This window comes from Idiotropiscis lumnitzeri, chromosome 1, assembly GCF_059441095.1.
Source record: "Idiotropiscis lumnitzeri isolate Australia: NSW breed Sydney's pygmy pipehorse chromosome 1, RoL_Ilum_1.0, whole genome shotgun sequence".
Taxonomy (NCBI): domain Eukaryota; kingdom Metazoa; phylum Chordata; class Actinopteri; order Syngnathiformes; family Syngnathidae; genus Idiotropiscis; species Idiotropiscis lumnitzeri.
Window position 1 is genome coordinate 7,362,971 of NC_142391.1, and position 109,735 is coordinate 7,472,705.

At 41.7% G+C, this 109,735-nt stretch overlaps 7 protein-coding genes across 11 annotated transcripts; 3 read left to right on the forward strand and 4 right to left on the reverse strand.

Annotated features, from left to right (window-relative positions):
* Positions 1-4,253: 4,253 nt before the first annotated feature.
* Positions 4,254-42,008, forward strand: spred1 (sprouty related EVH1 domain containing 1). Its single transcript, XM_088314032.1, has 6 exons — positions 4,254-5,064; positions 20,472-20,748; positions 28,133-28,301; positions 30,705-30,751; positions 36,735-36,890; positions 37,622-42,008. Exons 1-6 carry the CDS (start codon positions 5,033-5,035, stop codon positions 38,318-38,320), a joined length of 1,380 nt encoding a protein of 459 aa, XP_088170158.1. The 5' UTR covers positions 4,254-5,032; the 3' UTR covers positions 38,321-42,008.
* Positions 42,009-43,460: 1,452 nt separating this feature from the next.
* Positions 43,461-50,224, forward strand: tslig3b (tRNA splicing ligase complex subunit 3B). The gene is made up of 8 exons (XM_088314116.1): positions 43,461-43,662; positions 43,775-43,923; positions 44,572-44,685; positions 45,303-45,478; positions 45,561-45,641; positions 46,120-46,236; positions 47,371-47,538; positions 48,690-50,224. The coding sequence occupies exons 1-8, from the start codon at positions 43,625-43,627 to the stop codon at positions 48,948-48,950; spliced, it is 1,104 nt and encodes a 367-aa protein (XP_088170242.1). The 5' UTR covers positions 43,461-43,624; the 3' UTR covers positions 48,951-50,224.
* Positions 50,225-50,480: 256 nt separating this feature from the next.
* On the reverse strand, positions 50,481-64,547 carry ptpn21 (protein tyrosine phosphatase non-receptor type 21). 4 transcript variants are annotated; one of them, XM_088314045.1, is made up of 20 exons: positions 64,345-64,547; positions 63,176-63,470; positions 62,449-62,618; positions 61,999-62,096; positions 60,732-60,799; positions 60,553-60,623; positions 60,004-60,091; positions 59,830-59,918; positions 59,541-59,628; positions 59,221-59,300; positions 58,990-59,097; positions 58,454-58,514; positions 57,974-58,058; positions 56,398-57,905; positions 55,533-55,673; positions 54,391-54,609; positions 53,401-53,529; positions 51,822-52,056; positions 51,580-51,740; positions 50,481-51,297 (listed from the first exon to the last, which is right to left on the reverse strand). In XM_088314045.1, exons 2-20 carry the CDS (start codon positions 63,353-63,355, stop codon positions 51,169-51,171), a joined length of 3,708 nt encoding a protein of 1,235 aa, XP_088170171.1. In that variant the 5' UTR covers positions 63,356-63,470; positions 64,345-64,547; the 3' UTR covers positions 50,481-51,168. The 4 variants fall into 4 exon arrangements, with proteins under 4 accessions (XP_088170171.1, XP_088170189.1, XP_088170180.1 ...); XM_088314063.1 differs by lacking the exon at positions 64,345-64,547 and adding an exon at positions 64,050-64,311; XM_088314054.1 differs by lacking the exon at positions 64,345-64,547 and adding an exon at positions 64,185-64,310.
* Positions 64,548-65,314: 767 nt separating this feature from the next.
* On the reverse strand, positions 65,315-70,772 carry spata7 (spermatogenesis associated 7). The gene is made up of 12 exons (XM_088314102.1): positions 70,547-70,772; positions 70,200-70,262; positions 70,020-70,109; positions 69,871-69,918; positions 69,675-69,778; positions 69,034-69,491; positions 68,915-68,960; positions 68,121-68,227; positions 68,017-68,055; positions 67,853-67,930; positions 67,360-67,417; positions 65,315-67,236 (listed from the first exon to the last, which is right to left on the reverse strand). Exons 1-12 carry the CDS (start codon positions 70,575-70,577, stop codon positions 66,658-66,660), a joined length of 1,701 nt encoding a protein of 566 aa, XP_088170228.1. The 5' UTR covers positions 70,578-70,772; the 3' UTR covers positions 65,315-66,657.
* A 531-nt stretch (positions 70,773-71,303) lies between these two features.
* Positions 71,304-89,878, forward strand: kcnk10b (potassium channel, subfamily K, member 10b). Of its 2 annotated transcripts, none has more exons than XM_088314083.1 (7): positions 71,304-71,696; positions 76,582-76,997; positions 85,158-85,275; positions 86,294-86,454; positions 86,552-86,744; positions 86,822-86,964; positions 87,199-89,878. In XM_088314083.1, exons 1-7 carry the CDS (start codon positions 71,519-71,521, stop codon positions 87,835-87,837), a joined length of 1,848 nt encoding a protein of 615 aa, XP_088170209.1. In that variant the 5' UTR covers positions 71,304-71,518; the 3' UTR covers positions 87,838-89,878. The 2 variants fall into 2 exon arrangements, with proteins under 2 accessions (XP_088170209.1, XP_088170216.1); XM_088314090.1 differs by lacking the exon at positions 71,304-71,696 and adding an exon at positions 71,726-72,230.
* Positions 89,879-96,897: 7,019 nt separating this feature from the next.
* bdkrb1 (bradykinin receptor B1) lies at positions 96,898-98,755 on the reverse strand. Its single transcript, XM_088314127.1, has 2 exons — positions 98,677-98,755; positions 96,898-97,971 (listed from the first exon to the last, which is right to left on the reverse strand). The coding sequence occupies exons 1-2, from the start codon at positions 98,695-98,697 to the stop codon at positions 96,898-96,900; spliced, it is 1,095 nt and encodes a 364-aa protein (XP_088170253.1). The 5' UTR covers positions 98,698-98,755.
* Positions 98,756-100,082: 1,327 nt separating this feature from the next.
* bdkrb2 (bradykinin receptor B2) lies at positions 100,083-104,581 on the reverse strand. Its single transcript, XM_088314140.1, has 2 exons — positions 104,495-104,581; positions 100,083-102,670 (listed from the first exon to the last, which is right to left on the reverse strand). Exons 1-2 carry the CDS (start codon positions 104,512-104,514, stop codon positions 101,635-101,637), a joined length of 1,056 nt encoding a protein of 351 aa, XP_088170266.1. The 5' UTR covers positions 104,515-104,581; the 3' UTR covers positions 100,083-101,634.
* Between the last annotated feature and the right edge of the window lie 5,154 nt (positions 104,582-109,735).

Below are 109,735 nucleotides of genomic sequence, written 5' to 3' on the forward strand. Positions count from 1 at the left end.
GTGTTGAATCACAATCTTTACATGGAAAAAAAATTATAAAAAAAAAATGAAAAAAAATAATAATAAGGTTGACTTTTGCTAAGGGGACCTTAACAGTAAGGGGGAAGGAATATGTTATGTATTGATTGTAGTCGTTGCTCGTCGAGAATGCAGCGGTGCCCCCTGGGTAACTTGTTGATGACGTAAGTTGTTGTTGAGTGCGGAACAAAAATATACAGACGTAGTTGAAATGGCTTCCTGTCTCCCGAGTCTTTACTTTGGATATTAACCCTCCTACCCAAGTTATAACAATCATGCTAACCAGTTGTCCACCGTGCCGCCGCTCTCAGTATTTCCACTTTTAATAGTCCAAACCCAGCCTCATGTTGTCTCGTACTATAGAGTCTAATCACGTGAGCAGAGTTCCCCACTTCTGGTATTTACGTGTTCCAGAGGGACATCACCTTAGAATCTGTATCCGAATATAGATCTCTTGGTTTTTGCTTCATTTGAAGGGGTCCGGCTCATTAACAGATTGCGGTGGTCTGAATGTTCCCCCATTGTCCGTTTTTCCATCACACAAACATCTGCAAATGCTTCAATGTGCCTCCCTTTATCCACACACACACACACACACACAAGCCTCCCATGCTGTTCCCTCTCGTCCCCACGAGAATGGTAAACAGTCATCTGCAACTTCCCCTCCAACATATTCATTTTATCCCCTCTATCCTGTGGGGTTGGACCATGATTACAGGGAAGCCAAGTGAAGCCGCCCAAATAAACACCCCTCAGGCACCACCAGGGCCCGTCCAGCTCACCCTAAACACCATCTCCCCCCGGCTGGATCGGGTTTCAATCAAACCCACGCACAGCATACAAACAATAGGAAGTAGCTTGAAAGGGGGGGGGGGGTTCATAGCGTTGACACCAGCTGAGAGCAATGCAGTTTTCCAAATGTGTCATCGGGACTCAAATGAACATTTTAAGTCCAGTTTAAGCCGTCATGCACACCAAAGTCGTTTTCAGATGCTCAACATATTTGACTTGTTGGTTATTTGCAGAACTCAAACCATCCCAAGTATGTGTTTTCCTCAAGGGCTTTTCAACCCAATTGACCTCCCATCCCGAATCAACATCCTTGATGGCAAATCACGAGACCGACTTCACCCTTGTGCCTACGAAAGGAAGACAATGCAGCATGATAAACAAAGGCATTGAGCGCAACTCACGAAACAAGTACATGTGATGTTCTGAGTCGTCACATTTCACGGAAAGAACCAGTCAAACATGCCTGAAGGGCCCTCGCGCTTGCTTCCGCTATTCACTCGATACCTTTACGACTCTCCATCCTGCAATGAGGACACCTAAAAATTGTAGTCTTGTGAGACTGGTCAATCAAAGGTACACCACCTTAAGAAGATATGCACAAACAATTGGCGGCCATCTTACGTTGCCACTGCTATTGCTATATTCTATTCAGTTTTCGCTGAAAACGTTACCGGTGCGTGATTTACTTTAGGAACAAACAACCGTTTGCATCGACCATTCAGAGTATGAGTATTATTATCTCAGTATCATAAATTTTCATTTACAGAGCTTTCACATTAAATTTGTCCTGATGGGCTTTGGTGGTTTCACTTCTTGTCACGCGAGTAAGCAGCATTATTAGTGAGTTAGTAGTTGAACCGGCCCAATATTTGGATTTGACCAAAATCCTCCTCACAAGACCTCATATCACCAAAGGTCAATTTCTATGGCGGTAATGTTACCCAAAAGTTCACAGAAGTCCTATGACAGTTATAAAATGCCTCAAATGCCGACAACCTCCTGTTCATGTCCAGATATACGTCTATTGTTTAGGATCAATATTAACTAACTTTTTGAGTACAAACGGCTTCATTTGTGTTGCCGGGCATATGATACAATCTATTTGAGCTGCTTTGCTTGACAAGAAGGGGCACTCGGTGAAGATGAAGACTGCTATGCAACCATCGCATGCTCGTCACCAATAGGCTCAATCAGTGGTTCTCAAACCTTTTACACCAAGTGCCACCCCTAAAAAAATACTTACATCTCCAAGTACCACTATCATGGCCAACATTGAAATGCTATAGCATAGTTGGAGCAAGATTTCATAAAAAATGGGGCAGTATTTTTTTTTTTTACATTATTGTATGCCACTGTAAAACGATGCACAATTTGAACATTAGGGGGAAATAAACTATATAATGATAATGACTACTTAATGAACATCAAATGCATCCTGCAAAACCAAGTCGATCCGCACTTTCTTATACAAAATGAAGTCTGGGTGATACATTTTATGTGGCACCCGTGCGTATCAAAAAAGAAGAAAAAGTTCTCACACAACATGTCGTTGCTATAACAACCGTCCAGAATCGTTTACTGTAGCTTGATCTCTTGCCATTCCACACGCCGCACAGCAGTCCAATAACATTTGAACATTATGCAACCTGGGCCGACGATTCAGCTCTACGAAATGATTAAAAATGATCTTTTAAATGATTTGAAAACAGGACTGCCAAATAGTGCGGTAATGTATGGGCACTGAATATTGGCAATTTGATTAAGTTGGATAAAGACTAGTAGTTTCGTGTGGTTTTCACACCTCCTGTCTCATCCCTGAAAGCCAATTCCATTTTTGAGGTGTGTAGTCGAGAGCAAGTTTTAACGCTTGGTTCGACCACCAGGGTGAGATTCCTCTTAGTCAGGCCCCCAGAGTGCTAGCTGCACTCCAGGGAGCCGCTCAAGCCTCCACACGACGGCAACGTGGGAATCTCGGTCGTGGAGGGGATAAAGACTTTGCACAGAAGTGATTGGCTGGATCGAATTTGCAGATCTTTTCCTTTTTATGCAAAATCGGTGATCGGTTGGAATGTGATCATCTGCTGATCAATCAATGATGTCATTGATTTGATCTGGAAAAATAAGTCAAATACAGCAGACACAATATGTTCAATACAGGGACATTAATAATCTGCGGTTTCTCTGCATATAAAGTCAGATTTTTTATCTAATTCCAAAATTTTCAAAAACATTAATTTTTTTTGTCGAGCTGTTTTGAGTTGAAACTGTAATTTTGCCTACATAATTATCAGGCCAAATACACTTGGTCCTCATCCCTCCACCATGAAAGAAGTCATGTTGCTAAATTTTATGATCACCTTTGTCATTTGCTAGTTTATTTTTTGGGAACAATGTTTAAAAGAGGGCTCTAAAAATTCACTAAATATAGCAAAAAAAAAATCATGTTTCAATTTGACTTCATAGCCACTGTGAGGGCCAGTCAGAGACTATGGATGGACCACATGTGGACCCCGGGCCGTACTTTTCCCACTAATTTGCACAGGTGTCCTAGTTTGTATGTTTTATTGATGTAATGGAATTTGTTTCCACCTTTTGGGCCATCAATGGAGAAGTCCACACCCTCCCCAGAATCGTAGTGGTTCCGCCCATTTTGTGACATCCTCCATAAACCGTAACAAGTTGACCAACGCACACATGGCACACTGAGCTTTGCCTTATTATACTTTTGTTGGCCACTGGAAATGTCTGCTCTTTACTAAATTATATTCTGGTTCAACGACAGCATTGTTGAAACAACTTGAATACATGATGAGCATAAACATTCAAATATAACATTTGGGGATGCATGCTTTTTGTTGTTACGCATTTTCTACATAATAATGCAGTAAAATGTCAGTACGAGTCTGCATCTTGTGTTTTTTCATGCACAATTCCTGGATTGGAGCTACCTTGTTTTGGCCACAGAAATCATGAACGGGATCTGATGTAATTCCACGTGTTGTGTCTGTGTGCTCTCACTGGCTACGCTATAAACATGTTTCTACTGCGGGTGGTGGAATAAAGTAGAGATTGTGAAAAGGAAAGACTGGGGCAAAGATATCAAGTTTAATGACCAAGTTCCTTCCGCTGGGATTATTTCCTACATCGCGTACTCTGTCGTAGCAATGCGTGATTGAAGGGAAACTTGTTTTTGGGAAAAGCGCCACCGGGACTACTTTACGTCAACTCTGGAAACATGCGCTTGTCGCGTGTCGTTTGTCACCAATGTGAAGCTTTAATAGTCAGAATGAAAGACGTATTATCGGAAATAACATAAATCGAACGGCGGCGCGTTGAAATTTGAACATTTCTCGCACGCCGCGGAAGGATTTAATTTTCTCGAGAGCGAGAGAGAGAGAGAGAGAGATAGAGAGAGAGAGAAGGGGAGAGAGAGAGAGGGTCGACACATCCGCCCAGTTTTCCGATGCCTCCCCTCCGCTTGTTGAAAATGGAGTTCGATTAAAGCAGATGTCCGCCAACTTCTGAGGGGGGAAATTAAAAACTATTTTTTTTTCTCGCTCGCTTCTAACGCACATTTGTGGAGAAAGTCCATTTAAACGTTTGACTCCCTTCTCCCTCCCTCCCTTCCAGTTCCCTCCCGGGCGTCGAGGTTGCCTTTAAGCGGACATTACTCGGACACGTTGGCGGAGCGAGGCTGGCTTTCCAACTAGGCGCTGCTTCAAGTGTCGTCCCGGAGAGCTTCTCAAGTTGGCGAATGGATGCTCGACAGCAAGCCACGACTATTACGCTGCCGAACGTGACGGGCTTCAACACTTTCTGCGTTTTTTGAGGATATATATACACACGCGTCGGGGGCAATTTTTTTTGTATTTTTTTAATCTCCACACCAAACCGGAGCTTGTTTGGCAGGAAGATGGCTAATTTTCTGTCACGGTCGGATTTTACTTCCAGGGAGGAGAAGGCGAATTTGTCATTCTTCCTCCTCGCAATTTAACGGCTAACGCTAGCTCCACTTCTTTCCTTACCTTTTTTCATTTTTTTTCCACCGAGGGGGAGCTTCTTTACGCTTTTTACCGAGCACCCCACCCTCAATAAACGTCAAACGAAAACACGGCTCGGTTGTACTTATGTGGAGGAAAATGGTGAATTTTGTGCTATTTTGTCCCGCCGTCACTGCGCCGTCGATGCTAGTGCTAGGACTCGGATCCCCGTGAGGAAGAAAATGAGTGAAGATTCAACAAATCCAAACAACGAGTGAGTACAAATTCTCACCATTAAGCACGTAACCATTATTTTTTTTACCCTTTCATGTTGCTGCTACGCGTTCGTGACGTGTGGTGCTTCATAAAAACGACACGGGTAATATGTGAATGTACATTTTTTGAATGGCGTGTATGTGTGTCGTCATGAGTATAACCCTTAACGACTCACGCTTATTTTGGTGTGAAATTTGTTTAAAAGCTTCAAGTGAACGTGTATCAAAAGCAACTAGGAGACAGCATAAGGACGTAAAACGGCCATTTATTTTTAGCATTCATACGCCTATGGACAATAATTGGGAAATCGTCGTGGTAAAGAAATGACAATAAACGCCTTAAAATGGATGTTTCATTTCCAAACGGCGGAAGATCTTTTTTTTCTTCAATCACGCTCATTTACATATCTCCATTCATAAAAAAAACGCTTTAAAATGACGCCCGATCGCAACAAAAGCGCCTCGTAAGTCGATAGAACACGACAGATAAAGGGGTGATTATTTCCGTATCCTGAACCCATTTTTTTTTTTTTTTGGTATAGTTTTACACGGCTGATCCCTTGTGCGCTCTTGTTGACTGTCAGTGAGAAATATCTGCTTCGGGAGGTGCTGCGGTCACATGATCCCCTCCATTCATAAAGTACCTGCCAGGCCCCATTCACATTCAACTGTACGCTGTTTCTCTCTGCAGCCGCGGTCACACAATGATCACATTTCCTTTTCACGCCATTTATGTCTGTGTGCGCTTGTGTGCAACACATCAACACTGTTTTGTGTCTTTTGATAATGTATTTGTCACAGAGGAAGTCATGTGCTGCTGCCTTTTTTCCTCTTCACCCCCCTCCACCCCCACAGCCATTTACACTGTCACGCTTTTAATGTGTCAAACACACCCATGTACTGAATCTCTCCATTACAGGCCTCGCGGAAGGCGGGGTGGCGATACGTTGCATAGATGCTTTTGTCCTTGAACCACGCGTTTACGTAACGTACCTGAATTAGCTTGTGTGCATGCGCGTCCATCTTTTGCTCTGGAATCAAAGGTCGACCGCCTTACGAGGCGTGTCTGTAAAGTTTCAGTACTAATGTCAAAAAGGAATACATGTCAAACACAAACTACATCCCAACCTCACTTCAGTGTGGGTCACATGATCAACCATTCTGAGGTATGTGCTTTGTTCAGTGCGTGAGAAGAGGCGAGAGTTGTGCAAGGTCACAATGCCTTGAGCATCCACCACTTATTGGCTGAGAACATTGCTGCACTGGAGTGCATGAAGGCTAGGAAAGTGCATTAGACTTCCAAGGAGAAAATTTGTCATAGTTTGGATTTCAAATCTAGCTTTTTTCTTTTTTAACACCAGTCGTGTAACCTTTCTGACATACCTCGTAAATATGCCGTGAATGTTCTACACATTGTGTCAGTACACCTCACTAAACCTTATTTCAGCCAGCAGCAAGGTTGAATTCTGTACGCATTGTTCAACAGCAGAATAAGACTCTTGCATTGCCCAAGTACTTTCTTCCAGCGAGTGTTTCATTGTCATGATATTTGGAGATTCATCGCCAACAGTCTAGCGCTGTTACTGGTTTTAATTTGCTTGGTTCCTGCTTACTGGTTCCGGTCCTGTTAAGGACTCATTTGTAACCAGCTTTGATAGCAACGTTTGCTTCTTGCGCTAGCCCGCTATATGCTTCTCACTTATGCTCAACAGATATTGTGTTGTGTGTTATTTTTTTCATTACTTCAGTTGTGAATTTCATTTGGTTCCTACTGGATTTGTGTTGCTAAATACTGGTTTATTGTTTCTAACATTTTTATTTCCATGATTTTATTGTTATTTTATACAACTGCAATTAGTATTAATATCTTACTTCAAACACAGCTTGTGCTGTTGATGAAGGTTTTATGACAGCAGCAGTCTTCACTCAAATTGGTTCAATATAATTGATTCAAATAGAAAATTAAGTTTTGAAAACTCCACCAAATGGCAAGTGTTTGGGGTCACTGTTACTCTTAGTGAGGCTTAGATTGTGTAGCAATATCAAATTTTTGGGGAGAAGCGATCTAACTGCACGTGAGCATCGACGTGAATCAAAGCCTTTTCCTGTATAACACACATACGCACACACACACTGCGCGTTTGTCGTCAATAGTGGAAGCAGCCACAGGGCCCGCACGTTGGGAAACACTGCGACAGGGCCTACGTGATGTGCTGTGGTTTGTTCCTCTCTGCGTAATGGCGGCAGCTAAGATGGCGAAGTGATCCAAATATTGTTGCTAGGATTCCCCCACCTGTCTTGCTGGGTGTATGATTCATAGAAACGCAGAGGGAGCGGGATATGGAACGTTGCAACAGCCGTTTCCATTCTTTTCCCTTTTTTTCCTCCTTCTGTTATTTATTTAGTTTTACATTTGATTTGTTCGCTAAAAAATTGTCACAAGAAGGGTGTCGTGTGGAGGTATCCGCTCTTTCGTGTGACCTTGGCTATTGGTGCTGATCCCTAATCACTGGTAAAGGCTTTGGGCCATTCTGTCCTTTTTGTTTTCTCCTGCATATAGTTCCCCTGCCTTGTAGCTTGTAGTCATTCTGTAGTCGTTGGCGTTACAGCAAAAAAAAAAGTAAAGCAACCAGAAATGGACCTTTTCCAAAAGCAGTTACAAGCGATCCTCGGTTTGCAACAGTCCTGGCATCAACTAGAATACGTTGTCACGTTGCACTCTCAGTGACCACTGTACTGACTGATTTTCAACTGGATCCTTTTATATGCAAGACCTCCAATGGATGGTTGGAAGTGTTTTTCATGCATCTAGGAAATATATATAATATAGGACATATAGAAACGACGGTGCATTCTGATTCATGTACAAACTCAAGTCATCGCCGCAACAGGAATGGAAATTCGGCGTAAACTGAGGATCCTCTCTAATTGTTGTACCTGGTCACTTATTGACGAAGCAGATACATCGCCATGTTTTACCATTCAAAGATACTAAACTAGAAATTACAAAAAAAATAAAAATAGCTTCCCGGGTTGCTGAAGCATTGTACTCCGCAATCTCCGCCTGTTTTCTTACTGCCCTCAGTCTCTGTCCAATGCCTCATGCTCAAACAGAACTGGCCCTAATGCCAAGGACAAAATTGCCATAGTAACTTTTCTTTTGTTTCCTACCCTAATCTCAGCTAGATATCCTGGAAGTAAAGGCCGTCGCCGAATTTCACCAACTACGCAAATCCGTTCAAGAGTTTCATGCTCGAGACTTTAAAAATGATGAATGAAAAAAAAATTGTGCAGAAGAGTGCGTGTGTTTATCTAAAAACAAACGTGCAAAAAGAACAGTATTAATAAATGGGAGCAATGTGAGCATGCCTATTTTCCACATGTATTGTGCTGGTACTGCCAATTAAAAAAAAATACCGTAAACACAATTTTATGAAATACAGAAACACGTGCAACAGTGCGAGGGATATAATTTTCATTGAGTGAAAAACGCAACGCAAGCAAGACACTTGTTGAAATTAAGATTTATATAAAAAAAAAAAACACTAACCTGACAAACAGTCGTCAGGGTGTGCGCTCCAATCAGTGGCCGTAGGACAGAACCTTGTATTATAAAAACGGCCATGTAAAAGCTTTACTGCTCAGCTGATTGAAATTTTTGTTTCATATACTGCATTTAGGAACAAATCTGTACTTTGGATTGGTCTTTGTGAAGTTCTTCATGCCGTACATCTGGTTTGCCATGCGTTGTAAAAGGTCATTTGAACTAAAGCTGGTGTATTGTTGTCACTGGCGGCCAATAAAGTGTTCCTCCGTTCTTTATGAGCCGGGAGGTCATTTGGCCTTGTCTTGCATGTAGTGAAATGATCATGTATAAGGTTCGGGCCCCCTTTGTCTCAATACTCCTGCTGTGCCGCGCCATTGTCTTGTTGCCCGTCAGGTGATATCTGACGGTCCCTCTCACTGTGTCCTCTTCCTATCTGTGTGATTGATTTGACAGCTCAGCATTTTTATCTGCCATGCGGGTGTTGTGATCTTATCACCTGTGGCTGTTTTGCACTCCCATTCCTGTGGCGGCGCTTTCTAAACGCATTCCTCCCAAACAGCCCTCATCAAGTCATGAAACGACAAAGGGAGACAGCTACTTCAGCTGCTGGGCCTCGTGTTTTACGGGCCTGGGTAATTGCTGATATCCTGCAGCCCTTATGTTAAGAGAAATAATTTCCTGGATTCTTTTTTTTTTTAACTAGATCTTTTGAGTCCTTGCCAGGGACTGGATGTGACCTTGAACACGTATGTTTTACTTGATAATCCGATCTAGATGTGTCTGCCCCTATTCACGAAGTCTGCTGAGCTGAGGGAGGACACATGCTTGGTTTTGCTTCTGCAACCTTTGGGGAAGTGTTGTTTGCAGCTACGAATGACATGTAATTTGTTCACGTAATACACGTAAGAGTTATAGCGACATTACAAGTACATCCTCATGAAGTGAATAATGATGGATGACAAAATAAGTCAAAGCTGTCTCTCTGCCTCAAAGATTTGCAGTCGTAATTTTACCACATAGACTAATACTGCAGTCGAAAACGTCACTTGCTGGAGAAATAAGTTGTTGCAATGGTCGCCAGCAGAGAGACAAAGACGGAGATTGTCCAAAGTTTGGGATCATTTCACCATTAACAAGGAAGATAAAGTGCAATGTCTTCCACACCAACACTTCCATGACCGCCAACATAAGATAACATATGGATGTTATCTTATTTAATATAGCCCAATAAGCACATTAATGAATGAGCTGCTGGCACCCACGTCACTCACTGGGCTCAGCCCCCTCTTTTAAAGCCATACACACTCTGGGAAAGTCACACGTTATACTCCTGCGACAATTTTTTAAATTGAATTTTTATCCGATTAATCGATGGCTTAGTTTTTCGAATAAGCAATTCTAAAAATACTCGATGGCTGCAGCCTGAGTGACGGGGCCTTGCGTTCAGTGTTTTGGCAACAGACAGGCTATCTCATGTTTTGAAATTATAGTTTATAATCATTATTCTTTACACGGAATCGGAGCAGTAAAAGGAAGACGTCTTTGGTGTGGCGTGAGTGACACTAAATAAATATTGCGGGACACTTCAGTGGTCTTCGAGCTTTTGTTTCAAGAGGACCTTGAGGTTGACTCGCGAGACAATTTTCAAGTCAATTGGACTGTTTGTAGTGAAAGGCTCTGCCGATTAAACGCTGTAACTTCTGGTGTTAGCCGCAATCAAATTCGATTGGCCGAAGGTTTTCACGATGGCATGTAGTAAGCTGAGGCCTCATTTATCAGTTTAAAAATTCCTAACTTGTCTTTGTGAGGTGCTATTATTCGAATTGGTGTCATTTGAAGGAAGAACTTGTCTTGAGTTGCAAAACCGCAGATTCACTCAAGCAGCAAACATATTCAGATTCACTTCCGTTCATATCCCAAGACATTCCTGATAATTTGACGTAATACATTTTTACTTCAACCACACAGTTCATGTATTGCAAAATGATTTGCTCTCAGTGGTAGAGGTTTCCTAAAGTTATTTCGCAGACACAATATTTATGATCCCGTGTCTGGTTGTTCTAGAAGCTGCCGCGTGATTGTTTGGGTGATTAATGGCAGCGGTGCTCTGAGTAACCAGACTGCTCGGACTGCCCGTGACGGAGAGCATGTTCCATTCTCATGCTTGGAGTCGGGCCTGGATTCTGTGCGTTTTAAAAGCTCGGCCACTTCCCCCTTACATTTTTCATTTCCTCTTTGAGTATTTTAAGTGCTTTAAATGTCAGCACTGTTGTGGGCACATTTCAGGCCTACAAGTATACCTTTTTAGAATAACACCTCTATGCCGTTTGAGGTCAGCACCTCAACAGCAGAACATCAGAACGTACTTTGTGTCTTGGTCGTGGCGTATCTCAAGGCCTGCGAGAAGACGCTTTGAGCAATAAGCGTCTCAATCGTGGATATTGTTTGCAGTTGTGCGGCATGTGGGGACCATGAAGGCTGCGCCTTGTTGCAAGCACTCTGCTTACAGCTGGCCTGAGATGGTTCTTTCCTGCAAGGCCGCAGAAATAAAAGAGCACAGATGTAGATCCTAAACCTTGTTTCTTTGATGGAGTTCCCAAAACCCTTTGAGAACAGGAAGGGGTTTCGGTGCGTGCCAAATGCAATTTTGCTGGTGGGCGTGTTTCTTGGGAGGTAGACCTCGGATCTTAAATCATTGTGTTTCATTTAAGCATTCAGTAAATTAGTCATTTTGGAAGATAATACTGGAAGTCTGTAATGTGTTTTTTTTATTGTGTTAGGCACATTGCTATCGTTATTACTTAAATCCTGTTTATACAGTACATTTATTAAACTCTTGCATTGGTTAAACAGAAGACGTTAGTGCCCTCAGTTTTCCTTCATTTGCATCAAGACACAATGAACGATGAATTCATCACAATCAATTGCATTATTGACCGTCAATTAATTGATTATTACAGCTGTACCGCTGTTGTTAATGTTGTTCCGTTTGGAACGTAATCTCTTGTGAGCCTCGCACTACAGAAGATCGTGACTATCCAAATTCTGACAAAAAGATTTGCAATAGTGTTTGGCCGTTGGGTTTCTTCTGGTATGACCTGATGCTTAATACCTCATCCCCGCATCCTCCCAGCCTTCCTCCTCATCCCCGCTGTAGTTATAGAGTGACTACAATTAGAATCACGATCCCTCGAGACTGCTCTAACATCAAAGCAAACCATGGAGGTTGCGCAACAGCCAAAACTTGTGCTTCCTCTTCTTCACTCACACATGGTAATTTCATGCGCAAGGTTTTAATTTACCGGAATCAAGCGTGTGGTTCAAATTAAGATGTACTCTCTCTGTGGCTTTTTTTTTTGTGTTTAGGTGGTAGTGGGTTGAATATCTGATATTTTTTTCCAATATCACTTATTGCTGATCCCAAAAATAAATGGTGCCTTTCACACTAGCACCATTTCATAGTTCATTTTAATGTAATTCCACATAGTTTCCTACCATGGTCGTGTCTGATCCGATGTAAACACACAAATTGAAATCGGATGATTTCAGATAGGCATGTCCCAATCACACTTTTTGGGACTGGAGTCAGAGTCTTTGCTCTTAAAGGTCTGCCGATATTGAGATATTGATACATTAAAAAAAAAGTCTCAAATTAATATAAAAATGTATATGCAGTACATAAATGCGTAGATGTGTTAAATGTTAGTATATATTTACATTTATATTACGGGCCAGTCTACCGATTCTGTAACAGTTGCTTTTTGTAACACTCTCAAAACATTTCCTTTTTTGGCACACACATTGTACTATTCAAAAATGCGTATTGGTCAATCTCAGAGATCTTTTATTTGAGATCTTTCTTTTTCCCTGAAACTCTTCCTGGATTTTTAGCATAAAATCAGCAAATACTGAACTATAGCCATGACATTTATATTAATAGAATGTTAATGTCTTGCACAATACATCAATGTGCAGGATGCACATTTCCAACGCAAATGGCACCAATTTGTGGAACGGCCTGTACAAGCACTAACATAGAATGAAGGATTCTTTTATTTGAGTGCATTTGCTTTATCTAATGAATGAATGATGAATACGTTTACATGGTTATTTATTGGCGTCTGGAGGCTAAAATGACGAGTCCACGCAGCTACGTTGTTGGCGGGTTTGTTCATAACTTCTCTCATCTACAAACAACACTATTAATTTATGACCTCGTTAAATTCAACCAGTGGGGAACAAGCTTGCTTGTCAACAAATTTACACTCGTTAAAACTTCTATTTGAAGTTGCGTGTTTGGACGTGTCACAATTGCTAACCTGCTTGTCTTGATCTTGGTTAACTCTTACGCCGTTCGGTGAGGCAGCTTTATAGCAGGCAATGCAGACTTCATTTTTTATTTATTTTTTTTTTTTTTACTGTATATTTTAGAAGTATCTTTTGGCTTACTCTATTTTCACTTCGTTTGTGTGTCGTTGTTGCTCCAATTTATGTACTGCTGCACAGGGCCACCTTTACCTACTCATCGGCCCCGGGGGCTAACCATAAAAAAAAAAAAAAAAAAAAGCCCCCAGCCTACTTAGGGTGAACATTTCCGACTGTCTGCAAATGTAGAAAAATGCACATTCACATCATGGTTCGTTCTAGGTTGCCAAACTGTGGTCAGACGTTCGCCTGTACTTTTCTTGTCGCTAGGGAATTTTGAACATGTTCAAAATTTCCTCGCGACAAGAAAAATCATTAAAACGGTTGGGGAACGTTCGGCAAACGTTTTGCGACATTGAACGAAACCTAGCGTACGCAGACGTCAATGCAACATTCGCTGTCTTGGAAAATATTCGCAATTGTTTGCCGCTCAGTAGTCGCTTAACTGAGATGCTCAACTCACTTATCATTGTTAAACAGATCTTAATGCATATCATAAATTTTAACAAATAGAACAGCCAACAAATCAAAAGATTCACGCACTAGGCTTTTTTTTATAACCGAATAGAGCATTTCCCAATCACTTCTATGAATAAAAAAATATTTTAATAGTATTGCACTAATATAACAAACAATCATACTTAACCAAATGAACACACGTAGTGCACCCTTGCTCAGATCACGTAAAAATTTATGACGTACAAAAATGTAAAGGTGAACCAATTAAGTCGGAGCGAGAGCTCCTCCAGCTCGCGGGTTGCCCTCCAACACTGAGGGTTGCGCAAGCTCCCGGCTAACATGGCCTGACGATGATTCGCTAATTTGTCAACACATTCTTGCTATTTTGTCCAAGGGGCTGAGTTTGGAAAAAAAAAAAAGAGGTAAAATGTATTTTCATTGTTCAGTGCAGCAGAGTGTTATTTTTCCCTGAGTCAGTTGGTAGCTTTGGCCGAATGTTCTTGTGAGAGAGATGACTCACCCGCAGCCTCGAGGTGTTGCAAGAAGATACGGCAACGTTTCTCTTTCACTTCTCCTTCTACAGGCAAAGTATTGGCTTTCAACGCTGCTAATAAAGCAGGCGTGCAAACGCAGACTGTTTTGTGGGCATTGTCCAATTACGGATTCGGCTTTTATTAATGGCGAACATAAAGCACCCCGATGAGCCTTCTTGTTGTGGTCCTCGTGTCATAATTTGCTTTGCATCCATGTTGGGTCGTGTCATTTGTTTAGCGCTGCCCTTCAAGTTGGCTGGTTATTTAGAGCTCTTGAACCGCGGCTAATTAGCTAGCTGGCGATCGCACTGCTGGAATCGACAGTCGCGGCCCAGATTGCGCGTTGTTGTTTATCTTCAATGGTAAACTGTATGCTTCGTTTTCTTGTGTTCAAATCTGACTTGATTTGTTTTAAATCTAGCTTAGTTTTTAACACATCCCCCTTCATTACCCGAGATCCAAACAGAGGCTAAGCTACAAAATCGGATTGGGGGCTAAGTAGCTTGTTTATTTGCCAATGATTTATTAATGATCGCCCCCACCAACAAACGCTTAGAAAGTCCAACAAGGCAAATTTGTCCAGTGGAGCCGGAGAACGTTTCTCTAGTTTTCGATACAGGTTCATGCAGGAGCGATGGGGAGATGGAAAAAATGAGCTTAGAGTGGGGACTTTTCTCCCCTTTTCTGATGTTAATGAAAGGAGGAATGGTTTTCCAGCTTTTAGCTTGCAGAGTGTGTCTCCCCTGCAGCATGCTCCACTGCCTGGACATTGTGGGAGTACAAAACTCCAAGCCCGGCATCCAATAACGTGAAATTTCAGCAGAGAAGCAGCCATTGTGTGGCGAGAGGCAGGCGGGGAGGGGTTTTGGTAGCAGAGGGAGACAGAGCGGAGCGAAGGGAGGGCGACTTGGCCGGCTCCCAGGGCTCAGGCCACATCCTTTCTCTCTCCTCTCATTCGTCACTCCTCCTCTTCCTTCTCCTCTTCGTGTCTTTCTTTCAGTCCCCCCCCCCTCTTGCCATCCACCCTCCTCCTACCATCAGGATAGGAAGCCAAAGACTGAGACACAAGCAAAAGCATGATGGCATACTGGAGCCTAGTGAGCCATGGGCCAGAGCGAGTAGACAAACGGCCACTTTGTCCACTTAGGAAATGCTTGTCCCAGGATCCCCCTTCTCCGGCACACACTAGAGCAGCCGGCCTCGAGGCCCTGGCCTGCCTGGTCTGCACGTGCTATAACATCACGCCCTCTCTTCACCACAACGTCCTACTTTGTCTTCCTCCTTCCACTCAAAATCTTCCGTGCGCTGTCATTCTGCTGTCATTCAAGAGCTGATATTGTCGTTCTCATTAAAGTGGTATTTATTCAGCTGCAGCTCCAGGGAGAGGCGTCTTTTGTACCAATGCATTTTGGGGGTAACGTTATGCAAACAAGGGCACTTGTCCTTAAAGCCACAATTCAAAATTCATAAAAAGATGACAGTGTACAAAACATAAGTATTAATGCTGCATTTTTTGAAATGGCAGGAATATCGTTTTGGGTCCAACAATATGTCAAGCTTATGTGGCGTTTTCAGGAAAGTAGACTTCACCATTATGGACAAATGTTGCAAAATGGCATCCTAAACATGGCCACAGCAGTCAGTCCACTGGATTTGTTGTTGAAGGTATTGTGTGCAAGTAATATATTCAGTGGTGTGCAGGCAACTCATTTCCAACACCTTGATGCTGTAATTTATTTCAGAGATGGGCTGCTGTTTTGGTTAACAATGGAGTTCACGCGAGCTGAGAAGCTGACTCTCAGTAGCCGTGTGTGAACAATATGAACTGAAGTATACAGTTACAACTTGTGTTTTTTCCTTGAGAGGAAAAAGGCGGTGTGTCTATTTGAGGGGAAGCATTTATAAGTGGATGACACACCCAGTGACTAATTGGGGCTCGGCGTCTATTACAGGAAAATTAAATACGGTAGTCAAATATCGCCAATTCCCTTAATGCAAACGCCTTGTTTTATTGAGGCGGCGAAAGCCTGCGCACATCCTTTTTGTGAATAGAAAAGGCTCCATTCACATGCAGTCGGGAGCTGTTGACTGTCACCTTGGTCTCCACCCTGTTCCCATCCACCACCACCTCTTCCCCCACAGTCCTCCATTACATCCCCCACCTGCCCCCCCCCCTCCTGTTTTTCTCTTCTGCTTTTTGTCGGAAATGAAGTCAGTCATCCAGCAGAATAACTTGGAATAATTTGGAATGGGGGGGCTCTTTTCTCTCTATTCCAACTCCCCCCCGCCTCTTTCCACCATTCAGTGCGACTCACGGGCCCAGGCCAGCTGATGTGCTTCCGCTCTCGATTGTGTGTCCAGTGGACTGTGTGCACTCAGCGAGGGGCGTGGAGGGACAGCCTTTGTCTTCACCATCCTGGTCGAAATTTCCATGTGTGTGTTGTACTCTGGACCACTTTCAGTTTCTGGAAGAAAAAAAAAATAGAATTAAAAGATTAGACCACATATCTCTTTTCTTTTACCGTTCTTTATCTGTAGTTCCTCTTTGGGGTCTAACGGGTGCAAAATAAGAACACATGAACGTCCTCTTGGGGTCCCCCGCCTCCTTGTGAGTATCCCTGTGCTGGCATGTGTGAGATGGTACTTCTGAAGGGTCAGGTCCTGGTCATTGTGCCCTGGTCATGGCTGAGCGACACCACCGCCTGCCTTCTGTTCACCCCAGGGACCCCTGCCTGACTGACAGTCCCTCCTGCGCCCATCACCCCCACATCCTTTATTGAAGTTGGGGTCGAGTGGGGGGGTGTTTAACAGCCGCTGTATTTCCATCTCTTCCTGCTTGTAAATGAGCCCAAAATGCATTTGTATTTTGATGAGGCCAGGGGTCGTGGTGTAAAGTGGAGCACGGCCTCTCCGGCGCTGTAAAAAAGGTGTGACCAGAAAGGGTGGTGCTGTGAGCTTGTAAGGAAACTTGTTGTTCTCTTACCACGGGGCCAGTGCTGTCCAACTTTGGGGCTGCGTTAGGGAGAAAAACACATTTCACTCTGAATACAGACAGGAAAGCAAACATCATCCCATGGTTTGAGAGCTGCGTTGCTTAATCTGAATCATTTTGTACTTTCAAGGACGTGATTGAGATTAACTTGAATGTAATGGAAAAACACAAAATGTACACGTTATTAGAATTTTTTTTTTTGTCAGTTCATGTTGGTGTGATGTTTGGCCTGCTACGTAACTGGCGCAGCTACAGTATTCTCATCCTGCCCACTCGGGCTGGGTTTTAAAAAAATCGATATACCGTTTTGAATCGATTTTCCTTTTTATAGCCCGACATTGATTCATAAAACCATATGATACTCCCCCCCCTATAAATAAAGGTGACTTCACGTGTCACCCGAGATTTTGTCAGTAGTGTATCGAAACAAAATAGCGGAAACAGTGGAGTCAGCGTCAACAAGCATGAAGCATGTATTTATTTTTTTGTTTTGATTTGATCATGATTAATGTAATTGCATTGGCTTACATTCTAAATGTAAATGTTAATATTTTTACGAATGGACCTAGTTACAGCAAGAAGTTTGTACTAATTGCAGAATTGTTATTTCTGAGAATGCCTTCCACCGGAAAGGAAAATTGGCACTGCGTTAAATCTTTAGAATTGAAAATCAATCAAAGTGAATCGAAAATCGAATCAAATCCATTTTGGATATTTGAATCGATACCCAGCTCTACTGGCCACACAATGTTAGTTCAAAATGTTAAAACGTGGCACAAATGTGACTTCCTGGTATACTGTGCTTGTTCGCTTTCCTAGAATATACTACTCAATGCGTCATCAAAGTAGTTGGGGGAATAGAAGTGTGGCGCATATCTGTTCAGGATTTCTGTTTGGTATTTCTTTGAAGGAGTTTTTCATTGTTTCACTGATTGAAAATGTAGGATCAGTGAGACAGAACTGCATTGAACACAATGATTTGTATTTTGTTCAAAATGCTATATAAATAAATTTGCCTTTCCTTGCTTTGCTTCGTTTGGTGATTCGTAGAGCATTTGCTTGGTTTTAATTCGGTCTAAGCCTCTATCTGGAAAAGCTCACCCTCTTGTTTGTGATGAGGCAGTAAATAAAGTATGTTAATGGGTGTCATTGAATTTAGTCACTATTAACCTAACTCACTGTAAGGCTTAAAAAAAAATGTTGTGATTGATATCTGGTCGTCTCATGGTTTATCAAACTCGTTTCCGATTTGTGGAACAAAACTTTCTGATGAAACAGATGAATTGGTAACTGATAATCCCGGCAATGATCTTTGCCAAGGGTGTGGAAGCCAGGAGAGCAAAGGTTACCCACGTTGAGTTGACAAGATCCACAGGGGCAGAGTTAAAATGGGAGCGTACGGAGGCGCATTATCTATTGTCAGTCAAAGACTTTTTTTTTTTTTATCCTCAAATTGACACTAACCGATGGTAGCTATCCCGGAACGCAATCTTCAAAGATGTAGAACAGTAACGACATCGGAGAACCACCCATGTGTCACATTCCCTCCTCGGTTATGTATGCTTCTTAAATCTTTAATATTTGACCAGGAATCCGTGCAAAATGCTGCCCTTAGCACACTCTGACCTTTGTCATTTCCGGTGGCCTAATGCAGTTTGCGTTATCTAATCAACGAACATCTGACTGCGGGTGAAGATGCAGCGAGGCTACAGCGCTGGTGAGCCAGCAGAAAATGTAACGAGAGGCCAGGGGACGTACAGATAGGATTTATGATTAATGATTTTTATTTGCGATATGCCACTACCTGCACAGTCATACAGTACCGTGGTGACATGGACAAGCTAAACATGAAGGAAATTCATCTTAATTGCTTTTTTTGTAGCGAAGAAATATGTGACTTGTGCTTTTTTGTTTTTTTTTAAAGGCTGGAAATTATACGTCAGTTGGAAATTAACAGTGGCGCTCGAACAAATGGCCACTCACTTTCCAGTGACGTTTAAACATGCTCTGAATTACTATTTGTGTGGGGCAGTGCATCAGGAATAGTCGTTGTAGACCTTGTGTCATAGGCCAAAGAAAATATATTTAATCGAGAAGTTTGTCCTTTTCACTTTGATTTTTTACGTCCAACCTGTGACTAAACATTAATTTGTGGCAAGCGAAATGTAGAATTGATCGCAAATAAAAATAAATATGCGTCCAGTCCGCATAAGTTAGCATGCACATTTTTTCTCCTTCCAGGCAATGTGCTTTACTACCACCTAGACCAGGGGTGGGCACATTTTTTTATTGGCGGGCCACAATGGGCTCTAAAATTTGACAGAGGGGCGGGACCAGGAGCAGATGGATGGAGTGTTTCGGTAACCTCACCTCATCGGAGAAAAAAAAATACATTTAATTTTAAATGAAAGTGAACAAAATCATTTCAACAATACATATGTCTTTGAAAAGACACACTATTTAGAAAATAAAACATTAACAAGGTTTATTATTTTAATTTTTTTCAAGTTCGGCGGGCCGGATTAAAACATCTAACGGGCCGCATGTGGCCCCCGGGCCGCAGTTTGCCCACGCCTGACCTAAAAGATTGTAGGGATATGAAAATCAATTGAGTCTTGGTTGATTATTTGATTATGGGGGTGGTGTTTTTATTTTTTATTTTGCTCTACTTGATGTTGATCTAATTCTACAGTCAAACCAAATGCACGTGCAGCATTTCTGGCAGTGCCTTTCCATATATAGTCAATGCAATTAGTGTGATCGGGCGCGGTTGCGTGCCGGGCTGCGCGTTTGAAGCGAGCGTTCAAAGGAAAGATTTTGCTCCTTCGCCCATTTTGGTGTGATAAGCCGAAGTGAACATTTGGAGGCGTCGCATCGGCCACAGCCAGTCGGCGTCGAGAAAGCCTTTGTGTCACGCATGCGCAGAACAATCACAAGCAAAGCCAAATAAAAAAAAAAAAACTGCGTGGCGAAATAAAATCAATGTGAGACAATATTGCTATCTGTGGTACCGATGTTTAGATTTTTTGGACTAATAAATCACAAAGAAATTCCATGATTAATTGTGATTAATCACATTTTTCAACTGCTATTTTTTTTTTGTGAAGCCTGTAACATATTTACTAGAATAATATCTTGGAAAGAATGCGAAATCACCAAATATGAAGTCTATTTAATTCAAAAACTTTTCCAATAGCTTTCTTTGATTCTTCAGTTCGATCTATGTATGCAAATTATTTTTGAATTAAATCAAACTGAGTTAACTGAGTTAAAATATTTAACTGCGTTAGGAAATTTTAAATTAATCTCCAGAGTTAACGCTTTAATTTTGATGGCCCTAATTCTAATACATGCATTTAATATTTTTAATGTCTCATTATTGACAATTTTGTGTGGGTTACATGCACGAGCCTCAACGTACTTCTGCACGTTTCCTCCGTCTTTCCGCAGTGACAGTTATGCGCGTGTGAGAGCAGTGGTCATGACGCGGGATGACTCCAGCGGAGGGTGGCTTCCCCTGGGCGGCGGCGGCCTCAGCTGCGTTACCGTCTACAAGGTCACCCAGGCGGACGACAGCGGCAGCACCCACAGCGGCGGCACCCGGGGCAGCACAGGCAACGTCAGCCCCTGTAGCCCCAGTCCGACGCCCAGCCCCAGTCCCAGTCCCAGTCCCAGTCCCACAGCCGTGGAGTTCTGCATAAAGGGGGAGCGGCTCAAAGACAAACTGGTAAGGCAGACTTGATCTAGTAAGCTGGCTCGAGTGCCCTTTGCAGACACCGCAGGGTGTCTGAAAGGTTCCTTTGAGATTTGCGTTCATGTTGACATGATGCCATCATGCAGCTGCTGTGGATTTGTGGGTTCATGGCGTCTCATGTTTGAGAGCATCCGAGAGGGAAGGAGGACTTTTGGGTTCTGGATGGCTTATGATTTAAGAGTTTTCCTTTAACTTCACAAACAAATGGCCCTGGTTTTGCTTTTGGCCTTGTGAGTAATTGTTGGTACTAAGGGATACCACCGCTACAACAGCTGTTCCCGGTATGCCTTCATGAAATACTCAGACGAACGAATGTAACCCTCTACTTTACTTCAGTCATTTTTAACCATAACGATGCGTGTTTTAGACCTAATCATTGACTTTCTGCCCCGTTTAACGGAATAGAGAATGGCTTCGCTGATGTAGTGGATATGTGATAAACCATTGCTGTTTATACAGCGGAAACTCCAAAGTCTTTGGACTTCTACGTAAATCTCCCGGAAGCATGATCAGAGGATCAAATCACATTTTTGTAATGCTGAGTCGTGAAAGCACGAATGGTTTTATTTTATTCATGTTTTGTTTTAATATGCCGGTCATTTTCTCAATACTTGTGTGACAATTTGGGATGTTGAAATTCGGGGCGCTCCGATCAGGGATTTACAGATGAGTGAGCAACATGCACACAGGCTGGTATCTAGTCTGTATCTGTATCTTTATTTGTGATCGGCAATGAAAGCAATCAATCGTAGCGCCACTCGTTAAATTGTTACCCAAAGGAAAACCTTATCAAGTTAAAGGTTTATGATGGATTCAATTCACGTTGCAACGAGTCGCAAATGAATTCCGTTCATCTTTAGAAGATCCACCGCACATGTTATATGACCGACAGATTCTCACGAGTTAGTGATTCACCCTCTTTCATGCTCATTCAAATATAACAACCCGAAAGGGTACGTCTCTTTGGGATGACATCACCACCGTCCCCCGTGCTTCTGTCACTCTCAAAGGCACTCGCCCAGGAAGCGTTGTTCAACTTGCCTCTGTGGCGCAGGTGTCTCAAAATAGGAGCAGACTGCGTGATGCTGTGATGCATGATTACATCATCTGGGAGAAGGGCAGATTACTCAGGAGGAGAGAATGATGGATGAACGATGCGGGAAACCTACTTAGCTCAAAGGATGAAATATATCGTGGAAACATACGCTCAACCTTGTAATTAGTACCAAACAAATAAATTGCCTGAAAATGTGCTCACATGTGGTGCGTCACGTATAGACTGTGACAACGGATCTTTTCAGAAAAACACGTGATAGTCACTTACTAGTGAGCTTTGGAGCGTGAGATAGTGTTGTGACGTTCCCGAGATCGACGTGTGACATGTAACACAACAACATCGGCATCCGAGACAGCGATATGCTACTTATTCTTACTACACTTCATTGACGTCACACTCATTACTCAATGTTTTCTGAGTATAAGAATGTTATTTTTGGCACTAAGCCGCCTTCTCCCACTCCCACTATATGATGTCATCCAATCTAGTTTCAAATTTGGTAAATGACACCCTATCCTTCATGTATCATGCACGGAGATCGTGCACAATTCTCCATCGTGAAGGTATGAGCCTTCACTGGTCTTGCGGTTCGATTCAATTATCATTATGTCGACAATTCCATTTGATATCACAATGTGTCACGATGCGTCACATCAATGACCTGCTTTTGGTAATATCACTTTGGTTTTGTTTTCATCGGTGAATATAAGCCATCAGGTACAGGCTAAAAATAGAACAACAGACAGAAAATTTAACCATGACATTAAGTCATACTAGAAATAAATAGAATAAGCCTAGCCTACTTGAGTAATAGTAGTAATTGTATGAACACGGTCAAGGTTGAAAAAAGACACTGGAGTGCTACAATCTTGTAAATAAAAGCTATAAAGTGCCAAACTGTTTATTAGGAGAAAAAAAACAAACAAAAAAAAAAAAACAGAACCCACCAAACTACACACTCTAGTTTAAGAGTCGGTCATTCAACAACACGGGCCACCAACGTGGTGCTTGTGGGCACCAAATAGTCCCTAAGGATCACGACAAGACTGGCCCGTCGGCTTGATGTTAAAATAGCTCATTGGTGATGGGACATTGTGATTTTCAGGAATGTTGTACGCGTGATCATTTGAAAATGCAAACATTTGCAGAGATCTCCAGAATTAAAATGACGTGTTTGTTGATCACTGTTGTGAGAATATAATATATGAATATGATTGACACGATTAACATCGATAGTAAACTATTAAAAGTAACATCATTAATTGTAATTTCAGAAGTGTGTATGAAACATAGAAGCCATTCACATTAATCAGTATGGAAGAAGTAGCTTTGACTTTTGAATACGATTGCTGACTCTTGTTCACTCATGGCCACATCTTTGTACATTTGCTCATTATTTTAGCCATGCGAAGGAATCTTGTATTGCATCTCCAGTGTCCAACACTGAGCAAGCATCAGTTATTTCACCTTCACGTGCATTGCAGAATTCCATTGCACACATAGACGTCGTTCTTAAAGGGGAAGTCAACCCCCCAAAATTCTTTGGACTTATTTGTTCAATGTGCCTTCACTTGTCTAAACATGTCATTGTAATCAATATTGCGTTTATGGAATATGAGTTAAGCAGCAAAATCCACCAGTTTTAGCCACCTGCACGGGGCGGCCATTTTGTCACTTCTATCCACTGAAAATGACATTACAGTTGAGCAGGGCTCAGGTCACGACCTATCACCAGTTACAGACCAGTCACCTGTCTTCTGAAGTTTTGCCATGATTGGCCATTAGCTGCACCTTGAGCAACTGCGATGTCATTTTCAGTCGATTACGAGTTGCGAAATGACCGCCTGCTGATCTTCACTCATATTCCACAAATGCAATATTAATCGGAATGCGCGTGTTTCGACTAGTGGGGCTGCATAGAACATATTCTTGTTCAGAATTTTTGGGGGTTGACTTCCCCATTAAGCAAAGAACATTTCCAAGATGACTTCATGACCCTGTTTCATGTTAGTACCTTTCATAAAGAACACCGTCGGTAACGTACCAAACAAGACGTGAAAAAGCTGACTTTTCCACAAAGTGTAAAAGGGTCAAGCAAATCTGCCAAGTTTGAATACAATTATAGTCTGTGCATAACATCCTGGTGTTGGCTGGCAATTCCTTGTTTCAGTTGTTTGCGCGTTGATTTTTGTTTTTTTTTTGTGATTCCTATTACTCCACATTGATTTAAAGTCACGTTCTCGCGCATCGTCACTGTCTTTCTTCCCTCCAATCAACGCAATTGCATCTCCATCTTAATCCATGTGACCTTCTTGTCCCAAGAGCTGTGTGCTAGATGTAAGAGTGATGGAGTAGATTCTTCGGGATAATCCAGACTGCGGTAATGGAAGTGTCAAAGTGATGTCAGAAGGCTGTGGCAAACATGGTGACGTAGAAGCTCTGGTGGCCTTTTAATGCGTCGACATTGGCGGGCTCATAGGCCCTGAATCGCCTTTAACTGAGAACATTTTATGTGTGTTCAAGGCCTCCAAGCGCATTACTTATGTGTGTGTGGCGCACAGGAAAGGGCGTGACGGGAATGCTGTCGTACAGGCCGGGGCATACACATGGCTCAGAGACCCCGGCGACTGTTCTGGGAAGTGGTAAAACACCCCGTTCGCCGCCAGCATCTACCCCAGTCACCACAACAAACACGCAGCCATATGTAGGTCTGTCAGAATGCCACCCAGTGCCGGGCTGCCTGGCACGGGCCGCAGCTCTGCCGACTGTTTGAGGGCATCAGCACGTCAACAGCGATGAGTCCAAGAAAAACAACCACCACAGACAAACCCTCAGACGACTAATGTTAGTCATGCAAGACAGCAAGGCATGACATTGTTCCTCTTACCGCAGTATTGTTTGAAACCGTCAGCGAGTTGACTGCCGAGGTTATTGACGTACAGTAATTATCTCCACTAAAGAGGTTGCGCTTTTGTCTTTGTGGGTTTGTTGCTGTTTGTTTGCTGGTGCGCAACTTCCTGGTTACAGTTTTTCAAGTAGAAATCTTTTCCAACTGCCAGATTAAGGTTCTTCACCTTGTCAGTGCGCCCTTTGTAAATACATGTGAATTTAAAAAAAAAAAAAAATACAGAAAATCAATAACTCAAAAACACAAATAATTGCAAGTGGAAAAATGCGAAATGTGGAGGGAAAATTAGCGGACTCTGCCGAGTCAACCACAAAATTTCTGCCTCCAAACTATCATTGATCATTTTAAAACCATATTTGCAACACGCAGAACTATATTTTGTTTATCGCACGGACATTTGTTGCTGACAGATTGTCCGTCGGCAACAAATGTCCGACTTCCATGGAGCAAAAAAAAAAAAAAACCTGAAAAAAATAAAGTCTTACGCAATTAAGCAATTGATGTAATAATTTAGCCTAACCATTTCTAAAAAGATACATTAATGACAGCCCTCGAACAACATCTGGCCCCAAATGTTCACGCTTTGGCTGAGTTCTCTCCTGTTCTCAAAATAATGCTGACATTGCGCTCTAATTTGTTTGTTGTGTCTGAACAAAGATAAGGCAATCTTCGGGGAAAAACAAGGTCTGTAATCGTTCCCATACGTAACCTTAAATAACTTGAGAAGAACACCGGTGGCTAAGTGTGACGTCGCAATACCAGTGATGCTATTGGGTGGGGCGTGGGCGCTATCAGCAGGGGGAGGGGAACATGTCAAATTCCGGCGAAACGTAGTAATCGTAGGCGGAGCCAGATTGAATAAGAAAAGGTGGTGGCAATGTGACTGTGATGCGCAGTGATGCGGCACAGAGTGTACTAGTGATGACTCAGCTGGCTCTCCATATAGCCACCGACCTCTCTCTCTCTCTCTTCCCTCTTCCATCACTCTGCCTCTCTCTCTCTCCAAAAAAAAATACACCTAATTGGTTGACGAGTTCTTACGACACCAGCTCTCGGATTTGTGTCAGATCTCGAGCTGAGCTTACTGCCTCGCTCGTCACAACCTCCCTCGGATTGCTCACAGCTGTGATGCTGGCGCCTTCTTGGCTCATCAAAATTAGCTTTCCTTTTGGGCAAGGACTCTCTCTCTCTCTCGCTCGCTCTCTCTCGATCCGTGCATGGTGCTTGTTTGTTGAGCTATGCCAGCCAAATGCGGTTTATTATCCGCAAGACTCTCGGTGTCACCCAGCCTGTAAATTCTGAGCGCCAATAATGTTGCCTATGTGACCAGCTTGTGACTCGGTGAACACAAAAGTTGGTGGAAGTGTTTTGCGGTATTTGCTTTGTGCCTCGGCTCGAAATCTTGCACTCTTGATTAATCACAGAACACATGAAAGAATCACATTGACGGATCCTGTAACAAGACTTATCTTATTTGCGAGCAAAATGAAGAGTTCAAAGATCTTCTCTATCTTACTTTGTGTCTGCTTTCCGACACATCTCACCTCCGACTATCTCTGTCACCCTCGTGCAACCTTCAAAAGCCCGGTTTGTGGAATGTGACGTTGAGTATTGTCCTTCCTCGCAACACGCGATACTTCCTCCCGTGTCTGTGCGGGCCTTGCCGTGCGGCGCTCATCTTACCTGCGCCGGCTCCGTTCAGTCTCGCTCCTCCACAATCAGCCCCAGAGGCGCAGACACCCCATCCTCCTCTTTTTTATCACCTGATCCCACACCATCCTCCATAGAGTCCATCCCTCCTTTTGGGATGTGGCACAAAACCGGAGTACCCGGAGAAAACCCACACAAACACGGGGAGAACATGCAAACTTTGCACAGGAAGGCCTAGGCTTCTTTGGCTATTCAAATTGTGCGACATTATAGCTTACCATCAAAACATCGTGCGTTTCTCGTCGAGTTTAAAAATTGCCTTCCTCAAAACTAGAATCACTTGAAAACCACATTTGCATATTTACCGTTTAGGCCCTTCTGTGTTTACGTGACATTTGTTACTTGTGTAGCGCTTTTCTACCTTGGGTACCGAAAGCACTTCACACTGTTACCTCATCTATCGACTGATGACGCAGCATCAGGAGCAACTGGGGGTTCGCTCGCTTGCTCAACAACACTTTGTCATTGTCACACTGGCCGGGGATCGCACCCCCAACCTCTGAGACAACCACGCTACCACAGAGCCATGCATTGTTGCAGACAAACTCAGTCACCGGTGACTTCCTCATACTCGATAATACCCGACGTTTGGGAAAGCTTCTGTCGATCAATCAGCTGGCGGTAGTTTTCCTAACTGCACCTTTCAGAAGCATACCAGTGCAAGCCAAAGCAGCAACAAAGGGTGCTTAATAGTGGGATTGTTTATCATGTCATTTTTGGATCGCGTCTAATGGAAACATTAAAATGAAAACATTTTACTTGGTGGTGAGTTGCTGTCACATCTATACTACCTCTTTACCGGATCCAAAGCATACAATGGAAAACTGAATCCTATTGCTTTGCGATTCTTATCCACCACACGAGCGCAGCCTTCACGTCACGGATGGTTTTCATTGTGTCAAGTTCGCCTGCGCTCGTGCAGGCCGCCATGCCACCCCCCCCGCCCCCCCATGCACATTCGCACCCCGTTAAGCCACTCCCGTGCACGTTTGTCAAAACCTCAAAGACTGTAATGGCTGTCTCTCATTTCACATAATCTGCCCGAGAGGAAGGCCAGGAGGCGGCTCAGTAGCCCTGATTAATAATAGGCTTTGGAAATACAGTGTCTCCCCACCGCACACTTTTGACTGTCTGCCTCTAAAAACCTACTCAAAGCCCCTTCTTCCCCCACTGCTGCCTTCCAACTCATCTGTAATTAAACAGAGGCCACCATTTTTAATATGGTTTACAAATTGGCTTAAAAAATTTTTAGGGGGAATTTGAGGGGATTTTTTTTGTCCTATTACAGAAATGCCACTTGTGTGTTGTTTCAGGGTTTTTTATTCTTGTTTTTTGAATGGGAATGATTGGATGAGCCATGTTTTAAATATTAATTTGTTCTTACAGTGACTGTGATGAGAGAGACTACAGAAAGCTTGTTAAAAAAAAAAAAAAAAAAAAAAAAAAAGTCTATATGCAAGTACCGATGAACAGAAAAAGATTAGGACTGCCGTTTTGTCTTCCTGTTGATTTAGTTTGGCGAAAATACCAAACCGAGTGGCTTGCCCAGAACATTTTCTCCCTTGCAGTTTTAAGTTACCACAGGAAACTGTTGCTCAACATCTTTCTGTTACGTTGTCGAGGCTTGTAGGCAAAAAATGGCCTGACTCTCTTTGTCTTTTTTTTTGTTTTTTTTTTCCTAGGTGGTGCTGGAGTGTGTCCTGCACGAGGGCCTCGTGTACAACAAGATCAACCCCATCTTTCATCACTGGAGGATCAATGACAAAAAGTTCGGGCTGACCTTCCAAAGCCCCGCCGACGCTCGCGCATTTGATCGAGGCATACGCAGGGCAATTGAGGACATCAGCCAAGGTGGGCACCTTTTTTGGACTGTTTTGTTCTTGTTGGTGTGTATTCCATTTGCGATGTGATGAGCTGATTAGTGACAATCAGCACAACCCCTTCTGCGTTATCTTGTTCGCACCAGCTGCCCAGTACAAACTATTCCAAAACAGTTTTCATTCAGTCTCCAATCACTGATATGCCAAAGACGACGTGACATTAGTCCTATTTAAGGGTGGGAAATGTTTTCTGTTGTACAGTACACCTGCACAATAAACACTTAAACCCCATGAATGTAAGCTACAGCAGAGAAGGGCGAGTCTCTCTCTATCTCCTCCTTCCTCTGTTCTCCTCCGTGTCCTGGCATCCTCTGTATTCTGCCGCTGTTGTGTAATGCCTCTCTCCTCAGCGCACACGCGCGCACACACAGACAGGTTGCTCTGTATTCCTATCGCATCGCTCCGCTGCCGGTCGCTTGGCTTCGCCAATGTGTGCGGGCGAGGGTTGGCGGAGGGGAGGTCGGGGGTAGGGGGGTGGCCCGTGTTGTGTTGGTAGGCGAGAGAATATGCTGCGCCCCTGTGAATGTGCGTGCGTGCACATGCGTGTGTATCGGTCCTGCAGTCCTCTGTTGCCATGGCAACGCTGGGCACATGGCTCCGGCAGCTCCGAGAGCCGAGTCGTGCTGCACTCGCTGTCTCTCGCTCGCTTGCTTCCTCCCCGGCATTGAAGAAATGCACACACACCTTCTCTGTGTGATTGAGACTTCTGTTGCGTTCTGTCATCTTTTCTGCCCAGCACACACACACACACACACGCACACGCACACCCCCACAGTCACGCACTCACATAATAATAGAAATAAAATATCTCCCTTCATCCCTGTGGAATTGTTTTAAATTGATATTGTGTGCATGACCCTGGCTTGCAACCATTTTTCGACGCGTAAGGTTTTCGTGTCTAAAGAACACTAGCTTTGCTTTTACCAGACACAGTAGGGCTGTGTGTTCACAAGCGGAAGTCAGTGAGATCACATTGTCAGTTATATAAGGTGTATGTGCCAATTATATGAACTAGCTTTCAAGACTGTGACTGTGAAAGCCGCCATTTTCCACGCACCGACGTCAAACGAGGGCTACCGAGTATGAGGTTGCATCAGAGGCGTAACGGAGTTGAGATACTGTCTGCGCGTTCGTTTCGTCAAATTTAACACCTGACACTCCTTCCGTTTTGTTGTTTTGAAAGCACTGTCTTGATTGTTTGAACAAAAAGCAAAGGTCGGTTAAATGCCGGGGCCTTCAGTTATGGCTATGATGCCGCAATTTTGTGGGATTGTTACACAAAACAGGCTTTGACTTGATAAAATAGAGTTAGGATACGCTTATTGCCAGATTTTTGTTGGATCATATTCCTGGTTATGCATGATACTGCAGGGAAGATAGACAACAGTGAGGCTTGGTGAGTCATAAGACTCAAGACTGATATATATTGCGGTCCTGCTCTGTTGGGATTAAATAATACTGGAATTCATGTGTTTCTCATTGAGAACTTTGCAGGGCAAAATATGTAATTCTCAGTGCAGCTTGTCCGCCATGTTTGCGGTGTTTGTTGTGGCAGTACGAGTGTTTTGCTTTGGGGGTTTGCGGATGCCGTACACCCCCTCCCCGCCCCAAAAAAAAAAAAAAAACAAAAAAAAAACTTTTTTTCCCTGCAAATATTCTCGTGACAGCAACATGAATATAGGTCACTTGCAACTAGAAAATAAATTGATTTGTACAGGAAAAGAAAAAGTGGCCTAAGGCAAGTTGATTTGCACTCTGACAAATCAGCCAAAAGAATTTGTTGTACACCAACAATAGAGAATAAATCCATTAAAAATGGTGATGTCAATGTGACACTGTCCGTATATTAGCAAAACAAAAACAACAAAGAACTCTCAGTTTGTGTTAAAAGTTCAATGACTTCTGTGTAGCTTACGTCATCCGCAATGAAAAAGTCGAAACGCGGTCACCCTGATACCTGAACCGCAAGTTGCCAGTCTCCGGCATCTGCAGACGAGGTGTTTTTTTTTGGGGGGGGGGGGGGGGCTGTGGAAATGGCACATGGCGTTTTAACAGAGGTCAGGTTACATTATTCGTGGCATGCATATTTCATGAACTTCCGTGTGCCCCACTGACACAAAGCAGCTTTCATTTCCCCATTTAGGCTGCAGTCGGATGGAAGCGCCAGTCTCGTCTCATTCTGGTTTGACTTGAGGAAAAAGGATGTTTGCTTATGCTTGCGAAATAACTCACTTTAGACTGCGTTATCAAGTAGCGAAATTTATATCAACTGCATATAATCCCAAAATAGTTTTTAACAAGTATGTTTTTTTTAAAGATTCATTTCAATAATCATGTGTGTTTGTGTGTGTGTTTTTTCCCCACCCTATTCTAGGCTGTCGATCGTTTGGCGAAGGGGAGACTCCGGAGGACGGACTACCAGTGAGTGTTGTTCTTAGGAAAATCTCTTCATGATTTGAAATACATGTGAATGTGCATCTTTATTTTTTTTTTTTTTTTTTTTTACCGCTTTGATGACGAGCACTGCTGAGATGCACATGCAGCCTCACTGAAGAATGCAGTTGTTGCATATCACCCATAGCAAAGAGCAAAGTCCCTCTTTGGAAATAATGAAAATTTAACTCGATGTTTCAAAGTATTCTTTTAGGAAATTTCTCACCTGTCATACAAGTGTAAAAATAAGTTAAGTACTGTTAATGTCAACACGTAAACACAATAGAACACTCAGTATTAAAACAGTAATGTAATGTGAAAGGTGACGATGCTTCACACATCTCACTGAAAGAGATTAACCACTCTACCTAATTTTAAAAGGCGGCCTTGCGTATGATGACACGTTCAAGTGAGTCTGCTTAATTCGTCTGTTCTTCTTAACACCCGAGTTGAGTCGTGTTCTTTTTGAATAGGGTGTTGCAAAAAGTCACTGGAAACGCAAAAACGGAGCGCCGCGCTCAGGCCCTGTGCGCTATGATGATGTCTCACACCACGTCATGCGTGATTGCGGTTCAAACGGCAACGTTTTTGGGGACTTTTGGACGAATTTCTACATATGGATGGATGTTATGATTCATAAGTTCTCCGGTTTGATTGCAAGACATCTTATATGGCTTGACGTCCTGCTGTAGCCCTCACGACTCATTAGAGCTCAGCTACATGTTCATCACCGCGGTTCAACACTCTCGACTCCCGCAAACCCTCAACCTCCCACCCCTCAGTATCTTAAAAAAAAAAGGGGGTGAGGGAGGCTGCCGCGTTCCCGTTCCTGTGGCAAAGTTCCTCTTTAAGGGATCAGGCTGAACACACAGGAAATCCAATGGCACTGTTGTTGCTAGGCAGCAAGGTGGGGGTGCAACGGGAAAGGGGGGTGGGTGTTCGCAAGGTTCAGCGCGTGAGCCACCGAGGGTGTCACCATGGTGATTTGGCATCCGAATGTTGCGGTCGCAGACCTGGGCTGCAAGGAAAGAGAAGTGAGCCAGTCTCAAGTTCTACGAGTGGAGTCTTAGCAAATTGCACAACACCAGGCCTCATCAAGTCATGGGACAGTTTGGACTTGCAGTGCGGGGTAGCCATGTGCATCGCATGAGGTATGAATCGAATCGATGGAACTTGTGTGTGAGCCTTGTTCAAACCCCAAAGGTAGCCCACAACGAGATGATCCCATGTATGTGATCAAGACGGTGATGTCAACCCGCTTCCTGTCTGTCCCGTTTTACACAGGAAGAACAAATTGAGTTGCGCAACTCAGCTGTGTGCATCGCCCCACATACAAATGATAAAATTAGGGAAAAAAAGTAATCGGTACGATCGTTGTAATATTTTCGAAATATGAAGTGGGCATTCATATACACACACGAAAGTTTTGATGTCAATTGATCACAGTTTTTGGACATTAAGTGATGTTAATGTTTTTTCTCTAGTTGACGTGAGAAGGTAACGCTAACAATGTCAATAAAATAAAAAATATTACAACTTTTGGCCATGCATATACATGTGCACATATATTTTGGTGTCAATCGATCACTGGGTTTTTTGTACACTGAGTGACGTAATGTTTTTTTTTTCTGTTTTCAAGGCAACACTTTGTCAATAAAATCCAAAATATTGTGACTTTCGTAATATATCAGAGAATGATTTGGTATCAATCGATCATAGTTTTTGTAGATTTAGTGATGCGATGTTTCCTCAATGAGGTAAGGCTTATGACGATAAAAAAAAATATTGCGAATTTCTGTTATAATATTTTCAATATTGAAGAAAATGAAGCCTGACGCCAAACTCAGAACAAAATACTTGTAGACCAGAAAACAAGTCAAACATGAACAGTGGCATGAAACAGCACATGTTAGGTCACAGTGAAAAAACTGGTCACGATGGTGCCATTGGGAGCATGTCATTATTTTGATACCTAATCAGCTCCAGGGATTTGGATGCCTTTGATGTTTGAACTATTAACTAGGGCTGCATGGTATTGGAAAAACAAGCAATTTGACTATTGAATAGAGCAATATTGATATTATTGCGATGTTAGCTTATACCTAAAAAAAAAGACAATTTTATTATGTAATGAGAGAATGCAGCAAAACAAGCGAGCTCAATGTATTCTCAGCTAATTAAATGTAATCACGCCAGATAATGTTCAACTGTTGGACGGCGATGCACATTTAAGTTTGTAAGCATACAATCCCATTTGAACCTTATTGCATGTCTGCGAGATGAATATTGCATGGGCCAATATCGCAATATTTTTATACTATTAACGTTTATACACACTGATTAATTGAATGGAGCACAATTAATTTGTGTTACTTTCCGAACATGGCGCGATGAAATCTGTTTTGGACCGGCGATGGACTTGTCCTGGAGGTCTTGCGAGCCGTCACTTGAAACAAATGAAAGGAACAAACTGGGTTATGTAGCAAAAAAAAAAAAAAAAAGTGTTTGGAAGAACAGCCAGTGGAGATTCTTGTCAAAAAACGCAATCTCAAACATGTTTTCATTAGCTACTTTGAACAGTACGTGCAGGATAACATGGAGCATCTTAGGTCATAAAAGGGACTTTTATCATTAATGAAGCAGTTTACCGTTTAACTCATCGTGTGCCAACGAGATGATTCAGCCTGACCTCAGGCCTTTCTGTTCCGAAGCCATGTGACGAAGGAACTACACGGGATGTTCCCTGCTGCTCGTGCGAGGCCAGGTTGCTTCACTTAACCCCCCCTCGCCCCCTCTATCCTCCCCAAACCAGTCCTCCCTTCCTCTCCTCCCTCACCCCCGGGCCACATCTCTGGGGTCAGATCAGCTCCAGATTGGCCCCCACGCATGCCTTTGAATGGCGGGGCTTAGGCGAGCGCTTCAAAAAGGAAGCCAGAGTCTGTTTCTCATTTTGATCCCCCTCCCTCCATCCTTTGCTCCTTTCTGTCTTCCTCTCACATACACATACAGCTGTCATCTGGCTTTTTAAGTTCTCTGCTGCATTTCTCCAGCTGGAGCTGGTTTATGACATTCTCTCTGCAGACTCTCTGGCCTCTCTCGCTCTCTTTCTGCGTTTTACGTGCGCACGTACACACACACACACAAACACACACATGAATCCAAACTTGAATCCAATGCAAAGTCATTTTTTCCTGCTCTTTTATTCCCCTTCACTCCTTCCACTGTCTTCTCTTTCTCACGTGAGCACTTGGTATGTTTGGAGGCATCCCATGCACACACACGTACTTTGTACATACACTTTGTGCAGCTCAACGGGGAGACTGGGGGGTGAAACTTGAAGGGGGGGCGGGAAGAGAATGAGAAGTGGGGGGAGAAGTCAAAGGAAGCATCTCTTAGCAACCACAGGACAGTAATTACTGTTGCAGCAGCTGGGAGCAAACCAGATTTCCGCTGTGCGTTAAAGCACTGGCGTGGGCTCCTTTACACACGGCACTGACTAACCAGAGCCAGGAGCCTCCCCCACACGCCACTGAGAGGGAGAGAGAGTTCTGTGGCGTTTACGTTGGGGTTAAACTTTGAAGGTGCACGTGTCTTTTAAGAGCGGAGCAACTTTGAAAACAGTTTTGTGAGTTTGGTGATACCAAAGGTCCTAAAGTGACACTTAGGGGGGGAAAAAAGGCCTCAAACTTTATACAAGTATTATCGACAGAGCTTGTGTAAGTATTTCACTAGAGCTCAGTTCAGCAAGCTTCATAGAATTAACTCTGCTTTCGTAGTGCCAATGTCAACAAGGTGTCTAATAAGCGAAGAAGAAATTCCAAGCTAACTGCTAACATTAGCAGCTAATGCTAGCTCTCAGGAGTGGGACGGTACTGGTAGTAACCCACAGTGCTCTGCACAACTCACTTAAAAAAAAATGGTTCGTGTGTGTCTTCTGCATCAGAAGAACTCCTAATCGCTACCAAATCTGCATTTTGCACAGAATAAATACTCTTTGAAATGGTCAATTTCATTCCTTTGACTTTTTGCACAATACAAAAAGTATGATTAACATTAAAACGTACCACAATGTAAACGAAAACATTTGGATTACGTGTGGAACGAGTGGTCATGCCTCCACCTCAGTCCACCGCTTTTGTACCAAGCATATCGTTTACATTTAATTGCTACGCATTTGGGCGGCTTAAATAAAACAAAACATGGCTTTTATGTGGTCGCTCGCTTCCCCCAAATTATTGGTGTGATTGATACCTCAGTTATGTATTTATTAGCGTCTTCCAATAACTAAGCACCAATCTCACTTTTGAAATGAGATACAAGCTCTTTGATGCTTTTTGTGCGAAACTATGAAGATGACTGGCCAGGCTGCAGACTTCCTTGCTGTCCCTAATCAAGTGGCAATCCCGTACGGACATTAACGCCTTGTCACTATAAAATGTTGGAGGACAAAAAAAAAAGTTAAATGTTCTGCTGATATAGTTTGCCTTGCTTGAAGGGGATTAAAAATTGGATTGGATTTTAAAAAAAACTAAAGAAAATCATTATTATGCACGAACCAGAGAAGTAAAGTTGAGATTTTAAAGTTTTTGTTTGACACATCAAAATAACGTATCACAAAAGTGCAGAAAGTTCCTTGATCAGTTGAATAATGCGAGTCTTGAATGATTACATGTCCGTCACCCAGGCGTGGGCAAACTACGGCCCGGGGGCCTCATGCGGGCCGTTAAACGTTTTAATCCGGCCCGCCGAACTTGAAAAAAATTAAATGAATAAACCTCGTTAATGTTTTATTTTCTAAATACGGTGGTTTTTCAAAGACATATATTGTTGTAATGCTTTTGTTCACTTTCATTTAAAATTAATTTTTTTTTTCTCCGATGAGGCGAGGCTACCAAAACACTCCATCCACCTGCTCCCCTCTGTCAAATTTTCGAACCCATTGTGGCCCGCCAATCAAAAGGTTTGCCCACCCCTGCCCTGAACACATCCGTTCTTGAAGGCGCCGCAGCCGCTGGCTCGACGCATGAAGTCCAACAACTTTTTAACGCTTAAATAGCATTCATAAGCAGTTTGACCCCGGAGCGGATCATTAGTTCCTTAAGAAGAAAACATTTTTCAAGTCCGAACATAATAGAGATTGGCCAGCATCCAGGCACAGAAAGTCTTGTACCTTTTATTAGTTTTCCTCCTGCAATTTATTTTTGAAGACAAAGCAACACTTCACATGAATCGACCGTTCGCCGCTTGATAACTTGAATCCAACTTTGACACGACTTTGCATCCGTGATGGTTTGTTGCGTGGATGAGCTTGGGGGGGCGGCGGCGCTCGGATGCTCGTGCTGACATAATGTTGGCTCCTGATGTAATATCCACCCCGTATCTCTCCTCTCTCTCTGTTTCTCCCTCACCTCTGCATTCATGAATCATGAAATAGCCGTCACATTAGTTGCCATGAGTACTGAAATCTTGGCATGATTTCTTATCGGAGTCTGTTTAAAATCTAGTGTGCACGGGCTTGAAATGTATATTCCCCGCACAGCTCACATGTTCCAATGCGATGCAGTCTGCGGCATTCACAAGATTCTATTTATAGAAAGTTCAGCCTGATTGTTGTCAATGGTGAGCGCCATTTCATTTGGAGACGTCGTGAAACGAGGCAGTAAGAATATGCTTTAGATCATTTGAAACGATTTTTTTTAGGCTTTTATTTGGTGTTTTTTCTCCAGTTTTGTGTGAACGCTAGAAAAGAGCTGTTGGGAACTTTGAGTTCTCACACAGAAGGGCCTTAAGTCATTGCTGCATCACCCTTTGACTAGCATAGTTGCAGTGCACCCTCTAGTGGTTACACTTGGTAAGCAACCACAAGTCAAAACAAAATTGGGGGGTAAAAAAGGTTCTTTAGTTTTTTTTTTTTTGTGCTAACTAAAATGGTGGATTGACATCTTGACATGTTTTTTTTTTGTTTGTGCAGACGTGTGAGGAGCCTCCTTCCATCTGTACGCCCATGAAAGAGCCTTTCTCCCCCCTGAACAACGTGGTGTCCACCGAGCCCTTCAGGGGCTGCTACGTACGCGCTCAGCCCTTTGACGAGTTCACCTCCAGTAACCGACGTTACCTGCCGCCACAGGTCTGACCTTCACGCCACACCAACAATTTTGAGGTTTTCTGGGTTTGGTCACGTGACATTCATAAGCTGAGCCGTGATTGGTTGTTACCTGAGCCATGAGCAACTGAGAGGTATTGTAATCACAGCGCCGCTCCCGTGTTCACGATCTTTCGGTTTAAGGTGGTAATCTCGGCTGTTTTTGAGTCTTTTCTGGGTTTTGGAAATGTGTTTGATATTAGTCTTTCAGCCTTTGTGGTGACGTGACACAAGTAACATCAAATAGATGAGTTCTAACGTCATCGGAAAAAGGAAACTTGGCAAAGAATCATGAAAGCGGCATGGTGAAAATGTGACTGAGCATGATCGGGAAAAATTGCATTGTGTGGGGGAAAAAATGACAAAAAAATGCCGCTATAGTCTTGTAAATTGTGACCCTGCAAAATTCACAATCTTTGTAAAATCTCCGTGTGAAACAAGGCTGTGACTAAAAAGTATGTAACTTGTCTTTAAATATGAGCGTGGGTGGGAGATGCTTTTCCAGGGGTCTTCTTAAAGTCTTCTGATCAACATCAAACGGGTATCTTTTGGCATTCAATGCAACATGATTTTCACCGTATTATTTTGAAGTGGAAAATAGAATTCTTTTGGTTCTTAAAATTTGGAGCTCAATTAAAATTTGTGCACTTTTATTGATACTGTATAATTATTTGTATGTTATCTCAACTGGTTTCTCCGTCGTTTTGGTCCCCAAGGTGTCATTCAAATCGACTCGCCATGTCAGCTTTCACATGGACGAGGAGGAGATCGTCCGCATCAACCCGCGCAAGGACGTGCTCATCCGCGGCTACGAGGACTACCGCCACCCGGTCATGTGGAAGCAGGAGGCGGAGCGCGAGGACCTGGACTTTCCGGCCACCTTCTACAAACTGGACAGTAAGAAGTGCGAGTACCTCTTCCCCGACGGCCCCGGCGGGGACCCCCACTCGGGCCCCGGCCTGGGCATGGGCACGGGCATGGGCCTCGGCCTGGGCAAGGACACGGCCATCAAGACTCAGCCCTCGCCGTTGCTCAAGTCCAAGAAGGGGCGGCGGCGACGGGAGGACGGCGAGCGCTCGCGCTGCATTTACTGCCGCGAGATGTTCAACCACGAGGACAACTGGCGGGGGCAGTGCCAAGATGCCCCCGACCCCATCAAGCAGTGCATCTACAAAGTCAGCTGCATGCTGTGCGCCGAGAGCATGCTCTACCATTGCATGTCCGACTCGGAGGGCGACTTCTCGGACCCGTGCTCGTGCGACACGTCCGACGAGCAGTTCTGCCTGCGCTGGCTCGCCCTGGTGGCGCTGTCCTTCATCGCGCCCTGCATGTGCTGCTACCTGCCGCTGCGCGCCTGCCACCACTGCGGCGAGGCGTGCCGCTGCTGCGGGGGCAAGCACAAGGCGGCCGGGTGACCCCACGCCGCCCCTCTGGGAACCCCTCAAAGCTAGCTAACACAGGAAGCGGATCTAAGCTCCTTTTTTCCACCCCCCGCCCACTCTTTGGGACAGGGCGGTGTTGTTGATCGTCAGCTCTGAGGGCTTTTGGAGATTTCAGTTTGCGTTTGTCGCCGACGAGCTGCAGCGGAGGACAAACTTAAGCTTTGCGTCAAGCTAAGTCCTGATGAGATGATGAGGATATTGAGATTAACAGACTTGGGGATGTTACTAAACGCACCACAAACACACACACACACACAAACACACGCCCACACACGTTAACATACACTTGGCCGAACTCTTCTACAAGAAACGTCTAACTTTATGAAGGAAACTTGTCTTTTTGTACAGAGACAACAACAACACACAACTATTCAGAAAAATAACTTGCTGTTTGAGTATGCTAAAAGGGATACATATGTTCTTATGCTTATTTTGTGTGACGTTGCAGTCGGGTAACAGTGGCCTTTCCTTCCCTTCATCACCGTGTAATTAGTAGACAGGAAAAAAAAAATGTGCACTAGACATGACATCGCCCCCGTGCCCCATTTTCGCCATTTTGCCAACATCAGTGTGGTGTAATCCTTGGCCAATTTCTTCCCTTAGGCAACGGCCTAACGTCGACCATTTTGATTGCATTCCAAAAGAAAGGGACTCATTCCATTTGTCAGAAGGGAAATTGGTAACTTTTTACCATGCTGACTTTCCCTCAAAGCTCGCCAAAAATGTGAAAAATGACATCTTGACAATTTGTTTGTTTTTTCCTGTTCACCTTCTGATTCAAAGCGGAAATTTTGCTCAACCAGCAAGTTTTGTTTCGGTGAGTGAATGGTGACAGTGCTCCTATTTTATTTTATTTTATTTTATTTTTTTTCAAGAAAACAACCAGGCACTTAAAACGAGGCTTCTTCTTTGACTGAGTCACCCTTCTCCGATTAAGGAATTAGTCTGAAGAAAAGCACTGCTCTTCGAGCTTTTGGTTGCACCCCCCCCCCCCCCCCCCCAACCTCCAAAATGTCCCGTGTTTCTCCCACACTTTCTATTTTATTTTATTTTTCTCCTTCGTGCCCCTCCTCATGTCGCCGATCCACTCCTTCATGTGTCTTCGTTTTAATAAACCCTGGATGAATGAGTGCATTGTTTCAGGAATGTTGAGTATCTCAGCAATTAAGTACATACAGATGGTGCGTGTGAGTGTGTGCGCGCGCGGATACGTAGGCCTTCACATGCACTGGTTACGTCCTGACTGACGACTCTTTTCGACAAACACAACATATTTGTTCTTTTGGAGATTCCAATCAGAATAATCCGCATAAAAAGTGTGAGACGTTTCAAAGATAAAGGCGCCTGTGCCACAGTACTTTAGCGTTTGTTTTCTTAACCCCAGCAAAAGAATCCTCGTAACAGGAAGTACGATTTTTGCGTGGATTAAATTATCGAACTCATCCAGTGTGATTGAAAATGAAAAATAAATAGCTGAAGATATGTGTCATATTATTGGGAACCATTGGTTGACCATTGGTTGCGGCAGCACAACCTGAATTATATACACGTAGTCTTTCCAAAAAAATTCACACTAACCTATGCTAGCGCAGGAGTAAAAACACTTCAAGACCATGAATATAAAACAAATGTTTGTTTTTTTTTATTATGCAATATAAACGGCGGTATCTTCTTGTAATACGTGACCACGTGTTCTTCAGCTGCCCATCAAACTAGTTGATTGCACGTTGCTGGCACCTTCAAAGATCTGCGCGTCAACGCTGCCGTAAACTGAGGACCTTCGGAAATTGAGTTTTGCGCCGCATTTGGGACAGCAGGGAAATCTGAAATATATGCGCTCCAAAAATGATGACTGACCAGTGACACCACCACGATAAGCTAATATTTGCTTTGTTTGGCAACTTTTTTTTTTTTGTTAAAGTGTTTGCGGAAAATTATAAATAACCTTACGATACATACACTCGCCAATTTATTCTTTAAACTACCGACAACGTAAACCCTGAATTTCGCCTTTTCAATTTTAAAGCATTTATTTGAGGCAAATGAAAAAGGGTCAACACAATGTCCCAAAAAAGGTTCAGTGTTTCTTACTATTTTTTTTCCTCATCTCTTAATTTTTTCCGGATTTGTTGATTTTTTTTAATTGTCGTTTCACAGGTATTTCTGGTATTTTTTTAATCAAGCAAGCAAATTTCAGAGCCGTAACAGGCCGGAACAAAACGGCTTTTATGTTGAAAATCCACACGCACTAGACGATTGACAGCATAACACGCTAATGAGTTGTAAAACTTGGCTTTTGTTAGGTTCCGCGTAGAAAAGATTTTATGTTCGGGCTCTTGACGTGCCAATTTTGCTGCATCTCGGTGTGAAAGAGGCTTTGGATTCCCAATGTAAAGTCCCCAGAACTCAGTGTCATTGAGTCCTACAATGTTGTCTCCTTTAGGCAGCCCAAGTTTTTTGCCGCCGTTGCTTTTAGCGTGAGTTAAATCCACAGTCGATTCCTCAAAGATTTCTTACCAGTCCATCCACTTTAAAAAAGAAATGTGGTGCACAAAAAACACTACGTTTAGCACAAATCATAACAATTTGAGAGTCTTTTTATTTTCAGACCTTGTTACTTTTAATCTTTCTATGCAAACCTCTGACATGGGACACACTCTTAAGACTGACAGGACACTTTTGTTTCTTATAAGACCTTCGTAGGTAGTAAGTAGTGATAGTTGATGAGCCTCTACCCACTTTGGTACCAAACACCTGTAAATACGTAACACTGTATTTAAATACTGATCATAATAATAATAATAATAGCTCTGGCTTGTTTTGTCCTTGAGGTTGTCTTCTTTTTAAAGATAGAGCTGTATTTATCGGGGCTGTCAGCATTATCTACGGTAGCTTCTATTGACAGCATACTTGTGTACATAGGTCCACCTTTTGTAGTATTATTTCACATTGAAAAGTAGAGGGCATTTGCAACGGGTCAGGGGTAAACAAAACATAAAATGACTATTGAGCTTCTAATTAAAGTTACTCGCTAGTTTTTTGTATGGTAGACAGGAAGTTGGCGCTAACACGGTACAGGAGTAGCACTCCACTCGCTTTGGAAATTTTATATATGAATATAAATATATCTATATATATATATATATATATATATATATATATATATATATATATATATATATATATATATATATATATATATATAAATACACAAATTTAAGGCTGCTAGATACAATCACTAATTTTATTGTGCTGACAGAGAAAATTAGCTATGAACGACTGTTAAACCCTAATTCTCCAACAGCATAAAGCATTTGTTTAATTTAATTTTATTTTATTTTGGGTGACGTGTACGTGCGTTTTGTGTGAGTGTGTGTTTGGGTCTGGTTCCTGTCGTCAAGCTGAACCAAGGTTGGATGAAGCTGATTAAAAACTTGCTGGCTGACAAAATGTAGGATGTGCATTTTTTTGCCCTTAAACAAAGAAAATGAAAAAAGGAAAACAATTTTGTCATTCTGCATTAACCAGCACAGTGCTACTTCCTGTCATGTACTGTATTATATATGCAACGTATGTCTGCCCGCTTATACACACACACACACACACATATATATATATATATATATATGTGTATATATATATATATGTGTATATATATATATATATATATATATATATATATATATATATATATATATATATATATATATATTAAAAACTTCAGTTTTAACCACTTTTGCTGCTAGTCCTTTATCCTGTTTAAATCTCGGAAAAAAACTAATGTTGCATAACGTTGGGAATGCATACAAATGTACATAATTACTACACACACACACGTGTATGTATATATATATATATATATATATATATATATATATATATATATATATATATATACTTTCAGTGCATTGTTTTAAAAAGATTAACAGAAAACCGTTTACTTTTCACAGCAGTTTTTTGGAGTGTTTTTGTTCGGGTTCTCCAACAAGGCTTTGGTGCACTGATTCTACTCGATGTATGCTTTTTTGACATCTTACAGCGCTTGATGTAACATTTATGTGATTAGTTCTGAAATAGTGGAAGACATTTTTGTGTTTTTTTGGGGAAAAACTTGCAGTATAAATGGTACTATTAACTATTCTGTAAACACTGCCTGTTCATTTTCCCCCCTTCCTTCCTTGTGCATATTTTTTTGGGTAATTTAATTTTCTTAGTGCCATCCTGACGACCTCAAAAACAACGACGACGACAAAAGAAGTGCCTCATGTCCATCGTAGTCTCCATCAGTTTAACATCTGTTTCTTCTGGTTCTATCGGTTTGTATTATTTTGTTGATTTGAGAATACCAAGTATATGATGTAAAATTGATAGTCCCAATAACTCCCACGGCATAGTTGTATTTTCTTTCTACAGATGTAGCTTGTTACTTTTCATAAATGTATAATGTAAATATGCATACATATGTTTGTAACTGTTTTTATGTTGCATCATACACTTGTAATTTGACATATCAAATAACATTATCATAATAAAATTGTGAGTTTGAACTCTTGTCTGTGCATATTTCTTTTATCGGAATTCAGTAAAGAAACATTATCCGATACTTCATTTAAATTTTATTAGAGTATCTTATGTGCCTTAAAATTCCTAACTAGCAACACCAACATGTTGTATACAAACAAGCATATCAGTCATGTTTAGCAATAATCAAGATTTTCCCACATAGACAGCTTTACACTCAGTTTAAAATAAATACTATTTCCTTTGTATAAATACTATTATATATTTTTAACATTTCACTCTTTTTATAGTTAGCACTAAATTGAAAAATACAACAAAACGATTTAAACTATGGCATTTGATTTTAAAATGAACTTTTATACTAATATTTTTATATATAATTTGGTTTTCTTATTTAATATCAATGCATTTATTTCACAAGTACATATCGGTAGCGGATATAATGAAATCATAATTTACAGTTTGTGTCCCTGAGTTAAACCACCTCCTGGCGATATGAAATATTGACCAATAAATCCAAATTGGTTAAAAATATCGATGAGTTGGTGTCGTGGCCAGTGAAGGCGGAACCAATTCTCTGACCAGAAAAGCTTGTTTCCCATCGGTCCTTGAACACAACCGGAACAGCACGCGAATACGACGTCTATGTCGTTTGGAACGCATATGGAATATGAATAAATATACACTCCCCCCTCATAAACACACTCCCATACTTAAACGTTGTCATGTTATGGTGTTTAAACCATAGAATAAGCGATGGAGTGTGACATTTTGGACTGCTTGGAGCAACTCGGGTGAGTTGCTAACCGACTAGTTAGCGTGCTAGCGCCGAGTTTTACATTGTCAGTCTCCCGCCATTTTAACTCGGACTGTAACTCTAAAATGTCTTTTCAAAACGTTTCTCAGCTATGATGGTCCCCTGACGGAGGAGGCGGCGTTACTCCAAGCCGCGCAGCGTGGCCTGTCGTCGGTCGAGTATGTGGATTTGTGCCGGTGGTTGGTGTCCCGTTTGAAGCCGCTATGTCAGCTGGAGGAGAGCATCACGACCGGTCCAGGTGAACCGAAAATGACTCCAGTCAACTATATTTATAAAGCTCTTGGAGAAAAATAAAACAAATGAAACAAATAACTGTATGTATATATAATTCTAACAATTCTAAAATCGTGTAAATAAGATGCAACTTTTCAATACAGATCAAACAGGTGACGTTGAAACTCAAGTGCTGTGCTTCCCCGGTGTCTTAAGACCAAACCAGGCGCCTTAAGCTTCATCACTGTAAAATTGGTTTCCATGGGGACGGGCTCCCATACGAGCTTGACCATAATTGCACAATGTTGCTAAGCGACCAAACCGGGAGGTAGCCTGGTGCCTTTTTCAGGTAGTTTAGGACCTAGAGTGGGCTGCAGCTCTGCAAAACTTCTGGTTTTCCGGTTGTTTCAGAGCAATGTGTATGCTTTCATGGCTGCTGGAAAAGAAATCCTGAGCGGACTGGCAGCTTTCTCAAAGCAATTGTGGCCTCATTCGTGATGGCCAAGGAGAACTGTGAGGCACCACTACCCCTGGCCGTATCCCCTAAAAGAAATTGTGACTCAATTTTGAGTGCCTCTCTAGGACAGATAATTGATGAATCAATTGACTTAAGTGCATTTTACTTCTCACCACTGTATTTCAAAGTTTCTATTAAGGCTGTGTGTCCCCACAGAGGACTTGGACAGCCTGGAGGTGGACATAAGGGGTTTGCTGAAGGAGCTTTGCTGCCCGTATGAAGTGTCAGTGATACTGAAGAGAAACACGAAAGACTATCTGAAGTTTGTCTGTAAGTCGCCTCTCATACTCAAAGTGCAGCAGGAAGCTTTAAAGTCTGATGAACCCGAAGGGGCCATGAAAAGGATTTCTGCCACACTGGTGTTTTGTATTTTCTTTGTTTTTTTCCTGTGTGGATTTTGTTATGTGGCACAGAGAGCAAACGTGTGTTTACAATTGACCAGGATTTTTTTTAAAGAGAATTAGGTGGTACAATATGCTCAGTACAATGTGGCTATGGCAGAGGCGGACAATGAATGGCTGGCTGACCACATATGCCCTACTTTGTTCTTTAATCCGACCCACCGAGAATCAAGTGTCAAGTATCCTGTCATACTTATTTCTGTACTTCATCTTTTTTCACCTAACATCGGTTAAAGGTGTAGTTTGTAATTTTCAAGATGCTAACAAGATTTGAATCTAGTCTCACGTCACCGCTACTCTTGCCGTGTGTTTTAAAATAATGAAAATAAAATTAGAGGCACACGATAGCGCCAGAGTGGGATGCGTTTTCAAACAATCATTTAAATAAAATGTAACTTTTTTTTTTTTTTTTTTGCTCCACTGCGTTTTAGATTTCACACTCAACCGAACCGATTACCAACCATGTGTTCTGTGTTTCTCGTGTAGTGTTTTTAAGTTCCGAGCTTCAGGCGGCGCAGATTGCCGCCAGCAGACAAGGCGGCGTTCTTAGACAAAACGCAAGCAATGCGTCTCTCGAGCTGCGGGAAATCTGCCAGACCTTGAACGTTTCGCAATGTAAGGGACAGGATGCCGCAAATGTCTTCTCTCTGATCCAAACCAAGGTGAGGTTCACTGGTGTCCTCTGTGCTATTTGAAGTGCTGAAAAAAATAATCATTTAACTGTGGTGGAATATGTCCCTACAGGTGGATACACTTTCTGGAAAGTGCTCAAACGGCATAGTGGGAAAGCCCGCGCTGAAGAAAGCTCTGAGCAGTCAACAATGGGTACGTAATGATGATGATGATGATGATGATTGTATATCATAAAGATCGTAAAGATCAAGTATTCCTAAAATGGATGGTCAGTTGTTCAGCATGCACTCCAAGACGGTATTAGATGGCTACACTTACATTGAATGAACAACAAAATAAGGTTCATTTAATTGTATCGACGATGGAGTCTTGCGTCTTCCACAAATAAGCATTTTTATGGTGCACTGCTGGATGAAAACATTTCACGTCAGTTTACATTGTTATGTAAATGCTATGCAGTGTACATTCCTTGAAAATTAGTTTGACAGATATTTTGCGTGTTATTTTCTTGGTGCCTGTACGTTTGTGTTCAAATTATTTGGGGTTTGTTTAAAGACCATGAAACATGCCTAGCTAGTATTTAAATAGGGTGTTGCAAATTTCACTTCGATATAAATTATCACTGATGTACTGTGTGAGTGACGGTTTCCAATTGCGTGTCCTCCCACAGGAGAAGCTCCACAGCATGAACGCGGTCATGTCATCAGAGTACGAGTGTCGGCGCAGGATGCTCATCAAGCGGCTGGATGTCACCATTCAGTCGTTCGGCTGGTCCGACCGGGCTAAGGCACGTTTCATCTGTTAGCGACAGTACCACCCCCCAAAGTGGAGCGCCATGAAATTGTTAGATTGTAAAGTTTGACCAACGTGATCTGGGAAAATGGACCTCGAGCAGTCCCGTTCAAAATAGATGTGCAAAATTTCTAATTTTATTCATTATCACCTTGAGTTGAGTTTGTCCATTTCAAATTATTCTAGTCATCTTTGCGGGTTTTTTTTCTTTTTCTTTTCTTTTATTTTTTTATTTTTACGGTACCAACAATTTTGTCCACGTGCGTAAATGATAAACTCCACAGGTTTTGCTTTTGTTTATTTTTAATTTTTGGGAAATTTGATTATTTGGTGGCGTCACCGCAGGTTATCAGTGATGGCAAAGAGGAAAAGTGTGATGAAAACCATAGAGCAGAAACCGGATCGTTTTGCAACATAGCGGTAGTGTAGCTACCAAAGACGTGTGCGGGTACAAGAAATACTCGTCATTTTATTTTGCTACAGTGAACCTTTGCATATTCGCGGAAGCATGATTGCTGTTTCGCAGAATTATTTTATTTAGTTTTTTTTTTCTGTTCTGAAAATCTCTTTTTTTTTTTTTTTTGCTGTTTTTGTTTTCAAGCAAAATCCGTCTTTAACATAAAACTATTGCACTGGTGCCATCTTGAGTCGGATCACAGCCATGTTGATTTAAAAAAAAGAAAAGGGTCTTTGCCGCCCTCTGGTGGTAATTACAAACATTTGTGCTGAGTTTTTTTATTCATGGCTCAGCGAGCTCCTTATTATATTTAGATTTTTTTTTGTTTTCTATATTTCATTTATTTAGAATTTTCATTCTGTATTTTTTTATAAAATATTTTTAATATTTTGTTTTTATATAAAGCAGGGAGCAGACTTTAATGCAACGTTCTAATAGTGTACCTCCACAGCAACTTTAAAAACAAAAAAAAAAATTCAAGTACACTTCATAGCGTCCACTAATTAATTTATTTTATTTAATAATTTACCTTTATTATTCCTCATTGTTTGTTGTCGTTTAAAAAAATGATAAACTTTTTATCACGCGCATTAATTTTGTCTTTGAATGCTATATTTTCCATATCTGTCAAATTGCATGTCTTATTTTGCTTTGTTTTCTGTTTGTATCCAGGCCAAGGTGGACAGCATGGCTCAGGCATACCAGCCCAAGAGACACGCGCTGAGGGCCGAGACCACCGTTGACGCCGCCGCCCTGCTGGCCGCCAGAGAAGACATCTGCAACGTGGTCAAGACCAGCAGCGGCGTCAGCAGGGAGCACACCGCCTGCGCCGTCAACAAGGTATGCGAACGTCGCTGCCGTTACCGCCACTTTTTCTTCCGTTGGTCAAACACCTGTTTTGAATTTTACCGTTCAGATCCTTTGTCAAAAATGGGCAGTGGGGAAAAAAATAATATAGAAACATTCAATAGTTGCGCATGCGTATTCAACTGTACGGAGATAAAAGTGCATCGTTATTACCTGTTACTTTTGTATTTATTATACAGTAAGTATTAAGTGTAATTGTTTTTTTTAAGGGACGAATCAGTCAAATAAAAAAATTAATCTTTACAATATGTCCTATGCTAGTCTAAGAACAGTATTCAGAAGAAAATTGTTAGAGGATTGTAAATTAAGACGAAAAATCGACCAGTTTTTTTTTCTCATTCGGTGGCCATTTTGCCACTTGCTGTCGACTAAAAATGACATCACACTGCCTCTGGGCTCACGTAACGATCACGGCTCAACGGACGTGACCAGAAAAGAGATGAGCCGTGATTTTCCGGTATCTGAATTATTTGACTTCTCCTTTAAATAGATTGTTCAATCAAGCACATGTATTTTTTATTTTATTTTTTTGGTACTTTCTCTTTTATTTCATTATTTTTTATTTTATAGTGCACAGTCAACATGTTACATCTGAAAACTACACTATTTAGTTTTTTGTTTTTAAGTTGTAATTTTTATTTTCAAAAGATTGTGCACACTCGGCGAGATTCAATTTATCTTCCACTGTTTTTTTATTCGTCTACATTTTTGTTGTAGTTCATAAAATAATTTAATAATGAAAAGGCCGCATCACAAGTCAACAAAGTGCACTTGATCAATTTTGTTTTTTCAGGGTAGTGCATTTATTGCATTTGTAATTTATAATGTTCGCAATCAATGAGGCTACATGCAAGACCACCATATATATATATGTATATATATTTTTTTATTTTATTGCATTATTTATCTTTTAATCACACACAAATGAGATCTTATTTAAAATGTTGGTATAATTTTGGCTTGCTTTTAAGTCACTACTTCTGTTTATTAAAACAGCCTGTTCAAAATGTACAAATAATAACACACAAAAAAAACATGTATTTTTTTTAAATGGAAAAAAAAACAAATCCATTATCAAAGTCTACATGGCAACAACGCATTTGCCACTTGCACGTGTTCATCAGATCCAAATGGGAAGAGTTCCCGACCGTGGTGGACGCCCCTCAGAGATAGAAGCCCCGCTCCCTGAGATGCCCCCTTGGCAGAAAAGGCAAGATGGAGGTGGCAACTGGGGAGGAGGAAGAGGTGGGCGAGGAGGATGGCGAGGAGGAGGACGTGGAAGTGGGGGAGGTGGATGGCGGGGAGGAGGAGGTGGTGGTGGTTGGCGTGGTGGGAAACACAACCACAGGGAACACGGTGGAAAGCGAGGACGGTACCAGTATTGATTTGATGTATTGTTATTCTTTTTACTGGCTCGACAAAACAACAGGAAAGGCTCAACCTGTCGTGGATTATGCAGTTCAACAGAAACTTTTCTACGTCTACATCAGCAACCTCTCAATGTATTGAATACATATCCTATTCCTTTTCTAAACTTGTACTCATGGGATAATATGATTATTCCACCACCGCCATTACCCCTCAAATAGTGGCCACGTCGTGATGCCGACGCACCATGCTTTAGCCACGTGGTGCGCCATCCAATTTTGGTCCCCTGCACACGAGCAACGTGGCGGAACTGGACAATGGTGAAGAATTTAGTTTGTGACCTGCATGCACACCAAGCAAGTGACCCGGACACAATCAGATTTGGATCAGCTCCCAACAGAAAAACCGACCCCTGCTGTTGTCACTGGGAAATATTTTATGGCGCATCATGTTTTATTGAATTACAAACTGTGTCGCGTGATTAGGAAAAAGTCGATTACCCTCGCATCTGTTGGTATGTCATAATACTAAAAAAGGAAATGGGTGTGAAATAATGTTGTGAATGTGGATATTTGTTGGAAATGATTGTTGTCGGCGCTTACCAACTATTTCATCAAATAATCGGGAGGCTTTGTGGTCAATATGTTCAAGTTGGCCCTAATATGAAATTACAAATATAGTTATCTATAATTGTTCAAATCTGGATTACACTTGGTTCGTGAAAATTTATATTTTGTTGCAAAAGATCATGTGAACCATTTTTTGATTGGATATTATGGTATCTGTGATGCTCGCCGGCTATTTGAAATTTGAATCACAGCAGCACAAGCTGCTGAAGGTCGGCCGTGAAAAGCACGCAACATCCTGCACGACAGTGACTATCGCGTCGCTCAGTGTGCGACCAGCCAAAGATGAGTGCCTCCCTGTATTTTTTTTTTAATGCATTGAAAACTACCTGAATTAGTCCCATTCATTGCATTCAAACCTGTTGCTGACCAAAACAACAGTATCAATTTATGTTATGTGGATTTTGTCTCTATGTTATGCTCACTCCACAATGTTCTGTATGTCCATATTTTCCACAACGTTTGGGTTTCATTTTGTCTGACGACGGTTCACTAGATCAGGGGTCACCATTGTACTGCCGCCAGGCACCAGGTAGCAAGCACCCAAGAACCACAAGTTGACCTGTTCTGAAAATTGGACTTTGTGATATCCTAGGACTGTTGAAAAGTGATCATTTGAAAATGTAAACACTGGCAGATGTATTGCAATAAAGTGTTCAACATGGCATGTTTCCTAATTATTAATTGAAATCATTGTGATCAGTCTTCACATAAATGAACATTTGCGCAGATTTGTGATTTCAGAAGTGTGTATCAAACTGGTAGCCATTCATATTAATCATAACCAAGGAAATAGCCCTGTCTTAAAAAAGTTGGTGATTGTTGCTCTAGATGCAGTTGTCACTATTCAATAAATGTACAATATGAATAAAAGGCCTCACACCATCTGCAGTTGAGTGAATAATCACCACCTGGCCGCCATTTGTGAACATTTCCACGTATTTATTCTAGTCACATTTTTGATGCTCTTATTTGAAACATTTCAGAGGCACACCATTTACTTTTTGCACCATAGATAGACTTTATACAGTTTGTACAGTAAACAACAAATCTTACATTGTGTACAGAACAAATACATAAACACAGACAAAAAAAAACAGTTTTACACTAAGACTTCATAAGTGTTTGAAAAGAATATTTGAAACCCTGAAACAAATTTAGGATTTTTAAAGTCACGCAGTGTCATGCATGCATGCATCATCTGCTTATAAATGAATTCCTTGTTGCAGTTCAGCAAACGCAAAAGCCACACAAACCTTTTGTTTCACTGCAATCAAACTTTCCTTCATCTTGAAAAAAAAATACAGTCTGCAGGCACTTCATCAAATGTTTAAATAAAATAAAAACTTTTAAGTTAAAAAACAAAACATTACTTTGTTGCTGCCGTTTTTTTCCTTCATCTTCTGCTTGCTTTGTCAATAAGTCACGTTGGTCGTAATAGTTTTGACACAGCTCAAGCGCTACAGCAGAGTACTGTTAAAAGTGCTTTATCCAGCAAGAATCAATGTAAAAAGAAAATCTAATAAAATAAAGCCAAACACGATAATACTGTTTAGGAGAGTTGTGGGTTAGCCAAGTAGTAGCAGCACACAGCATATTTGCGGGGCTCTCAGATGAGCCGGGAGTTGCGGAGGTACTGGACTAGCACCTTGTAGATGAAGGTATACTGAGACAACGTTTGGACCATCATCATCCTCTGCTGCCGTAGCTTCATCAGCACGGTCTTAATGTCCAGCATCTGGATGATAAATGGGAATGATTGAAGACATGGGAATGATTATGGCTAATTAATACAAAATGATGTTCTTGGTTAAGATTTGCAGCCCTTTTCTGTGGTGTAAAATGTCAGGTTTGGTCGCCAAAGGAAAATGCTTGAGACATGTTATGTTAATCTTGGCTCAATTCAGTCATGGTCATGTTTCATGAAACGTGAAGAGTACTACTTGAGTACCTTGAGAGGATCTTGCAAAATTAAATGCCTGTTAAGTAGCCATCGCAAAGTCTCCCATTGGATATTTACCTCGTTGTGCTCCAGGCAGGCGATCATGATCTCGGACAGGATGACCACGCCGCTGCGCCCCACTCCGGCGCTGCAGTGCACCAGTACGGGCAGGTTGCTGTTCTTCGGCTCACTGATGCTGTTGGTGTGCCTCCGCACCGACTGGATCTCCTCCAGGTAGGCTGGTGACACCGCGACACGGACGTTAATCCTCAAAAAGTAACCGCAATAGTCAGAAGCTAACAAACGCTCGCCCGACTCACTGAGGAAGCCTTTGAAATCGTCGGGACAGCCGTGGTCTGGCCAGTCTGTGTACTGCAGGTGCCACACGGTCCTCTCCTGGCCCGTCAGCAGGTGTTTGATCTTCAGGCCCGTCGTGGCGTAGCAGCCCGACTCGGTGCGGAAGCGCGTGGTGATCTTGAAGCGGCCGTATGTCACCGTGTTGTGCCGCGAGCCGAGACGAGGCCAGTAGCGAAAGCTCTTCTCTCGCCCGCTCTCCTGCGCAAGAGGCGAGACGATAGCGTTTAACACGACAGGATAGGTGAAGACAGTATCTGTTCACTTATGGGCAGTGATATCAATGGCACAATTTATTTCAGAAATGAGCCTTTGGGCTTGATTTTAAATGTATTGGTCACAGTATTACAGCAAGAGCGTGAGCGGGAAGATTCAACAGTCGTCTGAAGTTTTGCTCCTTTGACTAAAAGCCACATCATCTCGCAGCAGCCAATAACAAAGTGAGACGTTGCTAGGCAACGATCTTGCGTCTGCGTTTCATGCCTTTCATGCCTAACACTCAACGCTTGGGAACAAACGCGGTATTATGCAATGCACTTATAGTACGGTTATTCGGTAATTGCATTTGATTTGCCGATTAGTTGTTTTTAAAAGAATAATTTTGGTTGAGATTTTACGACACAATACTTAACGGTTTTGCCTGTGACGATACATTTTTTCAGATATTTTCCCAGAAACTATCACTATAAATGACAGAGTCGTCGTTTTGTTTGTTTGATTTTCAATGCCACTGATACCGTGATGTTCGGGGGGAAAAAAAATTCAAGTACATCCTTTTTAAGTGCAATTATCTTTCGAATCTTAAAGATAATGAAACTTTGCATTACCTTGGATACTGACTCAGGCTCTGTGTAAGTAATTCCATACATTTGCGAGGAACTAGAGCAGGCGTGGACAAACTATGGCCCGGGGGCCGCATGCGGCCCGTTTTAATCCGGCCCCCCAAACTTGAAAAAAATAAAATGAATAAACCTTGTTAATGTTTTATTTTCTAAATACTGTGGTTTTTCAAATACATAAATATTGTTGTAATGCTTGTATTCATTTTCATTTAATAATAAATTTATTTCTTTTCTCCGATGAGGCGAGGTTACCAAAACACTCCATCCATCAGCTCCTGGTCCGGCCCCTCTGTCAATTTTTAGAACCGCCAAGCCCGCCAATCAAAACGTTTGCTCACCCCTGAACTAGAGAGTAGACGATCATTATTTTACAGTAGTCCTACTTTTCTATAGTTTTGTTTGTTACCCCATAAGATTTTTGTCATGAAAAATAGGTACCTTGGCTGAACAAAGGTTGTTTTCCAATCGCTCAACGCTCACTCAAATAAAAGCCCAAATAAATAAATCTTATGTGAATAAACGTAAAACGATTTCAAGTGAGATGTAAGCTCCCTCGATACGCCGCTGTTAATTCTGGTACTCAAAACATTTATTTGGTGGCGGTTGCCAAACTCTTGCATCGATTTGCCGAGTGACGTATAACACGACGGGGGAAAATCCCAACTTCAGAAGGTGGTGGGAAAACTAAAATAAATCAACGCACCTCTTCAGCGGTAACCATGGCAATGATGGCGACACCCTGCTCCCACACCATCTGCCAGAAGTCCTGGCATGTGTTGGACAGAGGCCCCTGGCTGGCGATGTAGTTCCACTCGTGTGCTCCTACTTTGAGCTGCCGAGACAAAAAGAAAAACACTTCCGCTTTAATTGAAAGAAATAAAGAAATAAAGATGACAAAAACAACCCACGTTACAGGAAAACCTGTTAGACTACAAGCCTCTCCACATTCGCTTGCATCGCAGCATGCCGCGCATTTTTCTGGACGCTTGTGTCCTTTGTTCTCACAGGTTATGCTCGCCGGCCACCCCATGAGACGCAAGAGCTTTTTGACAAGCCATCAAGATTCACCGCCCACATACAATGACAAATGTAAATGTTTCACAATTTAGCATTGTCTATCAGTCGAGTTTGCGAGACTCACGTTTGGTAGCCGGATGTAATATCTAGGGCAAGTTCATGAAAACCAAGAACTGGTTGCTAAAATCTCCGTGTCAAACCAAAATGTCTGATTCTTTTCAGTCGTGACTTTTTGAAACTTTTTTGTGGGTCTTCAAATTTCACGCCGCTTATAGGGCTGGATTTTCAAAATCTCTTGTGGTCCATCTATGGACATCTGGAAAACGACAACACTGACTTTAAAGTGGCTATAAAGTTAAAATGGCAGACTTTTTTGCGGGCATAGGGATGGACATCCCTATCAAATATCTTTTGTCGCTAAGCAAAACTGGCTTTAGAAGGTATATTTTCCAAATCTCGAGTCTCTAGCCTGTCTTACGACACCTACAAAATGGCCGAAATGGGCGTCGTCGGTGTTGAGATGATTTTGTGGGTCTACTCATGAGAGACATGCCCACCAAATTTCATGTTCCTAAGTGAAACTGGTGTCATGGGCTGTATTTTCAAGACCATCCCAATGGAGACAGCTTTCTGAAGCAGTGTCAATTGGCTCTCGTTGGAATGTGCGAGCTCTTACTTTCACGTGCGACGCGTTGATGTAGCCCGTGTTGTTCTCCTTGGTGGGCACCAGCTCCACACGGGTGTCGTCGTAGGGCAGCACGTCCTGGAAGCGATTCTTGTCTGCGCTCTCGGCCATCTGGGCGACCGTGCACTCGGCCGCCGGGCGACACTTGGGGATGCTCTCGTACTCCTTCAGAAGCTCACCCATCTCCATGTGCTGCTCCAGGATTTTGCACTGGATCAGTAATGTTGAGTTAGTTTTGTTTTTTTGTTTTTTGGTCTGAATTTCAAATGTCTTGCTGTGTTGGTGATTCCTGAATGCACTTGGTGCTGTGTGCACCTTCTAAAGCAAAACTGAAAGAATCTGTCTGCTTCTTTCTCAGTGTATTTACAAAAAATAGCCCGTAAATTCTTTTGCAAACTAACAAATACATTAACTATTATTGCGACCGAGGCTCATGATTTCGTCCATGCTGGACTCATGACATGATGCTTGATAATTCTCTCCATTTGAAGTGCTTTGCCACCATCTTTCGGCATCTACGCACAGGTGCAAAACCATTTCAATGAGGTTGTCAATTATTGACAGTATTTTGCTATTGACAGTTGATATTTTTATATTTGACCTCGATCTGTGTTTCGCCATGTTAGTGTTTTATCTTTTCTCCTTTTTTATGTTGGGCTTTTACCAGCGTTTCACGAGCATCCAAATATTCGCACATTTGAAAACTTGGAAAAACTACAGTGGCTGAATGTTGATGGCGTCTACTTCATAAAAATGTCTAGAAGTTTTTCTGGGCAAACGACTTTGGTTTGTTGCTACCCGTGACTGCGTGAGAGAGAGGCTAGCAGCAAACTAGCGACAGAGGTGTTGAAAAATTGCCAAGATGTGCGTCACTGATCGCACTGCAAGACATTTGAGTTGATGCTGATTAGCTGGCTAGCTAACTAGCAGCGAACACTTGGGAGTATATCGTGAGGACCCTTGCTTTGCCTCCACAACAGACATGCAGCCTTCCCATAGTGAAATTATATTTAAATGGACGGGAATTAATTCAGCCACTCCGTGCAAGGATCATTCATGTGAACAAGGCTAACCAGTTTAGCTTGAAATAAGTCAAATAGCTGCTAAGTTTTGAATTTAGAATTCATCCCTACCCTCTCGTCATTGGAGTCTCGTTCGGGCTCATCCTTTTCTTCGCTCCGCACCGGGTGCCTGGACATCGACAGGCCATTGAGATGGGCTACCTTGAGGGGCCCCATCTTCCTCACATCCGACCGCAAGCTCTTCTTCATGCCCTGGTGTAGCGAGAGGAGGATGACTCGGTATGATTCTCACAGCCAGCGAAGGTAGCTCGCTTTGAGGGTGGAGACAACAGCACCCCGCTGGGAGCATCTGCGGTGAAATGTCACCCAGCCGGTTTCCTGACGTACTTTTTTTTTTTTTTGCTTCAAAATCAAGTGTCGTACTACAGCAGCTGATGTAAGCCATGTCATGCTGAAACAATGCTGAGGGCGAGTTGAGATTTAATGGGCCCGGGAGGAAGGGCAATTGACAGCACATGAGGTTATATGGAAGATAATGGGAGGTTGCGGCATTAAATATTGCAAGGTGTGCCCAAGAAAAACACATCCAAGGAGATGTCTGGCTGATGCTGCTTTCTGCAAGCATTGCAGCTGCAACATTAGTGATGGCATGATGCCTCGAAGACAGAATTGAAAAACAAGGAAAACTGATGTGGAAAAAATAATGCACAGTGAGGATAGATTCCTCCATTCAGATAAACAAATGCATAAAAAAACTCCACACTGTTGAGTGATGTGACTTAGAGGAGTGTCAGGTGTTCAACTTGACACCACCACTTATAAGACCTGTGTTACACCTGTGATTGTACCTCAGAGGCCAACAAATTCATGGGTCGACTCCAAAACCCCATTACATATTTGTGCCACACACAAGACAGCAGCCCGGAAAAACGGCTTTGATAGGTGAATAAATCATGAAATGTAAGAAATGACTCACCGGAGGAGGTAAACCTTCAACGGTCTTCTTGGCCTGTGGCACATCAGACACGGGCCTCTTCTTGAAGTCCTTCTTGGACTTGTGCTTGGCCTCGCCGCTCAGGTCTCCCTCCGACACTGAGGGCATAATTCTGGCTTGCCGCACCTCGCGCAGGTGCAGCGGGTCAGTCTCGTGGATCAGAGGGTGAACCTTGTAGGTGAGGGCGGCGGCCAGCGAGGGGTCCAGCGACGAGCCGATGGGATATGCAGGGAGGGGCTCAAAAGAAGTCTGCTGATGAGGAGCCGCGAAGATGTGACGCGGCGACTCCTCTGGGATGTTGGTAGCGATTGCGTCATGAGAGAGCGGCGTGTGGCGCCCGGCGTCCTCCTCAAACTCCTCCTCATCGCCACTGCTGTGCACCAACATGGTGGCGTCGGAGAGTGATTTCTTGTGTCCGTACTGCACGTCTTCCTTCGTGTCACTCCTGTCTTCCGTCTTGGTGCGCTCCAAAAACACATTGAGCTGGGAACCCTGCGAGCGACCGCCCCGCGGGGCCGGAGGAGTCGTGGGAGCCTTGGCCGCCGAAGACGACGCGTGGCGCTCTTTCAGTCGCATCCCCTCGAGGCTCTGTGCCAGTCCGGCTATCTCGATGGAGTTGCGCTTCTGGGCGTGGTAAGGCGGTCTCTGTGTGGGTCCGCTCAAAAGAGGCTCGGAGACCTCTTGCAGAGAGTGAGCCACAGGCAAGCTGTCCTCCTGGAAAGTCTGGACCGAGTGATGCACGCGACGTGTGATGATCAGGTCTGGGTTGCTGCTGCTGACGTAGAGGTGGCGCGACAGGTCCGGCGTGCTGTTGGCGGGCCGAGGGTGAGCGTATGGGTACGGCGGAGGCGGTCTGTACACCTGCGTCCTCATGATGTTGGGGGCCGGATACTCTTGGGCTTGCTGTAGCTGGACGTTGGTGAGCTCCGGAACACTGACGGCTCCCACCACCGGTCTCCTCTCAATAGGGTACGGGTGGTAGGGCGACGGGCTGTGGAAGCTGGAGCCCATGTGGAAGGGATAGTGGATGTGGTGCTGGGCGGCGCCACCATGCTCTCCTCGGATTTCGGGTTGACTGTACACAAGAGGGTCTGGCCTGCTGTAAGCGTACGAGTTCCCGATGTTCAGGTTCCTCATGGAGTGGCTTTGCCGGTGCTCCTGGGACAAAAGCATCCCCCCGCCGCCTCGGTTCTTTTGCCGCATCACCGTCTCGTAGTCTGGAGTGGCGCGGTAGGAAGGCGGGATGAGGGCGCTGTGGCGGTGCGAGGGCACGTAGTCAGGCCGGGTGATGTCGCTGGTGATTGATGGGTTAGAGGACATGGGTGAGGGCTGGAGGTAGTGCTGGGGATTAGTCAGGGAGCTGGTGCTGTGGGCGCTGTACACGCTGCCGTTACGCAAGCGCCCGCCGCTGCTGTACTCCATAGCTGGGCAGTCCAGGCTGGTCTGGGAGTGGTAGTAGTAACCATTCTGGCTGTTCATATACAGGTTGTCTACGACAGAACGACATGTCCGGGATGAGCGCCGATGATGAACGCTGACACAACAACTTGAAAGTTACCTTGCGATGATGTGTAGGGCTCCGTGAAATGGCCGTTATAGTGCATTTGTGACTGGGGCATCATGTAGCCTTGAGGCTGTGGCTGCTGTTGGAGAAAAAACAGAATGACTTAGTTTTATTGTGTTTATATGTAAGCAATATCACACAGGAGGCAGGAATTAAATCTATACTGTACATCACAACCTCAAATGTGACGCTACTTTTATGTTATTATTATTCGGAAAGCGCCATACAATACAATAGAGATTGATTTATATAGCGCTTTTGCAACAGCTGTAGCTGTAACAAATACATTAGCTAACAGTAAAAAGCAACAAGAAATTAACATTTCATCAGTTCTTCTTCATCTATGTGATTCCAATGAGGAGGTTTTGGGTCAGTTGGTTGACAACCAATTAATCGGATTACTCTTGTCACTTTCAAGTTGCTTGTTGAGAAGTCATATTTGAATTAAAAAGCAAAAGTGTGCATTGAACTCACCAGGGACAATCTTGTTGACGATCTACGTCTGACCGGGTTGACGACTGTGGACTGTGTTTGTCTGGTGACAAAACAAGGCAGTGAACCATGAAAAAAAAAAACGAGAAAAAAAAAACGTGTTACTTAAAAGGTCACTTAAACTGCATTTTTACTATAACATTATATGCAATCCCAATTTTAGGAAAACAGACAATGAAAGTCAACGCATCAAAAGTCTGTGCTTAGTGATATTACCTTTGTTAAGATTGTAGTAACTTTATAGGACCACAAGGGGCGGAAAACTCATTCACTGCCAGCCCTCCCAGTTAACATGCATCTTTGATTGTGAATGAATTTTAAGAGTGAAATATTTGATTCAACGCACCAACCTAAAAAGTTTAGGGACTCTAATGAGCTCTGTATATTGAGAAAATCCAAAGACCAAAATTATTAATGTACACGCAAGTGTTACATAGAGAAAGTAGAGTGTTTCTAGAATTAGTTTCCTCGTTGTACTTGTGTTTGAAACGTGCTCCTTGGCAAACTGTGCTGCTCACCCTTTATTTGAAGGCGGAGAGGGACGAGAGAGCATTGGGAAACGAGGAAAGGCAAGAGTGAGGAGAGACTTCTGGGAGCCCTCAGGAGGCATGGGGGCACACTCCTCCCTGAGGAGGAGGGGGGAATCGGGTAGGAAGAGGTCAGAAGGTGAGTCGTCCAGGAGTCAGAAGTGGCGCTCGCCAGACAAGCGACAAAAGAGGCAGGAAGTGGGCGAGACGTGTGCAACTTACAGGCTACTCTTGTTGAGCTTATAAAACTTGAGTCGGGCCAGGCACATGCGACACACGTATTTGGAAGTTTCCATGTCTTCCTGCGGTACAAAACAAGGGGAAGTGAAAACGACAAGAGACAGAGAAAAGATTGCAGCTGAGAATGCATTCCAACACACAGACGTTCAGCTGACGCTCTGTGACTTTAATGGCCTATACCCAGACAACAACAACACAGGCACATTGTTCTAACTGGCTGAACCTAATTCCAATGAGAGAGAGCAATGTCGAGAAGGTGCAGAGAGAGAGAGAGAGAGAGAGAGAGCGACTGACTGACTTACGGTCTGGAACTGGACACTCTCCTCTCTGTTGAGCAACTCCAAGGCAAAGAAAGACCTGTTGTGACTCATGTTGTTAATTTCATTCCACCTGCACGGCCAATTCAAGCAAAAAGAAAGGGAGAACACATGATGTCATTGCAGTCGCTGCAAAAATGCTCAATAGCAACGACACGCATGGGAGAGCAAGTCTAGTATTCGTGTCGCTAAATGGTGAGACAATGTTTACAGAGCTGTCAGTCTTCCCGACTCGGTTCCTTTAAAGAGAACATTTGAGAAGCACATGGATTACCTGAATAAATGAAGAGGCCTGCCATTTTTGTGTTTGACAAAGATGCCATCGAGGCAGGAGCCCAACGTCACATCCGTGCCCGTGTTGTCCTGTTTTGCGCAACATGAGGAAAGCGACTCATTTCATAAAGGTTTGACATTTTATGGCACGCATTGCAGGCCAGCTCCAACCGACCTTGGCCTGGTAGCTCTCGTGGCCATAGCCTTCCATTTTCTCCACCTCTTGCATGTACAACATCTCGGCCTCTGGGGACGACAATCCCCTGGGAACGATACAAGCCAATAATTTCAACAACGCGTGCGCAGCACTGTGGTCAGACATATTCACACTTGACAGGTTCGCTCTGGTTAACGGGGGCATATTATAGATAAGTGATTTTTTTAATCTTGTAAACAAAGGGTGCAGGCGGGCACATACTTAAATTGTCAGCACGGTGGGTATTTGTGTTTGGTGATGTGTCAAGGCGCCATATAAACAGAAAGTAGTGTATCAAGTGCTGCCTCCATGATTGAAAATGATTCTATTCTTATTTATTGTAGCACTAAATTACTGTCCCAGTTGTATTTATTAGCAGACTAGTCCATAAACAAACCATCCTGTTTACATTCTTCAAACTAATAAGAGAGGAGGGCGCCAGGTGGTCTGCTGTGAGACATTTTGCGTTGCTTGAATCATTCAGCTGATGAGAACAGGGACTACCGACCGTCGGCCGATGCGGCTCACCTGTAAGACTGATAAAGGAGGGCCACTTTTTGAGTGGCCTCCTCCAGCACCCGCTCATCCTGGATCCAGTCCTGCAACGAAAAACCCCCAATGATGCAGAGTGATTATCAAAAATGCCATCATTGGGCAAAATGTGTTTTCTTCACATGAGTGCAGCGGGAAATAGTGAAAGTCCTTACGATAGGGAACAGTGCAAACTTTTGAAGAAACTCCTGAGAATCGTAGCGATTGAAGTCTCCAAAGTCGGCTGTGGAAGGAGGAAAAGATGCATGGAGAAATGTCCATTATGTCAAATGCGAAAGGTAAACCTTGCGTTTAAGAATGGAGTCGTAGTTTTCTTTCCGATGTAAACATGTCAAACGGTACCAACGCAACTGCTGAAGCTCCAGCCTGACTGCTGGCAACACTCGCAACTATGTTGAGTATCTTCGGCATCAGCAATGTTCTAAAGCACGCCCTTCACTCCAGTGCCCCCGTTGGGGCCACAAAATGGGAGTTAGTCCGTTTCATTTCGGCAGAATTAAACTTTTTTTTGATGAATTGAACTAGCAGTAGTGGAAGCAGACAAAAATCAAGAAATGGTGAAGTTCTTTGAGGTATACAAGGGATCTGAGAGGCTCTGCTATGCTGAAACGCAGGCACACAAGCAGTAGGGCCCAATATAACCTCGCCAGCAGTGTTTGAGATTCTTCTGGCTGGCCAAAAGGTTGGTAGGATATGTCAGAGCTTTGGGCTCACGGTACTGGAACTCAGATTCACACATTTACAAGTCACGCTGTGTGTGTGTGTGTTGAATATGATTTGAAAAAACCTCACCTAAAAAACTATATGAAACAATACTAGCAGTCTCTTCAAATTTTATGGAGTAAATGTAGCGAAAACTGAGGCAAACTCACTGTAAGTACATTTTTTTCCCCGCGCTTCAAACCCTGCGGCTTTAAATTTCAGGCATTTTAAATATGACGTTTTAATGACAAGCTTTAATGCTGCCAATAGATTTACAGATAGTCTTGTCACAGCTGACCAATGAAATTACCGAAAAAGTAACAGTGGACCAATGAAACTGTCGGCGTCTGCCCTCATGCATGCCTCTATTTGAGCAAGCTGTTTATTTGTTTTAAGTGGCAGACGCAACAACCAGTAAAGTAATTGGTGTCTAAAAAGGTGTCTACCAGAGGTTGACAGTATATTTTAAAAAATTTTATTTATTTTTTAAACGTGTTTGGACAAGTATTGGTCTGCTCTTAAATACCTGTTGCTTTTTTCAACACAGCCAATAAAATAAACAGCCCAGGATACTATACGAGGAACTACTGCCATGAGGCGTTGTTGACATCGCGTCTTATGGATAATCACTAGTTGCCGTGCCAGCAATTCCTTTGTCTGAGATAGCAGGCGGTGAAAGAAGTTCCATAATAGCAGATGCATGCAAAGCAATCATTCTACCTTGTACGGCGAGGCTAGCCAAGCGGATGGCTTGCTCTAAAGTGCACGAGATGCGGCCCTCCAGCACGTCCTTCTTCAACTGTAGATAATACTGGTATCTGCGAGAATAGACATGGTCATTTGAGCACATCAGTGGTCAACAATGAAGTGAGAAAATTATCATATGTAATTGTCCAAATCCTAAAAAAATATGCATGCTACGGTAGACATACAGTGCTGATGTACAGTTGCACCACAAAATGTGAGCAAATTAAAGATGGAATGATAATTACGGGTATGAAAGATAATGCTATGGTGTTGACTGCTAACATTAACTGCAATATTATTTCCTTGACCTTTACGGGTTCTGCTGTATTAACTCGTGCTGCTTCTCAGCATTCAGACAATTTCTATGAACAAGTCATCCTTTTTCTACTCCACATTGGACGAAACAAAACAAAATACTGTTACCTCGTGATCTCCTGCTGCAGCTGGGCGACACTAGGGATGTAGAACACCACTCCGAAGTAGACGGTTGGCTCCACGCCGTACTTGTCCAGCTGCTTCTTCAGAGGCTTCTCCAGGTCGATCCATCTCTGCTGGTTCTGCTTGTTCAGGTACCATAGACTGAAGAACGTTATCTAGTGCGTGGAGAAATTACAAACATCACATGACAGATCAAAGTAATACAGCATTAGAGAATGCAATCACAACCCTCTGTCGGTCCAGTATCGATGTCGCCACCACAAAACCTTCAATTGCGTAGTGCAGGCAATCGGTTAAGTGTCATTTTATTATTCTTTAACTGTCATGTATGCAGACGCTGTATATATCCTGTTCATTTGGCAAACTTTGCGGCATAACACTGGTTTCCAAACTATACAATTGTCGAGGTTTATTGTTCTCAACAATTTCAGTCTGTTTCTGAATTGTACAATTTTTACGCATGCATTTTTCCTTCATTTTTAGCTGAATTGAATTGTAAAATTTCACATGCATAAATTAGATTACCTACGTGACCTGTGAGGATATTGCATTAGATGGTTTAAACTTAACGCAGTAATAACAAATATATTATCTTGTATCATCTTCAACAATTTAATCCTTGTCATGTTCTTGCTGCCAGTGCAACAACACTCCTTGTACATAAACCTAATATGGGCAAAGAACAAGCAAACCTTGTCTATTGCTGACATACCTCTCTTAACTCCAGTCTCTGGGCGACTGCCTCCAAACATTCCTGGCCCGTGCTCTCCACAGACAGTGTGAACTCCACAAACTCGTCATTGAGCTGCTGGATGCGAGTGACCAGGCAGCTCTTGCTGGAAACGGTGTACCTTCTCGTGCGCTTGAGCTTCAAGCCGAAAGGCAAGGGCATGATTCACGCCGGTGCGAATCCTTTGTGTCTAGTCCTCGCAAATGATTCGCCTCGCTGTCCCTTCTAATAAGACCTTATGACTGGGATAAGTCATGGGGCTCATTGTCAGGCAGACCTGAAAAGGTGACACAAGACATACTGTTAATGGGCTAGGATACATGCCATGCTCAGCACGGACATTGCCTTGCTGTTTTTTGGGGCCGATTATCGTGGCGCAAAACTTCACTGGGCGCTTTTGCTAATATCGTCACTGTCCTAAAATAAAAGTACACGAAAAACTGGATGAAGATTGAATGGTCCATTTATCCAATTCTAGCATAAGATGTTTAAGGCACAATAACTATTTTGTCAAAATATGATTAACGCAATTATTTTAAAAAGGTGACGATAGTATGATTTACTTATTTATATGTACACAACAGGGTCAGATTATTAGAAACACCCTTATACAGAGAGTATACATCCTCCTTTCATACACTTGGTCTGACTTTGTGTTTATAACCTTTGTATACAACTGCTAAAATCAATGGGTAGCATGCGCAGGTGTACATTCGATTGTATTATATAAAATATATTTAATAATGTACAAAAATAATAATAACAAACGATTTAACATGGTTGCCCTGGACAGTATTGACCACAATTTACCCATAGTGGCTCAAACTCCAGTCCTAAATCGGATCCAAATACTCACTCTATAGTGTTAAATCTCTGCGCCCTTTAATTTAGCCGAGGTTCCAATGAGCTTTACGCCAGACTTCGCTTCAACCCCTCTCGATGGCAACTACCGTTTTAACATTAAGTGCACCGCCAACTCAAAGTAACTGACCTGGTTCTAAAGATCAGCTCGGTAGTCGCCCGCGTGAGTATTTACACGCCAAAACGGCACGTTTAGCTCTAGCTTGCTAACACACGCCCAGCAAATAGACGACACCCGCGAGGAACTGACGTCGCCGGTAAATATTTTGGCAGGAGCCGCTTGACTTTACCGCTCAGCCGCCAGGAGGGAGTTTAAAGGTCCGAAGAGGGCTTGGGTCTCAGCGGTAGCTCCACCACAAATCACTTGATTTTTTTTCTCTTCAAAACACTTTTAAATAGTTATATTATAAGCCAAATGTGTGCGTTCCTGGGTCAAGGCGAAAGTATCACTCCACATCCCGCTCACTCAGGTTCCAAACGTGTTTTGCTTCCTGGGATTGCAGGCGCAACAAGTGTCTTCATCCGCGGATCTACAACTTTTGTATCTATGTTTTATTACTCGGTAAACGCTTAATAAAAACATACAGTATCCTTAAAACAGTTGTGATTGTCAACAGAATCGTACCGTGGTTTGAATTCGTCAACAATCTTTAAAAAAATATACATTTGTGGCACTGTCGCGGAAGGATACACGGAGAATGTCGGGAGAGCCGTGACCTCAGACAGCTGGAATGCCGAGTGGTGAGAATTCGCCAAATGGGACAGCTGCCTGGACCGGTTGGCCGCTGACCTCCATGTTTACCTTCCACCTCGGCTGACAGCACTTATCGCGCACGCTAAATATCGCATTGTGCAAGAAATCCGGCGTTTGTTTGCATAATAACCCCGGCAGTCCAATTCTTTTCACGCCCAATCATAGGTCGTGCAAATAAATTAGATTCTTGAAATATTTATTGAAAATTACACTTTGTGATGACTCACTAAATCCGTAAAAAAACTTAGCCGGCACAACTGATTTAACGCAACAACATAAACCACAAACATACAAAAAAGCCTGTGTAAAATGTACCAAACACGTGACTTCATTATGACTTTTCATAGTCCGTTCAAGCGAGGAATTTTCCGCCATATTTCCTTCGAAATAAAATCACACCATCAGTATCGTCCCTTTCGAGGTCGTAACAGCAGCTGTGTGGAAGGGCCTTAAGTGACCCCCCAGCGAATAAAAAAAGCCCCGCCCCCATAAACAGTAACTCATAACATCCTTACCCAAATAAAGATGACTGTCTATAGATGCCACAAGGTGGCGCCAAAGAACGGCTTTCCTATTCTTCAGAGCTTTGGCACCATCTTGTGGCATTTGAAGTTTTTTTGGAAAGAGCAGAAAACCGAATAGATGTTTTTAGCACATAACAGACGATAATAAAACGATAAACAGAGCAGAAAACCGAATAGATGTTTTCAGCACAAAACAGACGATAATAAAACGATAAACAAAAAAAACAGGGCAACACTGTATTGGAAGGTCAGGTCCAGGTCGTGACGTTTCACACTCGACACCTCTGCGTTATTCTGTTGAAAGCACGTATTTTTCACAACATGCCCGCCAGCAATCCTATTCTTTGATTGCTAAAAAAATGTCGCAGTTTTTTTTTTTTTGCCTTAATCTAAAAATCTCGTCAAGATGCTGGCCACCTTGCTAAAATTGTCTACATTCTCACATGGACAGCTCATGCAAAAATATCACATAGCAAATAGTAATCACGGATGGCTTTAAGTGTCCCTAAATTTATTTTTGACACTTACTAAAAAAAATACGTATTTACTTTTTTTTTTCTAGCACAATAGGTTTTTGAGGTGTGACCTATAAAACGTTGGATTTTACAATGAGTTGTAATTTACAGGAAAAACATCCACCTTTTGCTGAATTTAACCCTTAATTCATACCGTATCACGTATATTATTGCTAGTATATTATGAAAACCTGATTTGGTAGAAAATAACCAAGGGCAGATTCACGATCAGTGCAAAAAAAATAAATAGAGAAGTTTACTTGAATTCAGGAAAGTTACATTTTTAGTGTTTTCTGAATAAAAAAAAAAAAAAGATACGCCATTATTTTAGGATGGCTATGTGGCTACAACTACATTTTCACAGAGTGACACAGCATTCTGCAGTCAGATACATGAATTAGATATGCACCGGAACCAGCATCTGGTGTGACATGTAATTTCCTTGTTTACACTTACTTGGTCACCAACCTGCCTTTGTTCAAAGCTGAAAAATCACTGCAGTGAAACACCTGTCTGACTTCGATCCAAGCGGCATGGGTTCAGTTCCCACCCACTGACGGTGCGAATGTAAGTACAAAATGGTCGTTTGTGTCTATATGTGCCGTGTGATGGACTGGTGACCCCCCCCCCCAGGTGCTCCATGTGACCCTAAACAAGATACCCTCTATAGAAAATGGTGGATGGATTTCATTGCCCCCATTCGACAACATCTAATTGTCAGATAACCCGATTGCTGTGTAAAATCACAATTTCTACACAATCCTGTCATTTCTGGGTTCTAGAAGCTTTTAAGTTCAGCGTATGCAACGTTCAGAAGTCGTCGTCGCTGACAGAAGCCAATGTATTTGTCTGGTGCTCACTGGAAGAGTCCAAGTTGTCACCTCTAGTGGCTTTATCGACACGCAGCGACTCTGAAAATCTTGTTTCCAGGTCGTCAAGCTCTTTGGATTTTCCATCAGCGTGTGACTCAACTCGGTCTTTTAGGAAGTCCTCATGTCTGGCATCAACATCCGCCTCTTCCCGCTCCGTCACGACCGGTTGGTAGTCCTCTTCATCCTTTTCGTCAATATTGCTAACCTGCTCACCTGCGGCTTCTTCCCGATTGTCCACCTTATCCTCCGGCTTTTCAATCGGTATCAGCGGTGAACTTCTTTCAGCAGACCAAAGCGGCGTGGAGCTCAACGTGGGCTCAGGAGATTTGTTGCGTTTGCTCACGTAACTAAAGAGGTTGTTGTCCTCTTCGGGTTTCACCCGCTCCAGGGGCGATTCGGGCATTACCAGAAGGGAATCGAGCAGGTCTTTTTTCCCAAGCTCCTCGCTGTAAGAGGACGGCGTGGAAGGCTCGTCTAGGTTGTTGCGCAGGATGGCCAGGAGGTGGCGCATTTTAGCCTAAAACAACAAAGACCTTGAAACCTTTCCTTGACGTTTTGTTTTTTTCCAAAGGATTATACTACATTTCTGTTACTATAAATCACAACCAGGTTCCCCACCTTGCACCCCATGTATACTCACTTCATCCAGACGATGCAGATTCACATCGATATGTCTCTGTATGACCCGGTTGAGGACCCTTGAAGGAGACACGGACATAGAGTATATCCTGCAGTCTGTTAGCGTCACGTACGCGAGCCAACCTAAAGTGGTTATTAACCCAATAACGAAAAAGTGCTCCCCGTCTGAAAAACGCATGACGTCAAAGCCTAGGTTTCCCCGTCACGAACCCGCACCTCACTGTCTATCAGTCAAAGTTTCCTTTTTTTTATAATGAGACTCCTATATCCATACACCAAAGTTTTTTAAATCAAAACAAAAATAAGTAGTCCACATGGTAGGTTTTGGATTACAGCCCGTCGCAAATGAAATTCCCAAACATACTTAAGGTACGAGTAACAAAAAATTAAGTAATCCCCCCCACATATCTGTACATATTTCCAGTTTTTAAGCTCAGTCTAAGATCTCACAAGATATTGAAATATGAAGACGACCACAGATCAGGAAACTTTACCTGTCAGAGACTGATCCTCTCGACAAGATGTCTTCCGTCACATCGTTAATAAATTCAAGGTACATTAATTCCTCGTCCCTGTCAAAAAAAAGATTATTGTTCTTTCAAAAATATTCGAAATATACAATTGATTTGATAGATTTGGGTGATGGAGACACACTTACTCTGCGTTTGTGGACATGTTTCCCCCCTCGACGGAGAACCTAGAAGAAATTATCCATTTAATAAAGTGCATAGAGTAATGTGTCATTTTGTCCACTTTTTATACCTGGTGGAATAATCGAAAGGATCATAGTCTCGGTTTTTGTTTGCTTGTTGTTTTGAATATGTGCCGGTGTGCTCGTCTTCAACCAACTGCTGATCTTTATTGAGATCCTGGTGCAAAGAGAAATATTCAATATTGTCTTATGTAAGTCTACACAACACTGTTTAAATGTCATTTTTGTGATTTACAAAAGAGACCACAATGTTTCTGTTCTACTATATATGTGACCTATGATCTGTAAAACTCAATTATTTGTTTTTTTTCGAGGAGTAAACTAAAATCAAACTGTGTTTGCACAAGGGTTCACATTCTGTTATAATGAGGGATGTGGCTGTGCTCAGAATTAACCAATCATGTTGAAAGTCTTATTAAAGGGCCGTCAGCTGACATCTGCCAACATTTATTGTGCCTCTGATTAACTCCAAATAAAGTTAAGATGTTCTAGTCGGCTTTTTCCAATTGAAAGTTTTTTTGGGGTCTATTTAACATGAATTTGAATTTGATTAATGATGAAGACAGCCAAATCCGCAGTTATAAAAGGGTGTGCAAACTTTTGAAAAATCACATCATTTATTTTTACTTTTACGGTCTCAAATGTTTATATTCTTTTAAATTACAATGCACATCTTATAGGTCACATCAATGGGGATTTTTTTTTAATGATTTATCTTGGAGTCATTTTTTTAAACAACAACCTGACATTAAAACATGGGTGTGTCGACTTTTAAAATCCACTTTATGCATTTACTTGATCTTAAATCTCTAGTCATGTTCAAAGATTTCAATTGCAAAATTACCTGAGGTGGCTCATCCAACTCCTGTGTGTGCTGCACAGTTTTGGCTCTATACGAAGGAGGTAAAACAACAATATGAATCAATCTTTAGACATAATTGAGGTTGACATTGTGGGAAGTACCGTTTCTCCAATTTAAAGTCGTAGCTATCCAGAACCGGATTGGTGCCTTGCGGCGCTCTGTAGTAGCGATAACTAGACAGGTACGAGCTCTTTTCCGACTTCAGCATTTTAGGCGTGAAAGGTTTGTCTTGGGTGAAGCGCTGCGAATGTTTCTCCAGCAAGTCGCCGCTGTATGTCTTTTGCACAGGATCGCGGAAGGCCTTGAGGAAATTTGGTTCGCCCGAGGAGCAAAGGTAACTCGCCGGTGGCCGCCCAAGGGACGCTGGCTCCTGGCTTCGAAACTTCAGTTCTGCGGCAGAATGTGGGCGTTGATGATGATGATGATTCTTAGAGGTAGCTTTAGTTGAAGAAGAGGGAACTTCCTTTGCGTGAAAGGAGCTGCTAAATCCCGGGCTGGAGTGCATGGAATTTCTTGAGCACAGGTAGGGCCTGCATTCAGAGTGCATGGAACATCGACTCTGAAAAATAAAATAAAAAACATGGTAATTGGGCCGAACCCTGCTGCAAACAGCGAAAGACCATGAGGACATGACATCCGGAAAAGTTGCCGGTTTGTCTTTGGGCCCCCTCATCTCACAGTTACCAAAAAAACAAAAAAAACAAAAATTACAATTACATGTATCAGTATTCAAGTGGCTTACTGGTGCCGAGTAACATGAGACTCTGCTGTTCCTGTGTGAGAGCGAATGTGCTGACTGGGGACGACCGCCTTTCTTTAAACGCTCCTGTCTCATCCGGTCGCTGTCTGTTTACACACGGAACCATTTCAGAATATCTCCTTTGTTAGTATACACTCGATGTAGGTGTTAAGAGTTAAAACGGGAACGTGTTACTTACACTTCACACTCTGCGAAAGGCTTTTGGGTACTGAGGTGTCGACAACAGCTGCAAATAAACACAAGGAAATGTAAATTATTTCACAGCCAGCCAGAGATACAATATCTTACTTTCACCATGATGCAGTGTGACTATTTCTAAAAGCTCACCTTTAGCTGAATAAATTCTTTTGTAGTGAGACATCATGTGATCTTTAATCATAGCCTGGGCCCACTTACTGGAGGAGTGAGGATAAAATGCTGAAAAAGAAATAAGAGTAACAGCTCTCAAAATCAATGTCTTCAAATAGTAATGTCAATGTAAATACTGTCAATCATATCAATACTTACGGCTACTTTTCAATGCGTGCCCTCTAATGTTAAGGCTGGACCCAGGACCAGATAAGACACTCCCTAAAAATAAGAACATGGATAAAAATGAATTAATACTAATAGGACTCAATATAAATACAGTACTAGCTATCCATCTATTTTCTACAAAGCTTGCTTTCATTTGTTTTACTAATCCCCAACGAATGCATGGCACGTATTATTTTGCATTTGAGGTGTACTATTGATTTTATGTGCCTATATGTTCGTGTATTCTATTCAACAAGCATATACATGATAAAAATTATCCAAAAAGTACATTTGTCCAACACACAAAGCTAATGCTAATGCTAAACACCGTTACGTACTTCTTTTCGAGTCCATGTCAACGTATCCCATTTTCACCAGAACAATTCCCAAAAAGAAACGTCCAAACTTCAGTGCATCTGGAAAGTACAACGCTGCTTATTGTCAACATTTTAATCAAGGCGAGGCACTGCATAATGACAACTTGAAGCTAGCTTCTTTTGCCAGTAGCGGAGGATTGCAAAGCTTCACCGTCGCCATGCCGGTTGCTAAGAGTGATGACGTCACTCTGTGACTCACGCATGCGCAAACGAATTACAATGAAGCCGGAAGTTTAAGCCGGGTGACGTCGGACGCAAATTGTCGAACGTTTCTACGATTTTAAACACTTTGTTGAAACGCGATGTTGGATAGCGTCGACAATTGACGTAGGGTCAGATACTTCACTTCACATACACACTTTATGAACATAATATTTTCTAACTAATTTTGATAGGCCCCTTCTGTAACAGCTCCCATATACCTCGAGCACACTACTAAATTTTATATATATATATATATATATATATATATACACATATATATATATATATATATATATATATATATATATACATATATATATATATATATATATATATATATATATATATATATACATATATATATATCCCGCTTCTCCTATTTCAAATTCTCCTCAAGTCACACTTTGTTAATGCTAATTTATACAAATTCTTAAACCTGTGTTCCTTACATTGTTTGAATTAGTTTTTTTTTAACAACACACTGAAATTGTAGAGCGTCTCTGACACATGGATGAATGAAAACGTAACCGCATGCACCGTAATAAAATACTAGCCCGCGTCATGTAAAAGTCATAGAACACGTCGTGGCAATATAATCATGACAATATTAAATTTATTGTTAACTTGAAATTAATATTCAACCACAAATGGTTTTAACTAATCATTGCATCCGATTTTTCTTGTCTTTAAGGTTTCCCACCCAATGTCTGGAGCTCATCAATAATTTATATGCTCCTCATACATATGAATGATGTCACCGTGGAGGTCCACCAATGGTTGGGCGTGATTTGCCGCTTTGCACCATGTGCTCACACACACTTACCAGCTGCCTGCAACGATGAGGGAATAATAATTTGTTTTAAAAAATCGACATTTTTTTTGCACCTGCCAGGAATAAAACACAAGAGTGAGTATTGGGAATGGATATTTGATGTTGGTGTACCTGACTGGAGTAGATGTGTCTTCTAAATGACCATTGGGAGCAAGATAAAGGGAGCAAAGCATCCTTTTTTTCCCTTTCACGCCCTCGTTGTTCTCAGAGATGCGAGTGCATAAAGTTGGGTGGGCACCCACTGGGCTTGCCAGTCCCCAGTGTGCGTGTATTTGTGTTTGTATGGGGTGGCTTGTGATTTTCCCCTCGCTCGAAAACAAAAGTATCTCACTTGGTCTGGAGGAGATGCAGAAAAAAAGGAGGGGACACTCGAACAGCAGACAACGCGGTTATTTGTTCGCGTGTCATTAGCAGACAGAAAGAAGACGCGGAAGTCTGAAGATGTGGAGAAATATTATTTTAAATTCTACGTTTATTTTGCTTTTCTGAGACGGTTAAGATTTTTTTGCCGACGGTTATCATTTATTTATTTATTGAAATTATCTTTTAAAAAGATGAAATTCCCAATTGAAAACCCGAGAAAACAAGTTAATTGGGACCCCGAACAAGGTCAGTACATACCTAAATATTTTTTTTAAATAACAGTTTTGGATTGATACATATAGTGTTTTTCATATTATTTTTTTTTGTGTGTAATTCTGTCATTTATTTTTCATATATCATTGAATACACTTAATGGACTTGCATACCGGGTAGAAATACTTTTTAACGACAATTTTTTTAATTTGTATTTAATAACGTGATGCGGGAGTGTGGGGAGAAAGCAAGTTAGCATAAACAACCGAAAGCAGTATCAAAACTAAAATATTTAAAATCGGAAAACAGGTAAACTCGCATTCATTGGACATGTAAAATACTCTTGTTTACATTAAAGAGTACGATCCTTTGAAGTTTCGAATCTTGTGTTCACTATCAAGTGACATTTAACTGATAAGATGTAGTTATGTCTTATTTTGTAACCGGAAGTAGTAGCTATTCATTTTTGGTAGTTTTTTTTAATATAGCGAGTCTCAGCTGGTGTGTCTGCAACCGGGAAGGGTGCAAAAATAATTCAAGCAGAATAAAAACAAGGCCTTTTGTTTATACTTCTAACTTTACTTGCTTACTTGAAACTGCAAAACCACCGTTAGGGGTCGAGAATCATCTCAACTACAAATAAATACAATAATTGGGGCAATATTGGTGAATCAATTTCACTCCCAGTTCCAGCAGTTTCATGTTGTTATGGGACTCAGCTTGCTCCCCACGAAGATGAGGCATCAGATGGAAATATGACTTTCCACTCAAGCCTTATTCAATTAGTCACAATCAATAGGAGGCAGAGTTAGTCCCTTGGATTTGAGATGGATGCATACGTCACAAGCAACGTTAATACAATTTATATTATAATACAATACAATGGAAGCTCTAAGGGTGAATGCAACTTCTAAACCAAATGTTCCCACAAGAAATTGTGAACATTGTGTATCACCTGATAAGTTAACAGCTGTAATACTGAGCCAGCAAAACAACTGCAGTAGTGACTCATGGATCAATTACACAGGGGCCTGGGTAAGTATAAAGTACAGTAAAACCCTTCTACCGATGTACTTTAAGTGCATACGGCAGCAAACCTGCTGGCAGCTATCTACTAATTATGGCTACCAGCAGCCAACTCCTGGCTTCAAGTGGTATCATCTCTGGCTACCGTGGACTGCTAACAGTTAGCAGTAGTACTGGCATACTGTTCCCCATGTTAATGCTAATGGCACATTCATTTTAGCAGTGGCACTGAAATCCGCTAACGAGTGTCGGGTTCTAGCAGCTGCCATTACTTTGACAATGAAATACAGCATTCCATCGCATAGCTAACTATGAGCTAGGCATTTAACTTTAGGCTAGAACTAGCAACTGTTATTTGCACTGGCACTGAAGTACTCAATTTGAAGTAGCAATATAACAATGTCTGTGAAATTTTGTAAAATAAAAAAATATACCATTAGAAAAACATGGTATGTGCACGGCAAAAGGATATTGCAGAAAAACATTCCTCAAAACTCAATTTCTAGAATAGAAATAGAAATAGAATAGAAATCCCTTTATTGTCATTGTACTCAAGTGTGCAACGAGATTAGAGGGCTCCCCTCTCCAGTGCAATACAACAATAATACAGACAAATATATAAATTAGATAAATAAAGAAGACAGTGCAATGGAATTCAGTACTGAATAGGGCATATAGAAACACATCACAATGCTGTTTTGCGAGGTTAGGGTGGTCTCGTGTGTGTGTGAGAGTTCAGTATGGAGATGGCTCTCGGAAAGAAACTGTTTCTCAGTCTATTGGTCCTTGATTTGATGCATCTGTAGCGCCTGCCAGAGGGCAACAGGTCGAACAGGTGTGAGTTTGGGTGGGTATTGTCATTGACGATGTTGAGAGCCCTTCTGAGGCACCGGGCGGTGTAGATGTCCGACAGTGGGGGAAGAGGGCAGCCAATAATCCTTTGCGCTGTTTTGACTGTCCTCTGGAGCCTCACTCTGTCCGCCTCAGTGCAGCCGCTGTACCAGGTGGAGACACAGTACGTCAGCAGGCTCTCGATGGACGAGTGGTAGAAGGCCAGCAGCAGCTTCCTGTCCAGGTTGAATTTCCTGAGGACTCTCAGGAAGTGCAGACGTTGGCGGACCTTCTTTACCACTGCTGTGGTGTTGTGACTCCAAGAAAGGTCATCGGAGATCTGTACTCCCAGGAACTTGAACGTGTGGACCCTCTCCACACACACGCCTTCGATGCAGAGGGGGGGCGGCAGCGTCTTGTTCCTCCTGAAGTCGACGACAATCTCCTTTGTTTTGGGACTCATCCAATTTGAAAAATTCTTGGTGCTTTGTACTTAGGGTGAAGTGGCCGTGCAATCAACTTTTGGCATTTTGACAGAAAATGGAAAAATGTTATCCTGTTGCCAATTAAAGCTTGCGACACACTTGTCCGTCAATATGCCGCTAGCGCTAACAGCTACGCAGCGGTGCCCAAGTACAGGGCTCAAGAATCCTGATCCAGGCTATTTTCGATGTCTCTCTCTTCCAATACACCTGCTTCAAATGATTTGCTCCTCAGCAAACTCGAAGATGCCTGATAACCATTCTGATCAGGTATGTTGGAAGAGGGAGAAGAGGACGTTTGAACAATGCGATGAGTTTCCAAACAGACAAATTTCCGAACGTGTCCAAAGATAAACAGCCTGCTAGCTAGTCAACCTGAGGCTAATTTTAATAACTAATGTTGGCGTAGTGGCACTAAAATATTCCATCGTGCAAACTAGCAACATGCTAGTATGTCAACCTGTGGCTAGTGCTAGCCGCTAATATAAGAAGCTAAAACGCGCCAACTTACTGCTAACATCACGCTAGTTTATTTTTATTTACGGCGAATGATAGAAGCTTATGTTAGCAGTGGCATAAAAGTTCCTCAATTTACTGATAATGATGTGCTAGCTAGTCGGTCAACCTGTGGCTAATGTTAGCTGCTAATGCTAGCATTCGCACTGAAAGATTACATCTTACAGCGAATGTTATGTTAACTAGGCAATTTACATATAATAATTTTCAATAAAACAGAATACAATTTATGTCTTCGTAGACTTAGATTCCCGTCATTATGACCTCATCGCACGCATCCCTGAATACTGATTCAGGCTCTGTAGTTTTCTGCTGCTTCATTCTCAAAGTTGTCATTTATTTTGTGTTCTAAAAATAGCCTGCTGCTATCATTACGGAGTGTTGTTGAGATGAACAGAAAAATCACTTAGTCCTAATTGATTCAGTCATCCAACAAGGATGAACTAACAAGATTCATAAGTGCTGTGAGAGTGTACGTGACGCTTCCTGGACGTCCTTGACGCATCGCGCTATTGTGCGCGTGCGTTTGCGATCGTGTGCGTGTGTGAGTGCGCGCGCGCGTGTGCGCGTCTAAAAATGTGTGCACGTGTCACATCACACATCAGCGAGTCGGTGCCTTCAAACAAAAAGATCGCCTCCCTGGAACAAACCTCATTCGCACTCTTGCGCTCCGCATCTTTGTGACTGTCATATTTGTTTCGAGGAGTTGGTTGGGTATGGGACATAAATCCAAAATAATGAATAACTACTCAATATTTGTCCTCTTGATACCTTTTGTAAGATATAGAAAAGCAGCAAGGAAGGCTTTTAAACTCTCTTAACGATCTTACAAGCATAAAAGTAATTTAACACCTGTTTAATAAATAGAAATAAAACAAAAACAAAGTAAAAGTGCCCAAAATATCATCGCTACATCCTTTTCAAAGCACATAAGGAACAACGAACGGGGTTGTTTAGCATTTTTATCTGTCATACAAGCGTAAAAAGAAATTAACCATGCAAGGTAAAACTAAATCAGATTAAAGTAAAAGTACCATAATTACCTTATTGGCCCGTCATCCCAAGTCAAGTATATGAGTAGCACTCTCTGATCAATGTAATATTCATGTATGTATTTTTTCACCTAAGGCATCAAAAGTCTGGAAATTTTCTTAATCTAATGGAATCTTGTAAAAGATGATGCATGTTTTCTTCTACATTAACGATGTAGGCAACACCCCACAGGCTTCTGAGGTTCCCTTCCGCGTGACTAATGGCTTTGATGCGCAGCGCCTAAAACCCATTCCTCAAATGGCTAGACGATTTAAAGGTTGCCTTTGTTATCGGCCGTTCCGGGCCAGATGACAATAGAGGAAAATTTATCGACACGCATCGACCACAAGCTGTCCTCTTTTTCAAGTTTTGAGCTACCGCAGTAATAAAAGTATTATTACACCAAAAAGGTTCCTTAAAAATGAATCTCTTATATTAATTATTTTGGTCTGGAGTCTGGACCACCCAACTTAATCTTTTCCTGTAATATTTTCCAGTGGCGGTCCAGAGCAACTTGGTCCCTCCCAAGAAGGCCCAGTCGGGCATGGTGAAGTCCAGCCTGGTCCAGGCTAGCGTGGCCACCATGCAGAACCCGATGGGCTGTGAGCACAAAGCCAACGGCCACTGCACCCTGCCTCGCCTGTCCATCTCGTCGCGCTCGGCCAGTGTGGTGGCCAGCTTGGACACCGGCTGCGACGGCTCGCTGGCAGCTCTGCACTCGGTCATGAAGTGGAAGACCGTGCTGGCCGTGTTCATCGTGGTGGTCCTGTATCTGGTGTGTGGGGGTCTGGCGTTTAGGGCGCTGGAGCAGCCCTTTGAGAGCGACCAGAAGACCAGCATCACTCTGGAGAAGGCTTCCTTCCTGGCAAGACACTCGTGTGTAACGCCCGACGAGCTGGAGGCTCTCATCAAGGTGAGTTGATGAGAGCGATTTTATAAATGGCCATCGGCGGGGTTAATTGGGTGATTAGTCCCGGTTTCATTGGCTGGTCACGTCCCCTGGAGATTTACGGCGGCTGAATCGTTTATGTGCAGAATGTCCTCAGTAAAAAGGAAGCCTTCAATCTCGACTTCCATTATGTTAACGGCTGCGTTTTGGGTGACGAGAATGATCGCACGCCTCTGTGCGGCAATTTGTATTTAGGCAAAGGTGAGATGTATTATTTTGATTATTTCTTTCTTTGTTAGTCTGATTACACAAAAAAAAGACCTCACTAATTTTTCAAAAACGCAGTCGAAGGATTTATCATTCCACTCAGAATGAAAAATGGCCGTCAGCCTTATCCATGCACCAGGAAATAGCCTGATCCCGAGTTACATGTTCTGTCACCACAATTCTGACGATGACGCTTAATATTGGTTAACTGTCTTCCACTAATTATCATAACAATTTCCAGATTTTCTTTATTTCACGAACCGACAAGCGATGGTGTGGCAAGTCTTATCATCGGACTTCGGTTGTGTGCAGTTCGATTATTCCTCCGCTTACATCCTTCAGGTGGCATATTTGCACGCTATCTGGGGGATTGCTATGACATTCATTTATGTCATCATTTTTGCCAATTCATTTCTTCCTGTGACATTTTAGCTTGGCGACAGCTTGTAGGCCTGAGATACCCGAGGTATGCAGTTCCCAGTTTTGCGATGGACCTTTTCTTGGAAACGTTGCTTGAATTTGATATATTTTGTTGCTGGTTGACAACCAGTAGAAGTGTATTAAATTTCCATTGCACAAAATAAACTGATAATCATGGCATTAATTTGTAAAAAAGTTTTTTATTTTTTATTTTTTTTTTCGGAGTGGTCGTACTGTTAAAAAGAAGTAAACATAACTAGCAACGCAGTCCTCCAACCGAAACTCAAATCAATGCGATACAACACATAACGCTCCGTGACACTTCACATATGTTGACAACTTATGGTAAACATTGTTACATAACACAACATAAAAGTCATCCGTGGGGAGGAAAGGTTAGATAGCCGTCGATCCTTCGTGAAGCATTGCGTGAATGTGAACAACTGGCATTTAAAGTTCAGCCTCTGGGGACTGATCAGGTGTTTATTAGAATGAAGATGTTTATCTGAGAATAGACCAACCGCGTCTCTATGGAACGGAAAAAGGTCACGATCCAAAGCATACCACATCATGTGCCAGCCAAGCAGTCATCCGTCGACCTATATTCAGTCAAGTGGGATTTGAAAGACAGCTCACACACACCTTACACGACTTTTTTTTTTTTTTTTGGTGCGAAATGTGTTATACTTGAGCAGCACTCACTTCGTTTTATGAACCTTGCGACCTTTTACCCGTAGTTTCATAAAAGATCGAGTCAAAGTCAATGCGGCAGTAAAAGAAATTTTGCAGTCTATTATATGTATTGTTTTTCTCTCGCTCTCTCTCGTTCTCGCTCTCTCGTTTTGGTTGAATTGCTACCCACCCGTTATTATGCAAATTTAGGAGCAGATTCAGTGTAAGGTTTTATGTCAGATTTTCACTTTTTTAACTGTCACAAAACAGTAAGTATTAAAAAAAGAAAGATAAAAAATGGTGAGTTTGATGCTAGTCATTTAGTTACATGCTACTTAGCAGATGTCTTCTGAAAGTATTTAACGTAATTATCGTGAATTAATTGTGCTGCTTGTATTCAACGACGCAGCCCGATGCTTATTTACGGTTCCACATATTCCCACATTTACTTCCTTGTGCATTGTTGCCCTGATTTTGTGAAGAAAAATGCAGGTATAATTGCGTTTTCAAATTATTGTTATTCCACAATAACTTTAACTATTTGCATGTTAAACACTTCTAAGAGAGCAACAATTTACTTGGAAGAAAATGGTTTGATTCCAAAAATCTTTGCCTGTATTTCACCTCAAAATGACGTGTTGGGCGTTGAGATTGACACCTTAATTCAGTTTTTCAAAATAAGTTTTAAGAGCAGTTTTTTATCAGTTTTAGTATTAGTTTTAGTTTATTTTATATACGGCATATTTGTGGAGTGCAATTGCATTAAAGTAAAGTACAATTTCCAAACAACTATTCAACCGTCCTTCTTCCGTATATGTATATGGAAATTTAGGACAACAAATTCTAGATAGTTTTAAACCTGTTTCAGTCAGCTACCTGGAAGGAAACCAGAATTCCTTACAAATTGTAGAGCGAGAACCTCAAACTGCGAAACAGACGTGCTAATCACGAGTCCGCCATGCTCCTTTGAATCATATCCTTCCAGAAAATTCTGATGGTATTCAACTGTAATATGCTCTCACTTCTTCGACTAATAATAAAAATAATTACGCCCCCTTGACATCCTCTTAAACTTGGAATAACCCCGACGACGAGGGAACCGAGCACATGCAGTGGCCCACTTTCCGCTAGAACAGTTTTGTTAACATCTTGAGCACTGGTGAATTTTGGTCTGTCTCTCCATATATAAATATATATATATTTTTTACACTCCATGCCCACCCACACACGCAAGCATCCATCCCTCTTCCTTACTATCCTCAGTCTCACAACGAGATGCTCGCCAGAGTTTGTGGAAATCGATGAGAGCATCTCGTGAAAGGCAGGGGTAGGAAATGAAAACCTTTAGCGTGTTGTGTTAGGCAAAGGGGGAGTCCGGAGGGAATCAATTATTCATCGTGCACGGTAGGAGTGGGAGAGCTCCTGCGGTGCCGGGAGCACCGGGCCGGCAAATGAGCCCATTTGGGAAACGCGTGAGGATATAGAACACCAGCAATGAAAGCTAACAAGCTAAACATCAGCAGGAAGTGAAAGCTAACAGGCTATTTGCTAACTAATGGCTTTCAAGCGCTGAAGGAATGATTACACCTAATTAAAGCCGCAACTAAAGATCCTGGCATCCTATTTTTTTTCTTGGCAAATTCTCCAAATGATCCTCAAGCTGACACGATGCTCCACCCACATGAGGTGCCGTAGTCCAGTGGTTTGTCAAACGTTTAACGCCAAGTACCACCTAAAAAAAAAAATACAGTAGTGTGCTAAGCTCATGTGTTCATCAAAAAACGGGGCGGTGGCTATATACTTTAAAAATATTTGTAATTTATCGTAAGCCACTTTTACAATATGCATTATTTTAAATCTAGCATTGTGCTTAACTGTTGAAAATAATAATAATAATTATAATAATAATAATAATGATTCAATATCATTTTATGTCTAATAATAGTTAAATAATAAATACAATCTTAAAAAAAATGAGAATTGCTGTCATTGGCAAAAAACAAAACAAAACAACAGAGCAATTTGCTGTAGAATCGTCCATCTTTTTAAATTCATCACTACCTGTCCCCAGCCCTAAAATTTGCCGTCCGGCCGGGCCCGCGGGCCGTACCTTTCCGACCCCAGGACGGACTGCCCCGCTCTGTTAAATACATATAAAACACACTGCTTTAATTAAGAAACATGAAGATGTCCATCACCACAAGTATCGGTTTCAGTAACGGTTCATAACTACTGCTACGTCGATGCTAGCTTTGCTAGCCCACCTAAAGCGTTTCACAATGTGTTAGCATTTAGCGTGTGAGATATTATAGGGCTAAGTTACGTGGTTTGGTGAAATACAATAATGTGTATTTCTTTTTGTTTCATGTTAAACTTCACGTGGAGTGGCAATAAATAACTCGAAGCTAGCACACTGGCCATATTTCTTGAAGAATTGTTTTTGCTACGCCTCCGTGCCATCCGCCTCTGTGGATATATCTGAATCCGAATACCAGGCCGTGCTGCTGCTCCATTGAAGGTTCCATCATCAATGTGTTTGTGTTCTTTCAGCAGTGTAGCGTGGGGGCGACTCATTCATGTCAGTCTTTTTTTTTGTGGGGGCGTTTGGAAGACAGCCTCAGGAAGAAGAATGGCTTAAAAAAAATAAAATAATAATAATCATTGACAGACTCTCAAATGCCTGTGCCGCCATGTTTGCTCTTTCAGCATCCACCTACCCGCTGTGAGCGTCCCCCACATTGCCCATCCTTATAATTACCGCTGCCAAACGTGCTGTGGCACAATGTGACGCCGTGCCATTACGTACAGGCTGCATTTAGTGATGAGTCACGATTCCGCACACCTGCAGCACCATTACGTCACCGCACGTAGACGATTTTTTTTTCGGATGTTGTAATACCCTCACCGTCCGCCACAGAAGGCGCACATTTATGAGCATAATGCTCAGTTTTGATTGCGGTATTAATTAGTAGTGGTGTAGCGCTGCACTTTGTTTTATTATAAACTGTAACAAGCCATAGTAATATGAATAAACAATACTTTTATATTTTTACTTGCTAAGAAGATAAAACAGTTAAAGCGCTTTTAAATAACATTATTTTGATTTTGACAAGTAAAAAAAAAAAATATATATATATATATATATACATATATATATATATATATATATATATATATATATATATATATACATATATATATATATATATATATATGTTTTTTTTTTTTTAAATGCATATATCCAAATGTGGTCATTTTTTTTCTAAACTACATACATACTATACAAAAATAATGAAGATAGATAATATGTTTTGGCTTCAAAATACAAAACTATATGTATGTACAGTTTTTTTTCAGTGAAAGCCAAAATTGTTTTTGTTTATTATTATTAAAAAAAATAATAATGAAAAAAAAAATAAAAATCCAATGTACACAAATCTTATAAAAATGAAAATGCTCATGACTGCTTTAAAAAAAACAAACGTGTAATATCTCCAAATATGGGGATTTTTTTTAGGGTGTGTTTTCAAACAACAAAACCAAAATATATCTCACAGGCTCCAAGCAAGAGAGCTGCTGTCTTTTGCATGTTACTTCACAATCTACAAATTGCAGAAACGACGACTATAGTTGAACAAATATTTTAAAAATGACTTTCAGTTCAATGTTGCTGTTTTTTTTTTAAGCCACCCCCCCCCATCATATTGTAAGCCTCTTTTTGTTCCTGACAATCTCACAGCATCCAAGGAGACACTTTTGTTTGGCAGCTATCGGCGTAGCTCAAGCTGGCCAGCATGACGATAAAGACATTAGTGAAAGTACTGCAGTGTTTGGCGGCGTGTCACACTTTTATTTATATATTTATTTTTTATGGAGCAAGCGTCGAAGGGTAAGTTCTCTTGCCGATTGAGCCAGAAAGACATTTTATCCCTCCTGTAACCCTGTGTATGATAAGGCAATGTTTCACTACAAAGAAAAGCCATGGTTTGTGTCGAAAATACCATATTTTAAAATGAAAATGCAATATTTTGATCTAAAAATGCCATGTTTTGATACGGAAATGTTTGAGCGAGTGGCGGCTAACGCTCTGAACTGGTCGCCAGCCAATCGCAAAATGTTTGATACGAAAATTGAATCTTTTCAAATATGTTTCGTAATTATGCGTCTTTAAAACAATCACTCAGCTTCGCCATTTAGTCTCCTTGCTTAATGCTAACGCTAAATAGCATCTTGCGGTGCTATACAGTTGGAACGCAAATGGTGCAGCAGTATAATGATGATGTATTGTGTAGAAAGACAACATAACAGTCAAATATTTTTTATTCTCTGCAAATAACTAATATTAATGCTGTACTGATGAGATGAGAGGAGCCGGTCACTGTGTGACCAAGGCACATCAGAAAAGGTAGCACAGTTGACTAATGCAATGTTCAATTTTTCTCAATTCTATTTTACTTGATTTTATTTAATAAAATACAAAATTCGGGACAGCTATTTTTTCTAATTAAAATACACATTACAGTATTTTTTGTTGTTTAACAGAGTAATGGAATTTCTATTCAATTCAATATGAAAAGAGGATTTTCAATCTGAGTGTTTTGAGGAACAAAATAGATTATTGAAGCCTGCAAAATCCAAAACGCATTTTACTACAAAATCGCATTGTTTTATCATTGTATAAAAATTAAAAAAAAAAAGTGCTATATTACGACAGAAAAAGGCAATTTTTGACACAACATTGCAATGTCCCTCCCCATGCAAAAAAAATATATTTTTCATCCAAAATAAGATTGCCCCCGAAAAACAAGGCAATATTTTTCCCCCCAAAACATGTTTTTATCACAAAAACACAGTCTTTATCCAACAATACGTGCAATGATTTGCCATAAGTGCAACATTCCCACACAGAAATGCACTATATTGCCATGAAAGTGCCGCAGTAACCAACGTTTTACTGCAAAATGCAATTATTTCGCCCTCAAAATTAAAGCACATTGTTCTGCTGCTGTGCAAAAAAACAAAACAAAAAAAAAAACAAACGGGTCCTTCAGGAGTCCTCGTGCCTGCAAAGTGCACGTGCACTATGCAGGATTTTCCACATCTTCAATGCAGCACCGTGTTGGCTGGCAAACAGATGGCTATAAATAGAACAGCTCATAAAATATTCAGACATATTGCAAGGCTATTTATAGCCATTCCACCACTCGGGAAGTAGGTTGTTCGCAGTCTAATTTGATATTTGTTATGGCTTATTAAATTCATCTAAAAAAGGGTGGATGGATTTGACATGAAGTGAAAACAGTGCAGTACTATGAATAGTAGTATGTGCGCCTGAAGTGGTTCGTCAGTCTGCTTTGAAATGTATGTCACGAGAGTAGATGCATATTTCATAATGCAGTCGCTCTTAAAAAGCTTGCACATAATGTGTGGGGGCGGCCCGGAACGAGGGCGCAGTACGTTCAAGGGTGCTATCAAAAGAATTTACCAGCACACAAATGCGGTGTTTTCACAGAAAAGCACAGCATTCAATGCAATGTACTGCCATTAAAACATCATACAGTGGATATAAAAAGTCTACACACCCCACGTTATCAGGTTTTTGTTCTTTTCGGTTTGTCAGAAGCACTTTACATGGTGGGTGATCGGGGCTGATTCCCATCGATCATGAGACTGAATCCGATTGGGTAATCTGAACACAGCAACGTCCCCAGAAATTAAAGGTGTGTGCACAAATCTGCAACCTCATTACGTCAGTTGCTTACTTTTATTTTCCTTTTCAAAATTTTTCTTTTTTTTCTTAAATTCAGTTGTTTGTGTTTCAGGTCAAATTAACGATGGAAAAAGTTTTGATTGAATTTTTGGGATTTTTTTTTTACTTAACTTGGTCTCATTTGCGGTGGGTAGACTTTTCATTTGTATTAGCACAAGAAGCCATCGTTTTGCCTCAGAAAGCAGCGGTTTGCAATGAAATTGTCATATTTGAATTAAATATTCCATATTTTACCACGTAAATGTGGCATATTGCTGCAAAGCAGTTGTTTTCCGCAAAATTATTTTGCAACTAATTATGTATGCTCCCCCACCCCCCAAAAATGAGTGTTGAGCCAAAAATAGAAGATAGACAAATAGAATTATTTTGCATTGCCACAAAACCACAAAATGTTGCCGAAAAAAAAAAGAAAATTTAACTGAAAAAAAAACAAAACGTATTTTGCCACAATTTATTTATTTATTTATTTATTTGCAAGATTGAATTTTAACTCCAAAAAGACAAAAAGTCTAAATCAATGTCTTCGTCAAAAAGGCACTCTATTACAATTTGAACACAGTATTTTATTTTATTTTTTTTTCACAAAAACACATTCTTTCCCTCAGAAAAACAATAGTTTAGAATTTAGACATCAGAGCTAATTTCTCCATTTCTCCTTTCTCTTTTCTGGTTATACCAACACTGGAAGACTTTTTGAATAAAACCTGCCTTTTGATCACGCCACCGGGAACATTGGCTCATGCACAGCGTCGTCTGAGTTGTCTTTTTAAATCCGAGGCAAGAGACAAAGTGCACGTTGCCATGGAGACAGGAAAACAAAGAATTCACACAAAACAGTGGTGAGCGAGAAAGAGAGCAGATGGAGATTTTATGGAGCCGTAATGAAGCACAAGCATGAATAATGTCACATTGAATGTAAAGCTGCAATGTGTGTTTTATTTTTTTCCGATGCAGAACAGTGATAAAAATGCAGGATGTAGTTTGTAGTTTGCGTGGACATAAGATGACATGCATAGTAAATAAAAATGAAAGTATTTTTTTGCGTGTGTTTGCAGCATTCCATCGACGCTGTGAGTGCTGGGGTGAGTCCAATCGGCGACACCTCCTACAACTCCAGTTATTGGGACCTGGGCAGCGCTTTCTTCTTTGCCGGAACCGTCATCACCACCATCGGTAACTTAACAACATCCCCCTTCTGGATAACATATTTCAACTCTGAAAAATTTTGTATTTTGCCACAAAAAGGCTATGTCTTGCTCCTTCCTATAAAGTGATGGTGGTGCTTCAAAAGTGCCATATTTTATCAAAAAGTCAGTGTATTGCCACCAATTAATATTTAATACATGGTAAATAAGCACAGAAATGCTATTTGGACACAAAAACATTATTTTATAAAGAAATTTGTTGTCGCCCAAAAAAGCAGGTTCTATTAATTTTAAATAAATAAAAAAATAATTTCGTGAAATATATACTTTTTAATTACTAATTTTCTCCGCAAAAAAAAAAAACGCTTTGCTCAACTTGTCAATGCATGGCGATTTTCTTTTTTTTTTTTTTTTAAATCTTTGAAAGTCTTAATTCTCGTAACGTTTGAACTTGTTTAATGTAAAACGCCACTTTACCGTTTTCAACAAAGCCTGAAAGGTAAAAACAAGCACTTGTTTCTCACATCTTGCATTTTTTTTCTCTCATATTGCAATGTTTATTCTTGTAATGTTTCAACTCTCTCTTTATGTAACCTTATTTATTTATTTATTCTTTTTTTTTTTTTTTACTGCAAAGCAGTACAGATCAGATGAATTTGTTTTAGGATTCGGTCGGAAATCCGGATTATCGTTATAAACAAAGTCATTGTTATCGAACATAGTGAGAGAGACAAATTTTTCTTCTCCTATGAGGACAATTTAATTACCGATTTTCTGTGGTCTGACTTCGGCCTGACCCTTTTCTCCAGGAACGTTACATAAGGGCTTCTATTGACGATGTTGCGTAAGGGCATCATCTTAGTCTTAATGTTCGACAACCTCCTCATTTCCTCCCTTTGGACCACCTTTCGATGTCCTTATTAAGGTTTGATTACGTTTTATCAGCTTGTCAGCAAGGCCAAATTCAATGATGCCAAGGCAGAATCTTGTTTTCATTTCTTTGAATATATCAAAATGGTAGTTTGCAATTTTTGATGTGTCTACAGGTTATGGAAACATCGCTCCCAGCACGGAGGGCGGGAAGATCTTCTGCATTCTTTATGCTATTTTCGGTATTCCTCTTTTTGGTTTCCTGTTGGCCGGGATCGGAGATCAGCTGGGGACTATCTTTGTGAAAAGTATTTTGAGAGTGGAGAAGATCTTCAGGGTGAGTTGCAAGATATTGACGAAACATTCTACTGTTTGGCTTGAGTGATGCCTCCATTACTCTGACAGCGTTCTTTGGCCATTGCTCCCCCCGGCAGCAAAAACACAAACAGATCAGCCAGACGAAGATCCGGGTGACGTCCACCATCCTCTTTATTTTTGCCGGTTGCATCGTGTTTGTCACCGTTCCTGCTGTCATCTTTAAACACATTGAGGGCTGGACCACGCTGGAGGCCATTTACTTTGTCGTCATCACTCTCACCACAGTGGGGATCGGCGACTATGTGGCGGGTTGGTATTCAACCTGACGTGTGCTCGCAATCATCAAGAGCATCTTGACTGATTGTTTTGTTTTTTTTTGCTTCCAGGCGGAAACCGCAGAATTGACTACATGAAGTGGTATAAGCCATTGGTGTGGTTCTGGATCCTGGTGGGTTTGGCCTACTTTGCCGCCGTCCTCAGCATGATCGGAGACTGGCTTCGAGTGCTGTCCAAGAAGACCAAAGACGAGGTAGGGTTCTTTCGATGACATGTTCACCACACCTGAGGACAAAAGTATTATGAGCTTGGTTTCTGGTCGCTTGTCCCCTGCGATTAAAAATCCATCAGCCCAGTTTCGCCAATAGTCAACTACGATGGAAACATCTCGTAGTGTAGATGCTTCGGATTGGTCTGCTCTCAGATTTTTCTCAGGAATTCACTCTGGAGCGATTGATTCCACAAAGTGCTTTTCAAACTTTCCCAGGTTGCTGCTCATGCAGCCGAATGGAAGGCGAACGTACGAGCTGAGTTCCGGGAAACGCGGCGGCGGCTGAGCGTCGAGATCCATGACAAGCTCCAGCGGGCCGCCACCATCCGCAGCATGGAGCGCCGCCAGCTTGGTCTGGAACAGCGGGCCCACTCTTTGGACATGCTGTCGCCTGAGAAGAGGGCTGTTTTTGCCAGTCTGGACACGGGCCGCTATAAAACCTCTTCCCAGGAGAGCATCGATACAAAGCTAAACAACCTGCGGCTGAAGGGCGCCTGCGAGAACTACGAGCACCGCAGCGTTGAGCAGATGCCGCAGACAGCGTCCTCGTCGGAGGAGAATCTCTTCAATCTGCGCTTTGGCACTCTCACCAAGCTGGCCAGGCGCAGCAAGAACCGCGAAATCCGGAGAAACATCCCTGGCGATTCTCGACGGGCCAGCGTCGGCGTCGGCAATGGCAACACTATGGTTGACGAAGAACGGGGTGAGGGAGAGGAAGAAGATTGCGAGCTGGATGAGGAAACCCAGGAGCGAAAAGAGAGAAACACCAGTTTGACAAACCTGTCACAGTTTTCTACGGATCGCTCCAAGTTGAACGGGTGCATACCGGAACTGTCTAAACACCAGGATGATTAGGTGTTCTTTGGAGAAATTCATCTGATGGACAGATAAAGACTATTAGTAGGAGTCTACTCATGCCCCTTGATGCATAGTCCAGAATAATCAATTGGAAGAATTTCTGGACTCCAAGGAGCATTTGTACCTCAACCAGTTCTTAAAAGAACCAGAATGTTTCGCTGTTCTGTAGAGAAACTCATCAGATGGAGGGACATTGACTGAGCACCTTCCCGCTTCATGAGGTACCCCGCAAGAATTGTACCTCACAGATCATTTCTGAACTCCAGAAGATCCAAGGTGAACGTTCACATACCAGAACTGTGAAAAACCAGACCGCTTAGCTGCTTGCTCAAGGAAAGCACCAGACAAAGTTTTATAGACTGTCTGAAAGATTCCACTCCTGCCCTTCAAACTGCAACCTAGAAGAACTTAACCCCTTTGAGAATAATAGAAACATAGAAGAATTAAAAACTTCTGGTCTTCTTTATTGGCCCTTCAAGTTGAAGAAGTACATCCCGAAACTGTCCAAAACCAGATTGATTAACTATTCACAGGAGAATCTTATCAGACGGACACATATTCGCTCATCCCTCCAGGTACCATCTAAAACTGTGGTAGGGCACTCCGGTTCCAGGAGAACCATATCCTGCCTGTTTCAGATCCCTCCCTACTCCAAAAACACCCGATTCAAGCGATCAGCACATCCACAAGCTCTGGAGAAGCCTGAAACGAGTCCTAATTATCTCAATCAGGTGTGTTTGGAGTAGGGCGAGGTCTAAAACAGCCAGGATATGGCTCTCCAGGAACTTAAAAGAATGGTACCCCATTGGGATATATTTCTCGACTTCATGGAGCGCTCCAAGGTTTGCGTACCAGAACTGTCATAAACCAAAACAATGAAACGGTTACTAGAAAACCCATCTGACAAAGTGATTTTCCGAAGGAGTCCTCTCCAGCCTCTCAATGTACAATCTAAAAGAATTGTACCCCGATACCTGGACTCCAAGGTCGATGTGTGTTGCTCTCCACAAAGTCTGGTACAAGTCACAGGTGAGTCTCTCATCCCACTGGCGAGCCTTTGCAGCGTCTTCATTTTCGCAGCAGTCCACGGGCATGTCGAAGAAATGTGCCTTTTCCGTTTTCCTCAGTTCGCTTGGAGCTGCTCCCGGGAATTTCTGTCATGGTGCCATAAAATCACGGGACGCGAAACCTGTTGCCCAAAAAAACAAAGCAAAACTGAGAAGACTGTAGTCTCAATACCTCATTGCAACTGTTTTTTTTTTCTTTGGCTATCATCACGGTGTTAGCTAGCTAGCTAGCTTGCGCCTTCTCAATAATGTTATAAAAAACAACTTGGACATGTCAATGCAAATCATCATCCAGCTTGGAGGTGGGTTATCGATTGCCGCTTTATTGTATGGTGGTAAAGGCCTTGGATCACCAAACACACTTTAAGTGACTGTAAACCACATCATGCTAATCAGCAATCGCGCATGGAGTTGTGTTCTTAAAATGCAATGCACTTCTCTCGCATTTGTGGGGGAAAGAAATCCGGATTGTTCGGCACTTACTTTTTTGTAACACCACATTTTTGTACTCACCAAGCATGTTTTTGCAGATTTTAAATAATTTCTTTTCGACATCAGTGGGACACTTGTGTTGTTGGTCATTTCATCCCGAATACTCAAATTCACCGATACGTGTAATATCGGACCTGGGATTGGTATGATAATCAATAACGGATCATCAAAAGTGAGTGTTCACTACTATGTTGACTTTATTTGGTACTTCTTACCGAAGGTTAATGGAAAATAACAGTTGAGTGATTAATTGGTTCATCAAGGAACACAATTTACAACCCATCCCAATACATTTAAAATCTATTTACATGGTACAAAAGGTTTTTGTTAATCCTGCAGAACACATCTCAATGTGTCCTAAAATGGATTATTGGCATTTTAAAAGGGCGATTTTACTAAGAAATGGGCTCGATGGTTATAACCTCTTCATGACCATGACTTGTGATGATTTGATATGTGTTGAAAAGTTCACGTTAACTGTATCCAGTGCCTTTTTTTGAAGATAATAAATATGGCAAAAGAAATGCAGTCGTCTTCTCCTTACATTTGCGTCTCAAATGACAGCTTGGATTCTTGTGTTGGACTTCTAAAATTTCAACAACAGTCACACGGTGAAGCCTATTCTATAAATCCACCTGGTGAAAATTGCAAATTAAAAAAAATAAAATAAAAGAAATATATACTTTTATTTTGCTTTTCCCTTATGTTGGAATCTGAATCAATCTGTAAAGTTTTGTTTTTTTTTTATTATATTTTTAGGAAAAAAAAGTCTCAATCTCATGAGGAAAAAAGTAAAAAAAATAGTTTTCTTCCACAAAATATTAAAATAATCCCCACGATCCCAGTTTTCTATTTTAACATTAAAAAAAAGTTGCAATCTTTAAAAGGATGAGTACTCTTTGACTCAAGAAGAAATCAATTTTGCCGGCATAAAAAAAATGCAATTCTAAAACATTTTTTGTTGAAATTACATCAGAAGAAATTGAGGAAAATGTTTTATGATAAATCAAAACTTTTTCACAAAAGCTTTTTACCCCCAAGAAAGAAAAGTGATTAAAATAAAATCTTTCAAGATTTTTTTTTTAAAAGTCATACTTTGACAAAAGACATTTTCTTTCAAATATAATGCATATTTATTATAAAAACTAAAATCTAATGAGACTGGCGGAAAAATCTTTTTTTTTTCTATAATAAAGCTAGCTAACAAATGCGATTAAATGCAAACAGTTGGGTTGTATGAGAAATGCATTTCAATTTACTCGGACATCAGTTTCCTTCTGGTAAGTGTTGTGTCTGAGTTATGATCCATGTCAAAGCACATAATGCAAAATGAAATCAAAAGTGACCTTCATACACACTGTATTCATATATGGGAAAATTATATTTTATCTCGTTGCCCATTCTTATTTACCCTTCAACATCAGGAAATACGCACAGGGTGACACTGTAAAGTCATGTCATTCATTCGGCCCCACCCATCCTGAGGGATTAAAAAAAAAAACTCGTTTTTCTTATCTATTGAATATTTTCACATTCTATTCACCTTTTTTTGTTTTTTAAAGGAAACAAGTCATTATGTAATTAAACGTGATTCTGGCGGGCCTGCCTGAGGCCCTTGCATGCCCGCAGTCACGTGCGTCCAAATTTGTGCAGCCAGCTGGCAGCACCACAAAACAAATGAATCAAGCAGCATGAGATGGCTATAAATTGCGTGTGCGTGCGCGTGCGTGTGCGTGTGTGTGTTCATCCAAGGTGGACGTGACACCGCTTTCCTTTGGGTACATCTCTTGCATACACGTTTGCTTCGTGAATTCATCACGACTTGTTTTTGCTGCGCTTACAGTTTGACCTCCCATTTGTTCGGAGTAAGCAAGAAAATATTCTTATCTGTCATGCAAGTGTCATCGACCATTTCAGAATGTTTGCAAATAATGAGAATTTACCAGAAATTAAAACGATGACAAAGACAACTGCATGTAGACAAACAACCATTTATGCTCACACTTCCACCGATAGACATTTTCTTCTTGGGCAACTTTTTTTTTTTTGGGGGGGACTGATAGTCCGATACCAAATGACAGAGCAGCCGAAAGAAGAATATTGATTGGAAATTACACACTACATTGACCCTTGTTATCAACATTGCCGCTGAGCCTTCTTTTAGTTTCTTTACAATAATTAACTTACATTTGCATTGAGTCTAATCAAATTTCTTGTCATTGGATATGCTTGAGTACAGAGCAACAAAATTCACTTAACAGTTATAACCTCGCCAAAGGACATAAAAAAAAAAGGGAGATAGAATGCAGAAGCCTGATGGGCCGCCGGCATCCTGATTTTCTCAGATGAACACGAAAAACATTAGGGAAGGGGTAAAAAAAAAAAAAAAAAGAATGGAAAAGACAATATAACACATGAAAAAAAAACAAGAGTAGAAATGTGAATATAGTTAATTTTCCTAAGAAAAACTGTACATGCAGTGCTGTATAAATTAAAGTACATGAATGAATATCTTCCCATGCGATGAGCTGTTTAAAGAAAGATAACTGGTTTCTTTTCTCTAGAAAAAGTCACAATTCTGGGAAAAAGTCGAATGGATGTGCATAAAAATATGCTTGACATATGAAATCTTGTTCAACCATTTTGCATGTAAAGACTTTACGCTGAACTAATGCCAAAATGTGACACAATTCAACAGAAACCCATTTTGATCAATATGTATTAAATATTTGATAAAGCAGGAAACGGCAGAGAATTGTACGTCGTCATTGCACGGATGTAGCAAAGCATTTGCAGCTGGTTCAAATAAATAAGAAACTGCTTTTTGATGTGAAGATTGAGCAAGAGCTTTTGACAATTTCAAATCGGATGTGAGGAATCTAGCAAACCTAGTGTTTGAGCTATTTTGCCCTCTCATCTGGGAGCCGAAGATGAAGAAGCAGCAGGAGTTGGAAGAGGTGTGGATGCGCTGAAGTGCGAGACGGCGGCGGCCTGCAGGAACTCAGCATGCTTCACATCACATCCAACTAATTTAGTTCTAGATATCAAAGGCTGACATAATTTTGGGTTTTAATGATACAACACCTGAACCCACTGAAAAAAAACTGAGGGGAATAAAATTAATTAAAAAAGGTGGCTCTGTGATGTGAGAATTGGAATCAATAGTTAGAAGACAATGCTAGTAAAAAGATTTTAACAAAAAATAATAGTAACAATTATCATGTACTTTAGCACAAAATCATATTTGAAAAATGATTGCATAAATGCATCTAGCCATAAACAAACATACACAAAATAGTGATTTAAAAAAATATCTGAAAGTAAAAATCATTGAGAAGTTTATAGATCACCTTTTACAAAAAAAGTCAAGAAAATTGGGCTCACTTAAAATGAGCCATGGAAATATAATATAAACAAACAACAATAAAAATAGTCATTGCAACAAGTTGGTTTTAAAACTGTGCCAAACAAACCATGCGAGTGAGTCGCTGTGGCGACCCCTAACGGACTAAGATGGAAGGTGCAGCAACAACCACAACAACATTAAATGATAAAGAAATGCTCGGAGTGGGGAAATCAAATTTCTGGTAAGTTAAAGTGACCCACACAAAATATGTGGCCACAGTTTAGTTAATTTGGGATTTATTTAATAAAATGTAATCTTAATCTCTGAAAATAATTTTCTTGGTTGATGCGTATACGTACATTTTTGGACAGCAGAGAGCAGTATAGGAAGCCGGAAGTACCAGCGGTGCGATTGTTTTCGCGACAGGCTGCCGTAAAGTGGTGTGGTGTCGGAACACGCCATTCTGGTATGAGCCGTTGAACCAGCCGCAGTCGATCGCCTGAATTTACAGGTTAGTTATGTGCTGTAATGTCACAAATTACGCATGTGTTTTAGTAGTTTAATTAATATACATTTGAATATTCATGACACTATGCTAAAGGACTACCTATTCCATTTGGTGGGATTAAATTGCCAACATGAAGATAGCCGTGCGTGAGTTGGTGTAATGGCCGCTATGGTTACGTTTGAAGTTTTTGTGTACAAAGTTAAACCATGAGGTGAAGTGTTTTACAAAGATTTCTGATGTGTTCAATTCATTCTTTGATTAGGTTAATTTATGTGTTAATGTTTATAGGACAAGTAAACAATGCTTTTTTTTCTGTGATTGGCATGTGACATGACTACATTATTAGTAGCGACTATAAAGATTTCGCTTTTGTTCAATTAGTTTAATGACTATGCCCTAAAATATGTATTGTTGAAGGTATAAAGCCTATGAACAACATTGCTGTGCCTTTAGAATTTTCTTAGAAATTCTGGCAAGATCCATTGAACAAGCGACAACCAATCTCTTGTGCTCGTCATTTCTTCTGCATTTACAGGATTATTATCTGTTGACCTGCCTTTAATAGAAAGCCATTAAAAACAAATGTTGAATTAAAAAAAAAAAGTTTACTTGAATGTGAAATTGATCCAACAGAGAGTGGGGCCAGATTTGCAGGCATGTGGAAATGGAAAAACTCATTTGCCCAAACAGGATATAAAACATGGGTTAGGGTTTTAAATTAGGGTTTTAAGAAAGGGTTAGAGTTTCAATGACATTTTTTAAAATAAGGGTTAAAAATTAGGCTTTTAAACTAGGGTTAAGGGGTTGAATTAAGATTTCAAAAGGGTGTGGAGCCAAGATAGTTAGCATCCACGGCAAAAAAACCACCCCCTTTTTCTTTTTACAAATTTATTCAATTATAGTGAATCACAAAAGCTTATTTGTGCAAAATTAAAATGATTGAATACATGAAGTTTAAAAAATGTGTTTAGAATCACTCAAAAAGGTAAACGCAACGTGATAAAACGATGACGCTATCTATGAAACTGATATTATTAGCGTGGATTATATCATTATTTTTCATCACATGCCTCACGTGCTATACGTGCACATCTGCTTTGCTTTTATTTATTTATTTATTTATTTATTTTTTTTTGGGTGGGGAAACGTATTTTTTCCCTGTTAGCGCTGCCCTCACGAAGCTGAATTTCCAAAGAGAGATCATGGTCACTTGTGCAGTTATCAGTTCGAGGAAAAACCTATTGATCATCACTTATCGCCATTGCCACAAGATGAATGTATCCTGAAGAACCAAGGACAGAGTAAGGTGACCAAGAATGGAATATTGAGGCTGAAGGGCCACCGTGTTATGCTGATGCAGGTTCTTCAGCCGTTATTGCGGCGAACCGCATAATGTGAAACGGGTGGATAGACGGCAAAAAGAGAAGGAGGGAGGAGAAGGGTTAGCGCTCACATGGCATAGCACATGCTCTTCACCGAACGTTTTCTCATTAGGACGTGTCACGCGTGTACTGTCGAGGGAATAAATCATGTTTGTTTACATCCAGGTAAAAAAAAAAAAAAGGGAGGAATGTTAACCATTTGGGCTCCATGCTGGCTATTTGTGTCCACCGCCCCTTTTTTTTTTTTTTTAACCGTTTTATCTGTGTTAATGTACAAATCTCAATTCCATCAAAGGTGGAATGTTGAGTAAATAAAAACAGAAAGCCATGATTTGAAAATAATTTTCAACCAATTGAATACACTACAAAGGCAGGATAGTTCATGTTCAAACATGTTGAACTTTATTGATTTATTTTTTGGGGGAAGTTTGTGTGAATATCATGATTGATAAGTTCTATTTATTTATAGGCCGGTGCCAATTCTATATCTGATAACCAATTCATCGGCCGAGTAATTTAAAAGATACATAATGAACAGAATAAATTCTTTTTGGTCCCTTAACGCGTACAACAACTATAAATTACAGGAAGAACACTTGACTGTTTTTAAATAATTTGTTATTTAGTGTTTGTTTAACTTGACAATACAGAGAACATTTTCATGGACAAAAATATGCAAAAACAAGTAACAACTGCAGCATTTCAGCGCCTTTTAACATTCCTTGAAATGATTCCACATTTACACAAAACTTTTGAAAAACAGAAAGATTTTTGTTTCAGTATGGATGGGGCATAAGTCTTCCTGATATTTTTATTTTGATTGTCTCCTTATTCCTGCCCAACACACGTGATCTAAATCTGGCTCGAATCTGTTGAACAGATTTATTGTTAGATTATTGTTTATTCCTGCAGATCTCTTCATCACTGGCCATGACAATAATACAAATCACAATGCAATCACCAAATTTCTATACTGTATAGTGTGAGATTTCTGTGGAATATATTGCTTGCATAGGGAAAATATTTGTGTTGCATTAGTCAGCTGCATAAAGATTTAGTTAGCGAGGTGACGAGGTCCCCACACTTCACGGTTGTTCACTTAAGTTTTCTTCGCTTTAGATTATAGCGCCCCCATGTGGTCAAAATGCTGCACAACACATACGTTTATTTTACTGTGCTGTGGTACGATGCTCTTGCATCATATACCACAAAGCAGAGGTGGGAGTAAGCCACATATGTGCATGCAAGTCTCACTTTACTGGGTAAACAATCAAGAATTTCAATTGACGTCACAAAATTTCATGCAAGTCGTGTCAACTCAATTTGGTTCAAGCAAATCATAAGTGAAATCAAACAATCTTGCTCAACACGTCAGAGGGATAATGAGCTGTTTTCCATTGATCATAACATAAAAAAAATACTTTAACATCTGTAAAAATTAAATGAACAACAACACCACACCAAATATGGCGGACAGTCACCACCACAAAATCAATTCATGGTGAAGTCTATGTATTCTAATCTATGCTTTTTTCCCGTCGTCAAAGAAATAAATCTATATGTAGCCATCTTGGCTGCTTCCTGCATTACACTTGCTCAACAAGGCAGGGTCAGCCCTCATCTTAGCTAGGCTTGCCAGTATTACAGCAAGCACAGCACACACATAAACGCACACATACATAAATTTCTTTCAAAAACTAACCACACACACTGTTAACTAAAAAGATGTTTAAATGTACACAATAACTTGTCATGTTTCATGAATACCTAGACCAGCGCTGGGCAAACTTTTTGATTGGCGGGCACAATAGATTCTAAAATTTGACAGAGGGGCCTGACCAGGAGCAGATGGATGGAGTGTTTTGGTAATCTCACCTCATCAGAGAAAAAAAAAATACATTTAATTTTAAATGAAACTGAACAAAAGCATTACGACAAAATATATGTCTTTGACACATCACAGTATTTAGAAAATCAAACATTAACAAGGTTTATTCATTCAATTTCTTTCAAATTCGGCGGGCCGGATTAAAACGTTTAACGGGCTGCATGTGGCCCCCGGGCCGTAATTTGCTCACGCCTGGTTAGACAAAGTTAAACCGAGTCTTCCATGAATTTTAGCCAAGCAACTCATAAAATCTGCAACTCTTATTTGCCACATAGCATACCGTATATGATATATTGTGAAATACCGTATCCCGTTCAGTAGATTGTATAAAATATCACATCTATAATGCCTTGAACTACTCCCCCCATCATCCCCTAAAGGACTACAGGCCTGATCTGCTCAGGTCTGTGAATATAAGTGGACACAACAGAGCGCTGATAGGTGGTCATGTCGGATCCCCTGCGATTATGAAGAGCCCTTCTATAGATACCGCTAACTTTCTTCCTGAAGTATTGCCCCGAGAGGACATAAAGCACTGGGTTGAGAGCGCTGTTGAGGACACCGAGATAGGCCGAGACCTGTCCGCCGACATCCAGAGCGTGGGACCATGCTGCGACGTCCAGCACGTGGATATCGCAAAGGGTGTCGAGGAAGGTGAAGACTTGATAGGGACCCCAACAAAGGATGAACAGCAGCGTGACGGCGTACAACAGAACTGAGGCCTTGGTGTCGTTAACATCCTGAAGTCCTAAGCTCTCCTTTCTCTGTCGCAAAACCCTGACGATAGCCTGGCTGCTGTAGATGATCACCAGAGCAGGGACGACGAAGCCAACGGCATTCAGCAGAACTTGGTTGGCTAACTTCCACGAGCTACCGTGGCTGTAGTCCAACATGCAGGCTGTCATCTGGAATTCTTCAAAGTACATCACCTTTCTGTGCAGTATGGTTGGCGTGCTAAGCGAGAGCCCCAAAATCCAGAGGAACACGCATATGACCTTGGCGTGCCTTGTCCGTCTCAGCCACCTGGCCTTCATGGTCTTCACGATGGCCAGGTAGCGGTCCACGCTGATCATGACAAGTGTGTAGACGCTAGTGTAGAGGTTCACCGTCATGACGCAATTGACCATCTTGCACAAGGCGTCGCCGTACGGCCAGTCAAAACTGTTGAGGATGTTGGCGGCCCAGAAGGGGAGGCCGCACAGGAGGGCGAAGTCGGCCAGTGCCAGGTTGCCCAGGTAGACCTCAGCCACTGTCAGGCGATCCTTGTGCGCACAGAACACACACAGGACAAAGGCGTTCAGGACGAGGCCCAGCACGGTTACGGTGATGATGTAAGGAGGGACGATGGCGCAGACGGTGACCAACTCCGGAGATGTTAGAGATTTTGCAAGGCTGCTGTTTTCAGACCACTGAGCTGTCACTGGCTCAAGTGTCATTGGCTCCATAATCTTCACAGCAACATTAAAAAAAAATAAAAACATGTCAATTGTTTTATTGTAATTTTACTGTTCCTCCACCAACACCACTAATGAAGCCATTTTTCGTCAGCAATATAACACAAGCAAACCAAACTACGCGACGGATCGCGTGGCCTCCCAAGGCAGAACCAAAACCTCATTTTTATTTTTGATGTTCGAATCACAATCGGAATGATTTCCCCGCAGCCGAATAAAAATGGTACGTTCCGGTTTTCTTGCATCATCCAACACACGCATACTCCGCTAGCATGAATTAACAAACGGATGCACAAGCGATCAGGCGTGAGCTTCCGTTGTACTCGACAGCGTGACGTTTTACAAACTACACAGTCATTTGGTTTTGTGGAGCTCAAAACGTTCTGCCTTCCTTTCCGAGATAATCACAGAGCCTTCTACAAGCTTTTTGAATGTGACTGAATAATTATTTGAATTCTGTCCAGACTATCATGATAAAAAACGCTGTCAAGGCATGTTTAGCTTTTTCCGTTCACTTTCAAAGTCTTGAAATGTTTACCATGTGATTTAGTCACGCACTCAATTTCTGACGACATACGCTGACTCAATCAACAGATGCTTCCTCCTCTCATTCACATGATTTCCCAAAATACTCTCCACGCTGCTGGTATATGACACGGACTCCTAGTCAATAAAAATAATACCCAAAAAAATTCTTACCATAGTTATCAAGCTGCTCATGTGTTCACACGTACGGCGAGTGCAAAGTCCAGTGGAACGAGGGAGCGTTTTTGTATATAGAGCGGCATTCTTGCACCCCACCGATACAGCAGCTTGTTTATGAACAGCCCCCAATCCAAATGAATTACTACACGGCCCTAAATGGAGAAATGTTCACACTGCACCAAATGTGCTCTGTTCTTCAAACTGTGACAGAAAAAGGAAGCAGTATTTTCTCACGTCGAGGTTATAAACGACTCATTGATCACTGCTGTCAGTTCAATGCATGATGGCATTCCATGAATTAGTGGTCGTGCACAGACCGTCAAAGAGTGTCAAAAGATCCAGGAACGTATGCGCAACCGAGCGACATCTTGTGGTCATGATGCAGATTGCACCACAATCTCCTCAACGCTTTTTTCTAACCTTTCTCTCTCTCTCTCTCTCTCTTTCTCTTTTTTCTCTCTATCTCTCTCTTTCACTCTCTCTCTTTCTCTTTTTTCTCTCTCTGTCTCTCTCTCTCTCACTCTTTCTCTCGCTCTCTCTGTCTCTCTCTCTCTCGCTCCCTCTCCATCTCCCTCCCTCCAGCGGTTTTATATTAAGTGAATTCCATAACAACTCATTAAAATATCAAATTTAAATAATTATGTAAAGTCAAAAAAGGTTGTCATTTTATTTTTGGTTTAAAAAATATTTTTAATTGTCCCTGTTGAAATTAAAAAAAAAAAAAATTAAGTACTACTGGCAAAGCTGGTTGACACTTTTATGTTCCGTGAGGTTGTAACTAATTAAACAACTTGTTGTCGAACTTACTTTTCAACTGAAGTCGTCAGTGCCAAAACTAAGCTACTGTTAAAGTCAAGTAATCAAATTCCCTTTTTCAAGGTAACTATGGCAACGCTGCCCGTCAGCGGTACCAACCGCAACTCTCTCACATGTTTTGTTTGGCACCGTTTTAACATCGAACGCCCTTCCTGACACGACCCACCCATTTTCTGTGGGCGGTTTTGTTTGGTTGTCTGCTTTGGCATGTGGTCATGCAGATTGGAGGATCTGAATAGCTTTGGATATACTCCCCACTTGTAGTTATTTATACTGTCATTAATATTTATTAGAAAATGCAGCCAGACGGAACGAGGTTTGAAAGGCGCCTGGCAGAAATAAAAAACGAAAAAAAAACGTTACATTTACCAGTTGTAATGGATTACTTACCCAAGATGCTGAATGGTGAATATTTATTTAATAATGTAAAACATAACATTTGCTAAGAGTAATATTTGATTTTTTTTATTGCTTTATTTATTATTATTATTATTATTTTACTATTATTATTATTAAACAAATGGAGCCCATATTCAACTCTGGATTGTGCAAACAGCTTTAATGCAAGTTCCCATTTCATTAACATCACAATTCTAATAATAAATATGAGTAGACAGTTGCTTTCGTAACATTATTATATTAAGAAATGACAAAGCACAAACATTTGATCTTGTACAAGCAGCAACGATAATTGCATTATGGTACAGAAACAAAGCATGGCAGCGTAATTGTGGAAGATTGCAAAAATACATGCGACAACCGCTCAAATGTTTGTCATATTTTTTTACTTTGAGGTCACACTAATCTACTCCAGTGGTTGTCCGCAAGCCTGGCACGTGGCTCAAGGCCGACTGCCTTTTTGGTATTCCAGGCCTTTATTTTGGGGAGTTTTCAGTGCACCCTCCCACAGTCCTGTGAGTCAACACTGAGTGGGTTGTTTTGCTTGTGGTGACGTGGAAAAAAAAAATCTGCGTGATGGCGCGTAACCACTGGAAACTTTGTCAGTGGACAGTGAGTCACTCATTCTTTGCCTATTCAAATGCTTTTAAGAAAATTTACGAGGACTTCGGCGACAGTTCAAGCTGAAATGATTGCAGACGTGAATTTGTACTTTAACTGACCTCATAGCAAGCAGACAGATTTTACGATCACAACAGTAGCTCATTAGAATACTCTAAAAATTTGACGAAAAAAAAAATTTAATGACATTTTCTTTCCTTGGTCCATTTTCATTTGAATGCAAATGTTTACTCTGTTCTTTTTCTGCTTCTGTACTATTTTCTCTCGAACTTGACTCGAAAATCTAGTTTTCCAGCTAGCTAGTTAGAATGTAAGAGTGGGTACTGGTATGTATAGTAGTCAGTGGTGGGCCGCGCATTTCATACGTAGGCCTTCAGTAAAGTCCAACTTAGTCCAACTTTAAGAAATCCCCCTCATAATAACAATTTATGACAACACGGCTGAACAAATATTATACAAAAACACACTTACAAAGTACTGAGTGAGCGTGGGACGACCTAGCTTCTCTTGAAAGGTCCGTCTTGAAAATGGCCTCGCAAGTGTATCAGCAATTAAATCCACACTTTTCCCTCCTTCGGCCATTTCCGGGTGTGTTGATTCCGCATAATGCTGCCCAAGAGTATCCAATCACAAAACGCGTTCATCACCTTCAGCGTAAGGCCAGCGAGAAGGCTCACTGTAACCAACTCGTGATCTGATTGGCTATCGCAACTGTCTACCAAATCTGAACGCTCATTGGCTTTGACCGAACAGATGCCCGCACAATTGTCTCGAAAGGCCTTGGACGAACAGTGCGTGCTACCGATATTGTGAAATCTGCCTGGCAACACAAGCTAGCTGAATTCTGATTGGATAAAAACTCTCACCGAAAATACAACACTAGGATATAATATGACATCAATGTGAAGAATATGATGATGATTTTTTGATAATGTTAAGCCAGCAGAGAACGCCTTGAAGGCCTTGAACGACCACCACTGCTAGAAGTAGTATGTGCCAACACAAAGTTTCCATATGAAAAAGCCTTTGGTCTAAGCTGAGAACAATCTCTGTTTTTGGGTGCCATTACCAACCCTCTATGACAAGGAGCGTTGTCTCCCCTCACTAATTAGATTTTTATGCAAACGTCCCGAGTGTTGCCGAAGTGTTTGAACGTGTCGAAAGTGTCGTTAGGCTACTGATGGGCCACTGCTTGCACACTTCCTGAGCCTTTTTCCGGAAGTTTTTTCCAACGATGACATACAAGATGGGGTTGACGATACTGTTGAAGAAGGCCAGGTAGTCAAAAAACTGCTTGCAGATGTCGACGGCTGCTTCCAGCTCACACCCTTGCATCACACCGGCCTTCAGGAGCACGTCCAGTATGGTGAGGATGTGAAACGGTATCCAGCAAACGAGGAAGGCAACCAGGACAAACAACATCAGCGTGGTGGCCTTCTGCTCACTCTTCTCCGCGTTGAACCTCTCGATCGAGCGCCGGCGTAACGCCTGGATGATCTTGACGGTGCAGAATGAGATGATGGCAATCGGGATGATGAAGCTAAAGCTAATTAGCATCACATCGCAGAGCAGCATTACCGTGCGGCTTGGGAAATCCAAGACGCAGGCGCGTACGCCGTACTCCGGGAAGTACTTCACCACCCTGAAGAGCAACGTCGGGGCGCCCATGATCAAGCTGAAGCACCACACCAGCAGTGAGCTCAGTTTGGCGTACTTTGGTCGACGCATTCGCCGGTGTGACATCGGGTGAACGAGCGCCGCGTAGCGATCCAGGCTCACCAGAGCCACAAAGTAGATACTGCCGTAGGCGTTCATCTTGATACCCGCGTTGACCACTTTGCACATGGCCACCCCAAACGGCCAGTTGAAATCATTGGCAATATTCACCGCCCAGAAGGCAAGACAGGACACCAGGATGAGGTCGGCAGCCACCAGGTTGCTCAGGTAGATTTCGGCCACCGTGCACCCCTTCTTGTGGAGGCAGAACACCAGCAGCACGAAGGTGTTCAACACCACCCCCAGCACGATGACGACGCCCATGTAGATGGGTTGGCTGCTGGTGAGCGCATCCCAGACGTTTGGATCGATGCAGCTCTTTTCAACGGTGTGATTTTGGCTTCCGTTTATAAGCGTGTGGTTCAGCTCCGGTATTCTGCGGAGAAAGCAAAGTCCGATTAAACTCACGTGAATAAAACTGCACTTCAAACTCACTGGTTATCCAATATATGACACGGCTACAAATCACAGACTGCTTCGGGATTGTTTCTTTCCCAGGGCTCAAGGGATGCTTAACCGGGATGAGAAAAATAATTTATAAATTAATTTTAGTATATGGGCAGCACGGTGGACGACTGGTTAGCACGATGGCCACACAGAGCAGAGGTCGTGGGTTCGATGCCTTCCTGTGTGTAGTTTGCATGTTCTCCCCGTGCCTGCGTGGGTTTTCTCCGGGTACTCCGGTTTCCTCCCACATTCCAAAAACATGCTTGGCAGGTTGATTGGACTCTCTAAAATTGCCCCTAGGTGTGAGTGTGATGGTTGTTCGTCTCTGTGTGCCCTGCGATTGGCTGGCAACCAGTTCACGGTGTGGGATAGGCTCCCGCACGCCCGCGACCCTCGTGAGGAAAAGCGGTTCTGATCGTGGGTGGATGGATTTTCAAATATCAAATAAAATACTGACAGCGCTCTAGCCCCCGAACTGCCGCTGTAGCACCGTCCCGCCTTCAAATAGAGATGATGAAGTGTCTTGCACAACTTGGATCCCACTAACTCCTTAACATTCCACCGAAGCGATCCAACGGTTCACGCCAGTTTCATAATCGCTGACCTCTCTTCGCATGTCAGATTCCTTGACGAAACCACATCATGGTTTGGTGGGTTTCGGTTCGAACATCAGTTTGCTTTTTTGAGATTTCCAGAGGCTCGGCGCACATTTGTAGAGAAAGACGAAACATTTGTTGACAGCCAAGTGTCTTGGCCAACCTGGAGCTGTCCACACCATCTACATCCTGTTACCCTTCGAACCTCATCAATAAATTCTTGGCCCAACCGCTAACCTAAATGCACAGGATTCAAGGAGCAAAGTAAAAATACTTTACCTTACTTGAGTGCAATAAGTATTTTTCTGCCTACTTTTAGAATTTAATACATTTCTCATGAAAAGTAACGCAGTCTCGGAAGCTGACAGCCTTAAAATGTTAGTTCTTTTTTTTTATTATTTTTTTTTTATGAATGAATCATAGTCCTAACTTTAACTCCTAAAAATTATACATACTGACTTTTTTTTAAAAAATACTTCTTTGAAAGCAACGTCCACCATGTTCATCGTTATTTCAGACAGCACCCTTATGATCCTTAAGAATGAAATAGTCCAGTTTTTATTGCTTGTCGTTGCTGCTGCAGAAAATTTTAAGTCACATCTGCGAGATGTTAATTGCGGTATCGCAATTACAGCCGCGTAATGTCGTTTTTTTTGTTGTTTTTTTATCTAACTGCATTATCGTGCATACTGTACGTCCACTGCGTACGGTAGATTGGAATTATTTCCAATAATGAGCAACTGGCTCGGGTCTGCCGACTCTTAATTCCCTCGAGGGTGGTTAAATTGGGCACTGCACATTATGAGATATGGTGCTGCTCGTCCGGCAATCTGTTTTGCTCGAGGCCATTAAGCGGACATCAGCAGTATTACGGAAAAAAAAGTGACTGTACCAAATTCATACAATATAAATTCACAAGTGTTTAACTTTCCAAAAGGGTCTTCCTTATAACAGGTGTTTTTAAAAATAAATCATACACTGTGCAGCAGTCATGTAAAAAAATATTGTGTTGTAAAAAGTTCTCTTTTTCAAGGATTTTTTTCTATAATTGTTGTATTGTTTGCAGTTCTTAACTTTAAGCAAAGTCAGATCCAAGAGTCCCCGATTTGTGTAACCTCGCGAAAACATAAATATGATCGCAATGTGAAATCATTTACCTTGTAGTTTGAAGAGCCATTTCCCCCCGCCGAGTAAAGTCCGTCCAGATGTGAAGTGTGCGGATGCCCGACTGCGCTCTTGGACCAGCTTCCCCTTCCCCTTCTCCGCCCTGTTCGTCTGTGACTTGCTCTTTTGAAGGAAACTGGAGATGAAGTGATGTCAGCCAAAAAAAAAAATAAAAATTACTTCACGCTCTGTTTTCCTCTCTATGGTCTGTTTTCTTTTTTTCACCCCTTCACTGTAACATCATGTCTGCATATTTGGTATGTTACGATTCAGACATTTCCTCTTCCAATGGATTTGTATTTTTGAGATGAAAACGTTTAATGACTGCAACAGACGTGTGATTCTAGTTACTGTAATTCTGTCTTTATCCGATCCATTGTGAATGTGGGGATCTTATAAGGGAAGGCCTTTATTTGCTTTTGTTGAGCTTTTACAGCAATATATTACCATTTACGTCACGTGCAAAAGTTTAAAACAAAATGCAATTTTTTTTTTGCCTCAGACAAAAAGTTGCTTTTGAGAGTTTTAACTTGACAGCGTAACCGTTCTCATCTAAATGCTGCTACGTTTATTTGAATTGTTTTACTCCTCTGAATTTAAATTAAAAAATGTAATAAAAAAAATTATGACATAACTTTTGTTTAATTAATTGCTTCTGCAATGGTATGTCTTAATTCTCGTATCATTGATTTAATTCTTCACGTCAGTGACGTAACATTTTGTCTTTCTCATCAAATTAAATGTTTTTTTTCCCCTCACAAAATGACAGTTATTTCCATAGAGACTCATATTGTACCAGTTTTTAAATGAGATGATCTTTACTAATAATCTGCAGCAGACTTTTTGCACCAAGTACCACAAAAAAAAAACTGAGCCCTCCAAGTACCACCATCATGACAACATTCAAATACAGTCGCGTAGTTGGTCCAAGTATTCACGAAAATAATATTGCAAGTCATTGTGACATTCTGAGCAGTTCGTAATTAATTTGTCGTAGGAACGTAAATACTTTATTGGACAGTGATTCTTTCAAGTGACTAACAATAGAGTAGGCCCAATTAACACAAGCGGCATTAGTAGCACACTTTGAGAATCTGCACTCTGCAACGAATCGATCAACTTGATCAACTCAGTGTGAAGTGAATCTGGAACGGCTTAATCCCGCAAGCAAAAGTTGAGCCCAATCGAGGAGCCATCCAAGAAAACTCAAATCTCAGATCTACTGAAACACATGACTTCATCCTCCACGATCCAGGAAATATCCTGATGACTAATAAATGGTGTGACAAACACGAAGGACTCTATTTTGGTACAGACGCTTAAAAACGAGCACATCTTCATTCAAGTGTCGGGGTAAGTCTCGTTTAGTGTGATTGGGAATTTGGCAAACTTTAAGGCAGGTCCAAGTTGTTTGAGTGCAGGCGGACACATTCTGTGTGGTGGATATCATCGTATTTCATCAGGAAATGGGACAACATAGTGCACCAGTGTCAAATTCAAGGCCCGGGGGCCAGATGTGGCCCGCAACCTCATTTTATGTGGCCCGCAAAGGGAAAATGTGAGTCAACCTATTTCTTGCACATTTTCTTCACTTTTAACAACATTGCGATATGAGATATTTACATTTATTTGTTACTGATCCTCCCGTTTTAAAATAAATTGAAAAGTTGTTAATTGGCTTCTGATTTTAAAACTGGCTTTCTATAAATAAATATATGTGATAACATAAGATGATCATTTATATGAGTTCACGTGTGTGTGTGTGTGTGTGTGTGTGTGTGTGTGCGTGCGTGCGTGCGCGCGCTCGCGCTCGCGCGCGAGAGCGAGTGACCCCCCTGACTTAGTGCATCAAACTCTCTGAATCTTTGTAGTAATAAATTAATAGAACACGTCATTTATTACCATCATCTTGTGTTCAAAACTCTCGGAACATAACTTAAATAACATTAAGATTTTTTTTTTTTTCATTTTTTTATGCTCGTCTAAAATAATGTAGTCGTGGTTGTTACTCGCTCTTGAGTTTTGAATCATCGTCACAAGCATGAGTGCACTTATTAGCATTTACCCTCTTGGCAATCTCGGGGTTAACGTTTGAATGAGCAACGCAGCAATTTGTGAGCCGTCCGCTTGTCACAGTGCAGCTCATTACGGCTAATGCACTTGCTCCCAAAGGACATTTTTTTGAGTTAGCATCGATCCTGTGTTTGGGAGTAGTCGATAATGTGCGAAAAAGAAAACCCATCCGGTCGGTCACATTCACGACCGCAAGAAAGTGCGGTCGCCATGCATGGACGCTTTTAAAAATTCTGTAATATGTTGGATGAATAATTGATTAGCTGATGGAAACGCAAAGAGTGGCTCCGGAAAGTTGCCGTTTGGTCGTTATAAGTACGGAAGTGGCACCGTCCTCTCACTTACACTTTGCTTGAAAAAGTGATTTTTTTTTGGGACGTGTGATTACGGTGGATGAATTGTTTTCATATCCGGTGTTGCCGTGTTTGGGCTTGAGATGAGGAACACAATCACGTCATCGTGTGTTTAACATGGAGGATTGACGGTTGCAGTTTAAACTAAGTAATGCATCGTGACATTTCCATTACCAAACAAAAGGTCAAGAAAGTCAAATATCAAAACACTGCAAGGAGAAAGCTTGCCGGAAGTTTTTTGCTCTCGTAGTATTCTGACTTTTTTTATTTTCAAAATTCGGTATTGCAATTTGGTGTTTTTTTATTGTATACAACTTTATTCTTATTAAATATTTTTTTCTCTTGGAAAATCCAATTTTCACTTGTGAAATTAAACCTTTATTCTTATTACAATTTATGTCTCTTTTGTAAAATGAAATTTTCACTCGTAAAATTACAATTCGAAATCTTGGATTTTTCTCTCATTTAAAAAAAAAAATCAATCAAATTATGACTTTATTCTTATAAAATGTAAACCTTTTCTCTCGCAAATTTGATTCTGGTACATTCGATTTTTATTTTATTTTTTACTATAGTGACTTTACTTTTCAAATTACAATAACTTTCTTGTTTTCTGTTAAGTAAAATACAAATTTTTTTGCGAAATGGATTTTTTTTCTCTCCCATTTCACAACTTTATACCTCAAATTATTTACATGCTAGTCCTTAAAATGATGACTTCATTCATGTAAATTGCAATAATTTCCTTTCGACGAATTATGTTTTGTCTTAAAAAATAACAACTGTATTCTTCAAAACATGTTATTTTCTTCTTATATTTCCTTCTGTTTTTTTTGTCAAATTTGTCCTTTTTTTCCCCCTTGTTAGATAAAAACTTAAATCTTGCAACTATGTGATTAATCTTTGGGAACGCTACATCACCCACCACTTAGCAACTTCTTGCACTGTTTACTTAATGTTCTGCGCACGCGTTGCCATGTTGAAATCCCTCCCACCTCCCTTCTGAGCCTCACTCCTACTTGTCTCATGACGTAAATCTACGTGTCGTGAAATTGATCTTCAGCGACTTCACTCACAGACTGTGAATTGTTGACTTTCTTAGCTTTCGGCCAAACCCACTGACGGACGGATAACGCCACAAACACAATTTAAGGATCTACTTACAAATATGTCCTTCAAAGTATGCATTTACAAGTACGCAGTCTGGTCTTCTTGCACCCTTTTGCTTTTCAAAGAGTGCAGCTCCATTGTGAATCTTTTATGACTGATTCGGTCCTGCTCGAGATGTTGCTGCTTCCTTAAAATCAGCCTCGACGGACCTCCTTCATCAGTTCATTTGCTTTCCTGGCTTCCTTTTGTTTCGAAGTTCCACGATAAAGCCTGCCTGGTCTTGTTGGAGGGAAGTCTGCTCAGGTTGTATCTGACTCATCCAGGGGCGTAGATGGAAATTTTTCAGTGGAGGTGGTCAGGGTGGCAGAATCAGAGTGATCAGTTGTCATTGACGACTGACACTGGGCCAGTCATACAAATCACATCTATATTGAGAAAAAAAATGGCAAAATTCTTCGCAATTTTAATTTCTTTTTTACTTGGCTTTGACAATGTTTGGATTACACTGAGTGGCCACAAAAAAATTGGGGGGGGGGGGGACATTTAGGAGAGATTTTATTTATTTATTTATGTATTTTTTTTGCCATCCCAAAAAATGTCTTCATAAAAAGCTGTTAGCGATTTGTTATGTCTATTGAAAAAAAAACTGTGGAAATGGCGTGTGAGTGCGAAATCCCTGAAAAATGTCAAAATCTGAATAATATTGAAAAGTAATTAAAAAAAAAAAATTGTGTCCAAATCCACGGGCGCCCAGCTGCGAATATGCAGTAGTTTTAAGTTGTAATATCATCAATCACCACTAGATGGCAGACTTACACTGGGTCTTATACCGCCCTATATGACAACCCAAGTAGGCCCAATATTTTTTTTGGGGGGGGGCGATTTGGAACAATATGCAGGACAAATATAGTACCTCATATAAAAATTGAGTGATTTGATTATTTTTGGGGGGTGAAAAAATTTACAAAATGAGTTCTATCACTCAAAGCAAATTTTTCGTTCAGCAGTTTTGTGCCGTCCTTGAATGGTCATTTTTAATCCAAGCGAGCCCTTTGCAGTAGACGAAAAATGTCTTTTCGTCATGTCTCTCGTCCTATCCCGCTCGGGCCTGACTGTCTGTTCCCATATTGTGCCAAAAGTTGAACTTTGACTGTGCCCTTCCACAAGCCATTGTTAGGAAAAATAATTTTAGAACCTATTGGACACGTTTATTATGACAACCTGACAGTCGCTTGACTAATTATGGAAGCAGTTGCAGTGTTTTGTCTCAGCGGTGTGTAATGATCCGTAATGCAGCACCACGACATGTGGCTGAGGGGGCGGTCAGGCCCCCTGTGCTTCTCTTCCAAAACACACTCCTCCCGTTTCCCCCTGCAAAGTCGCTTAACATGCTTCGCAGGCGCTCGGCTCGATTACTCGGAGCCGCTCCCGTCCCTGCGGCTTGTTTCATAACTCCCTCTCTCTTTGGAGACGGCGAGCCTGCCCCGGCTGTTTTCGCAGCTGTCTGCCACAGTCGGGCTTTTGAGGAGAGACAGAGCTCGAGCCAACTTGTGGCTTTGGACTCCAAAAGCAACCTCGATGCGAACTTGACAGCGTGAGATGCTGTCAGAGAAAACGGACTGGATGTACGGTTCACCCAAATGATTTGGATGCTGTGCAAAGTGGCAGAAACCGCACAGACCACCCGCTCGTGTTATA

Coding starts and splice junctions, on each gene's coding strand:
- ptpn21 (XM_088314045.1), bottom strand. CDS start 63,355: ATGCCCTTGCCTTTCGGCTTGAAGCTCAAGCGCACGAGAAGGTACACC. Junction 62,097..62,448: donor CTGCAGCAGGAGATCACGAG/GTAACAGTATTT, acceptor CTATTCTCGCAG/ATACCAGTATTATCTACAGT. Junction 60,092..60,552: donor CTCCTTTATCAGTCTTACAG/GTGAGCCGCATC, acceptor TATCGTTCCCAG/GGGATTGTCGTCCCCAGAGG.
- kcnk10b (XM_088314083.1), top strand. CDS start 71,519: ATGCTCCTCATACATATGAATGATGTCACCGTGGAGGTCCACCAATGG. Junction 86,455..86,551: donor GAGTGGAGAAGATCTTCAGG/GTGAGTTGCAAG, acceptor TCCCCCCGGCAG/CAAAAACACAAACAGATCAG. Junction 86,745..86,821: donor GATCGGCGACTATGTGGCGG/GTTGGTATTCAA, acceptor TTTTGCTTCCAG/GCGGAAACCGCAGAATTGAC.
- bdkrb1 (XM_088314127.1), bottom strand. CDS start 98,697: ATGAGCAGCTTGATAACTATG. Junction 97,972..98,676: donor TGAGCAGCTTGATAACTATG/GTAAGAATTTTT, acceptor GTTGCTGTGAAG/ATTATGGAGCCAATGACACT.
- spred1 (XM_088314032.1), top strand. CDS start 5,033: ATGAGTGAAGATTCAACAAATCCAAACAACGA. Junction 20,749..28,132: donor AGCGGCTCAAAGACAAACTG/GTAAGGCAGACT, acceptor TTTTTTTCCTAG/GTGGTGCTGGAGTGTGTCCT. Junction 36,891..37,621: donor GACGTTACCTGCCGCCACAG/GTCTGACCTTCA, acceptor TTGGTCCCCAAG/GTGTCATTCAAATCGACTCG.
- bdkrb2 (XM_088314140.1), bottom strand. CDS start 104,514: ATGGCTCTTCAAACTACAAG. Junction 102,671..104,494: donor ATGGCTCTTCAAACTACAAG/GTAAATGATTTC, acceptor CTTTCTCCGCAG/AATACCGGAGCTGAACCACA.
- tslig3b (XM_088314116.1), top strand. CDS start 43,625: ATGGAGTGTGACATTTTGGACTGCTTGGAGCAACTCGG. Junction 44,686..45,302: donor AGACTATCTGAAGTTTGTCT/GTAAGTCGCCTC, acceptor TTTCTCGTGTAG/TGTTTTTAAGTTCCGAGCTT. Junction 45,642..46,119: donor CTCTGAGCAGTCAACAATGG/GTACGTAATGAT, acceptor GTCCTCCCACAG/GAGAAGCTCCACAGCATGAA.
- spata7 (XM_088314102.1), bottom strand. CDS start 70,577: ATGGGATACGTTGACATGGACTCGAAAAGAA. Junction 68,228..68,914: donor AGTTGGATGAGCCACCTCAG/GTAATTTTGCAA, acceptor TCTTTGCACCAG/GATCTCAATAAAGATCAGCA. Junction 67,237..67,359: donor ATCTGCATCGTCTGGATGAA/GTGAGTATACAT, acceptor TTGTTGTTTTAG/GCTAAAATGCGCCACCTCCT.